Source organism: Adiantum capillus-veneris, chromosome 17 (genome assembly GCF_014529385.1).
Source record: "Adiantum capillus-veneris isolate H3 chromosome 17, ASM1452938v2, whole genome shotgun sequence".
Lineage (NCBI taxonomy): Eukaryota > Viridiplantae > Streptophyta > Polypodiopsida > Polypodiales > Pteridaceae > Adiantum > Adiantum capillus-veneris.
In genome coordinates, this window is record NC_140947.1 from 13,996,748 (window position 1) to 14,140,926 (window position 144,179).

General features: G+C 43.5%; 1 protein-coding gene across 1 annotated transcript; it reads left to right on the top strand.

The window, feature by feature from the left end:
- Window positions 1-56,719: 56,719 nt before the first annotated feature.
- On the top strand, window positions 56,720-118,355 carry LOC147436837 (tubby-like F-box protein 3). Its single transcript, XM_086486239.1, has 4 exons — window positions 56,720-57,516; window positions 116,412-116,499; window positions 116,642-116,771; window positions 116,863-118,355. Exons 1-4 carry the CDS (start codon window positions 57,148-57,150, stop codon window positions 117,551-117,553), a joined length of 1,278 nt encoding a protein of 425 aa, XP_086342365.1. The 5' UTR covers window positions 56,720-57,147; the 3' UTR covers window positions 117,554-118,355.
- The last annotated feature ends 25,824 nt before the right edge of the window (window positions 118,356-144,179 follow it).

A 144,179-nucleotide genomic window follows, 5' to 3' on the forward strand; every position in this document is an offset into this window, starting at 1 on the left:
ATTTTTTGGGATGTATTTATGGGCAATAAGATTCTCGAAGATATTGTTAGTCAAGCCTTACGGAAGAAAAATGTCGTGCTTGACATTGCTTGGCCGACTTGTGTACCAAACATGATGCCTTCTATTGCTTAACATTGCTTGGCCGAATTGTATGCCAAATGTGGTGCCTTTGATAATGCCAGCCATAGGCCATAACTTAAAGGCCGTCCAAACTAATACCGGCCGCCCATCAACTTAAAGGCCGCCCAACAAACTTAGGGGCTTTTGAGTGTGAACCAAGGAAAGAAAAAAGGGGCATGGTGTCGAGCAAGCAGAAGACAACGCTGCGCAAGGAGGAGAAAGAGGCCGTGCGAGGAGCATTGATGCTCAGGAGGCAGCGAGCAAGAAGCGGGAATCTTTGTGCTCGCCCATGCGATGCTATCGAGGCCGAATACGGCGCATTTGAAGCAGGTCGAAATTCGGTTATGCCACGTCACGGGCAGCTGTTTTCTCAACGACGGCGCCGTCGGTGCATGTTTTTTTTTCAAGGAAACGAGTTGAGAAGGGAGGCAAACAAAAGGCTATGAGTAGAAGGGTTTTTGGGGGCATAACGCGAGGAGATAATGGGGAGGTTGGAAGGAAGGCAAGAAGGGGGAAGAGGAAGCTCGGAGCAAGCAAGCTCGATCTTTCTCATCCTCGGCAAGCAAAGCTCTCTCTCTCTCCCGCTCTCTCTCATCCTCGTAAGGAGCAAAAGCAAAGCTCTCTCTCTCTCGAGCTAGTTCTTGGCAAGCAAGAAGCATCGAAGGAGAAGGATAACGAACAAGGGCAAGGTGAGGTGGAGAAGAGAAGGGGAATACCAAGGAGTCTCTCTCTCGCTCTCCAATCAAAGCATAGAGGATTAGGGTAATGAGGACAGGAAGGAAGCAAAATTCTAAGCAATCTCTCTCTCGTGATCAATCGACCTAAACAAAAATTCTAAGCAATCGCTCTCTCTCTCTCTCGAAATCAAAGCCTCAGAAAAGGGGAGAGATAAGCAAGGAGCTTGACCAAGAAGCTCTCGAAGCTTGAGCAAGCTAGGTTGAGAAGGGTCTTGTCGAGGCAAGCAAGCGAAGCCTGAGCAAGAGGGTAAGCTTGTCGAGGCAAGCAAGCAAAGAGAAGCTTGTCAAGCAAGCAAGGCGTGAAGTGATTAAAGCAATTCAAGGTTGAGAAGAGTTTGTCGAGGCTTGAGCAAGCCAAGGCTTGGTCGAAGCGAGTGCGAAGCATATAGAACGGGAAGTTGCAGCACTGTTGGTTATTATTGAAGCATGATGATCGACACAGCGAACTTACATGAGGTTTGAAAGTAGAAGAGGCAGATAAAGCGACATGAGGAAGTTTCCATCACCGTCATCAGCTAGAGATTGATTTAACATTCTGATAAGCCCCGATGTCGTTAACAGCCCGGTTAATACTGTAAAGCGGGAGCTTAAACTCCTGGTTAGCAGATGATTCAAGTGACGACGTTGTTAACAGCCCGCCTTGGCTAAGGATAAATTGTACTCAAAGTAATATTCAATTAATTGATGATAGCGGTGATTGCCAGAGCTGTCATTGTCTCTTGTTCTCTCTCTTTCACACCTCCCACAGCCAGAGACCCGGCGCCTGCCCGGCTCACGTAGCGAACACATATCCCCCGACAACGCCTATAGTCATCTTGGTCAAAAGGATAGGCTTGTGCGATGGGAGACACACTCTCTACTAAGTATGGATCAGTCGTGGTCAAGAGACGTATCAGCCATTCTAACTCCTCAAAATTCCTCTCACATGCTAGCATACCTACCAAATCCCATTCACATGCAAGTACCGGAAAGACCATGTGAAACATTTGTGAAAAGTAACGAGGGTACCTCTCACCCAAGGTAGGAGTGGATGACTCTAGCGTACTAGCCATATTTGTACACGCAAATAGATGATGGTTAGAGTGCAAATATTACAAGGGGCGTGTTCTTGTGCATAATGTGTTTTTATGATTTTGTGCTATTTCTCTTGCTCTTTTACTTTTTTATCTTGTTTTTGTGAGTGTAAGGATTTATATATACATTCCCTAAGATTGGAGATTAAGAATTCAAGGAGAAAGGTTGAGAGGGGAGTGAGTGAATGATGACTGTCAGCAAACACTCCCCCCTTCCTTGGGTAGATCATACCGTTTGAAATGATGTTGTCACCTTTTGAAACCAGTTGTTTCAAGTTGTTATAGGTGAAGGCTTTAACCAATAGTTTTCGACCGCCCTATGCATTTCATCTAGTTGCAAGGGTGGTAAGGTACTCTCCATGATTTTATTTGCAACATTGTTGTAGGTGGTAAACTTACAACGGGAGGTGCAAACTCTTTCTTGCTTGTATGGATATGTACAATGGTAGGTGGAGGTTGTGCCGAAGCTTCTATTTCCATATAGGAACTACATGAAGAGCAAGAATCTTCATTTGATTTCCCTGTTCCTGAGCTAGGTGAAACAAATCATTCTTTCTTTGGTACCCAAACTAGCTTTGGAGCGGGTGTGTCGCATTCCGTGATTTTTTCCTTTTCGCGATCTTCAATTTGTTTTGGAGCCACAGGATTGAGCTGACATGGGCCCGGTGACAAGTAAGAGCGCAATTTACATTTTGGCACCCAAATTTGATCATTTCCTTTATAGTAGCCTTGGACTTCCAATAGTTTTTTAGGAATCCAACGCAATGTTTCTTTACATTTCTTGGGTAGAATGGGACGTCTCTTACCAAGCTCCTGTCTTTTAGCACTGGCTATGGTTGCTAAAGAAGCTTTAGGGACCCACTTGTATGTTTTCTTTGTTATATGGGGATGGGTCTTGTGTGTCTCAAGCTTTATTTCAGCTACATTAGTTGAAGCTCTAGAGACTTGGGCTATGGGGACATATGGTTCAACCTCTTGGACATGCAATGTTTTGGGTTTTATTTCCTTAAGAGGCAATATCTCAGGGACTATGGCTTGAGTGGCAGGGCTAAGAGTTGGTTTCTGTGTTGCGACACCCCCTGTCCCCCAATCAATAGTGCATTTGGTGGCTATCATCCACGTGCGTCCTAGGTTTATATTACCCTCCATAGTTCCAACAGGCATGACCAAAAAGTCTTGAGCTACAACCCCATTGTCATAACTGAAAGAAGTGTGCCAGATTCCAAAAACCGTAGTTTTTTTCTTGTTGACACCCTTGACTTGGATAATACTCTCAGATAGAGGTGGCTTCCCTAACTGACACCACACCCCATATGATAGTAGATTATATTTAGCACCCGTGTCCAATAAGGCGTTATATAGCACTTTTTAATAGGTGTTGTTTAGCTCGATAGGGTATCGTAGAGGTGTGTCAGAGTCCAACCAATCCTCATCGGTTTCAACGTGGAATGCATGTGTGACTCCAAGGTTAGCCTCTCGTTTTCGTCTTATGCGCTGTTGTCGCTCCTTAGCCTCAGCTTGAGCTTATATCTTCTTCAATTCTGTTTGTGCCTTGGCTGCCTTTTTCGTATGGATGGCACGTAGCTCCTCTTGGCTTAAAGGATCATAGTATCTTTTAAATTTGCTCCCATTGAGGAATCCAATGGTTTCAACTCCATCAAGAGTCTCCACACGAATGGTTCCTTGTGGGGTGATCTCACATACTCTATATGGTCCTTTTCCCGCATATTTCAACTTTTTCTTTTCGTTATGCACTCCATACATAAGGACTTTATCACCAACATTGATATCTTTGTTCTTTAGATGACGGTCAAACCATTTCTTCCTCCTATCTTTCTCCACAAGTGCATTTTGCACAGCTAATTGCCTCTCTTCATCTAGCCTTTCAAGGATATATAATCGCTCAACTAAGGGGTTACCATCCCAACCTTCTTGAGAAGCTACTCGAAGACTAGGAACGACAAACTCCCATGGCATAACCGCTTCTTGGCCATACACCATCTTGAATGGTGTGCAGTTAATGGCAACTTTGTACGCAGTACGATAAGCCCATAGAGCTGATGTTAGCTTTAAATCCCAATCTGTGTGATGAGCTTCCACCGTTTTGGTCAAAATAGAGATTAAGGTCTTGTTGGTACTCTCAGCTTGGCCATTTGCTTGTGGATAATAAGGTGTGGACTTATGGTGAGCTATCATAAAGTTGGTAGTGAGTTCTTTTATTACTCCATTTATAAAATGAGTACCATTGTCACTCACAATCTCAAAGGGACAACCAAATCTTGTAATAATGTTCTCAAAGAGAAACTTGGCAGTTGACCTCGCATCGGCCTTATGTGTCGCCCTGGCTTCCACCCACTTTGTCACATAGTCAGTGGGCAACGAAATATATCAAGATTGAGTGCTACGAGCTGCCGGACTAATTGGGCCTACAAAGTCCAAACCCCATTTTTTAAATAGTTGAGTCACTTTAATAGGATGTAAGGGCATCCTATCCTTTCGTTGTGTGAACTTGTAATGTTGGCATTCATCAAATCCTTTTGCAAAAAGTGATGCATCCTTGAATAAGGTAGGCCACCAATAGCCTGATTGCAACACCTTTCTAGTTGTTAGTTCCCCTGAGAAATGTCCGCCGGCTATACCCATTTGGGCTTCTTGCAATATGTATAAATACTCATCCTCACGGGCACACCGTCTAAGAATATCATCCTTCCCTAGCCTGTAGAGAGTTCCTGCAATGAGAGAGTAAGGTTCACATTCTTTTAACAGTTTTTGAGCTATGTCTTTACGAAGCTCTTTGGATGGAAAACCATTAACTAGAAAGTTCACAATCTTCTCACTCCATTCAGGTATCGTTTCAACTAGGAATAGAGAAGTATCGGGCAAATCATCATCGACTCCAGTAGGGGCTTCACCATTGGGTATGCGAGACAAATGATCAGCCATGACATGTCTTTTACCAGGTCTCACCACAACGATAAAATCAAACTCAAGGAGAATTAACAACCATCGTGTAATTCTTCCCGTGGAACAAGGTTTATTTACTAGATACAACAAGGCTTGATGATCAACATAGAACACAAACTTGTTGGCCAGAAGGTAGTAGCAAAATTTCTTCACTGCATAAATCATACCTAAACCTTCTCGCTCTGTAGTGGTGTAAAGCTATAAGCTTCCTTCCCTGCAACTCTTTCAAGCACATGTTCTGAATATGGCAAGGGGTAATGGTCCCTCCTAGTGGCGGCATTGACCTTCTTAAGATCCACGCACACTCTGAGTTTCCCATTCTTTGTTGGCACAATCACTATTGGAGACACCCATTCTGAGTGCTCAATAGGGTATATGAATCCGCATTCCACAAGCTTTGCAATCTCTTCTTGAACGATTTTTGCATATTTAGGATTCATTGGGTAGGGTCGTTGCTGAACTGGTTTAGACATGCTATTCATGGGGATTGTGTGTTGCACCATGGAAGGTGGAACACCTTTCATATCATGATATGTCCAGGAAAATATATTCCTGAATTCCTTGAGAAGTTCTTTAAGTACACACTCCTCAGTCTCGGTCAGATCCTGGGCAATGAAAATAGGTTTATACTCTTCTCCTGGGTCTGCTAACTCTATTTCCTTAACTATCGTTGGACTGTCATAGACTCCATTACTCCCATCGATAGGTTTTCTTTGAGCCTTTGTATACACAACCTTACGTTTCTCTGTGGTATAGGATTTGAAATGTTCAGGTGCAGGGTGTAAGTCTGTGGAGTCCTGTTGTTCTGTGGACTGTGATTTCATTTCTGATTCCTTTTGTTGTTGAGCTAACTCTCGATTTTGTCGTCTCCTTACAGTATGGCTCAACTTTGGCTTCTCTGTAGCCTCTAGTTGTGCGATGTCAATGGGTTGTGGACTACACCACATAACGCTTTGAAGGTATTCACCCCAGTTATCTACCAACTTCCGATGAGCATCGCATGCCCCTATATAATTAAGCCATTCTGCGGTAGATTTCTTTTTACTTATCCTAGCACGCACATTTTCTCGATATCGTCGCCTCTTATATCTCTTACTCTTCTTGTTTAATTCTCGATTACGGCCAATCTCTAGTGAAGAGTCACTAGCAGAATCACTACTTGTGTCTTCTGCTCCCTTGGATAGATTGTCATCTACGTTACCACTAGGCCCTGAATGGTTTGTCCCCACATTTGCACTAAGATTTAACTCAAATTCTTTGTCCTCGGAGTCAATTTCAACTGATGATTCTGACCCCAAATCGTGTGGGCTATAGTCTTGTGAGGCGCTATTGGTTCCAATGCCAGTCAAACTTTCATCTTGTAGATCATCAGAAGCTATATGCATTGCTTCTAGCATATTTAAGGGTACAAGTGGTGGTATTTCATCCCCCTCAGGTGTTACCCAGGTCGTCCCCCTATTTCCCCAAGTGTCTATGGTTGCTGCTAGGTGGACCCAATCCACATTGTCCGACTCGATCATCCCAGGTAGTACATCCATATAAGGAGAATCTTCCCCAACATTAGTGTCCTCTTTACACGTATAACAATACTGCAATGGGGCTGAGTGAATTGTGGTGTCAGATTTATGATCAATTATAAACCTGTTTCCTAGAGGATGTGCTCGACCCGTCACAAGATCCACTCGAATGACAGAATCTTGGAACTGCAGGTAGACATGGTTCTTAGACCAGTCATGCACCATTTTTGCTTCCCTCATGAAAGGATGTCCTAAGAACAACTCCAATGCCATAGTGTGTTTGGAGAAATCCATAACAATGAAGGTAATCCTTATTTTATGTCCAAAAACCTTGATCTTGAGATCTTCTAGCATCCCAATAGGTTTAACAATAGACCCATTGGCCATCTTCACTACTATGGTTGTGGTCGCAAGGTGAGGTCTTCCCATAGTTTCCCAGCAATTTTTAGTCACAATGCTAACCCCAGTGCCACCATCAAGGATTCCCTTCACAGTTAATCCATTAGTAGTGATTGGTATGGTCGCATTGGATTCATCGCCCTCAAAGTATTGTCCCAACTTGTTAACAAATATTTCTATAACAAGGTTCTCATCTAGGTTGGGTTGTGGATCTTAGTGTTCCTCCTCTATTGGCATCTCCCCAGCTCCATCCATCTGTGCAAATTGTGGTAGCCCAAACTTCAGTTCTCCATTGAGGAAGGCTCAAAGAGCTGAGACATGAAATCCATCAATTTGGCAATGTTTAACGGCACCTTTTGGCCTTGAGTCCCTTGACATGGGGAAGATGGGATCTCCATTTCTTCGATAGGATCAAGTAGTCCCTCTGTAAACATTCTTTCCATCAAGAAGTGAGTACGCCCACTTTCCCATGACTTTAAGTCACTTTCTTCTTGGATGACACTAGGTATGGCTAAGGGTCTATGGTGTTGGTGAGGTTATTGTTACGTAGGGAACACGGTGTCTGTAATCTGGATCTTCCTAGGTGCTGGTTCTAGATCCCTTTGGGTATCTTCTACCAAACTCCTTAATTGCTTGACTCTCTCAGTCTCCTCTGTAGAGTTTGGGTAAGTTCCTATCTTCTTTTTGGATCCTGGCCATTGTGGCTCATGAAGATCTCCCTTGTTGGTTTCTATCTTGGTGGTCGTTTTGGTCTCCATGGTTTCACCTGAATCCGAATCCTCTTCATTGTCGTTCATATATACGGGGTCATCACCAGTCCCTATGTTGGTCTTTGAACTGGGGTCTGACTTCGCTGCTTTTTGCAATCTCTTCCTTCGTGTTTTCTTCTTTTTCTGAGATTGGGCAATTGATGCCATGCCTCTTTCCTCAAGAATATAATTTTGTTTTTGGAGCATCGATCGTGTGTGTACGTTTATTGGTACCACATGTGTACTTTGTGATGGCTCCTCGGTAACTTCAATCAAGTTTAATGGCATGATCTTCGGTGCATTTGGATTATTTGGACATTGGGCAATCAAATGATCTATGCCATATAGATTACACATTAGTATCGGCATTGTAGACGTGCTCGCTTGATTGGTTTGCGTTAGTGTGACGTTCTTTTGTAGCCTAATAGGACACTCGGCTACACGATGTGGACCTCCACACTCATAGCATTGAAGAGGTGGTCTCTTAGCACTGTAATTGATATTTTGGCCTCTTGCTGCAAGAGCAGCTACTTGATATGCAGGTTTGACTTGTCCCCAATAGTCCTCCATGTAGTATTGTGGACTTTCTTCAAGCACATCCATCCCATAGGCAATATTAGGATCTATATCTTCCTCACAGCCTTCCAAACAAGAAATAGATGACTCACAACCCACTTGATTCACAGAAGTGATTCTCAGATGTGGTGGTTGCGGTCCTAGCACTGGAGGTGGTAAGGGTGTTGTTTGAACAACATCTTGGGCCCTAGGGACCATGTGTTGTGTTGTTTGTTCAAGAGTTGGGGCCGGCATCAATGCAGGCACTCGAGGTGTGTCTGTCCATGCTAAGGTTGGTCTATTGGCCATCGCGCGCTTAAATACTATGCAATCCTTAGCTTGATGACCATACCTCCCACAGGCATTGCAGTTCCCATTGAATTTTACTCTAAAAGTAGGGCATTCACTGGTACTATGCAGTCCATAGCATACTGAGCACCATTGTTGCTCCCTTCTTGGATACATATGATTGTTTTGTGGAGCACGATTGTCTCTAAGACTCTCTTGAATCGCCTTGGTGAGATCTGTTAAAGTCATCTCAGATATCTTTGGCTCCTTAGCAGTAGGCTTTAAGGTCATTAGTTGATGCCCTAATGCTTGCGAGCTAATAGATTTAGGCTCAACAGATACTCTTTCTCCTTGAATCATTAAATTATCCTCCAATTGGATCGCATTGGTGGTGACTGCTTCCCAAGTGGTGATACCTCTAATGACTAGGCCATTGTAGATATCCTCATGTCATAATCCCCTAATGAATCTATCGAGCAATTGGTTATTGTTGAAGCGCTCATTTGGATTACAGCGAGGATTCAAATGCTTCAAGTGACTAATAAAGTCTCTCACCGACTCTCCTTCCTCTCGTTGGGCTTTTTGGAGCTGAGAGGCTACACCCCAAAGTACTCCCTCTCGTATGTATTCTTTTAAGAACAATCTCCTAAGAGTAGGGTAAATCATTTTTTCTTCCACCCTTAGGGTTCTATACCAATCCCCAGCCTTTCCACTCAAGGTTAGGCTTAAAGCATTGCTCTTATGTAGGTCATTGTGTTCTCCTAGAGAATCGCATATTTGTTCAAACACTTCGATATGCTTTCTCACATCCCCGTCTCCACTAAATTTTTGTGTGAGCTTGGCTATTTGTACTGCCTTACTTCTAGGCTCGCTATCAGACGTGTTACGCGTATTCTCAGCAATAAATCGACCTATAGCTTGAGCAAATGTTGCCAAGTCACCTAAGTGAGCAGGTACCGTGGGTGGAGGTGCTCCAGAGACTACATGTGGAGTAGGTATTGGCATTGGGCTTGGCGCATAGGAAGCCCTTGGGTCTACATTGGGTACGATGTTGTGCCATGTGGTGGTCCAAAGTTCATATGTGTGGCCCTAGGCATAGCAGACGTTGGATGTGACATGCTAATGCTAGCCGGTATACTCCCATGGAAATAAGAGCTTGGGTGTTTTTGTTGTGGACCATAGGTAGTTGAGACAATGGGAGGGGTAGGGACTACATGAGTGCGATGACCCATAGGTGCATACGATTGGTACACACTTGTAGGTACTGTTGCAGGCATTGAGCTACCATGTAGTGGTGCTTTACTAACAAATGAGGTCCATGGCGTGTTTCTCGACATGCCCATCAGTGGGGTAGGCATGGTAGCCGTGGTGTCATCAAGGGAAAGATGAGCTAGACTTGGAAAGGTAAAGCTATCACTTGTGGGCTCAGATTGCACTGAGACCCCTGGCGAAACAACATATGGGGGATCCAACGAACTTACCGAGGGAGTCTCCATTTGCGATAAGGTCGGTTGTTTAGCCTTTCCTGTATCTAAGAATCTCATGAGACCCGTTGAAGGCATGTTGATCCCCTTATTCTGTCTCTCTAACTCAATGACCCTATGGATGACCTCACAAACTCTTTGTTGTTGATCCTCCACACTAGTAGTACCCATTGTGGATTGTAGGACATCTAACCAACCCATGTGATAGGTGTGACCTGTCTATAGGTCGGTCAGAGTTTTCGTTTGTAGTTCATACTCCCAGTTCTCATTTAAGAACACTCCATCTAGGATTGAGGTGCTAGGGGTGTCCTTTCAGCTAGATGCAATGTTGCTTTCTAGGGTTTGGCCCTTAGCGGTTGCTAAGTCAAGAGCACTCGATTGCTCTCTTAGAAAGGATATTGACATAGAGGCTTTCGCTTTTAACTCTCTTCGTTGCTCCGCCTTATGTAAGCTCTCGACTTCCTTTTCCCACGCTGCAAGGATATATCGCTCAACCTCTTGCACTTCGGTAAGGCTTCTACCATCAGGTAATATGACCTCGGAGGGAAATAAATCTGAAGAGTCAAGAGGTGCAGTGAATGAAGTATTCACGTGCACATTCTCTAACCGTATAGGGTCTACGTTGGTCACGAATGGAGAATTTACTTCTCCACCCCCCTCATTTACATCATTAGCTCCATGTTCGGAGCGAGTGGCTCTACTAAAGGTTTCCTTCGGGCGGCTAAGCACGCTCGGCCCGGACCGCGGGCCCATGGCATGCATGTCTTGGCTTGAGCTATCGGGATTAGGCATTGGGAAACCCTCCATGATGTCGTAGTCAGAGGAAGAGTAACTAGCCACTATGTTCGGGTCTTGGTTTGTACTACCTTGGGTCCCCGCCGAGGGCCCGGAATCTAAAGTAGGTGGATATTGAGAACTCGCGTAAGTCGAAATTCTCTCTAGTTTCTCCGTCTCTAGCACACGACCAGAGCGCACATGCATGTGCCGTTGGCACCCTACAAGCGTCGGCGAATAACCTCGAAGGTTAACCGCTTAGCTTTTTTAACCGCAATGCTCGATCGCACTCTCTCTCTCTCTCTCTCTCTCTCTCTCTCTCTCTCTCTCTCTCTCTCTCGCGTACACACACACAAGGAGATGAAGAAGAAGAAGATGGAGATGGAGCAAGAGCACTCTTCAATTGCACAAATGAGAGAATGAGTGAATTTTAGGTTTAGTTGACTTTTATATGAGCTCGGCCCATTCACACTTGGGCGCCCACACTTAGCCAATCTTACCCAAACGTTATACGTTCTAGTTTTAGAGTGCACCTCTCATCGGCGATCACTCTTAACCATTCCTATTGGATCGACAAGCCCGGTACCTGACTCTACCAAGTAAACAGTACAACGTCTGTCATAGGTGATAGGGTGTCCGTGAGCCATGAGGGTTAACACCAATCTGGTACAAATTCAGAATGACTCAGAGAAGCAAATGCTTCCATTGGCCAAAGCCACAGAACCAGGGCCAGCAATGGAAAGGACTACTGACAAGGGTCAAAAACCTTTACCTATAGGAACCATGCAATGGATTCTCAAAGAGCCTCCGCAAAAGTTAACACTCCAAGTCAAGATGTCATCAGCCCCATCCACACCATCATCGACCAAAAACCCGGCAAAACAAAAGATAAAAAAAAGAGAGAGATGGTTACCAATGCAACAAATCAAAACAAAGCAAGTTTGGGTTAAGAAAAATGAAATACATGCAAAAGAATCACTCCATACCAAGAAGCCATCAAAAACATTGGTATCATCTCACATACCCATACGGAACACCCCTGGTACAATCATAAAACTATGGGTACCAAAGAAGTTAGTTCAAGCTCAGAAAACACAAGAGTTTATTTGGATTCCGAAGCGCGGTAAGTTGAATCTCTCTATAAGGGAAAATAAACCAACCAAGCACCACTCGGTAAATCAATGATCAACCAAGCCAACCAAGAAATTCTGGATAGCCAAAGAGTTATGCCAAGCACAAAGAAATCCCCATTGGATCTCGATTCTAGTGGCAAACACACAAAGCAAACATCCAATCCCTAGGTAGGAAAAGCCACTGTAGAAACACCAAGTATGGCAGCCAAAACAACCCAAGCAAGTCATCAACACAGTCGTACTTGTCAAATTTTTTCAGATGCCTATGAAAACGCGTATTGTGATACTCCAACAAAGGCTCTATGGGCCAATAAATATGGCTCCACCTACCTTGAACCCATAATTTCCAACTCGTCTAGGAGGACTCAGACACGGGAGGGGGGAGACATTGCAAAAAGACATGCCAAAACTCAAGCAAAAGGTTTTTTATATATATATTACCAGGCACTGTATTACAAAGGTTTTATTGCAATTTGAATTTCTCTAAAAATGCTAAGTAATGCCTGAAAAGTAAGTAAAGGGGATCGGGTCATGACAGGGCCAAAAATAATCCCATACTCTTGTATATACTCCATGCATAAAAGCTTTTCATGTTTTGTTTTAATAATATGGTCAACCTTGATCAAAAATTGAGAAAAAACACAAAAATAGACCAAGGATGGCTTAAACACTTTATAGATAGCAAAAGGTTTTATATATATATATATTACCAGGCACTGTATTACAAAGGTTTTATTGCAATTTGAATTTTTCTAAAAATGCTAAGTAATGTTGTTGACCGTTGGGTCAACAACACAACATACCTCAAGTTTCGTACCAAAGTCTTATCTTTTGTGAGTTATGAAATGCTGCGGATTATGGCTATAAACGTCATTTGTAATGAGTAGTTATTCTAGTTTCAGAAGCCGGGGTGCAATGGCACTTCCAGATTGTAAATACAAAGCCATTTGACCCTTTCAACCCCATTTTTGGTTAAACCTAAGGTAGCCTTAGTATATAAGGTACCTAGGTCATTTTGTAAAAAAGGACTTTTATCATAATCAAACTTTAGCGCTGCCGTCTACTGTGTGTGAGAGAGAAAGAGAGTGAGTGTGAGCTTCATCCTCTTGCTACGCCCTGCTCGCTCAACACATTGGAGATCCGACTGCACCATTGCTGTAGGCTCAAGGAGAGCTACGCGACAACGGTAAGCATTCCACGCGAGATGAAGCGCACACGCCGACGCATCTACGAGCTATTTGTGGCCGTAAGTGTATCAAACGATGTCTGTTTTCTGTGTGCTAGTAGTCTATAGAATCGTGGCGACATAAGCTATGCATAGGTACTCATAAATTTCAATTTCGGACACTTTCAAAATTCTGCTATGTCATCCTACGCGTTTTCTGCAGATGGGTTTAGAGTGAGGGTTTTGAGTGTAGAAGCATAGGGACAGGTGTATCCTAGTGAGGGGATGGTGTTCCTTAAGTTTCGTATGAATCTGGCATGATTAGGTGAGTTACCTTCCGTATGTGTGTATGTGGCTAGGTGGTGTAGTTGAGAGCAATGAGGTTCTTGATTGTGGTTTAGTTGGCCTTCCAGAGTGTTGTATGTGTAGGATGGTCTCAGCCTGACAAGCTAGAGATATTTCCTCCGTGTGCCTATCGTGTCATCTGTGTCCTCGATTGACATTATGTTGATCTAGGTAGTGTTTGCATGCACTTCATGGGTGTGTAAGTAGCTCCCGTCCAACATTGGCGCCGCTGCCGGGGACACAAGGACCTAAGTAGGTTTTCTACTAACACTCGTGTGATGGTTGCTTGATTTAGTTTCGGCTAAAGAAAGCGTTTTTCTTAAGTGGATCCGGAAGAGGATATTCCGCGATCAAGTGGATAGCCAGGAAGCGTGTGTCTTGCCGAGGGTCTGCGACTAGATAGGTTTAGTTAGGATCTGTGGATTAGAGTAGTTGGTGGTGGTCGAGTGATTTGTGAGGTGATAAAAGCGTTTACTAGTCCATGTGTGGCAGTGAAGCGTTTTTCTACTCATAGATGCAAAACCCCATATGATTTGTAGGAGTAGCTTTAGGTAAGTGATCCGATTTTTATCTAGAGCTATTCAACACTGAATTATTTGCTAAAGTGTTTGATTGCATTTGAAATCATGGAAAAGTGTGCTTTTGAGGGTAAAAATGCATTAAACAAGCTTTTGTGGACATTTTTGTATGACTGACTGATGCTATGCATATAAAAGAGCATTTGCTAGGGTTCTGTGAAGAAAACCTGCAATTCTGTAAACATAGACATCCTACGCGTAGGATGTCTCAAGGGGGTTCTGGAGACCAAATTTGAAAATTCTAACTGCACCAGTGTGTTCAGAGGGTAGGTTTTACCCTAGTAACATATTGACTTGGGTGTTTTTCTCTATTTTTGTTGACCAAAAGCCAAAAGGCGGAGTCAGAAAACGTAAAATTTCAGAGAAGGCTTAAATTGAGTGATTTTTGCATGTTTTTGCAATTGTGAAGCATACTTGCACTTACTGAGAGCGTAAGGAAGCATATGGGACACTTCAGTCTCAAAAAATCAGCAGTAGACATCCTACACGTAGGATGTCTACAGGGTGATCTGGTGGAAATTTTGAAAATCTGAGGTTACCATTGTGTTTAGAAGGTAGGTTTTACCCTGTTTTCACCTGGAAAGTGGAAATTTGACCAAATTTTGACAGATCAAAGCCAAAAGACGAGAATTGCCAAACATCCTACCCAAATTGTGCCAAGGCATTATTCCAAGACCAAAACCATAGGATGGCTGCAGGAGCATGATCTGCATGATATATTGAGTGACTGAGAGAGTTTTCATCTCATTTGGGGGAGAAACAGGGGTCCTAAGCAGACTTTAGCACTTTTGACTGAAAAAGACTAGAACAGCTAAAATTGGGGTCTTTTGAAATCCAAACCAAAATCTAAGCATAGCACTGGGTTACTGACATCAAGGGGAAGCTGTGGGACAAGTCTGGGGTCAAACAGGCCAAAAAGACATCCTACGTGTAGGATGTCTTCTGTGTGATTTTGGACCCTAAACAAAATTCTGAGCATACCACAGTGATCAGCACCTTAAGAAGGGTATGTGGTTCAAATTTGGGCAATTCTGAGCAGTTAGACATCTTACGCGTAGGATGTCTAAGGCATAATTGTGAAACCAAAATTCTACTGTGACCATACCATGCTGTCATATAGCCTTAGATAAGCCTCCTAGTCAATTTTGGTCCAATTTGGAGTTGATTTGACTTAGAAATTCATCAGAACAGACATCAGGCTTCTGGAACAGATTCTTGATCATTTGACCAACCTATACGTGTCAGAATCAAAAAGTAAAAAAAGCTGTGATTTTAGCACATCAAGGGGAAGCTACAGTGCAAGTTTGAGCTGAAACAAAGCAAAAAGACATCCTACGCGTAGGATGTCTCTAGCTTGATTTAGGACTCCAAACCAACCTATGAGCACACCACTGTGATCAGAACATCAAGGAGAAGCTGGGGTGAAAATTTCAAGTCATTCTGAGCAAAAAGACATCCTACGCGTAGGATGTCTCAAGGCCATTTTTAGGTCCATATAAAATTATGAGCATACCATTGTGTTGCTGGACTTAAGGGGAGTCTCTAGACCAAATTTTGTTAAATTCTAAGCATATAGACATCCTACGCGTAGGATGTCTCTAGGCCAGTTTTAGGGTCCAACTGTAATTTTGACCATTCTAAACTGCATTTCACTGTTTTGGCCATAACTTTCACAAACGGTATCGGATCGGAAAAGTTTTTATATCAAAACGTAGCCTGAGAGCGGCTCTACAGATCATAGAGCAAAACTTGAACTAAATGCAAGCCAACGGCAACCATTTAGTTCAACTTTGAAAAAACCATCGTTTGAGGCCTCAAAATTCATCCGGAAGTCAAGGGTGTATAAAAGCGACAATTTGCGAGAATTGTGACGAAACGGTTGCAGTTTTGGACATAGTTTCGACTTTTCCCTAATCAAAGAACTTGAACACAGTGGACTAAGTCTACTTGAACCAAGCAAAAGCTCTTAAGCCCAGAAATCATGTCTACCCTAGATTCAAACACAGCTTACACAAGCTTGGAGATCCCGACGATAGAGGAATATCCTCCCACAATGGATCTTCCAAACTTGCAATTGATAAAGATCCATGATGTTGAGAGAGTTTGGATGATTGGTCATGAGAGTGAAGAACTATAAAGATACATTGACAACAATGAGGTCAATCTTTATAGGTGCTCAGATCCATACCTAGAAGAGATAACGGATTACAAGCTCTTATATGTTTACACATACAGAGTCGACTGTCAATGGAGATCTATAGTTGTCGACAAGTATGGACGAGAATACAAAGTTGTAGAAAGCACAAATCCACAGACTATACTAGAAAGAGGTGGATATTTGGTCAATGAAGGACCACAAATGCCTCCACCAAACACGACAATTCCTATAGGAATTCCAGGAAGAGAGCCACTAGGATTCCCTTCAAGAGAGATAACGAAAGAAGGATTGGGAGAGTCTCTGGTTAGACTTGTAGACAATCGACGAGTTAGACCATCCCAAGTCCAGAAATGGGTAAACAGAAAATACTCCGGAGATAAAGATCCTAGAGATCACGTAACGGCTTTTAGAAGAGTGATTAGAGCAGAGGAAGTTTCAGATTTTGCGACACAGTTTGCGGGATTTGGATTGACTCTAGAAGATGATGCAGCTACATGGTTCGACTCGGTGGAAAAATGGGATTTTGAGACCCTAGATGAGCTGTTTGAGGAGTTTATTGAAGAATTTTTGCCAAAAGGCATTGCTCACAACACGGTCTCGCAAATCCATAGATTCAACCAGAAAGAGGATGAATCAGTACGCAAAGCATCATTACGGATCAAGAGATATGTTAAGCTCTGTCCGAGAGCGGAATTACCTACGCAAGCACGACTGATGCTGATCTTTATCCAGGGAATGAGACACGCGGGCCTTCAGAAGGATCTGCATATGATAAGGAGGATGACGCTAAACGAGTTGATCAAAGAAGCTCTTTATCTAGTGGATAACTGTGAGGCATACAAAGAAAAGGACTTAAAGAGTCAAGGAGATGACACATCCTCTCAGCACAGTGTTTCACAGATAAGTGAGTCCATTGCCAAGCCAACGGCACCTATTGATCAAGAAAAGCTTATCGACGACTTGGTCAAGAGGTTGATTCCTCTTGTAAGGTCTGATTCGGGAGAGCCGAAGTGGTGTGAAATTGAGAGAAAATGGACGAATCATACAGGGGAAGAGTGCTATTATAGCATGGAAAATGCTAGGGGGAGGTATGTACAACCTGTACCAGAAACACCTACTCCACCTAGATACATTACGGGGAATGCGCCAAGACCAGTAGGAGTTTTAAGGCCACAGCTTGTCTTAGGACAACAACCTCCGCTGCCAGGTGCTAGAATGCCGGTAAACATGAGATACATGCCAAAGATGGAAGCATCAAATAAACCAACGCCAGTACCAGCTACAATGTGGTATAGCAACCAAGGTGAGTACTACCCTTCGGAGCAACAAAATGTGAGAGAAACACATGGAGTGGTGAGGCCGGTACAACCTCCACCTCCTGGGTTTCAGTCGAAAGAAAGAAGGTATGAAATGGACGAAAGCACATTGCGATTCATTGCAAATAATGGCTTATCTAGGTCAAAGCTTGCTTATAGCTAAGAGGAAATGCTAAAAGAATCTCCTCAACTAGAGACAGATTGTCACAAAAGTCGTGACAACCACTTGGTCAAAAAATGTCCTCATACGGAGATCACTGAAGTGAATGCCTATTGTCTTGAGTGTGGCATCACTCACTTGATCCCCGATTGCCCAAAAAACCCAAACCAAATCAGGAAAAGCACGACAAATGTATTAGGGATTGTTCAGCTACCTAGTAGCTCAGAAAATGAAAATGTCGTACCAGTTCAAGTGGTTACGAGAGCACAAGCCCAAAAGACAGCTGATGAGAATCCAGAGACAAAGAACACGGAAAGTGACACGAGTCCAAAGACAGATGATGGACCAAAGACAGACGCACCTAGTCAAAAAACCAAGAGCAAACGAAATAGTTGAAAAGCTAGAAAGACTAGGATGAAAGCACGCAGGGAACGAGAGAAAAAATCCCTAGCTGAGAAGCTTACCGAAGCTGAGGAGAAGATAAAACAACATGAGGAAAAGGAGGCACCTTCTCTTACATAGATGGTTAAACCTCTAGAAGAACCATCCACGGATCAGAAACCGAGAAGTGCTAGTTCAGGAGGATCTGTGTTCGTACAGAAGGTTAATGAGACATTAGATGCCCTCTTGAAAGCCTATGATGTGAGGCTCAAAGACAACCAAACCCAAGAACACAGGTGGATGACATATCCCTATGTGGAACTAGAAAAGCAAAGGTTTGAAATGTGCCAGAAAATGATTCAAACAGCCCAATCTTTACTAGAACCACCAGTTGTAAAACCTGAGAATGTGATCCGTGTCATGCCTACACAAGTAATCCCACCAAACCAGGAACTAAAAGAGCCAGATTCTAGTCATGAGCACAGACCAAACCTCAAAGACCCAGCATTAGAACCAAGGATAGTACTGAATACCACGGATAACTCTTCCGAGGGATTTCACCAAGCTATACCTGAGGATTGTAAAGAGATAGATGGTCTTGACGAATTGTGGAAACAAGTCAGAGAGGCCAACGAATCCGATGACCTAAGAAGACGAGTAGACAAGACTAGTGATGAACGAGAAGTGTTTCTACCACCAATAGAGGAATTTGAGACTGGATCTCAAATGAATCTAGACGTGCAATCGTATTGGGGCGAGAAAGGATCTGTACAATCTATGGAAATTCAACCCCATTCTCTAAGAACACTACCGTCCTACATGGGAGAGTACGAGACCAAGTCAGATGTGGTTGCAGTCCCATCACAGAGACTGTCTCCCAACAAGGCCATCGATTCAAAGGGGCTAGTAGATATTCTATCTACCCCAGTCTCCTGTACAATAACGTTAGCCAAGTTGCTAAGAATAAGACCAAACATGTGGGCTAATGTGGGTAAATTTCTAGAGAAATTTGGTGTAAAAACCCCAATGACTCAAATCAAGGAAGGCATCAAAGAGCTTGAAATGCCTCAACTAAATACTAGGCCAGTGCCATTAAACAAGGTAGGCGAGTATTACGAGGGAGAAGATGGAAACACCACCCTTCCTATGGAATTCAATGGTGTAAAAACCATGGCAATCCTTGACAGTGGAGCTGGTGTGGCCATTGCAACCAAAGAAGTTTGGACAAAATGGGAAAAACCTGCCTTGATATCCACACGAATGACCCTGCAGCTTGCAGACGGACACAAAGAAAAACCCCTAGGACTGCTAGAAAAAGTACTTGTTACTTCTTGTGGCATTGAATATGAACACACTTTTGTTGTTGTTGACTTTGGCAAGAAGAACAACTATGACATCATTCTGGGAAGACCATTCATGCGACAATTGAAAATGGTCCAAGATTGGGGTTATGACCATATATACCTGAGACATATGGAAACCATAACAAAGATAAACTTGAGGGACCATAGCTATAGGGATGTGACGAGAACACCGGTTGAGGAGTTTGATTCCGCCACAGTAGCAGGATCAGAACTTCCAGCTTGGTTAGGTAAGCCTAAAGAACTGTGGATGTGTGGAGCTTCACAATGTGGTAGCTTGAAACGTAAGGAATGTATCCTAGAGCGGGTTATAGAGGATATGGACTATATCCCAGAACCATTTCTTGAAGAGGAGTTAGAGCCTTTTGGATGGGAACACATCTTGGCTACTCTGGACGTGTGCGCCATGGAGGATGCTCCTACAACAAAGTTTTGTGGTGAAAATGGCTATGATGTCGTTCCTTATTTTGCAGTGAGTGTAATCCAGGAAAACGAAGAGAACCAGACATCAACAAGCTCTCGAAATAAGGAGCAAAAAAAGAAATGTGTAGAATCAAAAGATGAAGAAGACGACGAGTTCTATGACTCAGTAGAACACTTCGAGCTTCAAGAAGATCAACGACCCTGGAATCAATGTCATCGCTACACGAATAAAGTGCATCAAAAGTGGATTCCAAAGTCCTCGGTGAAGACACAGCCACCACAAGCATCCTCATACATGGCTCCTAATAAGGATGCAAAGACTCAGCTAGGAGAAATACGACCAGAGCAACGAGCTTACAATGCTCTAATCAATGGGCTAGAAAAGTCCTCCAAGAAACTACCACCCACGAGCAAACAGACAGTAACTTTCCACTACCAGCCAAAAAATCAAGGGAAAGTACAAGAAGTCAACCTTGCTGAGGATAGTAGCAATAGTGATGAATCTTACGACATCCCCTATCATCAACTCAGGCCATCACTATCACCAACCCCTTCAGCAACAACCATGACAGGTCAAAAGAACCGGACAACAAGTCAAAGCCAAAAAGATCGACAAATCTGGATACCAAAAAGCCAGATCGGCCAAAAACAGATATGGATCAAGAAGAAAAAGATCTCTAATGACAAATCACAAGATCCAACACCAAAACAAAAACAAGGAAAGCGTGTACGAACGGGTAAGAATATCACAAAGTCGCAAGCTTTCACAACTCAGGTTTGGGCTCCAACGAAGTTGATTCAAGCACAAAAAAGTCAGGAATTCATTTGGATTCCAAAACAACCACAGTATCAACTTTCAAAGCCTGAATCCCGTCTCCAACCAAGCGTACAAGGGCTGAAGCAAAGACCACTGTTGACTCACACAACAAAAAGGTGGATCCCAAAGAAGTCTCTTCAAACACAAACGAAGCACGGGCAAGTATGGGTTCCCAAACGAGAGCCAGCAACAAAACAGCCAATAATCACAAAGAAATGGGTCCCAAAGAAGAACAACAAAAATGTTGAAGGTGCATCACCGCTTGAAATCTTACAATTCTTCCTACGATTACAGTACAGTTAGAAGAGAGCAAGTCACTTCAATCAAGCAACGATACAGGAGCTTCAAAGACCATTACATTGCTTAGAATAGGAAGCCTCGCCAACAAATGCCAATAAGCAAATTGCTTATACCCACATCTTGCACAACATAAATCTTTTCCATGCATTGACTGTGTATGCATAATAGGGCTACATTACAAGGCCTGCATAGGCACAACTTTTAATTGCCCAAGCACAACACATACCCTTTGCGATACCCTGTCGTAAAGGATGACTCCAAATAGGAAGGGGGGAGGCATTTTGAATGCGGACCTAAAATTATGACTATTAGAGGGCAATGTTTTGTGAGATGCATTGAATTTTTGCGTTTTATTGTGATAATTTTTTGACGAAATTTAGAGTATATGCCCTCATAGTAGTGTTACAGAGGAGTATGGGGACAAAATCCATATATGAGCCCCTAGGGACATGTGTATAGTGTACATAGCATTTAGATTTCTATTTGAATGATTTTTCTTTTGTTGAGTTGTTTTAAGATTTTCTTTGTTTATTATTAAGAAAAAAATAAAAAAATCCATAATCCACATGAAGAAAAGACTAACGAGAGGCCTGAGGACTACGAAGAGAAGAAGGTACAGGAAAATGATGAAACTTCACGAAGTATGTCTCAGCAGCCACTACAACAGCCGAAGAACTTGTCACAAAGCAGTGTCAACATGCAACCGACAAGTCATAAAAGTCAGAGTCGAGTAGCTAAGCCACAAAATGAGTGAGGTGTTAGTCCCAAATCTTCAAGCAATATTCTCTGTGGTCTAAGCGTCTTAGCTATTCTAGGTACTGCTCAAGCTGGAAGAGTTGAGCATATTTACGTTGTGTCGCTCATGCTGGTATAGGTGAGCAAAAGAGTCGAAGTCTAAGTACTTAAGTCCGGTGAAGTGAAGGAGAAGGTCCAAAAGACACTCACATACTGAGCACAGTGAGATACGAGTGGAGAAACTTCTACATCGAAAACCCTTCTTGGAAAGGTGGAAGCTATTGAGACATCTTTTGATGTCACATGTGCTACATTTATTCCTCGAAACACCCATCATCTCCTTCTTTCACATTGCATGCTTTTGTTGACAAATTTCTCATATGCATATAGAGTGTCCCATAATTGGCACTTGCATCAGGCACTCTTTCCATGTTTCACCCAAGCACTCACCTTTCATGAACATGTACTTCACGTTCAACTGCTCAACTCCAATAAGAGCGTATACCAAAGGCATTTTTTTCCCACCGGGTTTTTTCCCTTTGGTCATCCAGGTTTTAGACCCTAATCTAAAGACACCTCTCACCATCCTCTTGTACATATTCCTCCTACATCAACAATAAGGAAATGCTACTCAAATCAATTGACAAATGAATTGGAGCACCAATTTCAGATCATAGCATACTTCTCCTCAATGGCGAGTCGAAGAATGGCCTACAATGACAAAGCTGCAGACAACACTAACAACATGATTGCACAGGAACAAAGAAGTCCCCAATGACGAAGAGCAGACATAAAAGTAATCAGAGGATCTCAAAAGATGAATGGTTATGATGATAGATGTCTGCTCTAATGGATCATAGTTCTTGTTGTGGTTCGACAAAGATACAAGCAGTGCAACAGATGAAGCCAAAACAACAGCAAAGTGTTGACCGTTGGGTCAACAACACAACATAACTTAGGAATAAAGAAGTCCCCAATGAAGAAGCATAGACCTATAATGACAGAAACAGATGCTGCAGCTCGAAGCGTGGATGTGAAAGACATAAAGTTCGTCATCAATTATGATTTTCCTGAATCATGTGAAGACTATGTACATCGGATTGGACGAACAAGACAAGCTACTGCAAAGGCTATAGTATATACTTTCTTTACAACAGCAAAACGACAGCAAAGACCACATCGCCATCGACAATCAGGTCATGTCGGGGACGACATGAACGCGGAAGGGGGGAATGTTGACCGCTGGGTCAACAACACAACATACCTCAAGTTTCGTACCAAAGTCTTATCTTTTGCGAGTTATGAAATGCTGCGGATTATGGCTATAAACGTCATTTGTAATGAGTAGTTATTCTAGTTTCAGAAGCCGGGGTGCAATGGCACTTCCAGATTGTAAATACAAAGCCATTTGACCCTTTCAACCCCATTTTTGGTTAAATCTAAGGTAGCCTTAGTATATAAGGTACCTAGGTCATTTTGTAAAAAAGGACTTTTATCATAATCAAACTTTAGCGCTGCCGTCTACTGTGTGTGAGAGAGAAAGAGAGTGAGTGTGAGCTTCATCCTCTTGCTACACCCTGCTCGCTCAACTCATTGGAGATCCGACTGCACCATTGCTCTAGGCTCGAGGAGAGCTACGCGACAACAGTAAGCATTCCACGCGAGACGAAGTGCACACGCCGATGCATCTACGAGCTATTTGTGGCCGTAAGTGTATCAAACGATGTCTGTTTTCTGCGTGCTAGTAGTCTATAGAATCGTGGCGACATAAGCTACGCATAGGTACTCATAAATTTCAATTTCGGGCACTTTCAAAATTCTGATCTGTCATCCTATGCGTTTTCTGCAGATGGGTTTAGAGTGAGGGTTTTGAGTGTAGAAGCGTAGGGACAGGTGTATCCTAGTGAGGGGATGGTGTTCCTTAAGTTTCGTATGAATCTGGCATGATTAGGTGAGTTACCTTCCGTATGTGTGTATGTGGCTAGGTGGTGTAGTTGAGAGCAGTGAGGTTCTTGATTGTGGTTTAGTTGGCCTTCCAGAGTGTTATATGTGTAGGATGGTCTCAGCCTGACAAGCTAGAGAGATTTCCTCCGTGTGCCTATCGTGTCATCTGTGTCCTCGATTGACATTATGTTGATCTAGGTAGTGTTTGCATGCACTTCATGGGTGTGTGAGTAGCTCCCGTCCAACAAATGCCTGAAAAGTAAGTAAAGGGGATCAGGTCATGACAGGGCCAAAAATAATCCCATACTCTTGTATATACTCCATGCATAAAAGCTTTTCATGTTTTGTTTAATAATATGGTCAACCTTGATCAAAAATTGAGAAAAAACACAAAAATAGACCAAGGATGGCTGAAACACTTTATAGATAGCAAAAAGCTTATTTTCTTAAGTCAAAAATAATTTACCTAACAGTTTTAAGTACCTTTTTAGGATTTTCTTTCTAAAAATCTAATAAAAATTCCAAAAAAGCAATGAAAAATCTAAAGCCAAACGTCAGAATGCCATAACAGAAGGAAACCGTAGAAAAAGTTTGGAAGCAAATAGAAGACGTCAAATTTTCACCTAAATACGGCGATGGCCAGAAAGGTAAACTTGTCATATTCGGGACATACAAAGTCCAAACGTGGAAATTGAAGATCCGTCAAAAATCTTAGGTATGTGCAAGGAATGATGGGATCGAAAAGGAACATGGGTTTCCGGAAGCACTAGGACATATACTAACTTCGGGGGATTTTCTAATCATTTCCACATGGCGACTTTGAGAGAGAGAGAGAGAGAGAGAGAGAGAGAGAGAGAGAGAGAGAGAGAGAGAGAGAGAGAGAGAGAGAGAGAGAGAGCACGCACATCCTTTGGAGAGCCCATACGCACATATCAGGCATTCCCATGGCAAGCAGAGCTAGTGGTGAGTTCTATCCTGCTTGTAGAACATATGCATGCATACAAAAAACTTATCCACTCACCAAAAACACAAAAATAAGTTCTAGACACCTTACATGGATAATTGAGCACTGCACAAGGTAGAAAAGTCCAAATAAAAGGTGCAGCGTATCAAAAGAACCCCCAAAGCATGGGGAATGCAAGGGTATGACCCAGGTAAGCGGCAGGTTACAGCAGTGATAGCTACTGCGGTAGCTGCCACTGGCACCAAAATAGGAAACAAGCATACCAGTAGGTTGTCCATCTCCAGAGGATCCCAATGATGCCATGATCCCCTCAAATGGATACCTAAAACCCACCAGGAACAACAAAAGTATCCAAGAACCTAGGAATTGCCCTCACACAGAGTCCAGGTGACCAAACTACAGATGCATGGCCCAAACAGGATCTCCTTGGTATATCGATTTTGTGCAAAGTGGCCACAGATGACACCGACCGCGGTGTTAGGTTTAATGTCCATGTGGCCGACCGCCCATCACTAATTGCTACTATCCCTAAGTGTACAGTTATACACTTGCGAGAGCGACTAACACTGTGTATTGTGCCTTAGTGCATAAGATAGAGAAGAAAGAAAGGGGGCATACAATATGTGGCGGCTCTCCCCCTCCAACCTGTGTGTGTGGCTATGGTGGTGGGTGTGTGAGTGTGTGTGTGTGTGTGTGTGTGTTTCTTCTTCCTCTTCCGTTGTGCTCCCGGCTCCTCCCCTTCATCTGGTATCAGAGTGGTTTCATTCCCGAAATCACTTCCACATGTGCGCAGACTTTCAAGAGTACAAATAGGGTTCCAATTTTGGCATCAACAAATTCAGCTTTTCGAGAGCGTTTCCAGCAGGTGTCCTGCAGTTTTACCCCCCTTTTGGAGCCATTCGAGCCATCGAAAACCCCATTCGAGCTACGGCTCAGGAGTTGTATTTTTCAATCCTCTTTTGCTAATTTGTGTTGCAAAGCTTCCATAGCCAGTTTTACAGGTACCATTGTTGCAATCTCTTCCATCTAGGAGAGCCCACGGCTCATTCAAGAGAGTGTGTAGCCTCTTTCAGAATGGCCTCATACACACACATAGAGTGGAAGTTTGACACCATTGTCTTCTTCGACTACAGATACAGTACTGTTATGGATGATTGAGAGTCAGTTGCGCTGCCTGCATCATCATCTGTGTCATCGCCTACATCATCACTAGAAGGCTCTAGAAGAATCTAGAAGATTCTAGAAGGTTCTAAAAGTATCAAGGAGATTCTAGAAGCTTGGAGAAGATTCCGAAAGAATTTAGAAGTTTCTGAAAATCTCCAAAAAGTTGAAGAAGGATCTAGAAGGTTCTAGAAGAACTAGAAGGATCAAGAAGTTTCTAGAAGCTTGGAGAAGATTCTGGAAGAATCTAGAAGTTTATGGAAAGCTCTAGAAAGTTGAAGAAGGATCCAGAAGGTTCTAGAAGAACTAGAAGGTTCTAGAAGATTCTAACTTCCTCAAGAAGAACCTAGAAATTTCTAACCTCCTCAAGTAACCTCCTCAATCACTAGTATAAATAGGGGTCTTGGACCACAACCCCGTCAGTCTTGCCAACACCAGTTATGAGGCTCCTATTAGGAAAGCCCTCTTCTAGTTCTTGTCTTATGTTCAAGTCTTGTCCTTGCAATCAAGCCTTGTCTCGTACTCAATTCATGTAATCCAAGTCTTGTATCTAGCTCTCTTAATAAAGTTATAAGTCTTGTAATCAAGATTAAGCTTATCATCAAGTCCCAAGTTCTTGTACATTGTGAGCCCCTCCTCTTGCTCTTTTCTTATTCGTGCTCATAACAGATACATGTACATGTACATCTACACTTACATAGAGCGGCTTGGTTAGCTTTCTCTGTGCTTCTCGGCTTCGGCTACGACATCGACAGTGAAGAACTGAAGAAGAACTAATTGAAGAACTGAACATAGTTCAGGATGACAGTGATGTGCAAGACATTAATATGTTGACTGAAAATAATGATGTCTTTTATGATGCACAGGAAACTCTATCTTTGCAGAGTTCTATGCCAAAGTTAAATTAAGATTGAAGAACTGAACATAGTTCAGGATGACAATGATGTGCAAGACATTAATATGTTGACTGAAAAGAATGGTGTCTTTTATGATGCACAGGAAACTCTATCTTTACAGAGTTCTATGCCAGTTGAACTCCTTGTTAGTGGTAAAGTATCCCATACATGGATTTTTTATTTGGGTGCTTCATTGCATGTCACACCTTATAGGCATTGGTTTACTACATACGAGGAAACCATTGGCTCTATTACACTTGGTAACAGTTACTCTTGTGACATTGTTGGCGTAGGTGATATTGCCATGGTTATGGCAAATGGGGTGAACTTTATCATCCATAATGTGCATCATGTTCCAGCCTTGACACGCAATCTGATTTTGGTTGGACGTCTTGATGACTTGGGTTACAAAGTCACTTTTCATCAGCAGTCTTGGCGTGTTGCGAAGGGACATCTTATTATAGCCCATGGTTCTAAAGTTGGTTCACTTTATCCTCTTTACGTATCTGATAAAAACAGTGTTCTTTCTGTAACCGAGCTGCCAACTGTTGCTTTGTGGCATAGCCAGTTAGGACATATGTCAAAGAAGGGAATGGAGACACTCTCTTGTTTGGGCTACTTACCGTCTTTGTCATTTTTTTATTTTCCCTTTTGTGAGCACTGTCAATATGGGAAGCAAACACGGACTCTTCGTACACGTTCTTTTGACAAAGCAAGAAAACCCTTAGAGCTTGTGCACGGTGGTTTATGTGGGCCTATGCCTTCTAAATCCACCATGGTGGTGCGTCCTACTATGTTACATTCATTGATGATGCAACACGGCATGTTTGGGTCTACGCCATGAAGTCTAAAGATGAGACCTTTTCTTGCTTCAAGAAGAGTTCTTATCGAGTGTTGAAACTCAATCTGAACATAAGTTGAAAGCTTTGCGCTCAAACAATGATGGAGAATATGTCTCCAAAGAGTTTACAGACTTCTGGTCAAGTAGGGGAACTAAGTGTGAGTTTACAACTCCTTATACCCCTTACAAAATGGTGTTGCAAAACGAATGAATAGGACCATCCAAGAGCGGATTATGTCTATGCTATCATAGGCTAATTTACCGCAAGCGTTTTGGGCTGAAGCATTATACACAGTCGTGTACTTGATCAATAGATCACCACATGCTTCATTACAGTTTTGTGTACCTTTGGAGTTATGGTCAGGACATAAGTTGTCTTATGAAAAACTTCACACATTTGGCTGTGAAGCTTATGGACATATACCCAAGGAGTTGCGTGCTAAGCTATATCCTAAGTCTAGGAAATGCATCTTCATTGGATATGGTGTAGATTGTCAATTTGGCTATCGTTTATGGGATCTGGAAATTTGATCAGTGATTCGTAGCAGTAATGTTGTCTTTAACGAGACTAAGATGCATAAACAGCCATTGAAAGAGGTTGAATTCTGGAAAGTGACATTTTCCAATGTATCACCTCTTATTCAGACAGCTCTCAAGCCAATTACTACACACGCTAGTACGAGTTCTGATCAACCACGGAGATCTCAAAGAGTCTCACATCCGCCAGAACGTTTTGTTTCAGGCAAGGATTTTGTTTTGCTGACAAATAGTGGTGAGCCTTCTTGTTACAAAGAGGCTATGCTAGCCAATGATAAGGTTGAGTGGAAACATGCTATGAAGAGGGAGATGTCCAGTATTGCAAAGAACAAAAAGTGGGAACTTGTTCCATTGCCAAAATGTAGGAAAGCATTGCTTTGTAAATGGGTTTATAAGAAGAAGATTGACAATTACAAAGCTTGTTTAGTGGCCAAAGGTTTAAGCAAGAATATGGTGTCGATTTCCAGGAAATCTTTTCTCTAGTGGTCAAGATGACCACACTCAGACTGTTGCTTGCTTTGGTTGCCACTGAAGATATGGAGCTTGATCAAATGGATGTCATTACAGCTTTTTTACATGGTGATCTCGAGGAAGAGATTTATATGCAACAACCTGAAGGGTTTCTGCTAAAGGGCAAGGAACATTTGGTCTGTAAGCTTCTAAAAAGTCTCTATGTCTTGAAGCAATCATCTAGACAATGGTATCAAAAGTTTGATGCATTTATGCGTTCCCTAGGCTATAAGCGCAATAATACGGATCCATGTCTTTACGTGAAAAGACAACCCAATGGACAGCTTATTGTGCTTATCCTTTATGTACATGACATGCTTATTTTGCTGGTCATTCCAAGAAGGACATTGCTACTTGAAAACCAAGCTGAAAATTCAATTTGACATGAAAGATTTGGGTGAAGCCAATCACATTTTGGGTATGCGCAGTACTTGTGATTGTAAGAAGAGGTTGTTGTACCTTTCTCAAAAAGAGTATGTGCACAAGTTTCTTGATCATTTCAACATGCAGAAGGGGAAGGCTTTGAGTACTCCATTGCCTACATATTTGAAACTTAGCAAGAATGACTATCCAAAATCTACTGAGGAAAAAGCTACAATGGCTAAGGTTCTTTATGCTTTAGCTTGTGGTAGTCTCACGTATGCCATGGTGGCTACAAGACCTAACATTGCACATGCAGTGGGAGTTGTCAGCAGATTTATGTCTAACCCTAGTAAAAAGCATTGGGATGCTGTCAAGTCAATTCTCAGATACTTGAGTGGCACTGCAGATAGACAATTATGCTATGGTCATGGAGATTCATCCATTCAAGGATTTGTAGATAGTGATTACGCAGGCTGTGTTGACAGTCATAAATCAACAATAGGTTGGATTTACACATCTGTTGGTTCTGCTATTTCTTGGAGATCCGTTCTTCAAGAATGTATATCTATTTCTACCACAGAGGCAGAGTATGTTGCATTGAGTGAGGCATGCAAAGAAGTTATTTGGCTTGCTCGCCTAGTTAAAGATCTTGGATTGGATCAGCATACACCAGTTCTTCATTGTGACAGTCAAAGTGCTATTGCCTTGGCTAACAATCCAGTGTTTCATTCTAGAACGAAACACATTGATGTGTGTTATCACTTCAGTCATGAATGACTAGCAAACAAGAGCCTTGATTTAGTGAAAATTCGTAAGTCAGAGAACACAGCGGATGCACTCACTAAAAGTCTCTCTAGCCTTCAGTTTCAGCACTGTCGTGAGTTGATGGGCATTGGGTGAAGAGTAGTTTTCTTCCATTCTTATGGTCTCCCACATTGGCCATCAAGTGGGAGAATGTTAGGTTTAATGGCCATGTGGCCGATCGCCCATCACTAACTGCTACTAACCCTAAGTGTACAGCTATACACTTGTGTGAGCCCCTAACACTAACTACAATGTGTATTGTGCCTTAATGCATAAGATAGAGAAGAAAGAAATGGGGCATACAGTATGTGACGGCTCTCCCCCTCCAACCAGTGTGTGTGGCTATGGTGGTGTGTGTGTGAGTGTGTGTGTGCGTTTCTTCTTCCTCTTCCATTGTGCTCTCGGCTCCTCCCCTTCACGCGGTAGCTACCGTAGGACTCAAACCATGCAAAATTTTGTACCCATAGTTTCTACAAGTCATAAGGATTCTAATGACACCTCATTTGCTCAAATTGGACCAACAGGGAATTTCCACTCAAAGATTTACAGGTTTCTAAGTCCAATAGCCAAAAAATTTGCAAAACTAAGCCAAACTTGTGCAAAAGCCTCAAATTTTTGAACCATAAGCTCCACCTAGCCATAAAGAACCAATTGCCATAAGAAATAGGTAAAAAATTGGCCAAAGTTCAACTTATCATAGAAAGTGCATTTCCAAAGTGTTTTTCCTGGAAACAAGCAGGTTGGCTAGCTAATAGGACAAAGTTTACAACCTAGCCCTCTGGAAGCACATAAATGACCATAGGAAGCTACAGGGAAGGTTTGAATCCACAACTGCAAAACCATAACTAGGGCTTGCTTAACAATCAGGATTCCCAACAAGAGAAGAAACTAAGTGGTGACCAAACCAATAATCCAAATTGACCATAGAAGGTGGCAGAAGACTACACATCAAGGGGAATTAGAGGGTACCACTCATGCTAAATATGGGCACAATTGAAACTTGACAAGTACCACGGTTACTGCCACGTGACTTGAAAAGTACACTTGAGCCAAGAAAGTTACCAAGCTATAGCATGTTGCCAGTCCAGAGAACCCATTTGAAGAGTAGAATGCAAAAATGAAGTAACAAGGAAGGTCAAGTCAATAATTAGAACTTGACTCCGGAAAGACCTAGTAAGACGAGGTCCAGACACTTTTTGGGCCTAATTTGAAGTTTAAAGTGTCCAAATTGATCATGCATAGCATGGATGGGATCAGGAGAGGTGAATATACAAAATATGTGAAAACATATCAGATTTGGTGCAATTGACACCAACCAAGGTTGCTACCACTTGTCAGATTTTTGGGGTTCGAGTTGACCATGATGAAGTACATCTCAAGGGGATTCTAATGACACCTCATATGCCAAAATTGGACACTCTGAACTCAAGATATTGACCAAACTAGCTTTCAGATCACTAACTACACAAATGACTGACAATTGATGATTATCCAGCTAAAAATTGGATTTTTGTCATTTGTTTGCCACAAGATCAGATACTCCTAGGAAAATGCGACACTAAAGTATCTACAAACTCGAAGAAAAGGAAATCTATCAGGTCGACATGGACCACATCACAGGGTCTAGAGCTTGTTTTGTCAATGAGGCCATCCAAACTCAGCATGGCCTAAAGGTTTTTAATTGTGTATGGAAAGACGAGCAAGGAAAGAGGTGGGGAGCACAGCAGATGCCCAAAGACTTCAATACAATTGCTGCATACACACCTCAAAATGCCGATAGAGCCATACCAAGGCTAGGAGTCCAGGATTTCCTCTCCAAACCAATAGTACAAGCTGATTATAGAAGGGTTCATGAGTTAATCACCACTCTACAGAAGGGTGGATGAAGAAAGAATGATGGCAACTCGTACAAAGGCTGACGGAGAGAAGGTTACAGTAGAGAGTACCCTGGATGCATAATAAAAATCACAAAATTTCCAAGGGGAGAACGGATAAAGCCTCAAGGCTATGCTCATGAGCATTTTAGTACTATGAAGCTGTCAAACAGCATCAAAGAAAGAAGAAAATAACACTTGATGAGGGTTCTGCACCAGCACCTCCACTTTGACAGGCAAACCAGATATACGAGACCTGACAAAAAATTTAGCTTCGACCTTACACAAATTAGTACCGTAACATAGGCATGTGCCTGTTGATCTAGCCAAATGGGTCTTTAATTAGCTTGTCGGAGCAGTCAAGAAAAAGCAATGGGCCAAACCGTCCGGCATCCCACACCTCGAGGGAGCCGAATTCTGACAAAGATTATGGCATGCTAAGTCAAAGAGCGGGATTCACTGGAGGATGCCCCAAACTCAAATGAATGGCAAAAAGAGTACGACAATTGAAAGCAAAGAAGGTGGAAGCACCATCTACATCTGCATGAACCACAAGAGCTTAAAAGCCAACACAACCAGAATATGTGAGAGATGAAGCGGCCACCACCTCTGAGTCAGTTGGATCAAATACTGACAAGGAAAAGATAGAGCTCCAACAGTTGGATCCCACCACTAAAAAAAGGAAGCCTTTATCGGCATACACCAGAAGAGTGGAGAAAAGAGAACAAAAGGCTAAGGATGAACAAGAGAGAAAGCTGAAAGTGAAAGAAGAGAGGAAACGGAAGCAAAGAGAAGTTTCTCAAAGAAGAAGAGACACATAAAAATTTAGAAAAGAAGACCAAGCCCAGAGTTTGTCAGATATGGTGAGGGCCAAGATCAAAGAACAAACTAGCCAGACATCAAAAGACCTACAAAAGAAGGAGCAGAAGGGGAGAAACCAAAAAGAATGAAGAAGACTCAGGATCAGCCTAAAGAAAATGCCTCCACCAAAGAATTGAGAACAAAAAGAAGATTAGACCGCCACAACCTGTTGAGACCACTACACAAGAAGAAAATTTTGATCACGACAATGTCATAGATATGATGGACCATATTTACCAGCAGGAGGAGCAGGCAAGGCAAGGACAGCAATATGAAACTTGGCAACAAGAAGAACCAAAATACCAAGCCATGTGCCTACAAATCTAGTTCACATGGAGTCCCCACCCACAAATGAAGGCTTTCAGTCAGAACATGCAAGCCAAATCCACAAGGAAAGCACAAACGTGAATATTCCATACGGAGCCCTCACCAAGGAAGAACATACCAAAAAGACATTCCAAGATTTTTTAGCAGTAGGCTACGGCCTAGAAGAGGCCCAAGTTGCGATAGAACTATCAAAGTCCTTCTTAAAGGGACCCAACCTAGAGCCAAAAATACCCGAGCAGGTTACAGTTGAAGATGATAAGTCACCGAGCTTGCAAAAATTGCAAGAAAACCCCATGACAACTGATCAAGAACAGGAATTAAAAACTGAACAGGTACAAGAAGGAGTAAATCAGTAAATAAAAGAAAACCTCGGGATGACTGGATTACCAACTTTATCAGAAGATCAGCAACAACAAATAAACCATGCAGTCAAGAAAATATGGAGAAAGCAACAGAGGGCAGGATTGAAGTCGTTGCCCAGACATTCTCTTAAGGAGACTCCACATATAGAGAGACCAGAGCAAAGACTCGAGACAACCGCTCCACCGGTGATCACTCTTACCAAGAAAGAAGAGAGTAAGGAGTCTGTACTAGAAACCACCACCAAGACTACACAAGATGTTGTTCAAGGGCCAATTGCCCACGAACCAATGTCCAGTATGGACAAGGCAACACTGATTGCCAAGCTAGCTGAAGATCTAAACAAAGAGATAATGGAGATTACTCTCAAATACGAGAGAGAAGAAGAAAATAATGCCGATCTCAAGTTAACTGTGGCCAGCATACAAGAAGAAATGGACAAAACAAGAAAATAAAACAAGGATTTGGTTGAGACCAACACTCTCTTAGTAGAAGATCTTCACCAAAGGGACGCATAGCTAGAGCATGTCAGTGGAGAGCTGGTAAAAGACAAGGAAATGTACAAGAAAGAGAAAATGGCCAGGCAAGTACAAGAGAAAATGGCCAGGCAAGTACAAGAGGGCATAGCTCAAAGCAGTAAGCTTGCCTTGGAACAAAAAGAGAAGCAATATCAACAAGCCCACAAAAGTGCCAAAGAATCTGCAGCACTTTCTCAGAAGCAAAGGATCTCACTAGATGTACTAAAAAGCCAAATAGTTGATCCGATCGGACAGTTAGAAGCATTCATGAAAGATCCCTTGCTAATCCCAACAAGCAATTTTGAGCATATCGATATTTACAAGAAGCTAATAACAGATTTGCAAGAGGCCTTGGAGGTTTCCCAAACAACAAGAATCTCTTCTAAGATTTACACATCGAGAGTAAAGCCATGGTAAGGGAAATAAAGGCAAAGGATGAAAGCATCGAGATGATGATGAAGGAAGTGGAGGAGTTAAGAAAACAACTATCAATGGTAGAGCAATTCCAAAATCTCTCACCTAGAGAGAAAGGACCCTTGGAAATAGAGCTTCAGTTTGAGCAAACAGAAGAAGAGATAGAGCAAGAGGACAGGCAGTTCAAAGGCTCGATAGATGTGGGTACTTCAATTGAACCCCACAAATTGCCTATAGAGTACTTACATCTATCAAAGGAATATTGGGCAGTGACTAAAGAAGTTGTGGCCAAGAACCTCAGCTATGAGCACCATTTGCTAAAGTCGGATTTATTAAAGCTCATCACTCCAAAGCAACTGAGAGGAGGTTCTTGAGCCAGAACTTCCGTATTCAACGACTCGCATGGATAATAGTAGAGAAGCAAAAAGCATTGCTGCCATCAATTCTGCCAGATGTCGAGGGAGGCTACAAAGGTGCAGATCTTTAAGAATGGACCTTTGAACAAATCAAGAAAGCCAGACCTGAATGAAAAGAGAAATTCATTTGCTCCCACCCACCTTAAAATCGACCCAACATATTGCCCCATCATCAGGAGGAGAGGTGGGCTGATTTTGAGCAATTGCTTGTATCTCATCCAACATGGCTGAATTACCTAGTATTCCTCGAACCAAGAGAGGCACCTTCGCTTGCCTACATGAGGAAGTCCATAAAGCAAATGATAAGCTGGGTTCGAGGAAAGCCTGATATCACATGCAAGATGATGCTGAAAATATGCTATATTCTCTCAGCATGCATTAACACTTTCAGGAACACAGAGGCCACTAAAGTCAAATGGACGTCATTCTTAGAGGGCTACAAGAATCTGGTCCTCAATTTGAATGATACCTCCAAGATGAAGGTAATTTATGGACTATTCTCACGCATCATGTTCCTACCCAGCCACTACATGCAGGCCTTTGAGGAAGCATTCTATACGGGCTATTTTGAGATGGAATCCACCATGTTCATGCCCATCTGCAAAGATCTCAGATCAAGGTTTGTGACCGACACCCTACACAAACAAGTCCGACACAACTCACAAGGTCCTCCTTACACAAGGCTTCCTTTTCACTTGGCTCCTAGAACTAAATTCAAGGCCCATGCAAAAACAAACAATCCTCTTAAAAATTGTCTCTTGAGTGAGCTAGAGGCCCTTCTCAAGGCATGATTTAAGTGAAATGAGTTGGGACACATAGCTACCATGAACATTATATTTTTTTTAGCAAGATGATCAAGCATACATACCTAGGTGATTTGTTTCTCAGCAACCATGTCGACTCACTAGTGGTCATCCAAGCCTAGCAAAATTTTGCAACAAAATAAGTGTTGACATTGACTTTGTGCATTCACACAATACACCAGATCCGATGTGACATGCTTGGTGTATCCCATGATATTGGCCAAAAACCTTGATACATCATTCTTTGACAAGCTTCTTGCAAGATTTCTTGACTGCCTTTTATGCCAACGCATACTGCATCCACACGTGTTTTCTCCCAAGTCACTCATGATATTGCATTGAGATGAGTCCCCCTTTCATGCATCATCACAATTGTGAGCATCAACCAATTCTCTTGGCTGCTCACCATGTGCACACCTCTCGCAACATGATCGTGCATCCCACCTCCTTCTGATTGCCTTGCCTCATCCCATTCCCATACTGAAGCTTGTGTGCACCAATTCCCATGTCAAGTACACCCAAAACCCCACCAACGCTAATCTTGTTGCTAGCAAAACTTTGACACAAGATACATACCCTTGCTTGTCTAAGCAACCAGCCAAACACCCTTCCATTATGCATCCTTTCAAGAGTTGCTACCAATTCATGGCAACCTGCAAACCCATGCCCACATTGTTCTAAGCCTTGATGATTTCGTTTTGAAACCATACATCTGTAAGTATCCACACCAAAATGCACCTCACATGTGACACACCTCCAAATGCTCATTTTCTAACTTTCTTCCACCCATGTTGCCAACAGTACATGTTGATTCCACTTTCCTCACCTCCCATGAGGAGCTACACAATGTCCAACCAAGATACAACATAACATAACATATCTTTAATTACATGTCCCAACAAAATCTGCCCCATTCACTTACCAATGTAACTCTTATGCATGTTGATTTTGTGTTATAGCTCTCCGTCAAACTTCTTTGCATCCATTCCTTACATGATAGAAAATGCACTACAAACACCATCTATAGAATCTCACTATTGTACATCCAAGTACACACGCACTCAATAAACTAACAATTTGCCACAATGCTCTCAGTTCACATTTTAGTGTTCACCAACTATAAGCATTCCTCCAATTTTGTACAGCTACATGCTCTGTCTCCTAAGCATACTGGAGCTCACTTGTGAATGAAACACACAAAGCCATATCTAGCTCCTCTTGCAATCACAAGAAATAGACAATGCATCTTGAAAGACTACTCTTGAAGCACTATATGACAACCACAATCTGCTAGGTGTCTCACCAAAATCAAATGGTGCCTGATCTCAAGAACATAACACACATGTCATAGTGTAAAAGATGCACCATTGGTCAATGACAAGCATACATCTTCTACTCATGCAATATCAAATGTTGAACCATGGTCCAAGTTCACACAACCACACTCCCACTAGAGGAAGTGTTAAACCACGCATGACATGCTGTGACATGGAAGACTATATCCTCATCTAGCAACCAACAAGAAGAAATGTCACCTCTACCAGACATATGAGCATGAGGAATGCTAGAGGTAAAAGTGACATCACCTCACTAGCATACTAAGCCACCTCTCTAGTATGTGTCAAAACCATCTTTGCATCTTGCATACATCGGTGCCACTGCCTCATACATAAAAAGCAACAAAGCCTAATGTGCCTTTGTTACCATATACATGTGGTAGTGATGTGTGTGAACACACTAGGACCGCTGGGGCATTTTTTTCCCTCTTTAGGAGGTTTTTTCCCCCGTGCATTGTATATACGTCCATCACTCTAGGGCTATCTATCTTTCCATTGCACACTAAGTTATACACTCTCTATTGTGTGCCTTGAGCTTCCTTCATCTTCTCCAAGCTGTGTGTGTTTCTCTCCAACCCTAATTCCAACAATTGGTATCAGAGCAGGTTGCGTCCTCCCAGGCTTAGTTGTCAGCTGCTCCAGTACACGCCTGCTCACTTTCTCCGATTTCAATGAGCTTTGGCAAGCGTTCATAGGTCGATAAATACTTCGGGACTGCTCGTAGAGCTTGGTCTGCTCAGATTTTTGATTTGGGCTCATTTTGGCCTCCGTTTCCACTACAGGCAGGTCTGCACAAGCAATTGCATCATTTTGTGCATAATTTCTGTCAGTGCCGTTTTCTGCATAACAGGTGCCTTATAGTCTTCTACGGTTTGTGCTATATAGCATGTGTTGTTCTCGCTCCGTTTCTCCTATTTTCGGGCAGTTTTCACATCAGGTGCAGCATTTACCATGGCTGACAACAACAACACAGATGTGTTCAAGATGTTTTCTACTGAGGACAAGTTGGATGGGGACAATTACCCTATGTGGGCTTATATGATACAACACGCTCTTGTGTGAAAGGGCATCTGGAATATTGCGCAGGGCATTGATGTACGTCCTGGTTCTGAGGATGTAGGCGATGTTGAGGATGTTGCAGGTCTTGCTGCAAGGATTGCTGCTGTTAGAGTTGTTTTGCCTACGGCAAAACAAGCTCGTTGGGATGTTAATGATGCGCAGGCTCATGCATTGATTGCGTTGTCTGTGAAGCGCACCATTGTTCCTCACATCCGTTCAGCAAAATCTGCAAAACAGGCTTGGGATATTTTGGTTGGTCTTTATGCAAGTCGCAATGAGGCTAAAATTGCTTTGCTGCGTAAAGAGCTGGAGTCGAAGATTATGCATGAGGAAGATGATATGGACACTTTCCTCGCTAGTGTCAAGGATATCAATGAGCAACTTATTTCTGCAGGTAAAGTCATTTCAGACAGTTCCCTTGTGCAGACTGTTCTTGATGCCTTACCAGATTCTTACCAGACTTTTGCTAGTACTTGGAGACTTATGAGCCAAGGAAATCCTCAAGTTGTCAAGTTTGATGCATTATGCACATTGCTGTTGCAAGAGTCACTTTCCAGAAAAAACAGGACTAGGCAGCATGCAGTTGAACAGGCTTTTATTGCTTCTCAAAGAAAGGGTGGTAACAGCAATGCAGCCACTTCTTATGGTTCTGCTGCGAGCGACAAAAATATTGTTCCTAATGCTTCTGATGGCAGCACTTCATATGACAATTCTGGTGATAAGGGCAAAAAGAAGATGCGTTGCCATTATTGTAAAGCTAATGATCACTTGATCAAGCAATGTCCTAAGTTGAAGGCAAAAGAGGCTAAGAAGAAAGAGGGTGGTTCCATTTCAAATGATGGTTCCACTACAAATGCAGTCATTGTTGAGTCTTCTGTAAAAGGAGATTGTAATGCTATGTTGATGAAGAATGGGCTTTTAGTGTAGAGTGCACTTACAATCCTGTTGTCCATGATGCATGCTTGTCAGTTGCTGTAGATTCACATGTGTGGTATTTCGACAGTGGTGCTACAAAGCACATTACCTCACATCGTGAATTGTTTACCTCTCTCGAGTCTGTCCCTCATGGGAATTCAGTCACTTGTGCCAACAATGCCTCTTATCCAGTTCAAGGAGTTGGAAAGATTGTGCTTACTGCTGCTAATGGCAGTTCTTTCACACTTGTTAATGCACTTTATGTACCTGGGATCAAGAAGAATCTCTTGTCTGTATCCACACTTGCTAGACTTGGACTCGTAGTCAAATTTGTAGATGATAGATGTACAGTTCATGATCTCAGTTCTGGTGATGAAATTGTTGCATCTGGCCTTTTGTGCCGTGGGCTATATAAGCTCACTTTGTATGACAAGTGTGGATAAAATTTTGCAAATGCTTTTGCAGATTCAAGGGCTATTTCAAATGCAAAACTTTGGCATGCACGTTTGGTCATCTGAATTTTGCCAGTTTGCTGCGTTTGCAGAAATCTCATATGGTTGCTTCTTTGCCGCCTCTTGAAGCACCTGTCAAACATGTTTGTGAAGGCTGTATTTTGGGTAAGATGCAGCGTTCTAAGTTTCCAAAGGATGGTTCAGTTCGGGCCACATGCAGGTTGCAGCTTGTGCATAGTGATGTTTGTGGGCCCATGCAAACTCCGTCCTTGGGCAATTACCTGTACTTCATGACTTTCATTGATGATTACTCCAAGCATGCATGGGTATTTCCGCTTAAAGCGAAGTCCAAAGTTTTTATGTGCTTCAAACAATTTCTGGCTATGGCTGAAAATGTCTCGAAATGTACTATGGGCACCCTCCGTTCCGATCGAAGGGGGGAGTATATGTCTCATGAATTTAATGCATTTCTGGCTAGTCGTGGGATAAAACACCAATGTACAATGCCTTATACACCTCAGCAAATTGGTGTTGCTGAGAGGAAAAACAGGTCACTGACGGAAATGGCACAATGTATGGTCAAAAGTCAACCTTTGCTGCCACTTATGTACTTAACAGGTGTCCTATGAAAGCTTTGCAGTCTATTACTCCATATGTGCATGGCATGATAAGTGGTAGCAAAGTGGCCATCATGTGTGCCACTTATGTACTTAACAGGTGTCCTACGAAAGCTTTGCAATCTATTACTCCATATGAAGCATGGCATGATAGAAATCCTTCTATTGAGCAAATGCGTGTTTTTGGCTGTTTGGCATATGCTTTGGTGCCACAAGTGCAACGCAGAAAATTGGATGATAAGGCTGTCAAATGTATTTTTGTTGGTTATAGTGCTAAAAGCAAAGGTTATAGGTTGTATCATCCGCAAACAAAACGTATTCTGGTTTCTCGGGATGTAGTGTTTGTGGAAGATTCTGTTCAGCCCTTGCTATCATGTACTAGAGACAGTAATGTAAGCTCACAGGACATTTATGACACTTTGTTGCCTCTTTTCAATGGTGGAAATACGAATGTAAGTTCCAATGAGGCAAATGTACAGCCTACGGGGGGTTTTGAAAATGTTCTAGATCAGCCTATTACTGATGCAGATGTACATGATGTACTTGATGAGGAAAGGGCTGAAAATGAGCAGGCTAGAGGTATGCCAAAATGGTTGGTGCACACTTTGCGTGACAGTAAATTGGATGCACCTTTGTCTAGTCGTACTCGTTCAGGCTCTCGCCATGCATCTTATGCATGAGATTGTTATGCTTTGGTTGTGTCTAGCTTACATGATGTTGAGGAGCCTCTGTCTTTTGATGAAGCACAGAATTCAAAAAATTGGATGGCTGCCATGCAATCAAAATATGATGCACTCATAGAAAATGACACATGGACTTTATGTGATTTGCCTCCTGGCAAAAAGGCCATTGGTACGAAGTGGGTTTACAAGTTGAAACGCAAGCCGGATGGTGAGATTGATCGCCATAAGGCTCGACTTGTTGCAAAGGGTTATGCACAGCAAAAAGGCATAGATTATGAAGAGACTTTTGCTCCCACTTGTCGTATGACTACTGTGCGTTTTCTATGTGCATTGGCAGCACATTTTGGTTGGGATGTACATCAATCAGACATTGTAACGCAGCCTCGCGGTTTTGTCATAAAAGGACAAGAGGACAAAGTGTGCAAATGTAACAATGCTTTGTATGGGTTGAAGCAATCTCCTCGTGCTTGGTATGAGAAAGCTGACACTTATTTGGTCAAACAAGGCTTTCGTAACAGTCCAACAGAAAGCACATTGTATGTGAAGCGTGAGGGTGATGTACTTCTCATTGTGGTTCTTTATGTTGATTATTTGTTGATCATTGGACCAAATGAGAGACATATTGGTGAATTTAAGACTGATTTGAATGCTACTTTCAAGATGAAAGATTTAGGGCTGTTGCATCATTACTTGGGTATACAGTTTAAGCAGTGTGATGGTGGTATTGCCTTGTGTTAGAAAAGTTACATAGAGACATTGCTATGTAAGTTTGGACTTGAGGATTGCAAACCTATTGCCACTCCCACGGAAACAGGTTTGAAGTTGAGTCTACATGATGCTGGCGATCCTGCTGATGTCACTCTTTATCAAACTGTTGTTGGCTGCCTCATTTATGTATGCAACACGAGGCCGGATATTCATTTTGTAGTCTCACAGGTCAGCAGATTTATGCATAGCCTAGGGTCTAAGCATTGGCAGGATGTCAAGAGGATTTTCCGGTACCTTAGCGGCACTTTACATCTTGGCTTGTTTTATCCCCAGGGGGGATCATTGCCGCCAGACTTACATGCTTTTTAGGACTCAGATTGGGCTGGTTGTTTTGACATGAGAGTGTCCACAAGTGGTTTTTGTTTCATGCTGGGCAGTTCATGTATATCATGGTTGAGCAAGAAGCAACCTACTGTGGCCACTTCGAGTTGTGAGGCTGAGTACAGGGCAGTCTTCACAGCTACGGTTGAGTGTGTATGGCTCAGACGCCTTATGGTTGATTTGGGTGTTGGACAGGACCTTGCCAACACTATCTACACTGACATTTAGAGCGCATTGGCAGTTGCGAGGAACCCAGTTTTTCATGCTCGCACAAAGCACATTGAGGTGCATTACCACTATGTCAAGGAGAGGCTCTCAGCAGGAGAGATCAGCTTGGCTTATGTGCCAACACAGGACAACCTTGCAGATCTTTTCACAAAGGCATTGTCTCGTGAGAAGCTTGAAGCTTTTTGCAAAGCTTTGGGCTTACTCCCCTTTGTGGACTGATCATGTCCTTAGGGCATGGCACTTCCCTTTACTCATGTGCCAGCTCTCGTTCACCGCATCACTCCAGGGGGGATTTGTTACCATATACATGCGGTAGTGATGTGTGTGAACACACTAGGACCGCCGGGGCATTTTTTCCCTCTTTAGGAGGTTTTTCCCCTGAGCATTGTATATACGCCCATCACTCTAGGGCTATCTATCTTTCCATTGCACACTAAGTTATACACTCTCTATTGTGTGCCACCTTGAGCTTCCTTCGTCTTCTCCAAGCTGTGTGTGTTTCTCTGCAACCCTAATTCCAACAGCCTTGTGTGACCACAATGCCAACAATGCAAGTATCAGCATGAGCAAGACCTCTGTCTCTCATGATTCATCTTTGTAGACTCTGAAATGTCACATATATCTGCTAAATGAATGTCAAAAAACCAAAATCCACATATATATCAAAAGGGGTATGGTGAGAAATCCTTAAAGAAATCCGACAGTGTCTCCCTTGTAAACTTAGAAAAATCTCAAGCAAAAGCTCAACCATAAACCGAATCAAAGATGCCAAAGTGGGAGATCTTCTCAACCACGATAGAATCATAACTTTTTTTGGTGCATATGCAACCTGTAGCTCAACATAGCTCTACCAAAGAAATTTGTAGAACCTGTAACTTGTGACTACCTGTAATCTATAAGCAGTAGACTCATGATTGGAATATCCATCAATCAAAAATAGTACAGAACCCATAACCAATAGACACAATGAACATACACAAATCTCACTCCTATGAGAGTGGATACAATAACACTAAATCCATGTTCTAAAGTGATAAATAACATGTTTAAGTGAGAGTCCAACTCAATCACTGTCAAAGTGGGAGTCACACTCGACCACTAAAGCACCACAGAGTAGCCTGCAAATATGTAGAAACTATGGCAAGAACCCTGAAGAAAATCCGACACGGTTTCCCTTGTACCGTAAGCCAAGTCTCAAAAAATCTCAGCAAAAACTAGCTTACACAGAACCTACAAAGCCAACTAGGCTATTCACATAAGCAAAAACTTGGTCTCTCATCCATAAGTTGTTATAAATCAATTCAAACTAACTAAAAAGCCCTCCAGATATGATGAAGAGAAGCAAGACAAATTATTTGAGTTGAACAAAGGGCATAAACTTGTCAGAGACAAAACTATCTTAAATCACAAATCCACATGAGGTATACATCAACGGCCAAGAGCATGGCAATAGATCTCACTCTGGCATGCGTAGCTCTTCAGACAACTCCACCTAGCAACAAGTTATACACCTATGAATATGCAAGCTCCAACTAGAGCCTCTCCCTGACATAGTGGTAATGCACCTCAGTGTGATTTGTGTGAGCATGAAAAATTGGGTTCCTCGCAACTGCCAATGCGCTCTGACTGTCAGTGTAGATAGTGTTGGAAGTGTCATGTCCAACACCCAAATTAGCCATAAGGCGTCTAAGCCATACACACTCAACTGTAGTTGTGAAGACTGCCCTGTACTCAGCCTCACTAGAAGTGGCCACAGTAGGTTTGTAATCCTCAAGTCCCGTGTTATAGATCAGCATATGTGAGTGTACGTTCATCAAAAATTCAACTCAATCTTCACACCAAAACATGTAGTGCTTACAAAATACCCAAAAACATATGTAATGGCAAGACTCTTGCTTGGCCATTAACATCAATGGGGAGTCCACTAGGTAGATCTGTTCAAGCTGGAGAACAATCACCCAGGGAATGCCAACAGTTGGGTCGTACCCTAGATCTAACAATGCTCTTAGCCAACCTGTGTGGCTCATAGCCCTTATGTCAATTGGTGTTCAATCGACAAACTGATGAAGACTAATTTGGATGGCATCTTGGCCAATTTCTAACAAAGATTTAGAACACCTTGACTATGGCTGACTTACAAGCAAAACATGTATCAAAAGCTTCTTAGAAAGTTTTCATTATTCTTTGAGAGAAGTAAGAAAGATGTCAAAGGAGAGCATGCTGAGATGAGGAACTTTCCTTAAGTTTGTAGAGTGTGTACCCGATTTGTGTGCTCTTACGCATCTTATGCTTGACTTGCACCTTATCCTATAAGCATTCCATAGTTTTCTGGTATGACTCTCTCATCAAGAGAGGTAACAGAAAAACACAAAACACATCCTGATCCACCTACCTTGTAGGGGTCATGATTGTATGAGGATGACTTAGAATTGGCACTTTGCCTGTGAAGCAAGTTTGAGTTTTAGGTTCTTTTTAGTGTTGTTGTGCGTTGACAACAACCAAAAATCATGTTAAACAATCCAAAACTTATCTTGTCCTTGACAGAGTATCTAGTGTTATAGCGGAAGCGTAATCCATGAGGTAGTGGATGTCATTCCACCTGGCTAGCATGCCTTGCATGCAAAATTGTAAGCCCTTGGCTATAGTGACGGCCTCAAACAAAAAATCCAAAATCATAAGTGCCTTGCACAGTCGGTACTAGTAGGGATTCGGTGAGATGACATCCCTATTGTACCCATTCCCCAAAATTGTGTGCCAATGCCCGTGATTTGAAGGCAATGAGCTGTATCGTGGCACATGGTAGAAGCCTTGCTTTGCTTGAAACGGTCAAAACACTTTGCTTTGCATAACAGACAAGAGTTGTTAAAGTAAACAGGAAAACAAGGAAAACTTAAAATTGTCTAACCTGGTCATCCTGCTTTAACAAGTTGTCATGAAATTTGGAAGTAAAAATTCACTCCAAACCGGCTCATAGCCATATCTTCTTTGCGAGAGATTGTTGCGAGAGAGTTGTCATGTATGCACATATGCCCTCTTGTGTCATATACGCCCGTCTTGTACGTAATGAAATAACTTGCCAAAAAGATGATAGAAGACCGCAACCTGAGTGCTCATAGATAGCAGATGCTCTTGGTGACACACATATGTCAAGCAGAAAAAGATTGACCGTGTCGAAATTTCCTAGAAAATCGAACTTGCCAAATTTTGCTATCGATAATCATGAGATTGCCCAATATTGAGCGAGAGAGCATCTACAACTGAGCTCTCAAATGGCAGCTATTGTCGAACACTGCTTGATCAAAGCAACCTTTGCTTAAGTAGTTGGCGTTGTGAAAATTTTTGTGGTGGTTGACACGAGATTCAGCTCATAGCGGTGGATATCCATTATGCTTCATGTACCTATACGGCTTGCTCCCTAGCAAGCTACAATGGCTGTGAGATAAGTATACATCCAATGCATTTAGAGATAGGGATCCATGTCCCTAGAACCCTGGTTGTATGGAGCCTTGCTCCCGAGGTAAGACATGGTTGATAAACCCCTGAGTTATGCAATATTGGGTGCAGGCACTGGTTGCCAATTAGCCTTAAAAACCCATGGGATCTGGCCTACCGACCATGGGCTGATCCTTTATCGTACGTGCCATAAGCCGTTAGAAGCCGTTTATCACCCACTCAGCTGCTTCAAGTCACCCTTGACAACATCCGTGCTTGACCAGAGTGTGCTTCCATAGCCTGGCCTACATGCCCTTGGCTGCATGTCCTCGCATGGCACAAGTATGGCGGATTTTGTTAATCGGCACCATGGCCGCTATTGACGTTGATTGTCTGCAACATCGACTCCATATCCGCTGCTGACTGTGAATTTCTACACCGTGTGCTCAATCACAAAACGACAGCGGCAAGGACGAGCAAGTAGTCCCGCTTCATACCATGGGAGGGCCCTCTTAGGGTGTCCGTAGGGGCGGCCACATGAAAAAAACAAAAAAAAAACTAAAACTCAACTGAGCAATGATTGCGGCCTATTGTGCCGCGTCGAAAGTAGAGGGGGAGGAAGCTACGGGCATCAGGGGCCGACAAGACAGAGACGAACCTCGTTCCTCTCCCTCCTGTGATCCCAATGACATCGAGCAAAGATGATGCTGTGCAGGTCCGCCACTGGGCCTCCTTGTGTGCAGGCAACTGCTCCTATGGCCCTGCATGCCGAGCTTTCCAAGGGGCATTGCCCGCCTTGTGGCATCCCACCGCCATGCAAAACCAAAGTAGCATGCAAAGCTTCCACGAGCAGCATGCAGCCCCTCCATCTCCAATGCTATGTTGTCTCCATGGCAAAAGAAAAAACAAAAATTAATACGCATGAGAGAAAGAGATCGGAGAGAAACCATGCCGAACCTTGCTCGCTCCTCCATGCCTCTCCTTCTCCCCTGAGCTCTGATACCAATGTGAGACTGGGGGGGAATGGACCATGCAACTCTCCACCCAATCGTGCCATATATAGACTCCTAGTCTCTAAATATAGCGCCCCTTGACCGCATGTCCATCCTGGCCCTTGGCTTGACATGCCCACATTGGTTCCACATCATGGAAGAGACATATCTCAACGAGAAAATCATTTTTGGAGTTTCAGTGGATGCAAACTTACAAGGCCGTTCTCAATTGGCGAAATAACACACCAAATTACTATCTCAAGGATACGTCTTATGTTACGCCCTTCGCACAGATAGATCACATATGGGATGAGCAGCAGCATTCAAACGACTCTGACACAAGACACAAGGTGTCCGCATTTTGACAAGAATTACATGCACGTACTTGCCAAAAAAGAGTTACAAAAGGATCCAAAAGTCAATCATGGCATCAAAGCCGCAAAAGATATAGATACCCAAAATAGTGCTTGCTAATCAATCTTTTCCCTCGCCCCAATCCAACTTTCCAATTGACAGAGCATCACATCCTAAACAACACCGACGGCAAAACTTCAACCAACAACTTCATGCTTCCATTGACTTACCAAACTACAAATGGATTCCCAAAGCTAACTTGGACAAGCCAAAGGAGCCAACAACAACAAAATGGGAATAGAGACAAAAACCATCAAACGGCCAAACCCTATCGCCATCTCCCTAAAAAAGGCTTAAAATAGATCCATAAAGTCCAGCCAAATTTGTTATGGACATACAAAGGACATTCACTACACCAAGAATTCAGAAGAGGTAATATATCTTCAAAAACTTCTATTCTTCGATAAACACAACATGGATGAAACCATGTCAGCAAAAACCATTGAACAATTGGTTATTGCACAACATTGTGCTAGCCCATGCATCTCTTCTATAAGCATGATAGGGCCATATTACATGGTCTTGCATAGACACATTGTTTTTGCTCATTGAACAATTGGTTCAGTACCCACATCTTGCACAACACTGTGTTACCCCATGCATCTCTAAGCATGATGAGGCTGTATTACATGGCCTTGCATAGACACATTGTATTCGCCCATGTACATCACACAAACCTTTGTCAAGGGCAACTCGTAATGGGAAGGGGGAAGTAACAGTGGGTACAATAGTTGGAGCAGCATATTGCAAGATATTAGGCTGCAAGATGTTGAGAGATTATGTGTACAGTGTATAAAGTGTGTTTTGTTGCTTAAATTTTTTCTATTTTACCTTTAGTAAAATTTTGCTCCTATCAGGCATAGAACTGAGCCATATTGACAAATTTTGACGAGTGAGATGCCTAGAGTGAGAGTACGTACATAGAGTGTGAGGAATAATTTTGGTAAATTTTTGACTGCTTAATAATAACTTTTAGTAATTTTCTTTCCTTTTTAACCTAATAATAATGAAAAATTTAATAAACAGTGCCAGGAAATTTGGAATTGCAAAATCAATGGCAAATTAATGACCAGGTGTCCAAATGACAAACCGTTTGATCTGCAAGTGGTATGCCATGAGAAATGTGGCCAACTAAGGTCAGTATGCAAATTGTACTCGGGGTAAGTCGAACACATATAGGCAAACGGGGCAAATTAGACCTCATTACAGTCAGACACCTATAGAGAGAGACAAAGAGAACTTTTTGACTTAAAGCTCCCTCCCAAACTCTTTCCTGCTACAGCCACCCGGACATTTAGATCACATTAGATTTCACAGGTATGCTCCTTATCAGTGCATAAACAATTAGTATGGTCAAAAGTGCACACAAACAATAAAAAAAACTAAATCAATCAAATCAAAAGTGGAGAATACCAAAATTGTCAAGAGACTTTTGGAAGGGCAAATGAGGTCCAAATTCAGTAATGTTTTCATCAATAGACTCCACCTTCTGGGCAGAATTGGGCAGAGCTTTCACAATTACAATAATGGGTGGAACATGGATCGCGATCCATGACCCCGCATCTTAGTTTGCAAGAATAAGTGATGCAAAACAATACTTTTGAAAGCGGCTCTACACTGTTGTAATCACAGAGTGGAAAATGTTGTTGAACATGGGTCGCGAACCATGTCCTCCAACATGGCATAACAGGGAAATGTCGGTACACTCTGCTTAATACTGCCTTGGTAAATGTGCCCTACAAATTCAACATAAAATGGACATTGAAATCATCAAAAATCAATGGAAACTGGGCTTTCACTCTCCAAATGGTCATTTTCATCCATGGTTGGAAAAATTTGACCCAAATTCGATAAAAAGTGCACCAATAGCTTAGGGAAGATGCCTGGCAGCTAACCTATAAATCTTGTGCAAAATGGTGGCAGAACATGGATCGGAATCCAGAATCCGATTGATCAGGAAATGAGTACAGATTGTGTGCAGTGATCTTTAATTGAGAAGTGTGTCATTTTTTTAGTGTTTTCTCATTTCAAGAGCTTCAATTGTCAAGATTAGCAAAGTTAGAGTGTCAAGTGCAGAAATTGTGGTCTTGAGCAAAGTTGTGGCACCAAAGAAGCTTGGGAACGTGTTGTAATTCAAGTAACGCTAGAAAGTGCATGGGAATTGAGTCAAACTTGCAAGAGGGTATGGAGAGTCCAAACAAACTCCAAATGGAATGGAACTTAATAGAAATCTAGGATTGGGGTTATTCTTCAACTCCAAATCATCAAAAGAGCCAAATGCCAAATAGATTGACCACAATCAAAGACCAAAATTACCCGCCAAAGCCATTTGGATCACCTCCGACATGATCAGTCAGGCACTACATTTACCACTAGGCAACCATAACTTGTTGGTCAACACCAAAGCTGCAAATAATGACAAAGCAGCAAGGGCACAAGTTCACTTACAAGGACTTGGTGTACTCACAAACGGAGTTGCCGCTACGACTCATATCCCAGCATCTCAAAGTCCAAAAGCCACCAAGGTACACTGAGCAAAACCTGCACATTGCAGCAGTGATGGCCATTGGACTTTTAGAGCAAAGAATGATTCGCTGTGACCTGGAAACATATATACTAGAAAATTTAGTCGAAGTCAATCTCAAAAGCAGCGAAAGGAACAAGACATATGAATGGGGGGCCAATGCTAACGAGAATCGCTTATCAGGCACTTGGAATGATAGATCAACTACCACCAATTGAGTCACAGCTTGACCTCTTACACAAGTCATAGCATGCAGTCAGGCCAATGGCAGGACCCTTAGTAGCTCAAGCACCAAAGAAAACATCGGGACAAAGCTCTCAAAGAAAGAAATCTGATAGCGAAGAAACAGAATCAGATATCAACCTCAGTGGGGAAATCAAACCAAAAAATAGACACGCTGTCAGGGGATATGTGTTCGAAACGTGAGCCAGGTCAGCATCGGGCTGCTCGTTGTGGGAAAATTGAGAGCCACGTAATGCTAACGATGCACAAAAACCACTTGAAAATTGATAATACTGTCAAAATTGATGCAAAATTATTGAGGCAGTGTCATTAACGACACCTGTTACACAATTCAATTGATGTTTTAGGAGTTTAAACTCTCCTTATAGTTTCCTTCGGGGCCATTAACGGCTCCGTCATTCATCAAAACAGATTATAAACCTATATTGGTGTCAATGATCAAAATTTCCTCCGTGTCGGATTTCCTTGCTTTGAATGTTGTTGAACTCTACATATTTGCACTACTTTCTATTACTGAGAGAGAGAGAGAGAGAGAGAGAGAGAGAGAGAGAGAGAGAGAGAGAGAGAGAGAGAGAGAGAGAGAGAGAACATCTTCTTTCTCCCTTGCTTCACAACCCTCGATGCCTTCCTTTTTCGTACGCTACGCCCTTTCTTCCTTGGGTTGCTCGCGGATGCCTTTCCAACTCTTCCCTATATTTGGCGTTTTTTTTAAAACTCCTTCTCGGCTTGTCACGACGACGTGACAACCCACCTGCTGACGTGGCAAGGCCGGAGTTGAGGCGAGCAGAATGCAGTGGGAGTGGAACCAAAAAGGGTCGCCGCTTCATGCGCATCATCAGAGCAACGGTGTGGCCTGCGCGAGCATATTCTTCCTTCCCTACGCCTGCCTTGCTGCCTGCCGCCACCCCCTCCTTTCTTTTTCCCACCGCTTAGGTGGCCACACCCCTTTGGGCGGCTGCTCATGGGCAAGCTTTAATGTCTTTGGGCGGCCATCTTTATTTGGGCCCTTAGGCACTACACTTGGTATACATACCGACCGAAGCATTTCCAAGCACAACAACTTTCTCCAGTAGCCATCAACATTGTGAGCTTTTGTTGCCCATGCCAATGTTTTGCATGGTACCACTTGCCTTCAAGATTCAACCGTACGTGATTGCATTTGGAGAGTTGTCCTCTCTTTGAATCTGTTGAAAATAGCCAGCTTCCTGGCCCTGCCTTTGTTGGGTTTATCCCACGACCATTCCATTCCAAGAGATGACATTCCAGACACAAAGCTCTTCAAGCACTAGGCATTGCCAAGAATAACCTTCAGGGTACATCCCGGCCAAGCATTGGTAAATTACCAAATTTTGCATACATACTGTCCACTGTAGTGCTGAGCACAACTATGGAACCCTGTTATCAAAGCACTGTAGGAGATGACATTTCGGGCAAAATGCTACTTTACCGCATTCCAAAACCTGGTCGACGTCCAAAATCACCACATCGCACCACTGACCAAGGCAACCAAACCGATACGGAACCGGGCCTCGGTGAAACTTAAACTGCTAATATCTTGGCAATCAGGACTCCGATCGCTGATCTAAAAAGACTGAGTGCTCCACAAAGCGAGCATTTCATGCCCGTGCATTCAATTCATCTCAAACCTCTCAGCTGCAGTTGCCCAATCCGGTACGGATCTACAATTGATTGAAACTTCAAATTGCCATAATTTCTTCATCGTAGCTCCAATCGACGAGCCGTAAAGACATGCCGATATAGCACTTCAAGCACTGCAGTTCTAGACCATGATCTCCCATCTATGCTCACTTCAAGCATATTCCTTTTTAGCATCATTAAAGCATCTGTTGGCCCTTTAAAGCCGCATGTTGCCTATATTTAGCATTAAACTTGGCATGTTACCAAGCCCTGAACATTGTTCATTAATCAGGTAAGCTTCAAATAATTTTGACATACATTTTTTTGGTATCTTTCTTAGCATGGGAGTGGATCCGCACAATAATGCCTTTAGAATACTAGACCTCTGAGGATGAAGAAGATGACAAAGAAGAAGAAGAGTTCACTCTCCGTCGGGTGCGAGCCAAATGAAATAACAGAACATAGAGACCAAATACCAATATCTCAGATGCAAAGATCCATGGAAGAAGCTCACACGCAAAGAGAGAAACTACAAAAGAAGATAGCAGAGGAGAAGAAGACGATGGGAGTAGATGCAGATGATGAAGGTGATGATGATCAGGATAAACCACTAGAACAACAAAAGGCAGAGTGACTTGAAAAGATAAAGAAATACAAGAGGAGGACTGTCACGGCTAAGGTGGAGTTTGCCAGCACCATGCGGTAATGCATCAGAATGAGCTTAAGCATAAAGCTACACAAAGAGCACAAGAGGAGTCAAAGAGGCTGAAAATCGATGATCTTGAATCATTGGACGACTCCTCTCAGTCTCAGAACAAGGACAAAGGAGAAAAAGAACAACCAAGGGAGGAGAGTGGTGTGGAACCTTTAGAAATTCACACTGATAATGTACCACCCAACCACCCACCCCTCCTCCTGCTCAAGAATCTAACGACCAGGCAAAAAGCAAGAGACAAAATATGAGCAATTGCCAAGGGTTCCACCAACAGTCGTAGATAAGGAGGAGAGGAAAGAACCAGAAAAGATGAAGCTCATCCCACAAATAATTCAAGAGCAAGAGCAAGAGAAGACTGGGGAAGAGCCAAAAAGTAAAGATCAAGAAGCTAGCACCTCCAACAAACCACATATATCGAAAAAAAGACCTATGTTTCCTTGCAGAAAGGCAATTATCAAGGATGGAAATAAGCTCATCCACTCTTTCAACATTGATGAGCTCTCAATAACATCCAAGAATTGGACTTGCAAGAGATCAGAGCTGAAGCTGCAAAAGCAAAGGGAGAAAATCAAGGGCTACAACGCCAAGTTGAAGAGCTTCAAGGCATGCAATTAAAGCTACAAGCTGAACTAGAAAGAGAACAAAAAAATGTTTCCTACTATAACAAAGAAGCTCGAGAATTCAATGAGGCAAACACCCAGCTACAAGTTGATCAATCGCGTCTAGAAGAGGAACTGGATAAAGAACGCCAAAAAAATGTAAAGCTTGGGGGGTCATATGGTGTAGTCAAAAGCACCTTAAAGCAACTTTTGGCAATGTAGGACACACCAGCCCCCGCCTCTCTTTTATCAGCTTCGGCATCAACAGTGCAAGAGCTCAAAAATCTCAAGGAATCTCTGGCCCAAGAAAGATCTAACCGTCAGATTTTGATTGAAGGACATCAAGCCATTCAGAGCCAAAAAGACGAAGAGATCAAGCAGCTTAAAGAGCAATTGGCCAGAGCACAAGAAGAATTGGCGGCCCAAAGCGGGGCACATGCCATTGAGCTACAAAAGAAAGATGTGGCCCTTAGTGCCATCAAGGCTCAACCATTAGCACTGGATGTCCCACCACCTGAATCTGGCAAAGAGCACACGAGCATGGACCTTACCTTGGTAGATCTACCAAGCACTTCTACAGAGGGCGTGTTACATGATTTTAAAGACCCAAAAGATAGAACAGATGCAAGGGATGAAGTACAAAGGTGGATTTTAGAAGTGTGGGACCCATCACACACAGGATATATGCAATATGAACTTAAAGTGCTAGAATCAATGGCACTTTTGATGATAGAATCAAATGAGGTAGTCAAAAATCATGGGCATGAAATGATTTCTCTTCCACTAATGAAGCAAGAAGCCCTCCTCTGGAAGCGAAAGATGCTGCCAACTCTCGAGGCAAACCACCAGGGGGATTATAGTTCCCATAACAAAAGAGCAAGTATTGACAATTCTTGAGAATCAACCCCTATGACGGAAGAAGTGGTTCAAAAAACGCCCACATGATGAAACCTATTGCAGAAACACACCACATACATCTCATGATCGATACGACTTTCTGTCCTATCAATAGGAGGCGATCGCTTAAAAAATTGTGCGAGTGTTTTGAGATGTCTAATCAACTTTGAGTCAATGGCCATCATTAGGCCAAGGGCCGCTTGTAGGAGTCCCATTAGGTAAAATCTCATTAGGCTAAGTGGTGATCACAAGAGGCATAGTTATCAATAACATTTCTGACAACTATGCCCGGATCATGGTCATATGAGGCACAATATTACCGGCAATGAGTTTTAATGCGGATTGAATATTGAAACAGTGAAGTGAAAACAGCCAAGCAAAAAACAAGCTACAAGCTTAAGTGGATGTAGCGAGGTCATCTCTATCAGCCTCTCTATCACACGAAGATGGATGCATTTAGAGAATAGTGGCAAGTTGGTAGCGCATGTGCTCTCTCTCTTACTCCCTATCTCTCTCACTTTGGCAATTATCCTTCACACTCCTGCTACTCACCTCAAGGTGCCCATACGTGTAACAAAACGACCACAAATATAGTTGTGTGTGACCATGGCGGAGAGTATTATTGCCTACTTTAATTGCGGGGAGGGATAGTAAGCTTTGCTTTACCACATTTTTAACCAAGTAACTTAGGTGCCTCGTTAGCGTGTTTGCTTTGAAATGGATTTGGAACAGATGTGTGTGTGTGTGTGTGTGTGTGTGTGTGTGTGTGTGTGAGAGAGAGAGAGAGAGAGAGAGAGAGAGAGAGAGAGAGAGAGAGAGAGAGAGAGAGAGAGAGAGAGAGAGAGAGAGAGAGAGAGAGAGAGAGAGAGAGAGAGAGAGAGAGAGCAGAGCAGAGCAGAGAGAGATGAAGCCGACAACTCAATAACTTCGAAGTCAGAATGATACAAGAGGACCCTGAAGTAGTGGTCTAGAAAGTGGACTTTAAGACCTAAGCATATGTGACACCCCATGTGACACATCTTACTTTGTGTTTCATGGAACACACTCCAAGAGTCCACATCCTATAGAAGATCCCCATCAATACCTTATTGTGCTTTTTGAGGGCGCCACATTTGGAGTAACATCCTTCAAAGAACCACCAAGCATCGAATCCTTTTCCAATAGGCCCTTTCTAGAAATCTCATTGTGAATTCCCTCACCCATGTGAATGTCTTGTGTTAGGCCTTAGGCCTTCAAGGTGCAAGTGTAGGTGAATGCATTTGGAGAAAGGCATTCCCTTTGCATCTGGTTAAAATAGCATGGAGCTTCCTTGCCATAGCCATGTTGGGTAAATCCCTCAATTAAGAGAGGACACCTCAAGAGAAAGTCCATCAAGATTTTTTCCTGCTTTCGTGAGGAAACTACATTTGGCATACATACCAAAACATCACCAAACACGTCATCTTTCTCCAACGGTCCCTGACCAACAATCTCATCATGAATTCTCTCACCCCATGTCTAGAATAAGGCCACACACCTTCAAGGTGCAAGCATAGGTGAGGCCTTCCCTTTGCATATGGTTAAAACAACATAGAGTTTACTTGCCACGCCCATGTTGGGGGGCGTACTTTGCAAACAAAATGCCACATATTGGAATAATGCCCATCAAAAACTTTTTATGCTTTCGTCAGGGCCCCACATTTGGCATACAATATACCAATCAAAGCAACGCCAAGCATGTCATCTTTCTCCGAACAAACCCTAGCTAGCAATCTTATTGTGAATTCTCTCACCCAGGTGAAGGTCTTGAATAAGGCTTAACGACTTCAAGGTCCAAGCATAGGTGAATGTATTTGGAGAAAGGCTTTCTCTTCGCATCTAGTTAAAACAACCCAAAGTTTCCTTGCCACAATTGAGTGCTTCAAAGTATTTTTAAGTGCGTTTGGGTTGAACCCCAAACTCAAAACAAAGATGAGAGAGCTTACTTGCTCTAATGAAACAAGGTATAGAACTATGGGTGTGTTACCTGGCCAGCACCACTTAATTGTGCAAACACACTAAGTCTATAATGTCTCTACAATCTCTAGCTTGCACCTTGCTCTATAGCCATCTTTATATAGCTGTTAGGGAGTATTAAAATGATGTGAGAAATACATCTTCTTCCCACTTCATTGAACAAAAATCAAAAGTGTTTCCTTCAAATCAGCCCCTAAAGTAGGGAAATGATTGCAGTACACTTTAGAATTATAGGTAGTCATCTCAGTGGTTTCACCATGTGGATATCAAAATTCAAAGATTTTTTTCACAAACTTTTAGTATATACTAAGTAGAGAAACCTCTTTGTATTTCTTAATATTGGCTCCATTCAGAGATAAGACTCCTAAAACATAGGCCATTTCATAGATAGAGAGATAGGCAGGTTAGCATATCTTGCAATCAACAAGTTCCAATGAAGGACATTCTGAAGGGGATGCCTATCAAGAACGTTGAGCTGGCACCATACTTGGAATACATATCGACAAAACCATCACCAAGCATGGCATCTTTCTCCAAAAACCCCTAACTAACAATCTCATTGTGAATTCTCTCATCCATGTCAACGCCTTGCGTAAGACCACATGCCTGCAACATGAAAGCATATGTGATTGCATATGGAGAGAGATATTTCCTTTGCATGTTGTCCTTGCCGTAGTGAGGTTTGGGACTTTCAAGGTGCAAGAATATGTGATTGCATCTAAAGAGAGGTATTCCCTTTGCCGTAGCGAGGTTTGGGACCTTCAAGGTGCAAGCATAGGTGATTGCATGTGAAGGTAGGCCTTCTCTTCGCATATTGTCCTTGGCATGTTGGGCGTATCCTACCATCAACACGCTCCAAGTTATGAAATTCCAGAACTTCTCGTGCTTTCATCCCTTCGCACGCGGTCCTTGCCACGGGTAGGCTGCGGGCCATCAAGGTGCAAGCCTTCTGGAGAGAGGCCTTCCTTCGCATGCAATCTTTACCACAAACCATCAAGAACCTATCGTGCTTTTGTGAGGGCACCACATTTGACACACATAATCACCAATGTGATCCCTGCATAGCTGTCTTTATTTTGACTACTTCGAAGCTTAATATGTATCCTACTAAATTGGTGGTACAAGTCCTTATGAGCTTGTACAAGCTCTTATAAGGGAAAAACTCATTGCTTTTGACTGCGCATTAAGCTCTTTCGATCTAGGCTTGACTTGTAGTGAATATTGCTTCTTCCACAGAGGGGTTCCCTACCATCTGCATCTATAACGTGCCTTCTGTGCGACAAACATGCCGGCTGTTGATTTATAAAGCGACTTTGGGCTATAGAAACAACGGAGGTGAAAACTAGGTGGAATGAGGAGAAGCAAAGTTTTTGAATGGCGAATGATAGCTAAGAGCCGAGTCGCCCCATCATTAGTAGGGTTAACAATAGATTAATAAGATTTTGGTCGCACCCACACACTCTTCATAAAGATTACGAAAAACCTGCTGAAAAGTGGAGCTGGAGATCACTGCCTCATTGGTCGGAGATGGCGATAGTCACGGTGGTTTGTTGTCGTCCAGAAAAATAGCTTAGCACCCCCCCCCCCCCCCCCCCCCCCCCCCCCCCTTTTTTTTTAAGTGCTAGTAGCGCTAGCATCTGCGTTCGACTTCCCACTACCCCCACTGCCCGAGTGCTAACGAGGTAAACATAACTCCATTATATTCTATGTTGTTGTGATACACAGAATGGTGTCCGGACTTGTGTGGAGACAGCGTCGCGGCTTTCGTTCGAGACAAAATCGACTGCCAGGTGTGAGCGACCAGTCACGATACAACATGTCTCTGGAGTCTGAGGGTAGCTATGGCGTCGTCAACACTGGTTTAGCTCCTGAAGACGTTGCGCCCACCTCGTTCCCTCTCTATGGACATTTGACCTATTTATAAAACCCAAAAGAAACACACACACACACACACACACACACACACACACACACGCACGCACACACCAATTTGACGCAGCACGCTTCGGATTCCCTCTCTTCGTAAAGAGCAAGTTGAAAACTTTTTTCACGCAGGTCTGCTCCCTTCTGCTCGTTTGTGCGTACGAATGCTCATCCAAGTGTCGAGAGGGACGGTTTGTTAGGGTTATCACCCCAAACGCGATTTTGTAGCAAGCCCTTGTAATTCATGGTGGTTGAGGAAGCCTGTTCGCCATGCCTCTTAAAAGCTTCCTTCGAGATCTTCAGGATATGAAAGGTGGCCTTGGGAGTATTTCAAGAAGGAGCTTTGAAGTGAAGTTCCCGTATCATCACAAGTTCCGCTCACTCAGCTCTGTGTTTGTTGAGGCGGTGCAGATGGGTGTGTGTGCAAAAAATGAGCAGCAGAGCTGTTGGGCCAGCTTGCCTCCCGAGCTTCTTAGAGATATTTTGCAAAGAGTGGAGGCGAGTGAGAGCACGTGGCCTGCTCGAAAGCATGTGGTTGCCTGTGCTTGTGTTTGCAGAAACTGGAGGGACATCGTCAAAGAGCTCGTGAAAACTCCTGAACAATCTGGAAAACTTACCTTTCCTATCTCTTTGAAGCAGGTACTTCCTCTTCTGAAGGTCTCGAAAATTTTCATGTTTGTGTGTTCATATCTTGTTCTGCACCAGTTTCATTCATAACTTCGAGAATGGTATCCAGAGCTTCCAAACCTGCATTAGTTGCATTTTTATTCTAAACATCAGGTAAGTACCCTTCTTCAGGGCAAGTGACTCGCAATTGTGCACACAGTTGAAGTTTGTGACAGTGATGTGGTTGACTCCAACGTCACATTAGGTTCTTTATGTATGGTATGGCACTTTTTGACAAAAACTTTGCTTTATGGATGCCAATGTACTGCTTGTTCACAAAGGAACTATTGTGAGACTTTCGAGCATTGGTGAACCTTGCAGAATTTGCGATTTTGGTTGGGGTTTTAAATATTTCGTGGTGTGTAAAACAAGAAAAAGAGATAATGAGGTGCATAGCCATGTGAGAATTTGGGGAGACAAATGTAGTATCATCTGCTGTCTATGCCAGTAGGGTGCTCATCTCCCAGCAATGGTTGTGAGGGCTGTTTTGTGGCTGTGCTCGGCCGTATGTGAGGTAGTTCTCTCATGTATGGCTTTTGCTAGGGTGTGCTAGCGTTATGGCGAGTGTATTTGCTTTGAAAATTGCCACTCATCTGCGGTTAGAGTATGTGTTGTAACAGGAAGGCACCAAGTGCCAATGGAAAAGAACAGACGAGAACTTTTTAAGCACTTCAAATAATAGAGGAACTGAAAGAGATGCACGACATGTCGAGACACGGAGTGGTGGAGCTCCACCCCAAGAGAGCACTGGCCCCCAACCGTGTGCCCCTTTGAGTATTTCTTTATATTGCTTCAACTCAATACAACGCCGGAACCTGTTGCTCTGCACTTCCACGCGGAAACGTACTAGAGAATGGGCCCTAGGCACATATCTAAAGGCCCTAGGCCATGAAAAGTAGTACATGAAAAACATCATTCCAAAAGCATGTGGTCCTAAAAGCGTCGGCTCTTCAAAAGTTGTTAGCACACAAAAGCTGGATTTCCATAAAACTGCCACATCATCATCCTGCAACGCAAAGCATGGAGCTACCGTATTGCTGCCACGTGGCAGTGTCAGCGCGATTTGCGAAGACAATCCGTATAGCTTGCCATGTTTGCAGTTTGCGCTATTTTTGTGTGTAGGTCTTGCCTTTATTTAATTATTTTCCCTAGGCACTCGGGTCTCATCGGACGGGGTCTTATAAGTCAGTCAAAACTTCATTATCCCTAGCATCAACGTTTTCAGTTTTCAGCAGTCAAACTCCGCACCGCAGCCCCCAAACCTCGCAGATCTCACCTTCCCACAGCAGATCCTCGCCGCACGGTTAGATCAGCCAGCGTTTGCAGATTCAGCCCGCTATTCACAGATTTCAGCATTTGCGTTTTCAGCGCATCGTCGTCACCGACATAGAGCCAGAATTCAGCAGATACAAGATTTGCAGATTTCAGCCCTTAGCGTTTTCAAATTTTAGCCCGTCTCGTCGTCGTCCCCATCGTCGGCAAGTCCATTGCATTTAGACCATTGTACGAGATTGTGCAATCGATAGCATAGACTTCTCTCGCCATCGAGAGAGGGGCCTTTGGAGAAGGGTTTGACAACATTTTAGTGTCGTATTCTCCTTTCTATATCTCTCAGTCTCAGTACCTTTATTCACAGTGTCTTCCACTTTGTTTGTGATCATTTGCACTCTCTCATTAAGGAACGGAAGGCTCTCCCTTTCGTAAGTAAAAGGAATCCTTGAGCACAACTCGGAGCACTCATCTTGAGCAAAGTTCAACATTCACTTCCGTTGCACCTTACATTGGTATCAGAGCTTTGACAGTGTTCTGTATCACTCAAGGAAAGAACCACAAGAATTTTTTTTGCTTGTTGCGGTCGCACGTAACCCAAGTCCACTTGGGCGTGTCGATCCCGAATCGTGTTTTTGAAGAGTGACAGGAAACCCAAGAAAGATGGCTTGTCCAGTCTCCCCTTGTCTCTCTTTTCACTCATTGAGAGCGGACCGTGCACTTAGCGGCCGGCCAATTGACGTGAGGTGGTAAAAAGCAACCTTGGTGTGAGCGCAAGGCCGCTAAGGGGTGCACCCGTGGGAAAGAGAAGAGCTCTGGTAAGAGAAGATCCTTATCTAACACAGATTGCAAGCTAAAGAAAGATCCTCAAGAACCTCAAGAACCCAAGAACCACAAGAACGCAAGTTCCGCGTGAACTTAAGAACCCAAGACTTCAGTGTATGTTCATCACCCGAAGCGGAATGGATACTTCGCATGGAGGTGATGAGCATGGCATGGGCGAAGAAGAATTTTCCCCCTCTCCATCTACGCCAACGATTGCACCAAATCCTATGGAGGCATTGGTCAAGGCGATGATGGACATGATGATACGACAAGAAGCGCAACGTGCCAACTTGGAGCGTGATGGCGAAGAAAGAACGACAGCCTTAGAGCGTGAGCGCGAGCAAGCGCTCTTGGCGGCCGAAGAAAAATGTAAGGCGCAGCGGAAGTGAATGTTGAACTTTGCTCAAGATGAGTGCTCCGAACTGTGCCCAAGGGTTCCTTTTACTTACGGAAGGGAGAGCCTTCCGTTCCTTTAGTGAGAGTGCAGTGGACTCAAACAAAGTGGTAAAAACTGTGAATGAAGGTGTTGAGAGTGAGAGATAGAGAGAGAAGAATACGATACTAGAATGTTGTTAAACCCTCCTCTGAAGGCCCCACTCTCTATGGCGAGAGCGGTCTACTATTGATTGCACAAATCTCTACAATGCTTGGACTTGCAGATGACGTCGATGACAATGAGGACGACTGTTAGGTGCAGTGGAATGAATGTTTGCGCTTTGCTCAAGATGAGTGCTCCAAACTGTGCTCAAGGTTCCTTTTGTTCTTATGGAAGGTAGAGCCTTCCGTTCTTAATGAGAGAATGCTATGATCACGAACAAAGCGAATGGACACTGTGCGTGCAAGTGTATGAGACTGAGAGATAGAGAGAGAAGAGAGATACGACACTAGAGACGTAAAATATAACAGACTTGGACACTCCAAGTCAAGAATCAACTGGGAGAGCACCAAATAACCACTTCAAAACAATTCACAAATCACAATAGATTTGCATTGGCCCGGCGGAGTTTCGTGCCTAGAGATATTGGCCCCAAAACTGGTGCCCCTTTCGGTATTTCTTTTTATATTAATCAGATCAAAGTACAAGAGTGTGGCTAGGGTTTCACTCTCAGACTTTGCGTCCAGATGCTCTGAGAAGTGAAGCCCTCTCCACATATTTAAAGGTACAAGGGATGCCCAAAAGCAGAGCCCCAAAAGCTTTTACAATAAAAAGCATAAGAGCTCAAGAGCTCTTCTCTCTCAAGTTCTCCTTTTTTTTTGTTAAAAAAAAACATTCTCTTCAAAAGCGAAATTCGTGTCGCTCATCATTTATTTGTTTATTTATTATTATTATTTTTTTCAGTCTCCGCGATTTTTGAAAATTAGGGTTTATGGCAGAAATTAGGGTTTGCAGGAATTTTAGGGTTTCTGGCAGAAATTAGGGTTTCTGCTATCCGCCACGTCATCACTTTGTGACATACCCCCCTCTTGAAAGCATTGTAATCGACCGCGATTACGCCTGCAAAACCGACAAAAGTCATAAACCGTCTTAGCAGACACTGACTGTTAGCACCTACGTACTAGGAACACACATCTAGCACATGTACAAAATCGACAGTCACATCACACGACATCAGAGGACATCACATGACATTCAATATTCATTCGGATCTTAGACCATGATTTATCGGCAATGTAGCTAGCAATCCATCTAGGTCCAATCGGGACCTCAACGATGTCCGATTGACTAACCCCTATTGCAACCATGTCTATTTGAGATCAATCAGACCAAAATGGTGCAGTCATTTCGGCTATCAGTTCCTGCACTCACAAGAAGTCAAGAACAAATCAGTATCATTATCAGGAATTCCATTTCATAAAGTCATACAGTAGAATACTGTCAGCTCTCAGTATCCCTGAAGCTCAAAGAGACATCAGTGACTCTAGTATCTAAATCGAGGCATCTGTTGACAAAGGAGTGGAGTGACTCCCCTCTTGTGCATCCCACTGCACCATATCTCCGGCCAAGCTGAATTCTGGGTTCCATTTGGAGTAGACTATGCTAAACCAAAAGCATCGAGGTAAAGTTTCACAATCTGAGGAGTATCTGCTAGGTCCTCCTCCTCCATCCACTTTGCATCAAGTGCAGGATAATTCTTGAACTTAACCAAGAACCGCCTTCGGACTTTACCCTTCTTCGTATCGTTATGTGCCAAAATCTGTTCAGGAACAAGGATCTCCTTGTTTCCTTCCACTTCGGGTTGCTCATCAGGCTCCGCATCATCAAGCACATCACCCTTAACAGGTTTCAAGAGACTCACATGCAATGCATTGTGAATCCTCCAAGTATCTGGCAGTTTCAATCGGAAGGAGATATCATTTATCTTGTCAGTGATCTGGAAAGGTCTATAGTATCGCATACTAAGCTTTGGAAAAAGCCTCTCCTTTCCCTTTTTCTTTCGTAGGCGTGCCTTCTCAAAACATAAGAGCACCCAATCATCCTCCTTCAATTTCAAGTCGCGACGATGGCGATCCGCTGCCTTTTTCTGTCGTTCTTGAGACTCCTGCAAAGTCTCGTGAACCTTGGCAAAAGCCGTATCCAAATCTCGGGAATATTCATCCGCTGCAAATATCTAATCTTTCGTGCTTAGGAAGGATGGAACCTTCGCAGCACTTTCAACAATCTCACATGGCGTCTTCCCCGTCGAAGAGTGTATCGTGTTATTGTAGGCAAATTCCACCAAAGGTAAGTTCTTTTCCCATTGAGTCTTCTGATCCGAGATACAAGACTTCAATAAATCTAAAATCACTGAATTGGCAATCTCAAATTGCCCGTCAGTCTGCAAGTGGAACGATGACGAGAACTGCAACCGCGTGCCAGTGTTCTCCCAAATTGCCTTCCAAAACAAACTCATAAATCTGGGGTCTCTGTTGGAGACAATCATCTGAGACGTGCCATGTAATCGGAAAATCATCGTGATCATTCTGTGTTCTCGGGAAATCAAAAATGAAATCCATTTCAATATTTTCCCAGGGGCGGGTGGGTATGGGTAAAGGGTGTAACAATCCCTGTGCCTTATGCCTGTTAAACTTGACCTTCTGGCATACTGCGCACAACTCTTCCACGTCCTTTTTGAGTCACGGCCAAAAGAAGTATCTCTCTACCCCCTTCATGGTGGTAGCAATGCCGCGGTGACCCGCAAAAGGTGGATAGTGGCATTCAGTCATAACCTTTTCCCGCAACGGCTGTGTAACGCACAACATAGTCTTTCTCATCAAGTAGCCTTCCCGAAGGGAGTATCCAGCTACTGTCTCCCCATCCCGTATCCGTGTGAAAATATCTGCAAAATCTATATCTGTGGCATACTGATCGACTATATCCTCGAAGCTCCTATGATGTATCGCGGAAATAGCCAGAACCAACGGCTTCCGAGACAAAGCATCTGCCACTACATTCTTCTGTCCCTGCACATGGACAATCTGGAAGTGAAATTGTGACAAGATGTTCGCCCACCGCATCTGCTTTTTCCGAAAGCTGCTTCTGTGACAAGAAGTAGCGCAAAGTTTGATGGTCTGTAAAGACAGTAAAATCCGCTCCGAGTAGGTAATGCCGCCACTGAGTAAGAGCATGGATAACCACCAAAAGCTCTTTCTCATAAATCTGTGCTGTCATCTCTGGCCTACAGAACAATCGGCTCTCGTAAGCAATGACATGGTGTAACAAACTTGGACACTCCAAGTCAAGAATCAACCGCGACAGCACCAAATAACCACTTCAAAACAATTCACAGATCACAATAGATTTGCACTGGCCTGGCGGAGTTCCGTGCCTAGAGATATTGGCCCCAAAGACTGGCGCCCCTTTCGGTATTTCTTTTTGTATTAATCAATCATCAAAGTACAAGAGAGCGGTTAGGGTTTCACTCTCAGACTCTGCGTCCAGATGCCCTGAGAAGTGAGGCCCTCACCACTAATTTAAAGGTTACAAGGGATGCCCAAAAGCAGAGCCCCAAAAGCTTTTAAAATCAAAAGCATCAGTTCTCTCTCTCTCTTAGAGAGTCTTTTCTCTTTTTTTTTTAATAAAAAAAAAGCAAAAGCAAAATTCGCGTTGCTCATCATTTTCCAAAAAAAAAAAAATAAATTTTAAAAAAAATAAAATAAAAAAAAATCCGCCTCCGCGATTTCCGGAATTTAGGGTTTTTGGCAAAAATTAGGGTTTGCAGGAATTTTAGGGTTTCTGGCAGAAATTAGGGTTTTTGCTGTCCACCACGTCATCACTTTGTGACACATGGCCTTCTTGCATCAAGACCGCACCCAGACTACGACCATAAGCATCACAAAATACTTCAAATGACTTCTGCAAGTTCGGCAAAGTCAAATCTGGTCCTGTAGTCAATTTCTCTTTCAATGTCTGAAAGGCAGTCACCTCTGTGGATCCCCACAAGAAAGGGACTCCTTTTTGTATCAAGATATGCAAAGGGGAAGCGACCTCTGCAAACGTTCGAATGAACTGTCTTTATACGAACGTAGTCCCAAGAAGCTTTCAACTTCATGGACATTCTTCAAATCGGGCCAATCACAGATAGTGTCTATCTTGGCCGGATCCATTTGCACTCCTGTTGCTGAGACAAAGTGTTCCCAAAAAAATGTATCTCTGAAGCATATGATCTCTGTGGTCTGCTTCATTCTTAGAGAAAACTATGATATCATCAAAGAAAGTGCCAACAAATAGCCTGTACTCTCGAAAAAAATCCTATCCATCATCCGGTTAAATGTCGCAGGAGCATTGGTTAAGCCAAAAGGCATCACCAAAAACTCAAATAACCCAAAAGTCGTCCGAAAGGCTGTCTTGTAGACATCTCCTGGCGCTATCCTGATCTGATGATATCCACTCTTCAAGTCAATCCTGCTAAAGCACGAGGATCCCTGTAACCTGTCCAGTATATCATCGATCCTAGGAATTGGAAATCTGTTCTTGATGGTAATTTTGTTGAGAGTTCTATAATCGATGCACATTCTCCAAGATCCGTCTATCTTCAAATCCAACAACAGTGGAGAGCAATACAGTGAAGTACTATGCTGAGCAAGACCCTTTTCCAAGAGGTCTTTCACTGGGTTCATAATCTTTTCATTCTATACTCGGCTCACACAGTAAGGTGGCTGGTTCGATGGCGTGCTTCCAGGTATCGGATCAATGGTTTGATCTTCAGGCCCTCCGAAAAGCAATCGGCATGGGTGTGGAGAAAAAAATCTTGGCGTTCTTTTGATCAGGTCAAAACATATTCAACCTTTATCCATCGTTCAGTTCTCTCCCAAAAGAATGAGTAAGAAACTGAAGTTCATCAAGTACAATCTCTAAGCCCTTCATTTATCAAAGTCGCTTTCTCGGCCCGGTAGTCAACCACGGCGTAGTTCTTGTGGTACCAAGGGATCATGAGTAGAGCGTCACTTGCGTGCCCTGAACACCCCTGTCATTGCAAACGAAGTTTGCCAATGCTCAGTGTAATGGCAACATCCCATCCGGGTGCGAGTCGAACTACCTCCGCCTGTGGCGTCAGTCTGTCAGGCGTAATTCCAAATCGAGCCGCCAATTCCAAGTGAAAAGAAGCTGGCCTTGGCTCCTTCAAAAGAGCTTCCTGATCCTTCACTTTGCCCCAAAAGCGGCAAAGTTTGTACTTTCATTCATTAGATTCGGTGCAGATTCCACGCGATGTGGTACCAGTTCTGTTTTTCTATCTGCCTTTTTTGCCACGTTCCTCAGCTGCTCTCGAATTCTTAGGCTTGTCGTCGTCTTTATCATTCTGTTCTTTCTGTGCCTTTTTAGGGCACTTCGTGGAGATATGTCCATGTACCCCGTATCCAAAGCACTTCCCCTCTCTAATGAAGCGAGCTCTCTCCTCAGGAGTAAGCTTCGGTCGTGCATCCTTTTTCTTTGGGTTGCTCTTTTTCTTTCTACTTCCATTCCCAGAAGTCTGTTTGGCTCGTTGTGTCATGGCCTCATCTGTGGGGTAGGTCAGATTGCCAAAGTGAATGGCAAAGCCCCACTTCGCATGACTCATCAACTCCTGAATAGAAGCTGACTTCTGTTCCAAGCAGTGATCTCTGATCTTTGTAGGTAGACCCAAGGTAAACCGCTCAATCTGTTCTCTGAACGAGATCTTCTTGAATGAAGAGGCGGGTAGAAAAGAGCTCCAGAATCTTTCACAATAAGCATTGATTGTATCTTTCTTGGTCATCCGAAGATGGTTCCAAGCAGCTCGTACATCTCGTTCATATTCTTGCGTCAACCAAGAAGAAATAAAAAGCTTCTTAAATTTCAGCCATTTAACTGGCGTAGTCTTGTTTAAAAGAAGCGTGGACCACCAAGTACGAGCATTCCCCTTAAGATAAGAGGTAGCTCTCCGAATCTTGGAGTGCTCTGAATAGCGTCCTCCCGCGAAAGCGATGTCAAACTGCTGTATAAAAGACAAAGCCTTCGAAGCATCTGAGTATCTTGAAAAAGTATCAAACTTGATCGAGTGGCCACCTTCCTTAAACTCTCGGACTTTCTTGCTTTTATCTTCGAGAAAGTCATACTGGTTAGCTTTGTAAAAAAATTCTTCTTGTTCACATAAAAGTTTCCGTCATCGGAATCTGAGCTGTCTGTAGACGAGTCCTTAGTAGAACTTTCAGTCTTTGGGCGAGATGTAGCCTTCTTTGCCTTTTTCTTGCCCTTTCCGAGGCTTTGTTTCTTGCTTCGCTTTTTGCTTTTTCTGTCTTCTTTGCTCGAGTGTGAAGAGCTAGAAGAACTGTCAGAAGAAGAAGAAGAACTGGGTAAGCCTTCAAACTTGACATGCTTCTCTGTTTCTTTGCCTTGTCGAATGTCGACCGACGACCCAAATATCCCGGGAAGTCAGTGCCTTTCTTCTTCTTTTTGCCGTGCTTTTTGTCTTTCTTTTGCACGTCGAAAAGCTGAGCAATCCGTGCATCAACCATGTTCTGCAATTCCTTCTCCGTATATTTCTTGGAGGCAGAAGGTTTCTTGAGAGCAGGTTTCGGGAGTGGTGTTGTGGTTCTCTGCCACTCCGTCTGTACCTCTTCCAAAGAGGTCTGGTTCATATATTTTGCCATCTTCGGGTCCTTGGCAAAATTGAGCATCATCTTTGTTGCATCGCCAATCAATCGACGACGCTCCATCTCTTGCTGCTCCGCCTGAGTAGGCCTAGGCGGGCCATACTCCATGCTGGAATCTTCGTTGTGATCCCTGCCCGCATCTCCAGATGCAGAGGGAGTCGATTGATCATTGCCTGAAGCCATAGGTGCCGTAGAAAAAAAAATATTTGGGGATCGGATTTCCTGTAGAAGAGAAATCGGCCGTGCTCTGATACCACTGTAACAGACTTGGACACTCCAAGTCAAGAATCAACCGCGACAGCACCAAATAACCACTTCAAAACAATTCACAGATCACAATAGATTTGCACTGGCCCGGCGGAGTTCCGTGCCTAGAGATATTGGCCCCAAAGACTGGCGCCCCTTTCGGTAACAGACTTGGACACTCCAAGTCAAGAATCAACCGCGATAGCACCAAATAACCACTTCAAAACAATTCACAGATCACAATAGGTTTGCAGTGGCCCGGCGGAGTTCCGTGCCTAGAGATATTGGCCCCAAAGACTGGCGCCCCTTTCGGTATTTCTTTTTATATTAATCATATCAAAGTACAAGAGTGTGGCTAGGGTTTCACTCTCAGACTCTGCGTCCAGATGCTCTGAGAAGTGAAGCCCTCTCCACATATTTAAAGGTACAAGGGATGCCCAAAAGCAGAGCCCCAAAAGCTTTTAAAATAAAAAGCATAAGAGCTCAAAAGCTCTTCTCTCTCAAGTTCTCCTTTTTTTTTGTTAAAAAAAACATTCTCTTCAAAAGCGAAATTCGCGTCGCTCATCATTTTAATTTTTTAATTTTTTATAAAGCCTCCACGATTTTCGAAAATTAGGGTTTGCAGGAATTTTAGGGTTTTTGGCAGAAATTAGGGTTTTTGCTATCCGCCACGTCATCACTTTGTGACATAAAACCCTCCTCCGAAGGCCCCACTCTCGTCGGCGAGAGTGGTCTACTTATGATTGCACAGAGTGGTACAATGACGATGCAATGGACTGATGCAATCTGGGACTATGTCGGTGATGACGCCGGGGATGACGACGACGACTTTAGGGCTGAAATCTGCGGTCTTCTATCTGCTGTCCATAAAAATGCTATGGCTGAAAAGCTGGGACTGATTCGGGTGGCTGAAATCTACTGTTTTGGCTGCGTTTTTGAGGGCTGAAAACGAGGTTCTTCTGCAATTCTCCAGGGCTGAGTCTGCTGCTATCCGTAAGGCTGAAAACGCTGAACTTCCTGCTGCAACAGATGGCTGAAAATGGAAAACACTGGGCTGCTTGTAGCGTTTAGTAAAAACGTTGGGGCTGTAGGGATGTTGGCGATGAGAGAACTGAAAACGCCAGGCTAGGGGTGATGGCGATGCTACAAAACGCTAGGCTGAACTGTCGGCAATGAAGGGTTGACCAAAAACGCCAGGTGCTTGTGGGTGCTGATGGGTTCTTGCTGAGAAGATGCCTGTTGAGCGGGGAGCTCCTGCTGCCTCTTCTGCCATTTAGTGCTAACTTGGGTTTGCTTATATATTTTCTTAGCAAAATTGCCCTACCTACTTTTGTTGGAAAGTCACTTCAAATTAATAAGTGAAAAATGTCAAAAATAGGGAAAATAGGCTAAATGCACTGGAAAATTCCCTTGATGGAATCTGATGGATTTTGATGGGAATACTAATGATCATGCTGTGTGCAACCAGAGGATATGCACCTACACTAAGTGACTGGGCATGCACGGTCTACGAATAGACTCACAAAAGTGCCAGATCACTTCTAATCTAGACTTGACTGGACTGACTGAACCCTGATCATGCTGTAGCTTGTCCACGGACGCATAGGGCTGGATGTGTCACGTGACATCCCCTCCTTTTCAAAGCGAGGTACTGGTACCGAACTGTATGGCGTCGAGGGAGATCGCCAATAGCATCCGGAATCCTGGAAGGAACTCTTCGCCGGCCCACTCTGATGTGTGGGTCGTGCGGTACTTGAACTTCATAAAGGTCTGCAACGCTTGCTTCTTTGGGCCGCACCGAAAGCGACTCAAAGGCTTCTGTGGCTCCTTCAATGCTTCAACTTCGTCTAGAGTCCTGCGTCTTTCTTCTTCAAGAATCTCCATGGCTGAAAATGCCTGAAACCATTTCCAACACAAAACCATGAATATACCTATTCCATGTAAAGTGAATGGAAAAATCTTGTCTTGGCTAAAGACTGTGTATGCAATGTAGATGAACATAGAGACGGAGTGACAAACCGTTCATCAAACATATACAAACAATAAGATCGAATCTTTCTCTTATGATTTAGAGCAATTAACTGTGGCAATTCACAACGGAAATGCCCATGCTTGGTGCTCATTCTTTCATGTGCTCTTTCTACAACTGTGTCGTGCCAAGGAAGAGACATGGAATGTGACTTCCTTGAATGCATACTTTTCAGCTTTTCATGAAAATTCCGCATACATTCGTGCTCATCCATGAGTGAAACGTGCTCAACGTACAATATGTCATGCCTAGTAAAAGGGATCACATAAAGGTGCTGACTAAAATACAGGAAACGATCACGAATGAAACACTCGAACAATGCGTGCGTATCAATCATGCGAACACATAATACTTCCTGTGAGGTTTCTTTGGACCTAGGCTCGAGAGCCAAGATCGGTTCTTCCTGAGGGATCGAATCGTCCAGTGGGGGTTCTTTGGACCTCGACTCGAAAGCCAAGATGGGTTCTTTGTGATTGATCGAATCTACAACGAGGTTAGCTTCGCTAGAAAAAGAATCCACTAACACATCATCCTTGTGAACAATCACATCATCTTCATGCAACTCATCATGCTTGTGAGAAATCACATCTTGATCATGCAAATCATCATGCTTGTCATTGGCATCCAAATCATCATGCTTAACAATATAATTTAAATCATCATGCTTATCTTTGTCATCCAAATCATCATGCTTGTCATTCAAATCATCATGCAAATCATTGTCATTCAAAACATCATGCAAATCATTGTCAATCAAATCATCATCATGCTTCACACAATCATGCAAATCCTGTGTATCATGCGTTGGAGAAGAAGAGACTGAGAGAGTCTCCTTTCCCCAAATCTCTTGCATCTGTGCCTGAACTTGAGAATAGAGTCGCCAGAACTCTTTGTTTTGTTTGTCGCTCTGTTCTTGTATTGCTTTGTTCTCTGCTTGTCTTTCTTTGTTCTCGCGATCAAATTTGGCTTGACTTTCTTTTTCTTCCAAATCGTACTGACGCTGTATGGTTGCCATTCCTTCTTTGTATTCACGATCTATGGCAACCCTTCGTTCTTCGTAGGCCTTTCTTTCTGCTTTTCTTTCTGCGCGTTCTAACTGTCTTTCCTTAAACAACTGCTTCAACTCCTCCATAGGAGTTAGTGCAATCTTTGTCGTAGATGGGGAAGGGGGAGGGTCGGAAAAACCTCTTGGTAGGGAAAATTCTTCTTCGCCTCTCTCATGCTCATCACCTCCAAGCGAAGTATCCATTCCGCTTCGAGTGATGAGTCATGGGTTCTTGGGGTCTTGGGTTCTTAAGTTCACGAGGAACTTGGGGTTCTTGCGGGTCTTGGTTCTTGAGGTCACGAGGAACTTGGGTTCTTGGGGTTCTTGAGTTCTTGAGGTTTTCTTTCGCTTGCAAACCACGTTTGAGAAGGATCTTCTCTTCACCCGAGTTCTACTCTTTTTCGGGGGTGCACCCCTTGGCGGCCTTGCGCTCACACCAAGGTTGCTTTTTCCCACCTCACGTCGATTGGCCGGCCGCTAAGTGCACTTTCCGCTCTCAATGAGTGAAATGAGACACAAGGGGAGGCTGGACAAGCCCTTCTTTCTTGGGATTCCTGTCACTCTTCAAAAAACACGATTAGGAATCGACACGCCCAAGCGAACTTGGGTTTGTGCGACCGCAACAAGCAAAAAAAATTCTTATGATTCTTGTGGTTCTTTCCTTGAGTGATACAAAATGAAACCGGCCCGTAGGGCGGTAGGCGTTGGCTTTCACCCGAAATTCTTTACTTTATACACACACACAGAGCACTTTGCAAAGGAGACCTGTAACGGGAATTAACACTTAATCACACACACGGCTCGGAAGCTAGAATGCTCCGAGCAAACGCCGACAACCTGTAGGCCCCAAACTTGGCGCCCCTTTCGGTATTTCTTTATTCTTGAGGAGGGTAAATTACAAGGTAAGGTCCTGGGAATCCTTCACGTGTATCCACCTAGATACCATTTGATTTGGCCAAATTTCGGCAGCATAACAGCCCCAAAACTTGCGCGAAACCAATTCCCCTGCTGGAACTCGCTTGCACTGCCGTATACCCTCTGATTCCTGTCCAAAAACAGTAAATTCAGCACGCTGTATTTACTGGTTTTTGCCCTGTTTTCAGCCCCAAACAGTCCCCTAACTGTCCTGTGCCAGTGGGGCACGATTCCCAATGATCCTGGCGTCCGTACGGCTGAAAAACAGTGAATTTACAGCGCATACACAGCGCTGATTTTGCACCTGTACGGTGAGGTTATGACCCTCACCAGTGCCTGCTTTGGAGCAGCAGTTAGCTACCCCTGTTCCTGCTCAAGGAGGCTCTTGCCTCAGCACAAAAGCATGAACCCACACAACTGTACATTAGTCAAATGAGTAGCCCTCTTGTGGGGCATCACATAACTGCACGTAGGGGAGAGAGAGAGCAGTGTGTAGTGTGCAGGGCATCACTCCTAGCACCACACTGTACATGAGAGGGAAAGAAAGCACTCCATAGCTCTTAACCTGTGACAGGTTGCAAATGAGGCCTCTCCCAGCATAAAAATCAGCGCCCATTTTTCTGCAAGAGGCAAGTGCATGAAAAGTTGACACTTGGCGCATTTACAAGCATTTGCCCGTTTCGGGCTCGCCGCTTAAAAATATCCTGACCGGTTGCCCAGTTGACTTCGCGGCAGAGTTGTAAAATGTTCCCCTAGTCATACCGGAGGTAATGACGCGAACACATTTCATGGCCCAAAATAGCAGTTCCCTAAATTTTAGGAGATGCTTCCGTTGGGCTCCCACTGGTCTTCTGACCATCTATCCTCATTGGGACCGCATCCAAAAATGCAATGTGGCCCAACTGTCGGATACTTTTTGTTGGTAGTCCCACCTTGACTTTACGCCTTAATTGAGTTCACTTCCTAGTATCCACCAACTTGCTAAGTGCGACGGGGGGACCTATATGATCTTGCTCTGAGCCTAGACATCCTCTTACCATACGAATTCCAGTGCCGACCACTTCCCGTCTGCGGGTGAATCTACCGTTCACATTGGCCATACAATGTCCGACCGTTTGCTACTTCAAAAAGAGGGTCTTAAACAAATAAAATAAACCCCATTGTAAAGAAACCAACAACCAAGGTTAGCAGTTGCCACATCTCTGTGACATGGTTAATAACTGCCACGTCCTCGTGACACAAAACACTGCCAAAGCTCTGATACCAATGTTAGGTGCAGCGGAATGAATGTTTGCGCTTTGCTTAAGATGAGTGCTCCGAATTGTGCTCAAGGTTCCTTTTGTTCTTATGGAAGGTAGAGCCTTCCGTTCTTAATGAGAGAATGCTATGATCACAAACAAAGTGAATGGACATTGTGCGTGCAAGTGTATGAGACTGAGAGATAGAGAGAGAAGAGAGACACGACACCAGAGACGACGTAAAACCCTCCTCCGAAGGCCCCACTCTCGTCGGCGAGAGTGGTCTACTTATGATTGCACAGAGTGGTACAATGACGATGCAATGGACTGATGCAACCTGGGACTATGTCGGTGACGACGACGGGGATGACGATGACGACTTTAGGGCTGAAATCTGCGGTCTTCTATCTGCTGTCCATGAAAACGCTATGGCTGAAAATCTGGGACTGATTTGGGTGGCTGAAATCTGCTGTTTTGGCTGCGTTTTTGAGGGCTGAAAATGAGGTTCTTCTGCAATTCTCCAGGGCTGAATCTGCTGCAATCCGTGAGGCTGAAAACGCTGAACTTCCTGCTGCAACAGATCGCTGAAAATGGAAAACGCTGGGCTGCTTGTAGCGTTAGTAAAAACGTTGGGGCCGTAGGGATGTTGGCGATGAGAGAACTGAAAACGCCAGGCTAGGGGTGATGGCGTTGCTACAAAACGCTAGGCTGCACTGTCGGCGATGAAGGGTTGACCAAAAACGCCAGGTGCTTGTGAGTGCTGATGGGTTCTTGCTGAGAAGATGCCTGTTGAGCGGGGAGCTCCTGCTGCCTCTTCTGCCATTTAGTGCTAACTTCCGTTTGCTTATATATTTTCTTAGCAAAATTGCCCTACCTAATTTTGTTGGAAAGTCACTTAAAATTAAGAAGTGAAAAATGTCAAAAATAGGGAAAATAGGCTAAATGCACTGGAACATTCCCTTGATGGAATCTGATGGATTCTGATGGGAATTCTGATGATCGTGCTGTGTGCAACTAGAGGATATGCATCTACACTAAGTGACTCACGGTCTACGAATAGACTCACAAAAGTGCCAGATCACTTCTAATCTAGACTTGACCGGACTGACTGAACCCTGATCATGCTGTAGCTTGTCCACGGACACATAGGGTTGGCTGTGTCACGTGGCAACGACGACGAGACGGACTGAAATTTGAAAATGCTAAGGGTTGAAATCTGCAAATCTTTATCTGCTGAATTCTGACTCTATGTCGATGACGATGTCAATGGCGATGGCATGATGCGATGACGACGCGCTGAAAACGTAGATGCTGAAATCTGCGTTTTCCGGGCTGAATCTGCAAACTTCGGTGGATCTGATCGTGTGGCGAGGATCTGTTGCGGGAAGGTGAGATCTACAAAGTTCAGGGCTGTTCTGCGGTATCTTGATGCTGAAAACTGGAAACGCTGATGCTTCTGGGTGTTTTGTCGCAAAGGATCTGCAAAACGCTGAGTGTTTCTGCTGATCCAAAAACGGTAGGGCTGATTCTGTGTTGATGCAAAAACGCTATGAATCTGTTGCGTCTTGGGGTCGTCGGGGCTGATTTGCAATGCAAAACGCCAAGGGCTAGATTGATGCAAAAACGCTAGGTTGTTCTTGTGGCTGAAAACGCTAGGTTGACTGCCGGGGGTCTTGCTTGAGAAGGTGCACTGTTGGACACACGTCCCTGCTGCCTCTTCTGCCAGAAAGTGCTAGTGCTAGGGTTTCTTATATACTTGCTTAGGCAATTTGCCCTACCCAGTTTCCCAACAAAAGTCACTTATTAATAATAAGTGAAAAATGGCTAAAATATCGAAAATAGGTTCTGTGCACTGAAAAATGCTCCTGATGGATTCTAATGGTAATGCTGATGATCATGTTGGGTGCAACGAGAGGATATGCAACTACTCTTAAGTGTCTGGACATGCGCCAGAACACTTCCTAAGCTAACTGAATTAAACTGAACTGAACCCATGTTATGAAGTAGCTCGTCCACGTACACACAAGGTTAGATGTGCACGTGAAATCCCCTCCTTTTCAAAGTGAGGTACTGGTACCGAATTGTATGGCGTCGAGGAAGATCGCCTGATGATCATGTTGGGTGCAACGAGAGGATATGCAACTACTCTTAAGTGTCTGGACATGCGCCAGAACACTTCCTAAGCTAACTGAATTAAACTGAATTGAACCCATGTTATGAAGTAGCTCGTCCACGTACACACAGGGTTAGATGTGCACGTGACATCCCCTCCTTTTCAAAGTGAGGTACTGGTACCGAACTGTATGGCGTCGAGGAAGATCGCCAACAGTATCTGGATGAATCCTGGGAAGGACTCTTCACCGGCCCACTCTGATGTGTGGGTCGTGGGATACTTGATCTTTATGCAGGTCTGCAACGCTTGCTTCTTTGGGCCGCGCCAAAAGCGACAAAGTCATCTGAGGCCGCTTCAACGTTCCCATTTTGTCTATAGTCATGCATCTACCTTCTTCAAGAATCTGCGAGGATGAAAACTCCTTCCAACACAAAAACATGAACATATCCATTCCATGTAAAGTGACTGGAAAAATTCTAGTCTTCTTTAAAGACGGTGCATGCAATGTAGATGAACATAGAGACGTAGTGCCAAACCGTTCATCAAATACACGCAATGGGCACGTGCACATCTAACCCTATGTGTACGTGGACAAGCTACTTCATGACATGGGTTCAGTTCAGTCCAGTTCAATTAGCTTAGGAAGTGATCTGGCAGTTTTGTGAGTTTGTTCGCAGACTGTGCATGTCCAGACACTTAAATTAGATCCAACATGATCTGGTTGCACCCAACATGTCCTCTGGTTGTACATATCCTCTGGTTGCACCCAACATGATCAGCAGATTTCCATCAGAACCCATCAGTAGCATTTTAACAGTGCATAGACCTATTTTCCCAATTTTTTGACATTTTTCACTTAATATTTTTAAGTGACTTTTGTTGGAAACTGGGTAGGGCAATTTTGCTAAGCAAGTATATATAGAAACCTAGCGCTAGCACTTTCTGGCAGAAGAGGCAGCAGGAGCATTGCTCAACAGGCACCTTCTCAAGCAAGACCAACCGCAAGAAGCCCTTGCGTTTTCTTTTCACAGCAAAGCCAGCGTTTTCAGCAAAGGACCCCAGCGATTTCAGCCACTGCCTTGGTGTTTTCAGCAACAACTCCCGAGCGCTTATCAGCCCTGCACTTAGCGTTTATCAACCCTGCAATTGGCGATTCTGCAGTAGCAATACAGCCAGCAGCAAAGCGTTTTTCAGCAATGATTCAACAGCCATAATTCAGTGTTTTTGCTATCAGCCATCAACGTTTTCACAAGTACATATAAGACCAACGTTTACACGCAGCAGAAGCAGCGAAGTCAGCCAATGACTAGCGTTTGGTATAGCAGCAAATCAGCGATTGCAGCAGTAGAATTCAACACATAGGAATCGCCGGCAGATAGCCCTTTTAGTAGCCGTCGTCGCCATCCTCGTCGTCGCCGTTGTCTTCAAATTAGATCCACCTTGCATCATAGTCTCACGACTTGCATCAACATTTTGTACCAGATTGTGCAATCAATAGTAGACCACTCTCGCCATCGAGAGTGGGGCCTTCGGAGGAGGGTTTTACAACTTCCCGGTGTCGTATTCTCTTCTCTCTCTATCTCTCAGTCTCAGCACCTTCATTCACAGTGTCTATTCACTTTGTTTGTGGTCATTTGCACTCTCTCACTAAAGGCACGGAAGGCTCTCCCTTCCGTAAGTAAAAGGAACCTTAAGCACAGTTCGGAGCACTCATCTTGAGCAAAGTTCAACATTCACTTCCGCTGCACCTTACATTGGTATCAGAGCTTTGGCAGTGTTCTGTATCACTCAAGGAAAGAACCACAAGAATTTTATTTATTTTTTGCTTGTTGCGGTCGCACGTAACCCAAGTCCTCTTGGGTGTGTCGATTCCTAATCGTGTTTTTGAAGAATGACAGGAAACCCAAGAAAGAAGGGCATGTCCAGCCTCCCCTTGTTCTCTTTTCACTCATTGAGAGTGGACCATGCACTTAGTGGCCGGCCAATCGACGTGAGGTGGGAAAAAGCAACCTTGGTGTGAGCGCAAGGCCGCCAAGGGGTGCGTCCGTGGAAAAGAGCAGAACTTGGGTGAAGAGAAGATCCTTCTCTAAGACAGATTGCAAGCAAAAGAAGAACCTCAAGAACCTCAAGACCCTCAAGCACCTCAAGAATTCAAGACCCCCAAGAACCCAAGATCCACAAGAACCCAAGTTCCTCGAGAACTTAAGAACCAAGATCACAGTGTATGGTCATCACCCGAAGCGGAATGGATATTCGCATGGAGGTGGTGAGCATGGGAGTGGCGAAGAAGAGTTTTCCCACCAGGAGGTTTTCTCGACCCTCCCCCTTCCCCATCTACGCCATGGATTGTACCAAATCCTATGGAGGCTTTGATAAAGACAATGCTGGACATGATCGCACAACAAGAAGCGAATCGTTTGACGGCCAAAGAAAGACAGGCAGCGCGTGCGGCACAGAGTGAACGCCACATGCAAGAGTTGGTACGACATGTTCTCGCCTCAAAGTTCGAGCCAGCCAAAGATGTTGGTAGTTCATCAAGTGTCACAAGCCGAGATTCAGACTCCAACAACCCAGTCACAGAGAAGATCCAGTTCAGTAAGTATGTTGGTAAGATGGATGCTACGGTTATTCATTCTTGGTTGCATCAATTTAATGCTTATTTTGCGACAACTAAGAAGACAGGAAATAGCAAGGTTTTGACGGCAACTATGTACCTTGCCGGTGATGCCATCAATTGGTACCACGCATGGCAAGAGGCACAGTTAGCCGCGCACCTAGAGAAGCTGACGAATTCACGTCCCTTTCCTTCAATTGGGCCGATTTCCAAGACAAGCTCAAGGCGCGGTTTATGTCCCCACAGTACCTAGCACGGTTGAAGGACGATTGGCACGGTCTCAAGCAAAATGGTATGCCAGTTATGTCTTTCTCTAATCGTGTTTTGCAGCTTGGCACTCAATTATGCAAATCGGATGCGGAGCGCAAGGAGGCATTCCTTTATGGATTGGACGAGTATATCAAGTATGATGTCGAGGTGCTCGATCCAATCGATCTCAACAAGGCGGTAGCGATTGCTCTCGCACAGGAGATGAAGCACAAGGGGAAGCCTAAGGAACACAAGACTTCCACAAGTACCTCTCAGACTTCTCAGAACCCTCAGAATGGTAAGAGTGGTAAGAATGGTAAGAACGGTAACTCTTCTAACCAAACAGACTTGGACACTCCAAGTTAAGAATCAATTGCGGCAACACCAAATAACCACGTCAAAACAATTCACAGATCACAATAAATTTGCACTGGCCCGGCGGAGTTCCGTGCCTAAAGATATTGGCCCCAAAGACTGGCGCCCCTTTCGGTATTTCTTTATGTATTAAATCAATTGTCAAAGTACAAAGAGCGGTTAGGGTTTCACTCTCAGACTTTGCGTCCAGATGCTCTGAGAAGTGCACCCCAATCCGCGTATTTAAATGTTACAAGGGATGCCCAAAAACAGAGCCCCAAAAGCTTGAAATCGAAAGCAGTTTCTCTCTCTCTCTTCATGAGAGTAAAATAAAGCAATTCAACTCTCTTTCTCTCTCCAAATCTTTGCGTAACCAAAAAGCAGCCAAGATGCGTCGCTCATTGCTTTTTCAGCCTCCGCAATTTCCGGGACTTTCTGTACACTGCTGCCACGTGGCACTGGCGCCAGAAATTAGGGTTTGCAGCCACTTAGGGCTTCAGCCAGCAGTTAGGGTTAGGGTTTCCAAAAACTAGGGTTTTTGTAAAATTAGGGTTTCAGGCAGAAATTAGGGTTTGCAGGAATTTTAGGGTTTCTGGCAGAAATTAGGGTTTTTGTTGTCGGTAGCCACGTCATCACTTTGTGACATACCCCCCTCTTGAAAGCATTGTAATCGACCGCGATTACGCCTGCAAAACCGACAAAAGCCATAAACCGTCTTAGCAGACACTGACCGGTGGTACCTACGTACTAGGGACACACATCTAGCACATGTATCAAATCGACAGTCACATCACACGACATCACAGGACATCACCAGACATCACATGACATTCAACATCCATTCGGATCTTAGAGCATGATTTATCTGCAATGTAGCTAGCAATCGCATCTAGGTCCAATCGGGACCTCATCGATGTTCGATTGACTAACCCCTATTGCAACCATGTCTATTCGAGATCAATCAGACCATAATGCTGCAGTCATTTCGTCTATCAGTTCCTGCACCTAAGAGAAGTCAAGAACAAATCAGTATCATAATCAGGAATTCCATTTCATTAAAGTCATAAAGCAGAATACTGTGAGCTTGTAGTATCCTTGAAGCTCAAAGAGACATCAGTGACTCTAGTATCTAAATCAAGGCATCTGTTGACAAAGGAGCGGAGCGACTCCCCTCTTGTGCATCCTACTGCACTAGATCTCCGGCCAAGCTGAATTCTGGGTTCTGTTTGGAGTAGACTATGCTAAACCAAAAGCATCGAGGTAAAGTTTCACAATCTGAGGAGTATCTGCTAGGTCCTCCTCCTCCATCCACTTCGCATCCAGTGCAGGATAGTTCTTGAACTTAACCAAGAAGCGCCTTGGGACTTTACCTTTAGTCTTCGTATCTTTATGTGCCAAAATCTGTTCAGGAACAAGGATTTTCTCGTTTTCTTCCACTTCGGGTTGCTCATCAGGCTCCCCATCATCAGACACATCACCCTTAAAAGGTTTCAAGAGATTCACATGGAATGCATTGTGAATCCTCCAAGTATCTGGCAGTTTCAATTGGAAGGAGACATCATTTATCTTTTCAGTGATCTGGAAAGGTCCGTAGTATCGCATACTAAGCTTTGGAAAAAGCCTCTCCTTTCCCTTTTTCTTTCGTAGGCGTGCCTTCTCAAAACGAAAGAGCACCCAATCATCCTCCTTCAATTTCATGTTGCGACGATGGCGATCCGCTGCCTTTTTCTGTCGTTCTTGAGACTTCTGCAAAGTCTCGCGAACCTTGGCAAATCTCGCGTATATTCATCCGCTTCAAAGATCTTATCTTTCGTGCTTAGGAAGGGTGGAACCTTCGTAGCACCTTCAACAATCTCAAATGGCGCCTTCCCCGTCGAAGAGTGTATCGTGTTATTGTAGGCAAATTCCACCAAAGGTAAGTACTTTTCCCATTGAGTCTTCTGATCAGAGATATAAGACTTCAATAAATCTAGAACCACTGAATTTGCAATCTCAGATTGCCCATCAGTCTACGGGTGATGAGAACTGCAACCGCGTGCCAATGTTCTCCCAAATTGCCTTCCAAAACAAACTCGTGAATCTGGGGTCTCTGTCGGAGACAATCGTCTCAGGCATGCCATGTAATCTGAAGATCTAGGCCACAAACAGTCTCGCTAAGCGATCCGGCTTGACTGTTTTCTTCACTGGAATGAAATGAGCCTGTTTGCTAAATCTGTCAATAACAGTCCAGATACCATCGTGACCACTCTGCGTTCTCGGGAGATCGAAAATGAAATCCATCGCAATACTTTCCCAGGGGCGGGTGGGTATGGGTAAAGGCTGTAACAATCCTTGTGCCTTATGCCTGTCAAGCTTGACCTACTGGCATACTAAGCAACTGCGCCAAACTCTTCCACATCCTTTTTGAGTCTTGGCCACAAGAAGTATCTCTCTACCCCCTTCATGGTGGTAGCAATGCCGCGGTGACCCGTAAAAGGTGGACAATGTCGTTCAGTCATAACCTTTTCCCTCAACGGCTGTGTAACACACAACATAGTCTTTCTCATCAAGTAGCCTTCCGAAGGGAGTATCCAGCTACTGTCTCCCCATCCTGTATCCGTGTGAAAATATCTGCAAAATTTGTATCTGTGGCATACTAATCAACCATATCCTCGAAACTCCTATGATGTATCGTGGAAATAGCCAGAACCAACGGCTTCTGAGACCAAGCATCTGCCACCACATTCTTCTGTCCCTGCACATGGACAATCTGGAAGTGAAACTGTGACAAGATGTTCGCCCACCGCATCTGCTTTTCCGATAGCTGCTTCTGTGGCAAGAAGTAGCGCAAACTCTGATGGTCTTTAAAGTCAGTAAAATCCGCTCCGAGTAGGTAATGCCGCCACTGAGTAAGAGCATGGATAACCGCCAAAAGCTCTCTCTCATATATCTGTGCTGTCACCTCCGGCCTAGAGAACAATCGGCTCTCGTAAGCAATGACATGGCCTTCTTGCATCAAGACCGCACCTAGACTACGACCACAAGCATCACAATATACTTCAAATGACTTTTGCAAGTCTGGAAAAGTCAAAACTGGTCCCGTAGTCAATTTCTCTTTCAATGTCTGAAAGGCACCTCTGTGGATCCCCACGAGAAAGGGACTCCTTTCTGTGTCAAGATATGCAAAGGGGAAGCAACCTTTGCAAACTTTCGTATGAACCGCTTGTAGTACGAACACAGTCCCTAGAAGCTTCTAACTTCATGGACATTCTTTAAATCGGGCCAATCACGGATAGTCTCTATCTTGGCCGGATCCATTTGCACTCGAGCTGCTGAGACAATGTGTCCCAAAAAGTGTATCTCTGGTAGGAAAAATTCACTTTTCTTTGCATTAATCGCTAACTTGTGATCTCGTAATGCCTGAAAGACCTGAAGCAGATGATCTCTGTGTTCTACCTCATGTTTGGAGAAAACAATGATGTCGTCAAAGAAAGTGCCAACAAATAGCCTGTACTCTCGAAAAATCCTGTCCATCATCCGGTTAAATGTCGCAGGAGCATTGGTTAAGCCAAAAGGCATCACTAGAAACTCAAATAACCCAAAAGTAGTTCGAAAGGTTGTCTTGTAGACGTCTCCCGCCGCAATTCGGATCTGATGATATACACTCTTCAAGTCAATCTTGCTAAAGCACGAGGATCCCTGTAACCTGTTGAGTATATCATCGATCCTAGGAATCAGAAATCTGTTCTTGATGGTGATTTTGTTGAGAGCTCTATAATCGATGCACATCCTCCAAGATCCGTCTTTCTTCAAAACCAACAACACTGGAGAGCAATACGGTGAAGTACTAGGCTGGACAAGACCCTTTTCCAAGAGGTCTTTCACTTGGTTCATAATCTCTTCATTCTGTGCTCAGCTCACACGGTAAGGTGGCCGGTTCGGTGGTGTGCTTCCAGGTATCAGATCAATGGTATGATCTTCAGGACGAGCAGGTGGTAACTCTCCTGGTAGGCCTTCTGAGAAGCAATCGGCATGAGAGTGGAGAAAATCTTGGCGTTCTTTATCAAGTTTAGACATGTTTGTCCTATCCTTATCGCTCAATTCTTTCATAAAGATCGAGTAAACAAACAGACTGGATTTCATTAATTTTGAAATGGATACAATAGGGACAGATTTGCCCTTCGGTTTAATATCAAGTACAATTATTCTGCCCTTTTCTGTACTCAAAGTCGCTTTTCTCGCTCGATAATCGACCATGGCGTTGTTCTTGTGGTACCAGGGAATCCCTAAGAGAACATCACAACCCTCCAAAGGCATTATGAAGAAGTCCTCATGCCCTAAATACCCCCGACAATGCAACCGAAGTTTGCCAATGACAGGTGTAATGGCTACGTCCCTGCATGGTGCTGCTTGAACTGCCTCTGGAAGTGGTCCCATCCGATCGGGAGTAATCTCGAGCCGCGCCGCCAATTCCGGTGAAATGAAGTTGGCCTTGGCTCCTCCATCAAAGAAAATCAGGGCCTCTTGATCTTTCACTTTGCCCCAAGCTCGGCAAAGTTCTGTACTCTCATCCATGGTGTCGGGATCGGTACCCACACAATCTGGAACCAGTCCTGTTTTCATCTTGCCTTTTCGTCCTTGTTCCTCAGCTGCTCTGGAACTCTCGGGCCTGTCGTCGTCCTTATCATTCTATTCTTTTTGTGCCTTTTTAGGGAACTTCGCGGAGATGTGTCCATGTTCCCCGCATCCAAAGCACTTCCCTTCCTTGATGAATCGAGCTCGCTCCTGAGGAGTAAGCTTGGGTCGTGCATCCTTTTTCTCTGGGTTGCTCTTTTTCTTTCTACTTCCATTCCCATAAGTCTGTTCGGCTCGTTGTGTCATGTTCTCATCTGTGGGGTAGGTCAGACTGTTAGAGTGAATGGCAAAGCCCCGCTTCGCATGACTCGTCAACTCCTGAATAGAAGCTGACTTCTGCTCCAAGCAGTGATCTCGGATCTTTGTAGGTAGACCCAAGGTGAACCGCTCAATCTGTCCTCTGAACGAGATCTTCTTGAATGAAGAGACGGGTAGAAAAGAGCTCCAAAATCTTTCACAATAAGCATTGATTGTATCTTTCTTGGTCATCCAAAGATGGTTCCAAGCAGCTCGTATATCTCGTTCATATTCTTGCGTCAACCAAGAAGAAATAAAAAGCTTTTTAAATTTCAGCCATTTAACTGGCGCAGTCTTGTTTAAAAGAAGCGTGGACCACCAAGTACGAGCATTCCCCTTAAGGTAAGAGACAGCTCTCCGAATCTTGGAGTGCTCTGAATAGCGTCCTCCCGCGAAAGCGATGTCAAACTGCTGTATAAAAGACAAAGCCTTCGAAGCATCGGAGTATCCTGAAAAAGTATCAAACTTGATTGAGTGGCCACCTTCCTTAAACTCTCGGACTTTCTTGCTTTTATCTTCGAGAAAGTCATGCTGGTTGGCTTTGTAAAAATTCTTCTTGTTCACATAAAAGTTTCCATCATCAGAATTTGAGCTGTCTGTAGACGAGTCCTCAGTAGGACTGTTCGTCACTGGGCGAGATTTAGGCTTCTTTGCCTTTTTCTTGCCCTTTCCAAAGCGTTGTTTCTTGCTTCGCTTTTTGCCTTTTTTTTCTTCTTCGCTCGAATCTGAAGAGCTAGAAGAACTGTTAGAAGAAGAAGAAGAAGAAGAACTGGGTACTCCTTCAAAGTGAACACGCTTCTTCTGTTTCTTTGCTTTGTCAAATGTCGACTGACGATTGGGGATCGGATTTCCCGTAGAAGAGGAATCGGCCGTGCTCTGATACCACTGTAACAGACTTGGACACTCCAAGTCAATAATCAATCGCGACAGCACCAAATAGCCACTTCAAAACAATTCACAGATCACAATAGATTTGCACTGGCCCAGCGGAGTTTCATGCCTAGAGATATTGGCCCCAAAGACTGGCACCCCTTTCAGTATTTCTTTATGTATTAAATAATTGTCAAAGTACAAAGAGTAGTTAGGGTTTCACTCTCAGACTTTGCATCGAGATGCTCTGAGAAGTGAGCCCTAATCCGCGTATTTAAATGTTACAAGGGATGCCCAAAAGCAGAGCCCCAAAAGCTTGAAATCAAAAGTAGTTTCTCTCTCTCTCTCTCTCTCTCTTCATGAGAGTAAAATAAAGCAATTCAACTCTCTTTCTCTCTCCAAATCTTTGCGTAGCCAAAAAGCAGCCAGGATGCGTCACTCATTGCTTTTTTCAGCCTCCGCAATTTTCGGGACTTTCCGTACACTGCTGCCACGTGGCACTGGCGCCATAAATTAGGGTTTGCAGCCACTTAGGGTTTCAGCCAGCAGTTAGGGTTAGGGTTTCCAAAAACTAGGGTTTTTGGCAGAGAGGATTTTTAGGGTTTCTGGCAGAAATTAGGGTTTCTGCTGTCGGTAGCCACGTCACCACTTTGTGACACTTTCAATAGTCTCTCAGAAAAGAACTCTCAAAATGAACCTAAGGGTAAGGCTAACACAATTGCTAAACCTAAGCTCACTCCAGATGAAAAGGTAGCACAAGGAATTCTAGGAGGATACATCACGCCGGAAGAGCAAAGCACTTATTCTAAGGAAGGTCATTGTTTTCATTGTCACATTAAGGGTCACATAAAAAGAACATGTCCTAAGCTTGACTCTAATGAATCTAAAGAATCCACAGAACCCACTTGCTCTGTCAATGCAATAAAGGACAACACGAGTGTGCCTCAAGTTTCTCATGACCCTCCTATTGACGAGTCTCTCATTAAATGTTATGGTCATATGACGGGGCAACGTTTTGTCATATTGTTTGACTCAGGCAGTATGCATGATGTGATTAGTCCCTCTCTTGTTGAGAGAGCCCGCCTAGAGGTTAGTCAGAAATCTCCTCTTGAGGTCTCTGGCTTTGCTCTCGGTATGGACTCTCTCATCACGAAAGAGTGCCTTGATGTGTTGTTTACAGTTTAACAAGCTGCTTTCTGTAGAAATTTTTTAGTATCTCCTCTCTCAGGTTGTTCATTCTCCATCTCTCATTTCTAATGTTCAGGCGAAGATTGAAAGGATTTAGGAGAATAGGACTCTCTCAGTCTCTTCTTCTCCAAAGCATGACACACAGGATTTGCATGATGATAAGCATGATGAATTGAATGATAATGATACGCATGATGATTTGAATGACGATGATTTGCATGATGATCACGATGTGATTTCTCACAAGCATGATGATTTGTATGATCAAGACGTGATTGTCACAAGGATGATGGTTTAGTTGATGCTTTTTCTAGCGAAGCTAACCTCGTTGCAGATTTGATCAATCACGAAGAATCGATCTTGGCTTTCGAGTCGAGGTTCAAACCCCCCCCCCCCCCCCCCCCCCCCCGGCAGATTCTATCAAACACGACGAACAGATCTTGGCTCTTGAGCCTAGGTCCAAAGAACCCCCACAGAAAGTATTACGTGTTCGAATGATTAGTCAGCACGCATTTTGAGTGTTTCATTCGTGATGCTTCCCTGTATTTTAGTCACTGTCCTTATGTGATACCTTTTCATAGGCATGACATATGGTACGATGAACACCATTCACTCATGAATGAGCATGGATGTATGCGGATTACTCATGAAAAGATGAAATGTTTGCATTCAAGGAATTCACATTCCATTTCTTTTCCTTGGCATGACATAGTATCCGAAAGAGCACAAGAAGGATTGAGCATCAAGCATAGGCATTTCCATTGTGTTTTGCCACAGTTGATTGATTTAGATCGGAAAGTCAAGATTCGATCTCATTGTTTGCGTGTTTTTGATGAGCGGTTTGGCACTCCGTCTCTATGTTCATCTGCATTGCATGCACAGTTTTTTCGAAGGAGTAGTATTTTTCCAGTCACTTTACATGGAATGGGTATGTTCATGTTTTTGTGTTGGAAGTGGTTTCATGAATTTTCAGCGTCGAAGATTCTCGAACAAGTTGGATGCATGACTATAGACGAAGTTGAAGCATTGAAGGAGCCACAAAAGACTTTGTGTCGCTTTGGGCGCGCCCAAAGAAGCAAGCGTTGCAGACTTTATGAAGTTCAAGTATCGCACGACCCACACATCAGAGTGGGCCGGCGAAGAGTCCTTCCCAGGTTTCCAGACCTTGTTGGCGATCTCCATCGACGCCATACAGTTCGGTACCAGTACCTCACTTTGAAAAGGGGTATGTCACGTGCACATCTAACCCTATGTGTACGTGGACTAGCTACTTTATGACATGGGTTTAGTTCAGTCCAGTTCAGTCAGCTTAGGAAGTGATCTGGCACTTTTGTGAGTCTGTTTGTAGACCGTGCATGTCCAGACACTTAGATTAGATGCATATCCTTTGGTTGCACACAACATGATCACCAGATTTCCATCAGAACCCATCCGTAGCATTTTTACAGTGCATAGACCTATTTTCCCTATTTTTGACATTTTTCACTTATTATTTTTAAGTGACTTTTGTTGGAAACTGGGTAGGGCAATTTTGCTAAGCAAGGATATAAAGAAACCTAGCGCTAGCACTTTCTGGCAGAAGAGGCAGCAGGAGCATTGCTCAACAGGCACCTTCTCAAGCAAGACCAACCGCAAGAAGCCCTGGCGTTTTCTTCTCATAGCAAAGCCAGCGGTTTCAGCAAAGGACTCTAACGATTTCAGCCCCTGCCTTGGCGTTTTCAGCAACAACTCCCTAGTGCTTATCAGCCTTGCACTTAGCGTTTATCAGCCCTGCAAGTGGCGATTCTGCAGTAGCAATACAACCAGCAGCAAAGCGTTTTTAAGCAGTGATTCAACAACCATAATTTAGCGTTTTTGCTATCAGCCATCAGCGTTTTCACAAATACATATCAGACCATCGTTTACACGCAGCAGAAGCAGCGAAGTCAGCCAATGACTAGCGTTTGGTACAACAACAAATCAACGATTGCAGCAGTAGAATTCAGCAGATAGGAATCGCTAGCAGATAGCACTTTCAGCCGTCGTCGTCACCATCCTCGTCATCGCCGTCGTCTTCAAGTTTAGATCCACCTTACATCATAGTCTCACCACTTGCATCAGCATTTTGTACCAGATTGTGCAATCAATAGTAGACCACTCTCGCCATCGAGAGTGGGGCCTTCGGAGGAGGGTTTTACAACTTCCCGGTGTCGTATTCTCTTCTCTCTCTATCTCTCAGTCTCAACACCTTCATTCACAGTGTCTATTCACTTTGTTTGTGATTATTTGCACTCTCTCACTAAAGGAACGGAAGGCTTTCCCTTCCGTGAGTAAAAGGAACCTTGAGCACAATTCGGAGCACTCATCTTGAGCAAAGTTCAACATTCACTTCCGCTGCACCTTACACGCAAACAATGGAATCGAATCTTGACTTTTTGATGTAAATCTATCAATTGTGGCAAATCATAAAGGAAATGCCGATGCTTGATGCTCAATCCTTCTTGTGCTCTTTCGGATATTGTGTCATGCCAAGGAAGAGACATGGAATGTGAATTCTTGGGTGCAAACATTTCATCTTTTCACGAGTAATCCGCATACATCCGTGCTCATTCATGAGTGAATCGTGCTCATTGTATGTAAGGTGCAGCGGTAGTGAATGTTGAACTTTGCTCAAGATGAGTGCTCCGAACTGTGCTCAAGGTCCCTTTTACTTAGGAAAGGGAGAGCCTTCCGTTCTTTATGAGAGTGCAAGTGATCACAAACAAAGTGATTGAACACTGTGAATGAAGGTGCTGAGACTGAGAGATAGAGAGAGAAGAATACGACACCAGAAAGTTATCGAACTGTAAGGTGCAGCGGAAGTGAATGTTGAACTTTGCTCAAGATGAGTGCTCCGAACTGTTCTCAAGGGTTCCTTTTACTTACGGAAGGGAGAGCCTTTTGTTCTTTAGTGAGAGAGTGCAATAGACACAAACAAAGTGGAGAACATTGTGAATGAAGGTGTTGGGAGAGAGAGAGAGAGAGAGAGAGAGAGAGAGAGAGAGAGAGAGAGAGAGAGAGAGAGAGAGAGAGAGAGAGAGAGAAGAATACGACACCAGAATGTTGTCAAACCCTCCTCCGAAGACCCCACTCTCTATGGTGAGAGCGGTCTACTATTGATTGCACAAATCTCTACAAGCTTGGACTTGCCGACGATGTCGACAACGATGAGGACGACGACGAGACGAGCTGGAATCTGACAACGTGATCACTATTTTCACTTCGGCATCGGCTCTACTTTGGACCAGAAGTGTCATTGCTCAACAGGGTGGTTACGTTTGACTTATGGGTAGTTTTATTAGTCTTGTCATCGGCATCAAATCTATTATCGGACTGGGAGTGTCGTTGTACAAGCCAATATGATGCTTTCTATGTCTTGTGAGTGATCTATGTATACGTGCTTTTAGGCTAGTTTGGTTTTGCTTTTGACATCAGCTCTACTATTGGCATGGAGTCATTAGTTTCATTAAATGATGCCCTACTTTTTAGGCTAGTTCAGTGTTTCTTTCGGCATCAGCTCTATTATTGGGATGGAGTTGTCGTTAGTCTCATTGAATGATGCCCTGCTTTTTAGGCTAGTTCATTGTTGCTCTGGGCATCAACTCTACTATTGGAGTGGAGTTGTCGTTAGTCTCATTGAATAATGTCCTGCTTTTTAGGCTAGTTCAGTGTTGCTCTCAACATCAGCTCTACTATGGAGTTGGAATTGTCGTTAGTTTCATTGAATGATGCCCTACTCTTTAAGCTAGCTTGATGATTGCTGGAGTTGTCGTTAGTTTCATTCTCGGGGGGTTCTGAGAATGCTAAGGGTTGAATCTACAAATATTTATCTGCTGAATTCTGACTCTATGTCGGTGATGATGTCGATGGTGACGATGCAACAACGACGCGTTGAAAACGCAGATGCTGAAATCTGCGTTTTCCGGGTTGAAACTGCAAACTTTGCGAAATCTGACCGTGCGGCGAGGCTCTGCTGCGGGAAGGTGAGATTTGCGAGGTTCGGGGGTTCTACGTGTTGGGTTTTTAGGGTGGATACACACATGTAGCATTCATGTTGTAGACACAAAATGAGGAGAGATGAGAGAGAAATAAAATGCCTATGCAAGAGGAGAACTTACACAATTGAAATGAACAAAATAACTAGTGCATAAGCAAAGCTTGTAAACTACAAGTGATGTCTAGAGCTTGTGGAGGGTGCCTTCTTATGTAGGCTCTCATGGGATGTTCTAGAGTGTTCTAGGGCTAGTTCCCACATGGCTAAGAGATGGAGTGAAGGCATGTGTTTAATCCTTACAAACTCCCCCTTAAACTCATGCTTGGAACTCCTAAGGTTGCACAAAGGTATGTAGAAGGTTCATACATTTTGGATACATCATTTTTGGGTCTAATGTGGTACATAATGGTTCTCATATGGATACAACATTATGCCCTACATTGATACAACATAAAATGGTGCTCAAACAGTTACAAAGCATCATCACCCTTAGGATACAACTTAAGGAGTGGGTAACTAAAGATAATGGGCTGAAAATGAACATTTAGTAAATATCATCATACTCATAATTGGATTTGGATTTTGAGCCATATTTGGGGTTACCCTCCACATGCTTTTTATTAGAAAAATTAAGAGGAAGGAGAAGAGATGGCTGAATGGATGTAGTTGATGCTCTCGGCAGCCTCGTTGTCGTCATCTCCGTTGTCATCATCGTCACTATGCATATAGTGAGCCTTGTTGGAAGACCTTTTACCTCGTTGAATGTCGGAGGTAGTATCGATGTTGAGCCCATTGTGGTTACAAAATTGAGGCGCATGCCCCACTTTGCCACACTTCACACACTTCTTGATTTTGTAGCAATTGAAAGACATATGATTTGTCTTTCTGCTTACATGCTTTGAAGTTCTTTTTAGAAGAAGATGAAACATACAAAGCTTGTGAGGTGTTCTCTTCTTTATGTGTGTGTTTCTTCTCTTGTTCTTGTAAAGAGTTGACAATGCTCTCAAGTGAAGGAATTGGTTCCTTCTCTTTTAACACCGTCACGATATTATCATATTGCAATGGAAGAGACTTAAGTAATACGGCAATTTTGTCTTCTTCTTCAATGTTGCATTCTATGTAACTTAGTTACGTGCAAATGCTTTTTAGTCTATTGACTAAGCTAGATAAGCTTTCACCCTCTTGCATAACTAAGCTATAGAGTTGCATTTTAAGAGAAATCTTAGAGTGTTTTGATTTTGTCCCAAAATTCCTCTCAAGTATCTCCCATGCATGCTTAGGGTAGTGGATTGGTCTAAATAGTGAACTATCTCATCCGCTACACTTGTGAGAAGAATGCCCAATGCTTTTTCATCCTTAATTTGAAGTTCACGTTGTTGTGCACGTGAAGGTGGGTTCTCTTCATCAATATTAGATGTGATTATGCTCCATAACCCTTTCTTCATTAGATATCTCTTTACCTTAACTTGCCAGTGTGGAATCCTACCCCATTAAAGATAGATAGATTATCATTACCCATAGTGTATGATGGTAGGTTAATATGCAATGGCAAGAGCGGTCCTATCAAGAGACTCTCTTGATGGTGTCTTGGCCTGTTACAATAGCATACAAATGAAGCAAGTAAAATGTAGCATATAGAGTTACAAAATGCTTGTTTTGGGTTACCAAGTGCGGCAATGTATTGCCACTTCAAAGTAGAGTTGAAGCATCCTTTTCCCCCTTTGTTGAAGAGTGTGGAATGATGAGAATTCAGCCTATTGCTTGCTGTTTTTGCTGATTTGAAATGTCCCCCTTTGTTGAAGTAGAATCGGCCTCGAACTAATGATGTAGACGCTCCCGATTGATGTAGTCTTTGTCGGCAAGTGTCATAGAGTGTTGCCCAAGCCTTAAGAGTGCTTAATAGAGCATAAAAATTAGATTTAAGGGCCTGTTTTCCACTTTTAATTCTCTGATATGAAAACAGAGAATTAATGAAGCTTAAAACTCATGAAAATGTGACTAGTAGCTAGTGACTAGTTAGCTAGTCTTGTACTATTAATGTATGGAGCTTTAGGCATCAAAGGAGCATGAAATAGGGTTGATTAGAGCAAGTAAATGGACTGTTTTTGAAGAAAACACAGTCATGGAAACTTCAAGAGCTTATTTGTGAAGTAGAGAATAAGATAGACGAAGATAGGAGCTAGTAGAAGCCTAGTCTTGCAAGAATGAAGCAAGTGAGAGTAAGGAGCATTGGGATCAAGCTTGGGACTGATGGAGAGTTGAAGCTTTCCATGAAAGCTTGGTGGGAAGAAGGAGAAGCTCCTAGAGGAGAGAGAAAGTAGGTGGTTGAATGAGCAAGAATCAAATGAAGAGCACTTTCCACATTTCAAGGCCACTTGTCCACTTGCATGCCCACTTGTGAGGCTTGACTTTCTCCTCTTTTAGCTCTTCCCAAAACGTTTTAGAGAGAGAGTGTGAGAAAACCACCTAAAAGTGAATGCTAGTGTGTGCTAGTGAGCCCATGAGGATCTTTAATGCTCTGATACCAGTTGTTGGGTTTTTAGGGTGGATACACATATGTAGCATTCATATTGTAGACACAAAATGAGGAGAGATCAGAGGGAAATAAAATGCCTATGCAAGAGGAGAACTTACACAATTGAAATGAACAAAATAACTAGTGCATAAGCAAAGCTTGTAAACTACAAGTGATGTCTAGAGCTTGTGGAGGGTGCCTTCTTATGTAGGCTCTCATGAGATGTTCTAGAGTATTCTAGGGCTAGTTCCCACATGGCTAAGAGATGGAGTGAAGGCATGTGCTTAATCCTTACACTACGGTGGATATTGATTGCTGAAAACTAAAAACGTTGGTCCTAGGGCTGATTCCGTCGCGGAGATCTGCAAAAACGCTGAGGTGTCTTGTAGATGCAAAAATGCTAGGGCTGAAAATCTTCGGTCTGGTGCAATCTGCTATGAATTTGCTGATGCAACTGCTAATGCTAGGATTGAACTCTCTTCTGCTGTCGCCAAGCTCGTGCAGATGTAAAAACGCTGGTTGATCTGGGTTCTTGATGGAATACGCTAGCCTTGTGCTATGTTGCAAAAAACGCTAGGCATCCAATGCTGATGGGGGGGGGAGGTCTTGCTGAGAAGTTGCCTGTTGAACAAACTGTTCCTGCTGCCTCTTCTGCCAGAAAGTGCTAGCGTTAGGTTTCTATTTATACAACTTAGCAAAATTGCCCTACCTACTTTCCAACAAAAGTCACTTAAAAATAATAAGCGAAAAATGTCAAAAATAGGTTCTGTGCATTGGAAAATGCTCCTGATGGATTCTGATGGTAATGCTGATGATCATGTTGTGTGCAACCAGAGGATATGCATCTACTCTAAGTGTCTGGGCATGCACGGCTCGCGAACAAACTCACAAAAGTGCCATATCACTTCCTATTCTAGCCTGACTTGACTGAACTGAACCTTGGTCATGTTGCAGCTTGTCCACGGACACATAGGGTTGGATGTGTCACATGACATCCCCTCCTTTTCAAAGTGAGGTACTGGTACCGAATTGTATGGCGTCGAGGGAGATCGCCAATAACATCCGGAATCCTCGAAAGGACTCTTTGTCGGCCCATTCTGAGGTGTGGGTCGTGCGTTCATAAAGGTCTGCAACGCTTGCTTATTTGGGCCTCGCCGAAAGAGACACAAAGTCATCTTCGATGCTTCCACTTCGTCTATAAGCATGCGTCTACCTTCTTCAAGAATCTCTGAGGCTGAAAATTCCTGAAACCACTTCCAACACAAAAACATGAACATACCTATTCCACGTAAAGTGATTGGAAAAATACTATTCCTTCGAACAAACTGTGCATGCAAGGCAGATGAACAAAGTGACGGAGTGCCAAACCGTTCATCACACACACGCAAACAATGGGGTCGAATCTCGACTGTTTGATCTAAAACAATCAACTGTGGCAAATCACAATGGACATGCCCATGCTTGATGCTCAATCTTTCTTGTGCTCTTTCTGATACCGTGTCATGCCAAGGAAGAGACATGGAATGTGGCTTCCGTGACTGCAAACATTTCATCTTTCAATGAGTAATTCTCATACATCCGTGCTCATTTATGAGTGAATCGTGCTCAACGTACAATATGCCATGTCTAGGAAATAAGGGCGGTGACTAAAATACAGGAAAGCATCACGAATGAAACACTCGATCAATGCGTGCTGACTAATCATGCGAACATATAATACTTCCTGTGGGGGTCCCTTGGACCTCGGCTCGAGAGTCAAGATCGGTTCTTCTTGATTGGTCGAATCTTCTTGTGTGGGTTCTTTGGACCTCTACTACAGAGCCAAGATCGGTTCTTCATGATTGATCGAATATGCAATGAGGTTAGCTTTACTAGAAAAAGTATCTACTAAACCATCAACAATCACGTTCTGATCATGCAAATCATCATGCTCGTGAGAAATCACATTTTGATCATCATGCAAATCAATATGCTTATCATTGTCATTCAAATCATCATGCTTGTCATTGTTGTCCAAATCATCATGCTTGTCATTGTCATTCAAATCATCATGCTTATCACCATGCAAATCCTGTGTGTCATGCTTTGGAGAAGAAGAGAATGAGAGAGTCTCCTTTTTCCGAATTTCTTGCATCTGTGCTTGCATTTGAGAAAAGAATCGGAACAAGGCATCTTTCCTTCCGTTGTGCTCACGCTCTATGGCTGCCATTCTTTCTTCGTGTTCGCGGGCTATTTCTGCATTTCTTTCTTGGTGTTCGCACTCCATTTCGACTCTTCTTTCTTTGTGCTTGCGATCCATTTCGGCTTTTCTTTCCGCTCTACTTTCGTCGCGTTCTAACTTCCTGTCCATAAACAACTTCTTCAACTCCTCCATAGGAGTTAGTGCAATCCTTGGCGTAGATGGGGAAGGGGGAGGGTCGGAAAAACCTCCTTGGTGAGGAAAATTCTTCTTCGCCTCTCTCATGCTCATCATCTCCAAGCGGAGTATCCATTCCGCTTTGAGTGATGACCATCCACTGAAATCTTGGTTCTGAAGTTCACGAGGAACTTGGGTTCTTGTGGGTCTTGGGTTCTTGGGTTCTTGGGGGTCTTGAAGTTCTTGAGGTTCTTCTTTCTCTTGCAATCTGTGTTAGAGATGGATCTTCTCTTCACCCGAGTTCTGCTGTTTTCCGCGTGCACCCGTTGGTGGCCTTGTGCTCACACCAAGGTTGCTTTTTTCCACCTCATGTCGATTGGCCAGCCGCTAAGTGCACGGTCCACTCTCAATGAGTGAAAAGAGAAACAAGGGGAGGTTGGACAAGCCCTTCTTTCTTGGGTTTCCTGTCACTCTTCAAAACACGATTAGGAATCGACAGGCCCAAGAGGACTTGGGTTATGTGCGACCTCAACAAGCCAAAAAACATTCTTGTGGTTCTTTCCTTGAGTGACACAGAACACTGCCAAAGCTCTGATACCAATGTAAGGTGCAGCGGAAGTGAATGTTGAACTTTGCTCAAGATGAGTGCTCCGAACTGTGCTCAAGGGTTCCTTTTACTTACGGAAGGGAGAGCCTTCCGTGCCTTTAGTAGTGAGAGAGTGCAAATGATCACAAACAAAGTGAATAGACACTGTGAATGAAGGTGCTGAGACTGAGAGATAGAGAGAGAAGAGAATACGACACCAGAATGTTGTCATATCTCCTCCGAAGGCTCCACTCTCGATAGTACAAACCTCTACAATGCTTGGACTTGCCGACGATGTCGACGACGAGACGGGCTGGAATCTGAGAATGCTAAGGGCTGAAATCTGCAAATCTTTATCTGCTGAATTTTGACTCTATGTCGATGGCGACGATGCGACGATGACGCGACGCAGATGCTGAAATCTTTGTTTTCCGGGCTGAAACTGTTAGGTGCAGTGGAATGAATGTTTGCGCTTTGCTCAAGATGAGTGCTCCGAATTGTGCTCAAGGTTCCTTTTGTTCTTATGGAAGGTAGAGCCTTCCGTTCTTAATGAGAGAATGCTATGATCACAAACAAAGTGAATGGACACTGTGCGTGCAAGTGAATGAGACTGAGAGATAGAGAGAGAAGAGAAATACGGCACCAAAGACGTTGTAAAACCCTCCTCCGAAGGCCCCACTCTCGTCGGCGAGAGTGGTCTACTTATGATTGCACAAACTGGTACAAACTGTATGCATGGGACTGATGCAAGTCTAGGCTATGTCGGCGATGACGACGGGGATGACGAAGTCGACCTAAGGGCTGAAATCTGCAATCTTCCTACTGCTGTCCAAAAACGGTATAAGCTGAAATCTGTTGCGGGTCCAAAAACGCTGATTTTTGGGGCTGTTTCTGTGGGTCTTTGTCGCTGAAATTCTGCAGGTTTAGGGCTGAAAACTGAGGTTTCTTTAGGCTGAAAACTGATGGTCTTTCCGGGCTGAATCTGCTACCTTTTAGGGCTGATCTTGTAGGTACTTCACTGATGAAAAACGCTGCATTGCTGCATGTGCTGGGATCCAAAAACACTAGGGAAGCTGGTCCAAAAACGCTAGGTCAGTTGGTTTCTGATGGCGATTCCTTGATGATGCAAAACGCTAGGTACGTTGAGGGTTCTGGCGATGGTGTAATGATGCAAAACGCCAGGCTGTGATGCTTCTGTCAAAAAATGCTAAGGGAGGTCCTTCTTGCTTGTGGGGGAAACCGCCAAGGTCTTGTTGAGAAGTTGCCTGCTGAGCTTGGCTCTTGTTGCCTCTTCTAGTAAATAGTGCTAGCTCTAGTTTGCTTATAACAAACTTAGTAAAATTGCCCTACCTACTTTCTAACAAAAGTCACTTAAAAAGAATAAGTGAAAAATGTCAAAAATAGGTAAAATAGGCTAAATGCATTGGAAAATTTCCCCGATGGAATCTAATGGATTCTGATGGGAATGCTTATGATCATGCTGTGTGCAACCGGAGGATATGCATCTACACTAAGTGACTGGTCATGCACGGTCTACGAATAGACTCACAAAAGTGCCAGATCACTTCTAATCTAGACTGACTGGACTGAGTGAACCCTGATCATGCCGTAGCTTGTCCATGGACACATAGGGTTGGATGTGTCACGTGACATCCCCTCCTTTTCAAAGTGAGGTACTGATACCGAACTGTATGGCGTCGAGGGAGATCGCCAATAGCATCCGGAATCGTGAAAAGGACTCTTCGCCAGCCCACTCTGATGCGTGGGTCCTGCGATACTTGAACTTCATAAAGGTCTGCAACGCTTGCTTCTATGGGCCGCGCCGAAAGCGACACAAAGTCTTCTGTGGCTCCTTCATTGCTTCAACTTCGGCGAGAGTCGTGCTTCTTTCTTCTTCAAGAATCTCCATGGCTGAAAATTCCTGAAACCATGTCCAACACAAAACCATGAACATACCCACTCTATGTAAAGTGAATGGAAAAAATCTTGTCTTCTCTAAAGACTGTGTATGCAATGTAGATGAACATAGAGACGGAGTGCCAAACCGTTCACCACACACACGCAAACAATGAGATCGAATCTTTCTCTTATGATCTAGAGCAATCAACTGTGGCAAAACACAATGGAAATGCCCATGCTTGATGCTCATACTTTCATGTGCTCGTTCTACTATTGTGTCATGCCAAGGAAGAGACATGGAATGTGACTTCCTTGAATGCATACTTTTCAGCTTTTTATGAAAAATCCGGATACATTCGTGCTCATTCATGAGGGAAACGTGCTCAACGTACAATATGTCATGCCTAGTAAAAGGGATCACATAAAGACGTTGACTAAAATACAAGAAACGATCACGAATGAAACACTCGAACAATGCGTGCGTATTAATCATGCAAACACATAATACTTCCTGTAAGGGTTCTTTGGACCTAGGCTCGAGAGCCAAGATCGCTTCTTCTTGAATGATCGAATCGTCCTATGGGGGTTCTTTGGACCTCGACTCGAAAGCCAAGATCGGTTCTTCGTGATTGATCGAATCTACAACGAGGTTAGCTTCGCTAGAAAAAGCATCCACTAACACATCATCCTTGTGAACAATCACATCATCTTCATGCAACTCATCATGCTTGTGAGAAATCACATCTTGATCATGCAAATCATCATGCTCATCATTATTGTTAGGTGCAGCGGAATGAATGTTGTATTTTCTAAAGATTAGTGATCTTTATTGCTCAAGGTTCCTTTTAGTGCTTAGGGAAAGAGAGAGCTTTCCGTCTTGTAGAGTGCTGTGGTCACGAACAAAGTGAGTGGATTGTGCGTGCAAGTGAATGAGACTGAGAGAAGGAGAGAGAAGAGATACGACACCCGAGAGGTTGTAAAACCCTCCTCCGAAGGCCCCACTCTCGTCAGCGAGAGTGGTCTACCTTGATTGCACGAAGGTGTACAATGCGTATGCAATGGACTGATGCAATGGGACTATGCCGATGACGACGACAACTTGATGGCTGAAATCTGAGATCTTCTAATCGCTGAATTTCTTGGACTGTTTCAAGGCCGAAAATGACTGTTTTGGCTGCGTTTTGATGGCTGAAAATGGGGGAGCATCTGCAACCAACTTGGAGGGGTTCTGCTACGGTGTCATAGGCTGGAATCTCTGTGTATCTGCTGTTGATGAAGGCTGGAAACAAAAACGCTGTCCTATTGCAAAAACGCTAGCAAATCTGCTGAGGTTTTGCTGTCCTTCCCTAGCGTTAGTGACTGCTGATGAAAACGCTGAATAGGCTGAGGTTCTGCTGGTTGGGAAACGCTGCAGATCTGATGCTATGTGGCTGGAATTTACTAACGCTAGGCTGTCCCCTTTCTTGCCAAAAACGCTGGTGCTGTAGAGGCACAAAAACGCTAAGGCTGAGGTGGTTTGGTCGCGGAAAAACACCGAGGATGGGGCTGATCGGCAAGGGGATTATCGCCAGAAGAGGGAAGCTTCAAGGCGATGGTTGTGCTGGGAATCCCCGCGAAGAAGGAGGTCCAAAAACGCTGGGGGGTTCTGGGGGGGTACTGCTGAGAAGTTGCCTGTTGAGCGGAAAGCTCCTGCTGCCTCTTCTGCCATTTAGTGCTAACTTGGGTTTGCTTATATAGAAACTTAGCAAAATTGCCCTACCTACTTTTGTTGGAAAGTCACTTAAAAATAATAAGTGAAAATCCCAATAAATAGGAAAATAGGCTAAATGCACTGGAAAATTCCCCTAACTGATGCTAATGGATTCTGCCGATGATCATGCTGTGTGCAACCAGAGGATATGCATCTATGCTAAGTGACTGGGCATGCACGGTCTACGAATAGACTCACAAAAGTGCCAGATCATTGCTATTCTAAATTGATCGGACTGACTGAACCCTGCTGTGGTGTAGCTTGTCCACGGACACATAGGGTTGGGATGTGTCACGTGACATCCCCTCCTTTTCGAAGTACCGAACTGTATGGCGTCGAGGGAGATCGCCAACAGCATCCGGAATCCTGGAAGGGACTCTTCGCCGGCCCACTCTGATGTGTGGGTCGAGCGGTACTTGAACTTCATAAAGGTCTGCAACGCTTGCTTCTTTGGGCCGCGCCGAAAGCGACACAAAGTCTTCTGAATCTCCTTCTTGCGTCAACTTCGTGTAGAGTCGTGCTTCTTCCTTCTTCAAAAGTCTCCATGGCTGAAAATTCCTGAAACCATCTCCAACACAAAACCATGAACATACCCATTCCATGTAAAGTGAAGGAAAAAAATCTTGTCTTCTCGAAAGACTGTGTGTGCAATGTAGATGAACATAGAGACGGAGTTACAACCCGTTCATCAAACACATGCAAACAATGCGGTCGAATCTTTTCTGTTTGATCGAAATCAATCAACTGTGGCAATTCACAATGGAAATGCCCATGCTCGGTGATCATACTATCATGTGCTCTTTCGGAAACTGTGTCATGCCAAGGAAGAGACATGGAATGCGACTTCCTTACATACAAACTTTTCAGCTTTTCATGAACAATCCGCATATATCTGTGCTCATCCATGAGAGAAACGTGCTCAACATACAATATGTCATGCCTAGGAAAAGGGATCACATAACGATGCTGACTAAAATACAGGAAACCTTCACGAATGAAACACTCGAACAATGTGTGCGTATCAATCATGCGAACACATAATACTTCCTGTGAGGGTGCTTTTGACCAAGGCTCGAGAGCCAAGATTGCTTCTTCGGGATCTATCGAATCTTCTTGTGGGGGATCTGTGGACCTCGACTCGAAAGCCAAGATCGATTCTTGGTGATTCATGATGCAAATTCTGTGTATCCTGCTTGGGAGAAGAAGAGACCGAGAGAGTCTCCGTCTCCTGAATCTCTTGCATCTGTGCCAGCACTTGAGAAAAGGTCGCAAGAACTCTTGCATGTGTTGCTCGCCCTGTTCTTGTCCTGCCTTTCTTGCTGCTTCTCTTTCTGCTTTGTCTTCTGCGTGCCTGCGATCCATTTCTGCTTTTACTTCTGCGTGTCTGCGATTCATTTCTGCTATTCTTTCTGCACTTCTTGCTTCGCGTTCTAAGTTGCTTTCTATAAACAATTTGCTCCAAAGCCTCCATAGGAGTTAGTGCAATCCTTGACGTAGATGGGGAAGGGGGAGAGTGAGAAAAACCTCCCGGTGGGGAAAATTCTTCTTCGCCTCTCTCATGCTCATCACCTCCAAGCGAAGTATCCATTCCGCTTCGAATGATGACCATTTTGAAGTCGTGGGTTCTTGTGGTCTTGGGTTCTTAAGTTCACGAGGAACTTGGGTTCTTGGGGGTCTTGAGGTTCTTGAGGTTTTCTTTCGCTTGCAAACCGTGTTTGAGAAGGATCTTCTCTTCACCCGAGTTCTACTCCTTTCCGTGGGCGTACCCCTTGGCGGCCTTGCGCTCACACGAAGGTTGCTCTTTCCCACCTCACGTCGATTGGCCAGCCGCTAAGTGCACGATCCGCTCTCAATGAGTGAAAAGAGACACAAGGGGAGGTTGGACAAGTCCTTTCCGGGATTCCTGTCACTCTTCAGAAACATGATTAGGAATCGATACGCCCAAGCGAACTTGGGTTCGTGCGACCTCAACAAGCAAAATAAAATAAATTTTTTGTGGTTCTTTCCTTGAGTGATACAGAACACTGCCAAAGCTCTGATACCAATGTTAGGTGTAGCGGAATGAATGTTTGCGCTTTGCTCAAGATTAGTGCTCCAAACTGTGCTCAAGGTTCCTTGTTCTTATGGAAGGTAGAGCCTTCCGTTCTTAATGAGAGAATGCTATGATCACAAACAAAGTGAATGGACACTGTGCGTGCAAGTGAATGAGACTGAGACATAGAGAGAGAAGAGAAACACGACACCAAAGACGTTGTAAAACCCTCCTCCGAAGGCCTCACTCTCATCGGCGAGAGTGGTCTACTTATGATTGCACAAACTGGTACAAACTGTATGCATGGGACTGATGCAAGTGTAGGCTATGTCGGCAATGACGACGGGGATGACGAAGTCGACCTAAGGTTGAAATCTGCAATCTTCCTACTGCTGTCCAAAAACGGTATGGGCTGAAATCTGTTGCGGGTCCAAAAACGCTGATTTTTGGGGCTGTTTCTGTGGGTCTTTGTCGCTGAAATTCTGCAGGTTTAGGGCTGAAAACTGAGGTTTCTTTAGGCTGAAAACTGATGGTCTTTCCGGGCTGAATCTACTATCTTTTAGGGCTGATCTTGCAGGTACTTCACCGATGAAAAACGCTGCATTGCTGCATGTGCTGGGATCCAAAAACGCTAGGTCAGTTGGTTTCTGATGGCGAATCCTTGATGATGCAAAACGCTAGGTATGCTGGGGGTTCTGGCGATGGTGTGATGATGCAAAACGCCAGGCTGTGATGCTTCTGTCAAAAAACGCCAAGGGAGGTCCTTCTTGCTTGGTGGGGGAAACCGCCAAGGTCTTGTTGAGAAGTTGCCTGCTGAGCTTGGCTCCTGTTGCCTCTTCTGGTAAATAGTGCTAGCTCTAGTTTGCTTATATACAAACTTAGCAAAATTACCCTACCTACTTTCCAACAAAAGTCACTTAAAAATAATAAGTGAAAAATGTCAAAAATAGGTAAAATAGGCTAAATGCACTGGAAAATTCCCCTGATGGAATCTTATGGATTCTGATGGGAATGCTTATGATCATGCTGTGTGCAACCGGAGGATATGCATCTACACTAAGTGATTGGTCATGCACGGTCTACGAATAGACTCACAAAAGTGCCAGATCACTTGTAATCTAGACTGACTGGATTGACTGAACCCTGATCATGCTGTAGCTTGTCCACGAACACATAGGGTTGGATGTGTCACGTGACAGAAACTGCAAACTTCGCGGGATCTGACCGTGCAAAGAGGATCTGTTGCGGGAAGGTGAGATCTGCGAGGCTCGGGGGTTCTACTGCGGGTACTGATTGCTGAAAAGTGAAATGCTGGTCCTAGGGCTGATTTCGTCGCGAATATCTGCAAAAACGTGGAGGTGTCTTGCAGATGCAAAAACGCTAGGGCTGAAAAGCTTCTGTCTGGTGCAATCTGTTATGAATCTGCTAACGTTAGGGTTGAACTCTCCTCTAATGTCGCCAGGCTGATGCAGATGCAAAAACGTTGACTGATCTGGGTTCTTGATGGAAAATGCTAGCCTTGTGCTATGTTGCAAAAACGCTAGGCATCCAATGCTGATGGGGGGGGGGGGGGTCTTGCTGAGAAGTTGCCTCTTGAACAAACTGTTCCTGCTGCCTCTTCCGCCAGAAAGTCCTAGCGCTAGGTGAGAGAGGTCTATGCTATTGATTGCACAAATTTGGTACAAGTACTGATGCAAATCTAAGTGATGCTATGTAGAGGTCGATGATGCTAAGGTTGAAATCTGAATGCTGTGAGTCGGATCCTGTCGTACCAAATTGGGGCTGTCCCGTGTACTTGATGCCTTGCTGAAAACGCTGCCTTAGGGCCGAGAAAACCGCTGTTGTGCTGGATACAAAAACGTTGAGTTGTAGGGTACAAAACGCTTGTTCTGCTGCCTCTAAAAATGCTGGACTTGCTGGTCTTGAAAACACAGATCTGCTGGTCTTCGAACTGTCCTTAAAACGCTGGAATGCTGAGGCTTAAAGCTGAAAACGCTGATGGTCTAGAGCTGAAAACGCCAGGCTTAAGGGGTTGGTTCTTGCTTGAGAGAGAGAGGGAGATGCTTGCTGCAAGTGGCTTGGCTGTGCGCTTCCTGCTCTTCTGCCAAATAATGCTAGCGCTGGTTTTCTTATATATTATCTTAGGCAAATTGCCCTACCCAGTTTCCCAACAAAAGTCACTCAAAAAATAATGTCAAAAATAGGGAAAATAGGTTTTATGCACTGGAAAATGCTCCTGATGGTAATGTTGATGATCATGCTGTCTGCAACCAGAGGATATGCATCTACTCTAAGTGTCTGGGCATGCACGGTTTGCGAACAGAAAGTGCCAGAACACTTCCTAATCTAGATTGACTGAACTGGACTGAACCCTTGTCATGAAGTAGCTTGTCCACATACACATAGGGTTAGATGTGTCACGTGACATCCTACAATATGTCATACCTATGAAAAGGGATCACATAAGGACGGTGACTAAAATACAGGAAAGCATCACGAATGAAACACTCGAACAATGCGTGCTCACTAAAGTATCAACTAAACCATCATCCTTGTGAGCAATCACATCATTATCCTGCAAATCATCATGCTCGTGAATAATCACATCTTGATCATGCAAATCATCATACTTATCATTATCATGCAAATCATGTGGGTCGTGCTTTGGGAAAGAAGAGACTGAGAGAGTCTCCTTCTCCTGATTCTGTTCAATCTATGCCTGCACATTAGAAAAGAGTCGCAACAACTCTTGCATGTGTCGGTTTCTTTGTTCGGTTGCCAAGCGCGCTTGCTCATGCTCACGCTCAATGGCTGCCACTCTTTCTTCGTATTCACGATCTATGGCTGCCATTCTTTCTTCCACCGCCAAGCGCGCTTGCTCACGCTCACGTGCAATAGCTGCCTTTCTTTCTTCGCAATCTAACTTTCTTGCTTCGCGTTCTAACTTCCTGTCCATCATCATCTTGTTGAAAGCCTCCATAGGAGTTAGTGCAATCCTTGGCGTAGATGGGGAAGGGGGAGGGTCGGAAAAACCTCCTGGTGGGGAAAACTCTTCTTCGCCACTCCCATGCTCACCACCTCCATCCGAAGTATCCATTCCCTTCGGGTAATAACCATCCTCTGAAGTCTTGGGTTCTTAAGTTCACGAGGAACTTGGGTTCTTGTGGATCTTGGGTTCTTGGGTTCTTGAGGTTCTGGAGTCTTGAGGTTCTTCTTTAGCTTGCAATCTGTGTTAGAGAAGGATCTTCTCGTACCCGAGCTGTACTCTTTTCCGCGGGCGCACCCCTTGGCGGCCTTGCGCTCACACCAAGGTTGCTTTTTCCCACCTCACGTCGATTGGCCGGCCTCTAAGTGCACGGTCTGCTCTCAATGAGTGAAAAGAGAACAAGGGGAGGCTGGACATGCCCTTCTTTCTTGGGTTTCCTGTCACTCTTCAAAAACACGATTAGGAATCGACACGCCCAAGAGGACTTGGGTTACGTGCGACCGCAACAAGCAAAAAAAAATAAAAATTCTTGTGGTTCTTTCCTTGAGTGATAAAGAACACTGTCAAAGCTTTGATACCAATGTAAGGTGCAGTGGAAGTGAATGTTGAACTTTGCTCAAGATGAGTGCTCCCAAGGGTTCCTTTTACTTACGGAAGGGAGAGCCTTTCGTTCCTTTAGCGAGAGAGTGCAATGGACACAAACAAATTGGTAGACACTGTGAATGAAGGTGCTGAGACTGAGAGATAGAGAGAGAAGAATACGACACCAGAATGTTGTCAAACCCTACGACATCAGAATGTTGTCAAACCCTCCTCCGGAAGGCCCCACTCTCTATGGCAAGAGCGGTCTACTATTGATTGCACAAATCTCTACAATGCTTGGACTTGCCGGCGATGTCGACGACGATGAGGACGACGACGAGACGAGCTGAAATCTATCTGCTGAATTCTGACTCTATGTCGATGACGATGTCGATGGCGATGATGCGACGACGACGCGCTAAAAACGCAGATGCTGAAATCTGCGTTTTCCGGGCTGAATCTGCAAACTTCGGTGGATCTAACCGTGCGGCGAGGATCTGCTGTGGGAAGGTGAGATCTGCAAAGTTCGGGGCTGATCTGCGGTGTCTTGATGCTGAAAACTGAAAACACTGATGCTTTGGGTGTTTTGTTGCGAAGGATCTGCAAAACGCTGAGTGGTCCTGCTGGTCCAAAAACGGTAGGGCTGATTCTGTGCTGATGCAAAAACGCTATGGATCTGCTGTGTCTTGCGGTCGTTGGGGCTGATCTGCAATGCAAAACTCCAGGGGTTGGATCGATGCAAAAACGCTAGGCTGTTCTTGTGGCTGAAAACGCTAGGTTGACTGTTGGGGGTCTTGCTTGAGAAGGTGCACTGTTGGACACAGGTCCCTGCTGCCTCTTCTGCCAGAAAGTAATAGTGCTAGGGTTTCTTATATACTTGCTTAGGCAATTTGCCCTACCCAGTTTCCCAACAAAAGTCACTTATTAATAATAAGTGAAAAATGGCTAAAATAGGAGAAATAGGTTCTATGCACTGAAAAATGCTCCTGATGGATTCTAATGGTAATGCTGATGATCATGCTGGGTGCAACCAGAGGATATGCAACTACTTAAAGTGACTGGACATGCACGGTCGGCGAACAGGCTCACAAAAGTGTCAGAACACTTTCTAAGCTAACTGAACTAAACTGAACTGAACCCATGTCATGAAGTAGCTTGTCCATGTACACATAGGGTTAGATGTGCACGCGACAAAAGAAAGGCAGAATTGGATCGCGAGCACGAAGAAAGAAAGGCAGAATTGGATCGCGAGCGCAAAGCAAGAAAGGCAAAACTAGATCGCGAGCGCGAAGAAAGAAAGGCAGAAATGGATCGCGGGCGCAAAGAAAGAAAGACAGGACTAGATCGCGAGCGCGAAGAAAGACGGCTAGCCTTGGAGCGTGAGCGCGAGCAAGCGCGCTTGGCGGCCGAAGATAGATGAGCGGTCTTGGAGTTAGAGCGTGAGGCGTAGAGAGACCAACGCATGCAAGAGTTGGTCCTACAGGTACTCACCTCGAAACTTGAGCCGGCCAAAGATGTTGGTGGTTCATCAAGTGGCACAAGCCGAGATTCGAATTCCAACAACCCCGTCACCGAGAAGTTGACATTCAGTAAGTATGACGCTAAGATGAATGCTAGCGTTATTCATTCTTGGTTGCATTGATTAAATGCTTATTTTGCGACAACTAAGAAAACTGGAAATAGGAAGGTTTTAACGGCAGCGATGTACCTTGCCGGTGATGCCATTAATTGGTACCACGCATGGCAAGAGGCACAGCTGGCCGTGCATCTAGAGGAAGCCGACAGAGACGCGCCCCTTTCCTTCAATTGGGCCGACTTCCAAGACAAGCTCAAGGCACGGTTTATGCCTCCTCAGTACCTAGCGCGGTTTAAAGAAGATTGGCGCAATCTCAAACAGAATGGTATGCCAGTTATGACTTTTTCTAACCGTGTTTTGCAGCTCGGAACTGTAAGGTGCAGCGGAATGAATGTTGTATTTTCTCAAGATTAGTGATCCATATTTGCTCAAGGTTCCTTTTAGTTCTTTTGGAAGGGAGAGCCTTCCGTTCCTTATGGAGAGTGCTATGATCACGAACAAAGTGAGTGGATATTGTGCGTGCAAGTGTATGAGACTGAGAGAAAAAGAGAAGAGAGATACGACACCAGAGACGTTGTAAAACCCTCCTCTGAAGGCCCCACTCTCGTTGGCGAGAGTGGTCTACGATTAATTGCACAAAGTGGTACAATGATGATGCATGGAAACTGATGCAACTTGTGACTATGTCGGTGACGACGACGGTGACTTAAGGGCTGAAATCTGCGACCTTCTAATGGCTGAAAATCTGCTGAATCTGGGGCTGTTTTGGGTGGCTGAAAAACGCTGATCTTGGCTGCGTTTTCTTGAGGCTGAAATCGTTGACAAAAAATGCTGAGGCTGCTGGTTTTATGGCTGAATTGGCTGCTGTAATTTATGCTGAAAACGCTGCTCTGTCTGCTGTGACTGAAGGCTGAAAACGCTAGAGGATTGTAGCTTTCATGGCGATCTTGGAAATGCTAGGTATAGGGGCTGTCGTGGTCCGGATGTTTGCTGAAAACGCCAGGCTGAGTGGAGGTGTTGGCGATGAGCAAAACGTTGGCTGAATGGGAGAAGGGCTCGCCAAGGGAAGCTTGGAGAGGTCTTGCTGAGAGAGGGGAGTACCTGCTGCCTGTGGCCTATTGTGCTCCTTGCTCATCTGCCAAAGAGTACTAGCTTTGGTTTTCTTATATATTTTCTTACCCAATTTGCCCTACCTACTTTTGTTGGAAAGTCACTTAAATTAATAAGTGAAAAAATGTCAAAAATAGGGAAAATAGGCTAAATGCATTGGAAAAATCCCCTAACGGACTCTAATGGATTCTGATGGGAATATTGATGATCAGGCTGTGTGCAACCAGAGGATATGCATCTATGCTAAGTGATTGGGCATGCACGGTCTACGAATAGACTCACAAAAGTGTCAGATCACTTCTAATCTAGACTGACTGGACTGATGGGAACCCTGTTATGGTGTAACTTGTCCACGAACACATAGGGTTGGACGTGTCACGTGACATCCCCTCCTTTTTAAAGTGAGGTACTGGTATCGAGCTGCATGGCTTCCTTGTAGTCTGCCAACAACTCTGGATAATCCTTGAAGAACTCTTCGTTTACCCACACCGCTTCGTGGGTTCCCCGATCCTTGAACTTCCAAAAGTATCGTCGTACTTGCTTCTTGGAACCATGGCGAAACCGATGCAACAACACTTGCTCCGGCTCCATGACTTCAGCTTCATCGATGATCTCCGGTTCTTCTTCTTCCGAAATGTCCTTTGGAGGTGTTTCTTGAAACACTTTCAACCAAGAAACATGGAAAACGTTGTGCATTGACCATGAGTTAGGCAACTGCAATTTCATTGAAACCTCATTTATCTTTTTAATGACTGGAAATGGACCATACATACGAAAATACAACTTTGGACACTTCTTTCCAACTTGCTTAAGACGTTGCTTCATGATTCTTAAATACACCCAATCTTCTTCCTTGATCGAAACATCCTGACGATGCTTATTAGCCTGCCGTTGTGAATAAGATTCCTGAGCCTTGCTTAGCCAAAGTTCACACTCTCAGAAATCTCATCCAATGACTGACTTTCAACATTAGCATCAGGCATTTGATTGACCGAGCGAGTCAAAAGGGATTGGAACGAACGACCAAAAGCTGCCTCATACGGAGTTCGACCAATAGCAGAAGAAAAAGAGTCATTCAAAATAGCCTGTACCAATGGAAGATAGAGCTCCCACTGAGACTGTTGATCATGCACATATGACTTTAAAACATCAAAAGCCAACTGATTGTAAATTTCGGTTTGACCATCTGATTGTGGATGAAAAGCCGATGAAAAATTCAACTTAGTGTCAAAATTTTCAAAGAGTGCGCGCCAAAAATTGTACGTGAACTTAACATCCCTATCTGAAACAATTGACTTTGGCAAACCACAGAGGGGGTACCAATGCTTAATGAACAACTGTGCTACATCTTGTGCAGTAACTGTGGCTTTACAAGGAATCAACATGCAAGATTTGCTGAAACGATCAACAATTGTTAAACATTGAGTGTTCCTTGAATGCAAACTTGGTGGTAGGTTAGTCACAAAATCCATAGAAATATCCTGAAAAGGTCCATTAGGAATAGGTAGCGGAAGCAAGAGGCCTTGCTGCTTAACCTGAGGAGCTTTTTACCTTTTGACATATAGTGCATTGTGTGACATAACGAAACACATCTTTTCGCATTTTAGGCCAATAATTTTTTTTTAAATTTTTTCCAATGTGGTGTTCATTCCCCTGTGCCCACCCGTGAGAGAATCATGTGCATCATGCAATATGGTTGGCCTGAGAGAGGGCAACACACATAAACGCTGACGAAAAACAACAATCCATCACGAATGAGGTAGTTGCTTGGCCCTTGGGAAGCAAGAGCCTGCAACCAACGCTTACAAAACTTGGAATCCGCATACTGATTCTTCATGCTGTCAAAAGACTCATCCTGAATAGAAAATGTAGTTCTTGGCTCAAGTGCCAAAATATGTCCTTTGCGACTCAACGCATCTGCAAACAGGGTTAGCTTTTTCAGGCACATATTCAATCAAATCTCCAAATTGCTCAAAAAATTGTGACCACCGTGCTTGGCGATCACTCCAATGTGCACTAGGCATAGACTGGAGCCACTTGAGGGCTTGATGATCTGTGGCACTGTAAACTCTCTACCATAAAGAAAATGCTTCCAATGCTTAAGAGAGTGAATGACAGACAAAAGTTCTTTATCATAAAATGAATAATTCTTTTCCGCACTATTGAGCTTTCGGCTAAGGAAAGCTACAGGACGACCATGCTGCTGAAGCACAGCGTCTATGGCGACACTGCTCGCATCCGTCCATACCTCAAAGAGATCATCATAGAGGCAAGGATAAGACACGGTGCTTCTGTCACCGCAACCTTGAGAGCTGCGAAAGCCTCAATGGCTGCCTCGGGCAAGTCTACGCGCTGACGGCGAGTCTTTACCCCTTTCAAAACATCAGTCATAGGTGCAACAATGCGTGCAAAATTCTCTATGTGCGAACTACATGCTTGACATAAACCAAGAAAAGAACACACATCATATGCACTTTTGGGCAAATCCCAATTACGAACCCGTTCCACCTTCGCGGGATCTAGCTTGACGTCTTCTGCAGAAATGATATAACCCAGATAAGTGACTTCAGTAAGAAAAAATTCAGACTTCTTAGCTGCAATGTATAATTGACACTCATCCAAACGAGTTAGTACCCTTTCAACATCTCTTTCATGTTGTTCCCACGATGCAAAAAAAATGAGAATATCATTTAAAAAGATGAATACACATACACCGACCATATCGCCGAAACGACCTACCATGAGACGATTGAATGTACCCACGGCACCTGTCAATCCAAAAGGCATAACAATATACTCCCATTGCCCTCGCTCGGTGCGAAAAGCGGCCTTGAAAATGTCGCCTTTGAATACCCGTGCCTGATGGTATCCACTTTTGAGATCGACCTTGCTGAAAACCTTTGCCCCATTGAACCTATCAAGGATATACTCAATGCCAGGCATTGGAAACTTGTTCTTGATGGTCATCTTGTTTAATGCCCTGTAATCAACACACAAACGAGACGAACCATCCTTCTTGCGAACAAACAAAATAGGCCAGCAAAAGGACTTACACTAGGTCGTATGAATCCTCTAGCCACCAACTCCGTGAGTTGTCGCTCTAACTCTTTCTCCTGTGACTTGTTCAAACGGTAGGGAGCCTTACTGACCGGCTGCGCTCCCTCCATAAGCTCGATGCGATGGTCCTCCGACCGCTCGGGTGGGAGACGAGGTCGAAGATCATCCTGCAAAAAGAGATGTTTAAACTTCATACAACTTTGAGTACTTAGCTGGAGCCTGAATGCTCTCAGAAACTGGAGCAGCATAGATGAAGGCCGCTTGTGCTCCTCGTCGTAATTCACGCTTGACCTGCACATGAGAGATGAGAGACACAGAATGCAAGCCCTCCTCAGCACGAATGATGAGGGCGGAATCAGTTTTGGCATGTAAAAGTGAGTGTGTTAGCCTCCCAATCAATGAGAGAGTTGAGTTCACGAAACCATCTTATGCCCAAAATCATATCACATCCTGAGAGAGGTGACACAAGAAATTTTCTACGAAAAGAAGCTTGTTGAACGGTAAATATCACATCAAGGCACTCCTTCGTGATGAGAGAGTCCATACCAGGAGCGAAGCCAGAAACCTCAAGAGGAGATTTCTGACTAACCTCTAGGCGGGCTCTCTCAACAAGAGGGGGACTAATCACATCATGCATACTGCCTGGATCAAACAATATGATAAAACGATGCCCTTTTACATGACCATAACACTTCATGAGGGACTCATCAATGTGTGTGTCAGAGTCAGGAGAAGATGTAGGTTGGTTTGTGATAGTGCCTGTGGTTGCTGTGGGTGCCTTTTGTTCTTTAGGTGGGACTGTCTTAGGACTGGCCTTCTTAATGTGACCCTTGACGTGACATTGAAAACATCTACCTTCTTTAGCATAGATCACTTGTTCTTCGGTCGTGATGTATCCTCCTACAATTCCTTGTGAAGCTTTTTCATCAGGAGTTAGCTTAGGTTTTGCAGGCGCTTTAGCTTTATCCATAGATTCATTGTTAGAGTTCTTTTCCGAGGAATTAGAGGAAGATGGGCTAGAAGAATTACCATTCTTACCATTCTTACCGTTCTTACCATTCTGTGTGTTCTGAGAATTCTGAGAGGTCCCTTGAGAAGACTTGTTCTCCTTAGGCTTTCCCTTATTGTGCTTCATTTCTTGGGAGAGAGCGATCGCTACCGCCTTGTTGAGATCCGCGGGGTCAAAGACTTCGACATCAAACTTGATGTATTCGTCTAACCCGAAGAGAAAAGCCTCTTTGTGCTCATCATCCGATTTGCGTAATTGAGTGCCTAGCTGCAAAACACGGTTAGAAAAAGACATGACTGGCATACCATGTTGCTTGAGATTGCTCCAATCCTCTTTCAATTGTGCGAGGTACTGAGGTGGCATAAACCGCGCCTTGAGCTTGTCTTGGAAATCAGCCCAACTAAAAGAGGGGCGTGAATTCGTCCGCTTCCTCTAGGTGCGCGGCTAGCTGTGCCTCTTGCCATGTGTGGTACCAATTGATGGCATCACCGGCAAGGTACATAGCTACCGTCAAAACTTTGCTATTTCTTGTTTTCTTTAGTTGTGGCAAAATAAGCATTAAATTGATGCAACCAAGAATGAATAACCGTAGCATTCATCTTACCATCATACTTGGTGAAAGTCAACTTCTCGGTGACTGGGTTGTTGGAATCCGCATCGTGGCTTGCACCACTTGAGGAACTCCCACGATCTTTGGCTGGTTCGGTCTTCGAGGCTAGCACTTGTCGAAGCAATTCTTGAGTGCGTAGCTCTCTTTGAGCTTCACGCTCGGCCTCCCTTTCTGCTTTTCGTTCATTTCGTTCATCGCACTCGCGTTCGAAAGCAAGGCGATTTGTTTCTTGTTGTGCCAACGCAACTCGATTCGCTTCTTGTTGTTGTATTGCATTTCTTTCATTGCGTTCCAAAGTAATGCGAGTCGCTTCTTGTTGTTGTATTGCATTTCTTTCATTGCGTTCCAAAGTAATGCGACTCGCTTCTTGTTGTGCCAGCATCATGTCCATCATTGACTTGACCATCATCTCCATAGGAGTTAGTACAACTCGTGGCATAGATGGCGAAGGGGGAGGGTCGGAAAAATCTCTTGGTGGGGAGAATCCTTCGTTGCCTCTCTGATGCTCATCACCTGTATGCGAAGTATCCATTCCGCTTCGGGTGACGACCATGCACTAGGATCTTTGGTTCTTAAGTTCACGAGGAACTTGGGTTCTAGAGGGTCTTGAGGTTCTTGAGGTTTTCTTTTGCTTGCAAATCGCGTTTGAGAAGGATCTTCTTTTCACCCGAGTTCTATTCTTTTCCCCCGGTGCACCCCTTGGCGGCCTTGCGCTCACACAAGGTTGCTTTTTCCCACCTCACGTTGATTGGCCGGCCGCTAAGTGCACGGTCCGCTCTCAATGAGTGAAAAGAGACACAAGGGGAGGTTGGACAAGCCCTTCTTTCTTGGGATTCCTGTCACTCTTCAAAAAACACGATTAGGAATCGACACGCCTAAGCGAACTTGGGTTCGTGCGACCGCAACAAGCAAAAAAAATTCTTGTGGTTCTTTCCTTGAGTGATACAGAACACTTCCAAAGCTCTGATACCAATGTAAGGTGCAACGGAATGAATGTTGTATTTTCTCAAGATTAGTGATCCATATTTGCTCAAGGTTCCTTTTAGTTCTTTTGGAAGGGAGAGCCTTCCGTTCCTTATGGAGAGTGCTATGATCACGAACAAAGTGAGTGGATATTGTGCGTGCAAGTGTATGAGACTGAGAGAAAAAGAGAAGAGAGATACGACACCAGTGACGTTGTAAAACCCTCCTCCGAAGGCCCCACTCTCGTTGGCGAGAGTGGTCTACGATTGGTTGCACAAAGTGGTACAATGATGATGCATGGAAACTGATGCAACTTGTGACTATGTCGGTGACGACGACAGTGACTTAAGGGCTGAAATCTGCGACCTTCTAATGGCTTAAAATCTGCTGAATCTGGGGCTGTTTTGGGTGGCTGAAAAACACAGGTTTTAGGGCTGAAAAACGCTGATCTTGGCTGCGTTTTCTTGAGACTGAAATTGTTGACAAAAAACGCTGAGGCTGCTGGTTTTATGGCTGAATTGGCTGCTGTAATTGGTGCTGAAAACGCTGCTCTGTCTGCTGTGACTGAAGGCTGAAAACGCTAGAGGATTGTAGCTTTCATGGCGATCTTGGAAATGCTAGGTGTAGGGGCTGTCGTGGTCCGGATGTTTGCTGAAAACGCCAGGCTGAGTGGAGGTGTTGGCGATGAGCAAAATGCTGGCTTAATGGGAGAGGGGCTCGCCAAGGGAAGCTTGGAGAGGTCTTGCTGAGAGAGGGGAGTACCTGCTGCCTGTGGCCTGTTGTGCTCCTTGCTCATCTGCCAAAAAGTACTAGCTTTGGTTTTCTTATATATTTTCTTACCTTATTTGCCCTACCTACTTTTGTTGGAAAGTCACTTAAATTAATAAGTGAAAAAATGTCAAAAATAGGAAAAATAGGCTAAATGCACTGGAAAAATCCTCTAATTGACTCTAATGGATTCTGATGGGAATATTGATGATCAGGCTGTGTGCAACCAGAGGATATGCATCTATGCTAAGTGACTGGGCATGCACGGTCTACGAATAGACTCACAAAAGTGTCAGATCACTTCTAATCTAGAATGACTGGACTGACGGGAACCCTGTTATGGTGTAACTTGTCCACGGACACATAGGGTTGGATGTGTCACGTGACAGGAACCCAAGTACGCAAATCGGATGATGCGCGCAAAGAGGCGTTCCTTTTTGGGTTGGACGAATATATTAAGTTTGATGTAGAAGTCTTCGACCCCGTGGATATCCGAAAGAGCACAAGAAGGATTGAGCATCAAGCATCGGCATTTCCATTGTGATTTGCCTCAGTCGATAGATTTAGATAAGAAAGACAAGTTTCGATTCCATTTTTTGCGTGTGTTTGATGAGCGGTTTGGCACTCCGTCTCTATGTTCACCTGCATTGCATGCATAGTTTTTTTGAAAGAATAGTCTTTTTCCAGTCACTTTACATGGCATGGGTATGTTCATGGTTTTGTGTTGGAAATGGTTTCAAGAATTTTTCTCCTCGGAGATTCTTAAAGAAGGTAGACCTACGTCCATAGACGCAATTGAACCATTGAAGTAGCCTCAGATGACTTTGTGTCGCTTTCGGCGTGGCCCAAAGAAGCAAGCGTTGCAGACCTTTATGAAGTTCAAGTATCGTACGACCCACGCACCAGAGTGAGCCGGCGAAAAGTCCTCAGGATTCCAGACGCTTTCCTCGACGCCATACAGTTCGGTACCAATACCTCACTTTAAAAAGGAGGGGATGTCATGTGCATATCTAACCCTATGTGCATGTGGACAAGCTACTTCATGACTAGGGTTCAGTTCATGTCACGTGACACATCCAACCCTATGTGTCCGTGGACAAAGCTACATCATGATCAGGGTTTAGTCAGTCAAGTCTGTCTAGAATAGGAAGTGTTCTGGAACTTTTGTGAGTCTGTTCGCAGACCGTGCATGCCCGGGCACTTAGAGTAGATGCATATCCTCTGGTTGCACAGAGCATGATCATCAGCATTACCATCAAAATCCAACAGATCCGTCAGGAGTATTTTCCAGTGCATTAAACCTATTTGCCCTATTTTTGACATTTTTCACTTAGTATTTTTAAGTGACTTGTTGGAAAGTAGGTAGGGCAGTTTTGCTAAGTTTGTATATAGCACTTTCTAGCAGAAGAGGCAGCATGAGCTCTCGCTCAACAGGCAACTTCTGAGCAGAACCCCGAGATGCCCTGGCGTTTTTGCTTCTCAGCCAAAAGCTAGCGTTTTTGGACCAGATCAGCCAGCGTTTTTGCTCTTGCAGATCCCTGGCAACAGCAGACCAAGTAGAAGCCCTAGCGTTAGCAAATTCTCCATAGCAAGACTATTTTCAGCCCTAGCGTTTTTGCATCTGCAAGACACTTCAACGTTTTGCAGTTTCACCGCGACGGAACATCAAGAACCACCAGCGTTTTCAGTTTTCAGCGTGTTGTTGTCGCATCGCCGCCATCGACATCTCTCCGACATAGAGTCAAAATTCAACAGATAAAGATTTGCAGATTTCAGCCCTTAGCGTTTTCAGATTTTAGCCCGTCTCGTCGTCGTCCTCATCGTCGTCGACATCATCGGCAAGTCCAAGCATTGTAGAGATTTGTGCAATCAATAGTAGACTGCTCTCACCATAGAGAGTGGGGCCTTCGGAGGAGGGTTTTACAACGTCTCTGGTGTCGTATTCTCTTCTCTATCTCTCAGTCTCATGCACTTCCATTCACAGTGTCCATTCACTTTGTTTGTGTTCATTGCACTTTCTCACTAAAGGAACGGAAGGCTCTCCCTTCCGTAAGTAAAAGGAACCTTGAGCACAGTTCGGAGCACTCATCTTGAGCAAAGTTCACCATTCATTCGCTGCATCTTACAGTTCAACTTAGGAAGTGTTCTGGCACCTTTGTGAGTCTGTTCGCAGGCCGTGCATGTCCAGGCACTTAGAGTAGTTGCATTTTCTCTGGTTGCACACAACATGATCATCAGATTACAATCAATACCCATCAGGAGCATTTTACAGCACATAGAACCCATTTTCCCTATTTTAGCCATTTTTCACTTATTATTAAATGACTTTGTTGGGAAACTGGGTAGGGCAAACTTTGGCAAGTTAATATATAAGAAAGCTAGTGCTAGCACTTTCTGGCAGAAGAGGCAGCAAGAGTCCAACCACTAACTGTGCACCTTCTCAGCAAGACCAACGTTTTGGCTCAGGACCAGCATAGCGTTTTTCATTAGATCAGCCTTGGCGTTTTGCAGACAGCAGATCAGCCCTGGCGTTTTTGCAGACCATAGATCAGCCTAGCAATTTTGTAATTGCAGATCTACATCAACGTTTTGCAGATTCCCGGCGACAAGACCATCCTTAGCATCAGCGTTTTCAGTTTTCAGCAGTCAGACTCCGCACCGCAGCCCCCAAACCTCGACCGCAGCCCCCAAACCTCGCAGGTCTCACCTTCCCGTAACAGATCCTCGCCACATGGTCAGATCAGCCAGCGTTTGCAGATTCAACCTGCTATTTGTAGATTTCAGCATCTGCGTTTTCAACCCATTGTCGTCATCGCCGTCGTCACCGACATAGAACCAGAATTTAGCAGATACAAGATTTGCAAATTTCAGCCCTTAGCGTTTTCAGATTTTAGCCCGTCTCGCCGCCGTCTTCATTGTCGTCGACATTGTCGGCAAGTCCATTGCATTTAGACCATTGTACGAGATTTGTGCAATCAATAGCATAGACTTCTCTCGCCATCGAAAGAGGGGCCCTTGGAGGAGGGTTTGACAACATTCTGGTGTCGTATTCTCTTCTCTCTATATCTCTCAGTCTCAGTACCTTCATTCACAGTGTCTTCCACTTTGTTTGTGATCATTTGCACTCTCTCATTAAGGAACGGAAGACTCTCCCTTCTGTAAGTAAAAGGAACCCTTGAGCACAGCTCGGAGCACTCATCTTGATCAAAGTTCAACATTCACTTCCGTTGCACCTTACATAAACCCTATGCTGCACCTTATAGTTTGCCCCCGTAGGGCTTGCACCTCCCTGGCCACCCCCCCAAACCCACCACCCCATGTTCCCATGTCACCACACCTGCTGCTACCTTTGGTATCCACCGCCACTTTGACAAGTGCATGGTTCAAGAGAACTCGCCTCAACCTCAAATGAGCCCCTCCTAAAGTTAGCGAGTTTCTTCAGGAGGGTCTATCAAATTGTGTATCCCATGCAACAAGCTAGACCGCCCCATCGAAACTCGTGGTTAGAGAAGGGGTTAATGTCATGGATCTGAGATTCTGAGTCTAGAGGTTTCTTTAGAAGGAAGATAGAAGCTTCTAGAAGAATCCTTGGAAGAAGGCTTCAGAAGATTTTATAAGGTTCTAACAGGTGCTAGGGCTTTTAAACTAATTCGTGGAAGAAAGCTCCAGAAGATTGTGGAAGATTCCCAGCATCATTGCTTATGTCACCACCAATTGCATCATCTCTTATGCACTTGCCTGCATCATTGATTATGTCATCTTACTTGCATCACCGCTTATGTGATGACACCTCAACCTCTTTAGCTTAATCTCCCTACATCAAACTTGCAAACACTTTTGAATTTGGGCGAAAGTTTTTTATTAACGAGACCAAAGAGTTGGCGAATAGTTTATAGCATTGGAGTGAAGCATTTGAACCCTAATGGATTTTTTAAGATGTTAGAGCAGTAGAATAATGGAACTGAAAGCAAAAGTAGGGGGTTATGTTTGATTTTAAAAATAACTTACTGAAGTACAGACCATGTCAAGGCACTTTTTTTGTAATTAGTAGCTGCCTCAAAAGAATCTTTGAAATACCTAATGCATGGAGTGGTCTTGGCAGCCTGGTCCCAGAGATGATACCATACAATGCTTCATCAAACGGGATCGAATGAACTCCACGTACCACTTGTACCTTGGACTTTCTTCAAGTAAATACGTCAGCTGTGTAGTTCTTCCATTCACTTGCGTCTGCATGAAGCTCGGCAACTAGTAAATGATACTACTCTAGTTTCTCATATGATGTTTGCTTACATAGTTTTCCTCTCGTTTTGACTGCATTTGAATTTTCAGCACTGGTTGAAAGTGGAAAATTTCTTTTGGCCGCTCGAAGGGTTCGACGTGCCGCAAGTTCAGACTACATCATATCTCTAAACCGGGATGACATGTCTAGGGGCAGTAACACTTATGTGGGCAAGCTTAGGTGAGTGACCTCCCTTACAAGTATTTTAGAGCTTGCAGTTCTCTTGTTGTTTTTTACTGTTTAATGGTGAATTGTGTTTGGTCTCTTGTAGATCCAATTTCCTTGGCACCAAATTCACCATCTATGACAGCCAGGCTCCACATAGTGGAGCTGTCGCTTCAACCAATAAAGCAGGTCGAAGAGTGGGTTTCAAGCAAGTCTCTCCACGTGTGCCAGCGGGAAGTTTTAACGTGGCACATGTTGCATATGAGTTGAATGTACTTGGCACAAGGGGTCCTAGGCGAATGCTATGCACTTTGCATTCTATTCCAGCTTCTGCAGTGGAACCGGGGGGAGTAGCTCCGACTCCAGTTGGCTTTCCAAGTGTTGTATTAGACGAATCTTTATTTTCACTCCCTTCGTTTGGTTCTAAGTCTTCAATATCCGACTTCAGCATGTTGGAACTGGAGTCGTCCAAAGGCGGGGTGTCCAAAGAAGCACCTCTAATTTTGAAGAACAAGGCTCCAAGGTGGCATGAGCACTTGCAGTGCTGGTGTCTTAACTTCCGCGGTCGTGTAACGGTTGCTTCTGTCAAGAACTTTCAGCTAGTAGCATCGACTTCAGAGTCGGCAACAGAGTCAATTGTGCCATCTTCTTTGCAGAATGACTATGAGAAAGTGCTCTTACAGTTTGGTAAGGTGGGCAAAGATGTGTTCACTATGGATTATCGCTACCCTTTATCTGCTTTCCAGGCCTTTGCTATTTGCCTCAGCAGCTTCGACACCAAGCTTGCATGTGAATGATCTAAGCCATTGCAGTTTTATGGGTACAAACGACACATCAATTAGAGAGTATTCTCGGGAACTGACTTGGATCGTAACAATTTATCGTGTGCTATGGTAATATTTGAAACTCTGTTTTGACATGTCGGTATGCTAGAGGTGGAAGACGTGGAATCGTCTGCATTGTTCAGGTCTCGAGAGTTACCTTCAGCAAAGGCTGAAGGACACATGTGTACATGATTTAATGGACAAATTGAGATACATGGACAATGTTCGAGGCAACCAAATTCATGAATGGCTGCAAAGTTGCAGTCATGGATATCTGCCAACTTGCTCATCGTGCTACCTCAAAGGAGGAGCTGTATTTGTCCTGGTTACCGTGTTCCCTTTCCATCTTGTAATTATGATGCATGTATTGTGCGCCTTTCATAGGGGTTGTCAATAATTTGCTACTTATGCAGTGACTGATCTACTTTTCTTACAAGTTCTTGGAGTCGGCGGTGGGAGCTGTGTCGGTTGGTGGATTTTAGATAGTGACAATTTTACCATTTGTTTTCACACTAGTTTTGGAAATTGGACACCAGATTCCACATTAATGTATTCTTTTTCACTCACTATTACTTGTAAAGTGAGAAATATTTTTTTGTGTCATTGCTTTACAATTAATTATTTCTTACTTTACAATTACTTTGTAAAGTGAAATATTTATCTGTCATTATTGATAAGGTAAAGAACACTTTTTTTTCGCTGCAAATCAAACCTAATACTGTATTATTCTTGAAATATGACCTCCCCCTCTTAATTTGGAGGATGAATTCTTATACGTTTCATAGTGAATGGTGAAACATGTTGTGTAATTACTTTCAGCTGTGGTTATAGCATGTGTTAAAAAACTGTCATTTAGACCAAAGGCTTGATGCTTTCAGCTCTGTACTATCATAAAACATCAATAATCCTTGTTTTTTGAAGGGGGGGGGGGGGGGGGGGGGGGGGGGGGGCTGTAGGTTTTTTCAGTCTTGTGAGTGCCCAGGCAATCTTGTTTTGAGAAAATATACTACTCACATAATATGTTTGGTGTGGTGGACGATTCCGCTGCCCTTGCTCGTGCCAGGTGGTGCCCAGGCGTCTGCCCAACTGCTTGTCCCACGGTGGATGAAGCATGTTGCTGACTGCAGTGCTAATGTTGCTGCTGACGATGCAGTTGCAGTAAAGCTGACGACTGTAGCATGCTCTGTATTTCTCTATCCTCGCTCTTTTTTCAACTTCTATTTTTCCCAAAATCTCCAAATTTGCAAGACGTCACATAATCAACTTTAAAAAAATGTTCTATTGCAATGAGTGATACAAGAGTTTAGTTGACATTAAATGCAAAATGCCTAGTACTCAGCAAAATACAAATAGCAGTGAGCCTTTTTATAATTTGTTTGTGTAGTCAGCTCCTGTGTCACCTTCTGCTAATGTGCTCCAATTGTACATTGTTGTCGGCTAGTAGTTAATCAGTTGCAGCCTGTATGTAGTAAGAACTATTGCTCCTTTTCTTTAGATACCAAATTTGCTTCATCAAACCTTAAAACTCTTGAATGTCAAAATCATTGACCATTGTCTTTGATGGTGTATTGATCTTTGCATCACCTTTCTTAACCAAATTGTTTCAATTAATGATCTTCACTTTAGCACCATCTAGTATATCTATACCCGCTATTGCTTGTCGGGATTGTGAAGTAACAACTTCAAGGAATTGAGCATTCCTTGACCCTTCTATGAATAATTCCTTCGATAGCAATCTGTTCAAAGTCCTCTTAACAAATGCAAAGGCTTGCCCAAAGGTGTCAAACTATAACCTCTTAAATCTACTTTTGATCATCACATCTCTACCTACCTTTAGTGAAGCTTGATGCGGTCAACTTGTAGTTGAAGTAAGCTTGAGCAATCCATCCATTTGCTACTAGCTTATATGGTGCCTTTTGGCTTCATATAGTAACTTTGTTGGTTGCCCAAAATTTTTGTCATGCTTTGGGTTGTTAGGGATGTTTGTTTTGGTATCTTTAATGCTTTGTATATTGTTTGGAAGGAATTTATTTGTCAAGAGACCTAATGATGCTTCCAATGCTCTAGCATATTCTTCGTCAGCGAGTTTTTGTCCATGTGATCCACTATGTATAGATCTTGTCTCTCCAAATCTTGAGCTTACCGGCCAATATCACAAACTTTTTGGTGCATAGGCTCAAGGAACTTTGGATATAAAGCAAGGTTAAACCTTGGTGGCTCAACTTCCCCAATTGACTAGCGGTCACCATGTGGCTTCAACTATTTACCATCGAACCTACTCTAGGAGTTGCACCTTGTGGCCTTGTGTCGGCCATTGATCGGCACTTTGTCATTGTTACCATAATCATCAATTGCCTTAGTATCCCTCTTAAATTGATCCATGGACTTATCATGCTCAAAATATTCATGTCCAAGACCTTGCTAAAGTTATACATGCGCAAGATTAGGTGGTTAGTTTTCTAGCAACTCACAATTGCTCTCCTTAGCATAGAGTTTTTGTTTGCAGAGCATAAAAAACTATATAATGATATTCTTGTTCATGAGCACCATAAATATTGCAAGTATCAATGAGGATAAATGGATTTATAAAAAACATATAATTCTCAAAGTTGAAAAAAAAAACCATCTCCAGTATATTGCAAGTGTTGCTTCACACCTAATGGTACCTCAACTAGAATTTGATCATGATGTAACTACAATGAATTGAACATTTTATCAACCATTGCTTCTTTTATTGGAATGGCATTTATATTGTAATAGTGTGCACATTAGAAATAAAATGAACTTAGTGGACCTTGTTCTTAACGATGCCTAGCTTTTATTGATTTAAGTCTCAATTGTATGCACTATAATGGGGATAATCATTGTGGCAACTTTTTTCTTGTCTCCCCTAGCCTTTACAGAGGGTAGTGCATTGAAAGATGCTTTTTCTCTCTACCTTTCAGAAAGCCAAGAGGGAAATTGGTGGGGTGGGGAAGTGTTTAATTGCATCTTGTCATTTGTGGCACACTTAATTTGTGATTAACCTATGCTTGACTGTGGTTTACATGTACTTTTCCTTAAAAGAAAGGGTTGCATGACCTTTAATTGATTTGTATATTTAGTTGCATGTTCAATTTGTGGTAAAAGAGTAGCACAACAAAGAAGGGCTTCACGCTACCCGACTATATGAAAAGCTCTTGTCAATGTATGTGTCCTAAGGGTACTATGTCCTTAGAGGCAATAGACACATCACTAAACAACAAGACCTCTCCTTCCTTTAGAAAAGTGTATAAGCAAAAAATCTAAGAGAGGTGCTTTGAAATCACATGGGTACTATGTGTTGCATATATGATGAATTTTCATGCCAAAAGAAATCCTTAAGGGAGCACCGGTTCTCTTATGCTATTTTTTGATCAAGTTCCCTACCCAAATTCTTTGAATATTTTTTACGACAAGGTTTATGATCATTGTTTATGTGTTGAATGGCTCAATCATGATGCATCCTGCTATCAAAGACACTATTGTCGATAGGAAATGGTATGCTTGGATTAGTATTCTAGCTATGAAGCACTTGCACACACCTCATATGGGCCACAATGTTTTGATGAAACATGGTAGAATTTATGGGCATTACCAAGCCAATCATAGAGCTACCGCAAAATGTACATTGACAAGTTTATGATTAGAAAAGTGTATCGGAAAATGTGGCCATCAAGAATATGAGAGAGTTTAATCATTTTATGATTAAGAAAAGTATGAATTAATGAAGCTTTGCTAATCCTTGCTAATGGGCACATATGCATACGCCATTGCATAGAGTTGCATTTGTTTTGAACCCTTATTTTCATATGCAAGGCTAGGCTGCAAACGATGAGGTAATGTTAAGAAGGTATACATGTAGACACTGTCAGAGGACAAAGGCAAGGAGGCATTCTGCCATCAAGTGGAAATTGCAAGAAAAATTGGTTAGCTTAGGATTTCATCCACTCACACCATTGTAAATAGGTCAATACAACATATGCCATAGATTTGGTGAATGTGTTTTGCTACATCTCATCCATTTGCCCATTGCAATGTCTATTTGTGCAATGCAAGCATCATTTGGTTCCTATGAGATGCACTAGGATCTTGATGAAGAGAGATTGAAAAATGATAAGAGGGAATGGGAGATGGGTTTAGAGTGTGCTAACATGGATGAAGTTTCTTGAGAACAATGATGGGTAGAATGTGTAACTATCACAACCCTATCCTATTAAAGTAGCTTTGTGCAGCTTACTTCGTCCCTTTTGCAACTTCCTTTTATTAAAATTGAAACCCTCTAAATATCCCCAGAACACAATCTTCATTACCTAGCTCTCTTGAAAACACTCCACTTTGCACCATAGCTCTATGTTAGGAAATATGACGTAGCTAAATAGATATTTGAGTAGATTACTTAATGGAGAGAGATAGATTTCACACACAAGAGATTATAGAGTAGAGAGAGAGAGAGAGAGAGAGAGAGAGAGAGAGAGAGAGAGTACACACGATATACGTGGTTCACCCAATGTGGGCTACGTCCACGGGAAAGCAGCCACTCAATGGCTTTAGTACTTCAAAACAAGAAGTAGTTTACAAAGGGATTATATCCTTAATGGAGCTCCCGCCTTGCTTCACTCTCACCACCTCACACTCACCTTGTTGCATCAACTTCACACTCTAAAATGTGTGTACAAATGGCCTCATTTTATAGGCCAAAAGGGCTGCCCTCTCTCATGAGAGGTAGCCATGTGTAGCCGCCCTTGTGTAGATAAGTCCAAATCGGACCCTTCAATCCGCCCATGTGTGGCCGCCCTTGAGAAGACAAGTCCGCTTTTGAATTCGGCCACCGGCCATTGACTTTCGACCACCGTCCATCGGCCATTGACTACCGGCCATTGGCCAACTGATCGGTCGTTTTCTAACCACTTTCCGACCGCCGTCCGGCCATAATATTCCGGCGAAAAAGAATATTCCCTAAAGTTGTCCTTGAATTTTGGCCGTGAAAATTTTGGTTTTCGACGAGTGATTTTCCTTCACGCATGATGGCTTCTCCTCATAATGGGGGCCTTACAAATGTGCGCTTTTACCACAGAAAATTACAAGGGATAAATCAGGCTCCATACTTAACAATCTCCCACTTGGAGACTGACCTCCAAAACAAACCTGTGACTGCTTTCCATCCTGGCTTCTTATCCTTGAATGCCGATTGAAGGTGAGCAAAAGCTCAACTTCTCCTTGTTGACCACCTTTGTAAACATGTCTGCAGGATTTTCACTTGTATGCACCTTTCCTAGCTTTAGCTATCACTCTTCCAAAAGAGTGCGTATGAAGTGATATCTCACCTCAATGTGTTTTGTCCTTGAATGAAAGGCTGAGTTCTTCGCAAGATGGATAGCGCTTTGGCTATCACTGTACAAGACACAATTGTCTTGTTTGAATCCAAGCTCTTCTAAGAATCTATGAAGCCACATAATTTCTTTGCTTGCCTCCGTCATTGCTACATACTCTGCTTCCGTGGTAGAAAGTGAGACCACTTTTTGCAGCTTTGAAGCCCAACTTATTGCTGTGCCTCCAACCGTGAAGACATAGCCCGAAGTGCTCCTTCGAGTATCTTTGTCACCTGCCATATCTGCATCAACATTTCCTTCTAGAAAAGTATCAGTTTCTCCAAAATACAAAGTATTTGTTGTTGTCCCTTTTAGGACCTAAGTATCCACTTCACAGCTTGCTAGTGTTCTTCATTTGTAAAGCATATCAAATTCCATTTTTGATGTCAAATACGTCTTATCAGTTTGATACATTCATCTGGATTATGTAAATATTAGTCAGTTAGTCAAGACTCAGATTTATTCCCACTTTTGTAATCATGAGCAAGAGAACCCCATGTACATTTTTTGAGCTAAGGTGACTAAAGTATAAAAGTCACCTTAGAACCATTTTTTGAATAACATTTGAATTAATCCAGTGTCGTACGAGTCTGAGTGAGAGAGAGAGAGAGAGAGAGAGAGAGAGAGAGAGAGAGAGAGAGAGAGTGAGTGTGTCTTATCCTCTTCGCTACGTGCTTCTCCCTCACCGGATTCACGACGCGACCACACCACCGCGATAGTCTCTCCGAGGGCTACGCGCCCACGCCACGCATTCGCCGTTTCGAGTTGATCGCGATCGATTCTTCCTCGAGCTTGTTTTGCTTGTAAGTAGCACAAACGGTGTATGTTTTCAATAATAAAGTGCTTCATGGAATGAGAAAGAGATTAGCTACACATATATACTGATAAACTTAAGTTTCGCCCACTTTTGGATTATGACCTGTTGGTCAATCGCGACATGCGATATCTGGCCTTGTCCAGACCATAGCATACATTAGAGAACCTACCACTGCAGCATGTGGAACTTTAGACATATAGGCTATCTCCTCTTGTGTCTTTGGACACATATCCTTCGTTAATTTAAAGTGACTAGCCAAAGGTGTAGAAGCTGGTTTTGCATTTTGCATTGCAAACCTTTCTAGTACCTTCTTGATGTAATCCTCTTGAGATAGCTTTATTGTCTTCTTCGTCCTGTCCCTTGATATTTTCATACCAAGTATCCTCTTTGTAGCACCTAAATCTTTCATTGAAAAAGATTTAGACAGCTCCTCTTTTAGGTCTTTGATGTCCTGCATGTTAGCACTTGCAATCAACATGTCATCAACATACAACATTAGAATGATGAATTTCCCATCTTCCAAATTCTTCGTGTAGATTCAGTGATCCGAGTTGCATCTTGTGAATCCATGATCCAACATCCATCGATCAAACTTCAAGTACCATTGTCTTGATGCTTGCTTTAAACCATACAAGCTCTTCTTTAACCTGCAAACCATTTTCTCCTTACCTTTTACTTCATACCCCTTTGGTTGAAGCATGTAGATTTCCTCGTCTAAGTCACCGTGAGGGAATGCCGTATTTACATCCATTTGCTCGAGATTTAGATCATGAGCAGCCACAAGGCTTAAGACAAGTTTAATTGAGTTCATTTTTACAACAGGAGAAAATATTTCATTGAAGTCAATACCTTTCTTTTGAGAAAACCCTTTTACCACAAGCCTATACTTGTACCTTTTCTTCCCACCTTCTTCTTCCTTCACCTTGTACACTCATTTGTTTTAAAGTGCCCGCTTACCTTTAGGCAACTCAACCAAATCCCATGTTTGGTTGTGATGTAGTGAATCCATCTCCACTTGCATGCTCTTCGTCCATTCTTCTTTGGATTCATGTTGCATAGCTTCTTCGTATGATTCCGGCTCTCTAGAATCTGAGATCAAGAGATGGTTGAAGAAAGGAACAAGCCTTTCTGGAGGTCTACTTGCTCTTGTAGATCTTCGGGGAATAGGTTGAGGCTCCTCATTTGGTTGACATTGTTGCACATTGTCACCGTTTGTAGTCCTTGAGTCTTCATAGTCCTCAAGCTCCATGTACTCATCACCTATTTCTTTTGTTTGTTTTCTTTCCAAGTAATCTTTGTACATATTTTGTTTGTTAAAAATTACATTCCTACTCCTTAAGATCTTACCATCTTCAGGATTCCATAGGCGATACCCAAAGTCACCTTCTCCATAGCCAATGAAGAAACTCTTTTTGGACTTTGCATCTAGCTTTGATCTTAGGCTTCTATCTATGTGCATGAAAGCCTCACACCCAAACACTTTGAGAAATGCATAATTCACCGGTTTACCTATCCATGCCTCTTCTGGAAATCCCCCATCCAATGCCATTGAGAGTGACCGGTTGATTAAGTACACAGACGTACTTACACCTTCCGCCCAAAGCTCAAGCGGTAGGCCAGCATGTAGCCGCATGCTTCGTGCTCGCTGCATGATTGTCCTGTTAACCCTTTTCGAAATCCCATTTTGTTGAAGTGTCCTTGGGGTTGTCCTTTGCCTCCGAATGCCATTGCTAGCACAAAAGCTTTCAAAAGCTTGGTTGAAATATTCACCTCCATTGTCGGATCTGAGGCATTTAACCTTGGTACCTGTTTCATTCTCCACAAAGGCTTTCCACCTTTGAAATATGGAAAATACATCGGACTTATTCTTCATGACATAAACCCATGTTTTTCTATTCGCATCGTCTATGAATGTTACATAGTACAATGAGCCACCAAGTGATGGTGTACTTGTAGGACCCCAAATATCAGAATGAACCAACTCAAGTTTTTTATTTTTTCTTTCATTTCCTGATTTTTGAAATTTTACTCTCTTTTGTTTACCATAAACACAATCTTCACAGAACTCTAAGTCCACTTCTTTCAAACCTGGCAGAAGCTTCTGTGTTTGAAGGATTTGTATTCCTTTGGCACTCATATGCCCAAGCCGGTAGTGCCACACCGCACTGTCAACTTCTGTAGTTGCTGCACAAGATGAAGGTTGCGTGCTAATAGTACACAAGTAAAGTGTAGCGACCTTTTCTCCCTTGGTAACCACCAAAGATCCCTTTGAGATCTTCCACCGTTTGTTTCCGAATGCAATGTTGTGACCTTCATCATCCAATTGTCCTGTAGAGATCAAATTTTTTCGAAGAGAAGGAACATGCCTAACATCTTTAAGCTTCCATTCATTTCTATTAGCAGTTTTGACAGAAACTGCACCTTTTCCGACAATCTCACAAGCTTCATCATCTCCCAAGTATACATACCCAAAGTTACCTTTGGTGTAGTCTTGGAAATGTTGCTTGTGTGGTGTCGCATGGAATGAAGCCCCAGAATCTACTATCCAGGAATTAGACACATTGTCTAATGAGAGAATTAGAGCATCTTGCTCTACTTTACCCGCCACATTAGCCTCCGATGTTGGCTTGTTGTCTTGAGACTCAATCTCCTTCTTCTTCTTGGACCAGCAATCCTTCTTGACGTGGCCCTTCTTGCCGCAGTTCCAACATTCAAGAACTGACTTTGTGCGTGACTTGCTCCGTCTTGAGCGATCACGACCCTTTTGGTTTTTGAACTTCTCTTTAGGCCTTCCTCTTGTTTCCACTGACAATGCAGCACTTGATGATTCTCCTGTGCTTCTCCTTCGTATTTCCTCGCTTAGGAGAACACCCACAACATCATCAAACTTAAGAGTATTTGTGCCAGAGATAGAATTACTTACAGCCATCACAAGGCTGTCCCAACTATCCGGTAGAGATGATAGTATAAGGAGAGCTTGCATTTCGTCATCGAAATTGATTTTCACCGATCGAAGTTGACTTATGTTTGTGTTAAATTCATTTAGGTGTTCTGCAACTGAACCATTCTCTGCCATCTTTAGATTCAACAAGCGCTTCATAAGAATACCTTATTGGATGCCGATGGTTTCTCATAGAAGTCGTCAAGTGACTTCATCAAGTCCTCCGTGGTCTTCATCTCCGAAACATTGAAGGCCATCGTTGACACCAAGCTTAACCGGATTGTTCCCAGTGCCTTTCGATCATGGACAATCCATGCTTCATCTGCCATTGTTGCGGGCTTCTTCGCAAGACCGCCTAGTGGCAAATAGAGGTCCTTCTGATAGAGATAGTCTTCAATTTGCATCTTCCAATGTTGGTAGTTTTTGCCGTTGAACTTCTCAATCTTGAGCTTCCCTTCCTCCACCATAACTCCCACTCAATTCAAGGAATCCTTTCCTTAAGATAACTTAGCTACGAGCAAACCTTGCTCTGATACCAGTTGTTAGGAAATATGACGTAGCTAAATAGATATTTGAGTAGATTACTTAATGGAGAGAGATAGATTTCACACACAAGAGATTATAGAGTAGAGAGAGAGAGAGAGTACACACGATATACGTGGCTCACCCAATGTGGGCTACGTCCACGAGAAAGCAGCCACTCAATGGCTTTAGTACTTCAAAACAAGAAGTAGTTTACAAAGGGATTATACCCTTAATGGAGCTCCCTCCTTGCTTCACTCTCACCACCTCACACTCACTTTGTTGCATCAACTTCACACTCTAAAACATGTGTAAAAATGGCCTCCTTTTATAGGCCAAAAGGGCTGCCCTCTCTCATGAGAGGCAGCCATGTGTAGCCACCCTTGTGTAGATAAGTCCAAATCAGACCCTTCAATCCGCCCATGTGTGGCCGCCCTTGAGAAGACAAGTCTTCTTTTGAATTCGGCCACTGGCCACCGGTCATTGAATTTGGACCACCGGCCATCGACCATTGACTACCGACCACCGGCCAACCGACCGGTCGTTTTCCGACCACTTTTCGACCGCCGTCTGGCCATAATATTCCGGCAAAAAGGAATATTCCCTAACGTTGTCCTTGAATTTTGGCCGTGAAAATTTTGGTTTTCGGCGAGTGATTTTCCTCATAATGGGGGCCTTACAAATGTGTGCTTTTACCACAGAAAATTACAAGGGGTAAATCAGACTCCATATTGGCATGAACCCTTGTCAGCAACGTTTTGGTCCAATGGAGAGAATGAAGGAACAGAATAGAACATAGGCAAACACCGTTTCACTGGATGTTGATCAAACATTGCCAATTTGAGTCTTATTATTGAGAGGGGGCTTATACACTGCAACAAGATTAACACTCTATGCCTCATGGATGTTGCCACCGCTCCCATCTCCATTGGAAAAGTCTCCTCTTTCATTGTCCATAGATGGCATGGCTATGGCAATGGGAGAGTATACTTTTCAACCCAAGATTAGGTAAGATGGTGGTAGCAATGGGGTGCATGACTTTGGTGTAAGAGGAAGGTTTCCATGAAAGCAAGGTTATGAAGTTTAAGTTAGAGGCATGTCTATCTTATTTGTAAAGTTCTAATTAAATTTAATTACTTTGAGATTCTATACACAATTCATTATGAAATGCAATTTGGGAGGGGGGATCACACCTCAATATGTAAGCCTATTGTGTCATTTCAACATAAGGAGTGTTTAAGATCTTTTGTTTACACATGCTTAATATATAGAAGGGCCCTTTCAAGTGGGATGCCTACATATTGTATATGAAAAGTATCAAAGAAACTACAATCCTAGTTCACCCTTGTTAATAAAGTATCTTGTATAAAACACCAATAGGTGAAGTTCTATCACTCCTTCTAAATGGTGGGGGAGCCAAAGTTGAGACAACACTCCAATAAAGGGAACATGAAGCACCCGCAAAATTGCATGCAAAGACGTCAAAAGAGGAACAAAGCATATATAGTTTGGAAATCATGTACACGTGATGTCAAAGCACACAAGTAGGGAGAGAAAGGAAGCAAGAGAAAATGTGACATGTGAACCTTCTAAAGCAGAGTGTTGCTACACATGAACGTGAAAGAGCAGATGAGATGGGCTAAGAGGGAGGAGAGTGATACAAGCCGAGGACAAAGATTACTACCCACCACAGGGGCCCCTCGATGAACCCATGTAAGACCTATTTATTAGTTTGAGAGATGTTGTAAAACTGACAAGGTTATAAAGATAGAGGAAGGTATCTATTGATAAGACCATAAACTTATCCATGTGCATGTACCATAAGCAATACATGTGAGTGAAGTACCAAATTAAGATTTTACAATGTGGTACTTTTGATTTTTTTTTTGTTTGTTTGTTTGTTTTCAACATTTCATTTTGTAACTTTTGGGGGGTCATATGACACTGTTACCCTCCCCAGGCTCATCACACTAGTAAACTCCCTTTATAATACTTAAGCTAAAGGTTAATAGGGACTAAGCCCACTAGAAAACCCTAGTACATTGCACTCAATATTGCCTAAATTGGATTAGAAGCCTAAAGTAACCATTGATTATTAGGAAGGCATTCCCCATGGTATTAAGAGAAGATCTCTAGCTCCTAACTTGGTCAAACTAGCTTAGTTAGACTTCTTGATTCTGAAACCTAGACAAGGGATTGTGACAGAAAATTATATAGTATCTAATGTTTAATCTAAGCAAATGTACTGAATATTGATCTACCAATCCATTTAAAGCAAACAAACATGGATGCAAAAAAAAGAAGTCAAGAGGCAATGCTAATGGACAAGAAACACCTGTTCGTGTTGATGATTACGCTCGATTTGAAGAGTGAACAAGAGAAATATTCCATGAAGTTCAAAATCCTAACAAAAGCAATACGTTCTTGTACACACTAGAAAACACAAGGAATACCTCTAGGAGGCACATCACTAGGAAAAGGCACCAACCTTTATTGAACATAATCAAACAACATAAGGAACCCTAATCTAATTATTTGCACCCCCCCATAAAGAATCAAGGAAACAAGAATTTGTAGAGATGGGGAGGTAACCCTAAGGCTAAACCCCTATCCTCATCATCATCAAGAAAAACAAATCATCTGCGAGACCATTTGTGCCATCCGTGTAATCATGTAACTCTTTCTCATCATTAGAGGCACAAATGTTCACTAAGAACATCACTAGACGTCTATAGTCATCTTGGTCAAGAGGGTAAGTTTGTGCAATCGGAGAGATATCCTCTACTTAGTATGGATCAGTCATGGTCAAGAGACGTATCAGCCATTCTAACTCCTCAAAATTCCTCTCACACGCTAGCGTACCTACCAACTCCCATTCACATGCAAGCACCGGGTAGACTATGTGAAACACTTGTGAAAAGTAAAGAGGGTACCTCTCACCCAAGGTAGGAGTGGATGACTCTATCATACTAGCCATATCTATACACACAGATAGATGATGGTTAGTGTGCAAATATTATAAGGGTCATGTCAAAAGCTTGTGTCCTTGTGCATAATGTGTTTTTATGATTTTGGGTCATGTACTAGAACTTGTAGGTTTCCAAATTTTTGTTTGGTGGCTCTTGCTCTCTTACTTTTTATTTTTGTTTTTGTGAGTATAAGGCTATTTATACGTTCCCTAAGATTGGAAGATTGAGAGGTCAGGGAGGAAGGTTAAGAGGGGAGCAAGTCAATGATGGATGTCAGCAAATACTCCCCCCTTCCTTGGGTAGATCATACCTTTTGGAATGATGTTGTCACCTTTTGAAACCAATTGGTCCAAGTTGTCATGGGTGAAGACTTTGACCAATAGTTGTTGATTTCCCTAGGCATTTCATCTAGTTGCAAGGGTGGAAAGGTACTCTCCCATGATTTTATTTGCAACGTTGTTGTAGGTGGTGAACTTACAACGAGAGGTGCAAACTCTTTTTTGTTTGTATGGATATGTACAATGGTAAGTAGAGGTTCTGTCGAAGCTTCTATTTCTGTATATGAAGTATATGAAGAGCAAGAAGCTTCATTTGCTATGGTTGAGCTGAGAGAACAAGCCTTTCTTGCTTGAATACCCAAACTAGCTCCGGATCAAGTGTATAGTGTTTTGTGATCTTTCCTTTCCCACGATCTTCAATCGGCTTTATCGTCACAGGATTTGACTTAGATGGGTGAGGTGATAGGTAGTTTTGGCACCCAGATTTGATCATTTCCTTGATAGTAGCCTTGGGCTTCCAATAAATGTTTAGAAATCCAATGCAACATTTTCTTACATTTCTAGGAGCGAGTGGGGCGTTTCTTACAAGGCCCCCTGTTTTTTTAGCATAAGACATGGTCGCTAAAGAAGCTTTAGGGACCCACTTGTATGTTTTCTTAGTTATATTGCGATGGGTCTTGTGTGTCTCATTTTTTGTTTCAACTACAGAAGTTGAAGCTTTAGAGAGTTGGGCTATAGAGACATATGGTTTGACCTCGTGGACATGCACTGTTTTTGGTTTTGTTTCCTCAAGAGGTAATTTTTCAGGGACTATGGCTTGAGTGACAAGGCTAAGAGTTGGTTTCTACATTGTGACACTCCCTGTCCCCCAATCAATAGTGCATTTGGTCGCTATCATCCACGTACGTCCTAGGTTTATATTACGTTCCATAGTTCTAGCAGGCATGACCAAAAACTCTTGAGCTACAACCCTGTTGTCATAACTGACAGAAGTGTGCCAGATTCCAAAAACCGTAGCTTTTTTCTTGTTGACACCCTTGACTTGGATAGTATTCTCAGGTAGAGATGGATTTCCTAACTGACACCACACCCCATATGATACCAGATTGTATTTAGCACCCATGTCTAACAAGGCGTTATATAGCACTTTCCCATAGGTGCTATTTAGTTCAATAGGCTATCGTAGAGGTGTGTTAGAGTCCAACAAATCATCCTCTGTTTGAACGTGTGGAATGCATGTGTAACTCCAAGGTTGTCCTCTCGTTGGCGTCTTATGCGCTGTTGTCGCTCCTTAGACTCAACTTAAGATTGTATCTTCTTCAATTCTGTTCGTGCCTTGGATGATTTTTTTTGTTGATGTATGACACGTAGCTCCTCTTGGCTTAAAGGATCACAGTATCTTTTAAATTTTCTCCCATTGAAGAATCCAATGGTTTCAACTCCATCAAGAGTCTCCACACGAATGGTACCTTGTGGGGTGATTTCACATACTCTATACGGTCCTTTTCCTGCATATTTTAACTTTTTCTTTTCGTTATGCACTCCATACATAAGGACTTTATCATCAACATCGATATCTTTGTCCTTTAGATGACGGTCAAACCATTCTTCATCCTATCTTTCTCCACAAGTGCATTTTGCACAGCCAATTGTCTTTCTTCGTCTAACCTTTCAATGATATATAAATGCTCAACTAAAGGGTTACCATCCCAACCTTCTTGTGAACCTACATGCATACTAGGAATTACAAACTCCCATGGCATAGCTGCTTCTTGGCCATATACCATTTTGAATGGTGTACAATTAATAGCCACTTTGTAAGAAGTACGGTAAGCCCATAGAGCTGATGTCAGCTTCAAATCCCAATCTGTGCGATGAGCTTCCATTGTTTTGGTCAAAATAGAAATAAAGGTCTTGCTAGTGCTCTCAGCTTGGCCATTTGTTTGTGGATAATAAGGTGTGGACTTATGGTGGGCTATCATGAAGTTTGTCGTGAGTTCCTTTATCATTCCATTTATAAAATGAGTACCATTGTCACTCACAATTTCAAAGGGACAACCAAATCTTGTAATAATGTTCCCAAAGATAAACTTGGTTCTATCAGCCTTGCGTGTCGCACTGGCTTCCACCCACTTTGTCACATAGTGTTGGAGGCTCGCCATAGCATAGGAAATCTTCCACAAATCTATCAATCCGGAGAGAGAGAGCATGACCCGGCTAGGGCTTGGAGGCATCACACAAAGAATGTGCGAGAGCGTCATCGGATGCAAAGATTGAGAGGATTCAAGAGCGTGCATCCTCCAATGCAAATAGAAATCATCCCAAATCAACTAATGCTAATCGCATATCAAGCATCAATTTCAAGCAATCATCTACACACATCAAGCAACGAAGTGAAACACACTAATCTTGGAATCTCTCAAGCACAACTCTAATTACATGCATTGACGATTAAGCACACAAGATCGCATTCAAGTCGGCCACCCCAACCATGCCCATCATGGTGTCCAAATCAAGTCACACATAATCAAATTAAGCTCAAGGATTCTTAAACCTACACACACACACAAGCACACCATTAGAGAACAACTCTAATCCCTCAATCACGAGTACACCCACTCCGCTTAATCGAGAGAGTTAGATAAGGACACTAATCGGAGTAGCTTAGCATAAGTAAGAGTTAGATTAGAGAAGATCAACACTTCAAAACAATGAAGGAAAGTAGATAAACATGATTGACAACATAATGAAGACTAGATTAATTAAGAGAGGATTACACTAATTACATGTGATTAGCACCAGGCTTCTAAGCATGGGCATTAAGCTCAAAGGCTAAGCCATCAAGACCTCCTCTAGGGAGAGAGTGCTCAAAAGGACCACTCAAGAATGACCTCTCATTAAGCATAGGGCTCTTTTATAGTTTTGGGCCTCAAACCTTTCAACTATGGGATAAAGTGAGCTCTCTAGCCTAGACTCATACAACTTTGAAACTCCTAAATGAGCCCAAGCCCTATACAATAAAAAGTAAATATTGTGCACTATGGCACATCCACAGCTTGGTGCATAATTGGTGTAGCCGTTAGCTGCTGCTAACTCTCCCCCCTTCCTAATTTGGCGCACGTCATCGTGTGCCGGTGAAGCAAGACACGGTGACATGGTAGAAAGCAAGTCCTTGGAAGAAATGTTAAGCTGCAAAACATAAGAACAAGTAATTAGAACAAAGGCTACCAAGAATGAATAAAATATAAAGCACAAATTAACAATCATGCAAAGTGATTTTTTGCTTCTAAAAGATGGGTCAATCATAGTAAAAAACTAGACAACATAAAGAAAAAAAATACTCAAACTATTGTGAAGATTAAACCACTTGAAATTTTAGTTTTACATGAAACACAAGCAATCAATTATGACCCTAGGCTAATGCAAGATCATAAATCTACTAGCCTAAAAACTATGTGAACAATCTTAATAAATCATTCAAATCTATCATGTCTATGGGCTATAAAAAAGCTCCTAATCTATTAGTACATTGTCAAAGTTTTTTGAAGCTCATGGAAGTTTTGATTTAGTCATTCATTGAAAAATTAAAGCACAATCACAAGGCTACCACCCCAAGGCAAGTCTAGGTGCGACTCTCGGCTCCTTGAACCCTCAAGAAGGTGTTCCAAAAGCCTACTAGCTTACCAAGGCGACGGCTAACCCCTATCAACCCAGGGCATCGATTTAGGGCCTTGACCAAGCGAGCCAAGGTGATTCCCCTCGCCTACCAAGTCCCAATAAGGCGCTAGGCCTCACAAAGACACATCATAACATAGAATTTTTATTTTCATGTGCCTTAGTAGCATTTTTGCTACTTTTTTGGACACTTATTTGCTTCATGATTCATTTTTTAAAGCACATTTTTATTGCTTCCTTTATGAGATACTAGTGGCAATTGGACAAAAAAAGACTAAAGCCTAATCATAGCCCTAGGTCATGACAAAAATGAATGGAATATTAAGACTTATCACTATGAATCTAGGACTAGCAAGAAATGAACCTACATTAACCTAAGGTCAAGGCCAATTACCTATGATTAATATATATAAAACCTAATTTTTTGTGAGTTAATTTTCACAAAGTAGAGTGTTGAAACTTTACGATGCCTAGCTTTCTAACATGAAAATACCATAGCTTAGAAGCAAAATTTCACTTAAACCAAGCAATATAATGGAGAGATGAAAAGAGCAAAATCATGGAAGGATTACACCTATTCATGCTCTTTGTGCATCTTTGAGCAAGCATCCCCTTTGTAGAGAAGCCTCTTGATCTTTTTATTTGCAAAAAGAAGCCGATTTGAAGCTAAGTGTAAACACAAGCTACAAAAGCCAATTATTGAAAGCCAAAAGCACACAAAAAACATTAATGAAAACCTAAAGCTAGGGTCTTGCATACCCGAATTTGCCAAAGGGAAAAAACCCAAGGAAAAAAATGCCTTTTGTTATGCACATAATTCTCTAAAGTAGCAAATTTATGCATACATAACAACAATGAGAGATAAAATGCTTCAACATAAGCAAATTTTGCAATTTTTACCATCTCTCATGCATGATTCAAAAGTCGATTAATTTTTAGCTCAATGAGATATGGAAGAAAACAAGCCAAGAGCTGAAAATAATGCAATTTTTGGATTACATGAAGTGGCTCTCGATAGCCAAATTTTACAATTTAAAGCTTTTCAAAAAGTTGGCTAACAACTAGCTCGTATGAAATTTTACATTTTTTAGAGCACACTTTATGAGCTAGAGATGACTGCAACTTGATGAAATGAAAGTGAATGGCTCTTACTAGCCAAAGTATGTACTTGAAAGCTCAAAAGTTGGGTAAACACTAGCTCAAAAATGAAAAAAATTGCATTTTTAGAACAAGCTATGAGCTAGCATTACAACTTTAATCCAATCATTGTGAATGGAGAGAGAGAGTTCAACAACTTAAAGAGGCCAGTCAAGGGGTTTATCACACGGCCAATGACATAAGAGAGAGATATAGAGTCACAAAGCCGACAAGAGGAGGATCCCGCAGCAGAGGATAATCAAGGGAAGAGAGAGAGAGAGAGAGAGAGAGGGAGTGGCAAGTTGGGCGGCCAAATTGAGCGAACAAAGTGCCAAGAGATGTGCACCATGCAGTTACCTAAAAAATCAAGTGTGCCACGTGGTATTAATGCAAAAAATTTCTAAAAGAAGCCTCAGTTGATTGTACGAGCTTGATAGCTCCTTGTGTTTTTTTTTAAGCCTTAGCCAAGCCTTATAGAAGGACATAGAAGTGATTTTTTGAGGGCTTTTTGCGATTGAAGGGCTTTTTGGCCATGATGCTCCTTGACTTGTGGAGGCTTTAAGTGATTGTTTTTGTTGCCAAGGTTTGTGCCGACAGTGTACTGGTTGTATATGGTGCTGCATATGCTAGAAGGCTATTCTCTACTGTTTCTAAGCATCATTCCCCCTTCTCTTCTCTGCTTGTGTGCGTGTAGTTTTGGGCGTGTGTCGACGTGTGTGCCCCCCCGAAGTTGTTCGTGCAAAGAGAGGTAGAGAGAGGCTGTGTGTGTGTGGAAGGCTATGAATTGAGAAGAGCAAAGTGATTGAGTCTGTCTGGTGCATTGCAAGTCATGTGTGCGTATGGTTGTGTGCAAGCGGTGGTTTGCTTGCGGGTAGTGTCGAGTTTTGAAGGTGAAATCTAGTGGATTGGGGCACTGTGTGTTGGAATTAGGGTTGCAGAGAAACGCACACAGCTTGGAGAAGACAAAGGAATCTCAAGGCACACAATAGAGAGTGTGTTACTTAGTGTGCAATGGAAGATAGATAGCCCTAGAGTGATGGGCATATATACAATGCACAGGGGAAAAAAACCTCCTAAAGAGGGAAAAAATGCCCCGGCGGTCCTAGTGTGTTCACACACATCACTACCACATGTATATGGTAACAAATCCCCCCTGGAGTGATGCGGTGAACGAGAGCTGGCACATGAGTAAAGGGAAGTGCCATGCCCTGAGGACAGGATCAGTCCACAAAAGGGGAGTAAGCCCAAAGCTTTGCGGAAAGATTCAAGCTTCTCACGAGACAATGCCTTTGGGAAAAGATCTGCAAGGTTGTCCTATGTTGGCACATAAGCCAAGCTGATCTCTCCTGCTGAGAGCCTCTCCCTGACATAGTGGTACCTCAATGTGCTTTGTGCGAGCATGAAAAACTGGGTTCCTCGCAACTGCCAATGTGCTCTGACTGTCAGTGTAGATAGTGCTGGCAGTGTCCTGTCCAACACCCAAATCAGCCATAAGGCGTCTGAGCCATACACACTCAACCGTAGCTGTGAAGACTACCCTGTACTCAGCCTCACAACTCGAAGTGGCCACAGTAGTTTGCTTCTTGCTCAACCATGATATACATGAACTGCCAAGCATGAAACAAAAACCACTTGTGGACACTCGCGTGTCAAAACAACCAGCCCAATCTGAGTCCGAAAAAGCATGTAAGTCTGGCGGCAATGATCCCCCCTTGGGATAAAACAAGCCAAGATGTAAAGTGCCACTAAGGTAGCGGAAAATCCTCTTGACAGCCTGCCAATGCTTAGACCCTGGGCTATGCATAAATCTGCTAACCTGTGAGACTGCAAACTGAATATCCGGCCTCGTGTTGCATACATAAATGAGGCAGCCAACAGCAGTTTGGTAAAGAGTGACATCAGCAGGATCGCCAGCATCATGTAGACTCAACTTCAAACCTGTTTCCATGGGAGTGGCAATAGGTTTGCAATCCTCAAGTCCAAACTTACATAGCAATGTCTCTATGTAACTTTTTTGACACAAGGCAATACCACCATCACACTGCTTAAACTGTATACCCAAGTAATGATGCAACAGCCCCAAATCATTCATCTTGAAAGTAGCATTCAAATCAGCCTTAAATGCAGCAATATGTCTCTCATTTGGTCCAGTGATCAGCAAATCATCAACATAAAGAACCACGATGAGAAATACATCACCCTCACGCTTTACATACAATGTGCTTTCTGTTGGACTGTTACGAAAGCCTTGTTTGACCAAATGAGTGTCAGCTTTCTCATACCAAGCACGAGGAGATTGCTTCAACCCATACAAAGCCTTGTTACATTTGCACACTTTGTCCTCTTGTCCTTTTATGACAAAACCGTGAGGCTGCGTTACATAAACTTCCTCAAATATGTCACCATTCAAGAAAGTAGTAACAATGTCTGATTGATGTACATCCCAACCAAAATGAGCTGCCAATGCACATAGAAAACGCACAATAGTCATACGACAAGTGGGATCAAAAGTCTCTTCATAATCTATGCCTTTTTGCTGTGCATAACCCTTTGCAACAAGTTGAGCCTTATGGCGAACAATCTCACCTTCGGCTTGCGTTTCAACTTGTAAACCCACTTCGTACCAATGGCCTTTTTTCCAGGAGGCAAATCACATAAAGTCCATGTGTCATTTTCTATAAGTGCATCATATTCTGATTGCATGGCAGCCATCCAATTTTCTGAATTCTGTGCTTCATCAAAAGACAGAGGCTCCTCAACATCATGTAAGCTAGACACAGCCAAAGCATAACAATTTGATGCATAAGATGCATGGCGAGAGCCTGAATGAGTACGACTAGACAAAGGTGCATCCAATTTACTGTCACACAAAGTGTGCACCAGCCATTTTGGCATACCTCTAGCTTACTCATTTTCAGCCCTTTCCTCATCAAGTACATCATGTACATCTGCATCAGTAATAGGCTGATCTAACACATTTTCAGAAACCCCCATAGGCTGTACATTTGCCTCATTGGAACTTACATTCGTATTTCCACCACTAAAAAGAGGCAACAAAGTGTCATAAATGTCCTGTGAGCTTACATTACTGTCTTTAGTACATGACAGCAAGGGCTGAACAGAATCTTCCACAAACACTACATCCCGAGAAACCAGAATACGTTTTGTTTGCGGATGATACAACCTGTAACCTTTGCTTTTAGCACTATAACCAACAAAAATACATTTGACAGCCTTATCATCCAATTTTCTGCGTTGCACTTGTGGCACCAAAGCATATGCCAAAAAGCCAAAAACACGCATGTGCTCAATAGAAGGTTTTCTATCATGCCATGCTTCATATGGAGTAATAGACTGCAAAGCTTTCGTAGGACACCTGTTAAGTACATAAGTGGCACACATGATGGCCTCAAGCCAAAAAGAATGCGGTAAAGCTTGACTTTTGACCATACATCGTGCCATTTCCGTCAGTGACCTATTTTTCCTCTCAGCAACACCATTTTGCTGAGGTGTATAAGGCACTGTACATTGGTGTTTTATCCCACGACTAGCCAGAAATGCATTAAATTCATGAGACATATACTCCCCCCCTCGATCTGAACGGAGGGTGCCCATAGTACATTTCGAGACATTTTCAGCCATAGCCAGAAATTGTTTGAAGCACATAAAGACTTCGGACTTCGCTTTAAGCGGAAATACCCATGCATGCCTGGAGTAATCATCAATGAAAGTCACGAAGTATAGGTAATTGCCCAAGGACGGAGTTTTCATGGGCCCACAAACATCACTATGCACAAGCTGCAACCTGCATGTGGCCCGAACTGAACCATCCTTTGGAAACTTAGAACGCTGCATCTTACCCAAAATACAGCCTTCACAAACATGTTTGACAGGTGCTTCAAGAGGCGGCAAAGAAGCAACCATATCAGATTTCTGCAAACGTAGCAAACTGGCAAAATTCAGATGACCAAAACGTGCATGCCAAAGTTTTTCATCTGAAATAGCCCTTGAATCTGCAACAGCATTTGCAAAATTTTGTCCACACTTGTCATACAAAGTGAGCTTATACAGCCCACGACACAGAAGCCCAGATGCAACAATTTCATCACCAAAACAGAGATCATGAACTGTACATCTGTCATCCACAAATTTGACTACAAGTCCAAGTCTAGCAAGTGCGGATACAGATAAGAGATTCTTCTTGATCCCAGGTACATAAAGTGCATCAACAAGTGTGAAGGAACTGCCATTAGCAGCAGTGAGCACAATCTTTCCAACTCCCTGAACTGGATAAGAGGCGTTGTTGGCACAAGTGACTGAATTCCCATGAGGGACAGACTCGAGAGAGGTAAACAATTCACGATGTGAGGTAATGTGCTTTGTAGCACCACTGTCGAAATACCACACATGTGAATCTGCAGCAACTGACAAGCATGCATCATGGACAGCAGGATTGTAAGTGCACTCTGCGCTAAATGCCCATTCTGCATCAACATCAGCAATACAGTCTCCTTTCACAGAAGACTCAACAATGGCTGCATTTGTAGTGGAACCACCCTCTTTCTTCTTAGCCTCTTTGGCCTTCAACTTAGGACACGATCAAGTGATCATTGGCTTTACAATAATGGCAACGCATCTTCTTTTTTCCCTTATCACCAGAATTGCCAGACGAAGTACTGCCAGCAGAAGCATTAGGAACATAATTTTTGCCACTCGCAGCAGAACCATAAGAAGTGGCTGCATTATTGTTACCACCCTTTCTTTGAGAAGCAATAAAGGCCTGTTCAACTGCACGAACGCTGCCTAGTCCTGTTTTTTCTAGAAAGTGACTCTTGCAACAGCAATGTGCATAATGCATCAAACTTGACAACTTCAGGATTTCCTTGGGTCATCAGTCTCCAAGTACTAGCAAATGTCTGGTAGAAATCTGGTAAGGCATCAAGAACCGTCTGCACAAGGGAACTGTCTGAAATGACTTCACCTGCAGAAATAAGCTGCTCATTGATATCCTTGACACTAGCAAGGAAAGTGTCCATATCATCTTCCTCATGCATAATCTTCGACTCCAGCTCTTTACGGAGCAAAGCAATTTTAGCCTCATTGCGGCTTGCATAAAGACCTGCTAGAATATCCCAAGCCTATTTTGCAGATTTTGCAGAACGGATGTGAGGAACAATGGTGCGCTTCACAGACAACGCAATCAATGCATGAGCCTGCACATCCTTAACATCCCAACGAGCTTGTTCTGCCGTAGGCAAAACAACTCTAACAGCTACAATCCTTGCAGCAAGACCTACAACATCCTCAATATCGCCTACAGCCTCAGAACCATGACGTACATCAATGCCCTGCACAATGTTCCAGACACCCTTTGACACAAGAACATGTTGCATCATATAAGCCCACATAGGGTAGTTGTCCCCATCCAACCTGTCCTCAGCAGCAAACATCTTGAACACATCTGTGTTGTTGTTGTCAGCCATGGTAAATGCTGCACCTGATGTGAAAACTGCCCGAAAATAGGAGAAATGGAGCGGGAACAACTTGTGCTATATAGCACAAACCGTAGAAGACTATAAGGCACCTGTTATGCAGAAAACGTCACTGACAGAAATTATGCACAAAATGACGAAATAGCCTGTGCAGTACTGTCTGTAGTGGAAACGGAGGCCGAAATGAGCCCAAATCAAAATTCTGAGCAGACCGAGCTCTTCGAGCTCACCCAAAAAAATTGTCGACCTGCGAACGCTCGCCAAACCTCACTGAAATCGGAGAAAGTGAGCAGGCGTGTGCTGGAGCAGCTGGCGACTAAGCCCGGGAGGACATGACCTGCTCTGATACCAATTGTTGGAATTAGGGTTGCAGAGAAACGCACACAGCTTGGAGAAGACGAAGGAAGCTCATGGCACACAATAGAGAGTGTGTTACTTAGTGTGCAATGGAAGATAGATAGCCCTAGAGTGATGGGCGTATATACAATGCACGGGGGAAAAAAACCTCCTAAAGAGGGAAAAAATGCCCCGACGGTCCTAGTGTGTTCACACACATCACTACCACATGTATATGGTAACACTGTGTATACCCTAGGCTATAGTAAGGCATTGTGTTGTGTGCTGGGTGTGTTCCCCTTTCCCCCTCTCCATCTTCTGGTGCCCCCACGAAGGAGCTCTCTGATGCTCCAATTTGCGGTTGGAAGTAGTGTTTTTTAGCCGACAAAGCGGTTGGCTGATGGTCGAGGTTTTTGATGGTCGAGTTTGAAGCTAGTAGAGTGGTGGAGCCAAGTTTTTGCCCCATATTTACGGGCGTTGAAGATCCTGAAGATTGGTTAGTAGATTTTGAGTTATGGCTGCTGTCGATGCATATGTCGACGGATGCAAGAAAGTTGCAGACGGTGCCGCTGCTGATGCGAGGACGAGCCAAGGTGTGGTTTGATTGTCTAAAGAGCAGCGATCGAGAATCATGGCAAAGATCCCAAAGTCAGTTTTTGGAGCGGTTTCAAGAGGTGATTACGTCGGAAGAAGCTGGTGCAAGGCTGAAGGCGGTACGCCAAGATGTAAGTAAGGATTTCTTTATTTTCATTGAGCAGTTTGAAGCTTTTTGGAAACAGTTAGAGGTTGCTACTGGGGTCAAAAGCAATCAGTATTTGAAGCTGTCAAAGCTATTAGAGGGCTTGCATCCGAGGATTAGAGAAAAGGTGGAAGACGGTGCGGATACATACGAAGACATGGTCTATCTAGCAAAGATGAAGAGCAGAAAGATAAAGCGAAAGCTGGAGCTGGGCATGCTAAAGCCAGCAGATTATATGCCTGTTGTGGAGGTAGCGAAGTGCTCTTTGGTCCAACCAAAGGTGATTCCAATTGTTCGAAGTGCAGAGCTAGTTGAGGTAAGGCCTACTATTGGTTATGTTCCTTGGAAGTGTCCAGTTCATGATGTGCATGTGCCAAGGGTGGACGAGATTATCAACGAGGAAAAGCTCCATGTGGCCCCGAGGGGTGTTGTGCCTGGCGCGAGGCGGCCCTGTAGGGGCGCATGGCGGCGGATTTTGGTGGTTGTGGCTGCGGGACATTGGCCGATGGTAGTGGCGCGCGCTGATGATCGTCGGCGGCGGCTTGTGTTCTGTAATAATGTGGCAGCCCGTAAGGGGTAGTGGCACGCCCATGAGGGACTCCTTTGGAGATTAAAGGGGTACCCCACCAATAGCGATGTCGCTATTTCTTCCATAGGGGTGGGGTCCCGCGATGAATGGAGAGAGAGAGTTCGACAGGTTAAAGAGGCTAGTCAAGGGGTTTATCACACAACCAATGACAGAACAGAGAGATATAGAGTCACAAAGCCGACAAGAGGAGGATCCCGCAGCAGCGGATAAGCAAGGGAAGAGAGAGAGAGGAAGTGGCAAGTTGGGTGGCCAAATTGAGCGGACAAAGAGCTAGGAGATGTGCACCATGCAGTTACCTAAAAAATCAAGTGTGCCAAGTGGTATCAATGCAAAACAAAACTAACAGAAGCCTCAACTCATTGTACAAGCTTAATAGCTCCTTGTTTTTTCTGTTTTAGCCTTAGCCAAGCCTTATAAAAGGACATATACGTGATTTTTTGAGGGCTTTTTGCCATTGGAGGGCTTTTTGGCCATGATGCTCCTTGGCTTGTGTAGGCTTTGAGCGATTATTTTTGTTGCCAAGGTTCGTGCGACAATGTATTGGTTGTATATAGTGTTGCATATGCTAGAATGCTATTCTCTACTGTTTCTTGGCGTCATTCCCCCTTCTCTTTTCTGCTTGTGTGCGTGTGGTTCCAAGCGTGTGTTGGCGTGTGTGCCCCCCTTAGGTTGGTTGTGCAAAGAGAGGTAGAGAGAGGCTGTGTGTGTGTGTGTGTGTGTGTGTGTGGAAGTCTGTGAATTGAGCAAAGCCGAATGATTGAGTCTGTCTAGTGCATTGCAAGGCGTGTGTGCATATGGTTGTGTGCAAGCAGTGGTTTGCTTGCGGGTAGTGTCGAGTTTTGAAGGAGAAATCTAGTGGATTGGGGCGCTGTGTATACCCTAGGCTATAGTGAGGCATTGTGTTGTGTGCTGGGTGTGTTCCCCCTCTCCAACGTGTAACAATACTGCAATGGGGCCGAGTGAATTGTGGTGTCTGATCTATGATCAATTATAAATATGTTTCCTAGAGGATGTGCTTGACTAGTTACAAGATCAACCCAAATGACAGAGTCTTGGAACTACAAGTAGACATGGTTTTTAGACCAGTCATGCACCATTTTTTCTTCCCTCATGAAAGGAAGTCCTAAGATCATCTTAAATGGTATAGTGTGCTTGGAAAAATCCCTAACAATGAAGGTATGCCTTGTTTTGTGTCCAAAGACCTTGATCTTGAGATCTTCTAGCATCCTATAGGTTTAACAATAGTCCCATTGGCCATCTTTACCACTATGTTTGTAGTCCCAAGGTGAGGTCTTCCCATAGATTCCCAACAATTCTTAGTTACAATGCTAACCCCAGTGCCACCATCAAAGATTCCCTTCACACTTAATCCCTTGGTAGTGGTTTGTATGGTCTCATTGGATTCATTGCCTTCAAAGTATTGTCCCAACTTGCTAACAGGTATTTCAACAATAGAGTTCTCATCTAGGTTGGGTTGTGGATCTAAGTGTTCCTCCTCTATTGGCACCTCCCTACCTACATCCATCTGTGCAAATTGTGGTAGCCCAACTTTTAGTTCTCCATTGAGGAAAGCTCAAAGAGCTAAGAATAGCTTGGGATCTCCATATAGTTTAGACATGATGGTGGTTCTAGCTTTTGAAGCCATGAAATCCATCAATTTGGCAATATTTAACGGCACTATTTGGGCTTCAATCCCTTGACATGGAGAAGATGG

Excerpts from the sequence above, each read along its gene's own strand:
- LOC147436837 (XM_086486239.1), top strand. The coding sequence starts at position 57,148 with ATGCCTCTTAAAAGCTTCCTTCGAGATCTTCAGGATATGAAAGGTGGC. Across the intron at positions 57,517-116,411 it reads TTCCTATCTCTTTGAAGCAG|CCTGGTCCCAGAGATGATAC; the intron begins GTACTTCCTCTT and ends TGGTCTTGGCAG. Across the intron at positions 116,500-116,641 it reads GTACCTTGGACTTTCTTCAA|CACTGGTTGAAAGTGGAAAA; the intron begins GTAAATACGTCA and ends TTGAATTTTCAG.